This window comes from Thamnophis elegans, chromosome 1 (assembly GCF_009769535.1).
Source record: "Thamnophis elegans isolate rThaEle1 chromosome 1, rThaEle1.pri, whole genome shotgun sequence".
NCBI classification, from domain to species: Eukaryota; Metazoa; Chordata; class Lepidosauria; order Squamata; family Colubridae; genus Thamnophis; species Thamnophis elegans.
In genome coordinates this window covers 82,715,485-82,841,428 of record NC_045541.1, presented here as the reverse complement: position 1 = coordinate 82,841,428, position 125,944 = coordinate 82,715,485, and the positions used below count along the sequence as shown (strand labels likewise).

Genomic DNA, 125,944 nt, shown 5'->3' with positions numbered 1-125,944 from the left:
AGGAAATTTTTACTTTTTACGTTAAAATGCCAGGCAATAAAATTTCACAGAAACTTTTAAGTCGCACAGCGGCTATCTGAAAGTAATTTTATTTAGATGGTGAGAGTTGAACATGTGAAAGTGCAGAGTTTCTCAAAGATTTTGCATGGGTGGGGGAGGGAGAGACTTGGTTGCAGGATCTGGGGTTGGCTAGTCTAGAGAAAAGAAGAATTAGGGGTGACATGATAGCAGTATTCCAATATTTGAGGGGGTGCCACAAAGAACGGAGGGGGGGTTTCCAAATCATTTTCCAAAGTACCAAAGAACAGGACAAGAAACAATAGTTGGACACTAATCAAAGAGAGAAGCAAGCTGGAATTAAGGAGAAACTTCCTAACAGTGAGGACAATTAACAGTAGAACAGGTTGCCTTCAGAAATCAGGGTGCTTCATCACTGGAGGTTTTTAAAAAGAGACTGGAACCCACTTATCTGAAATGGGTCAGGGGGCTGGACTAGAAGACCTCCAAGGTCCTTTCCAATTCTGCTTCCTCAGCTCTACCCACGAATACAACAATCTTCAGTTGTAAACTGATATTGGATCCATATTTTTTTTTTACCTTACTGTCACATAAGCATCTTGGGTCTTCAGGATTTTTGAAAGTCTGATATTCTATGGTCTGTAAAAATGTTTTAGAATGATATAATCTGCAGGGGCCATTTGAGACTATTGATTCCAACCCTTGCTCAGTGCAGGAAGCAATTCAAAGCATCTGATGATCTAACATCACTTAACATCTCTAATATACCTTCCTCCTCAACGGAGTTATTTTTAGGTAATGTCTGACAGTATGATGGTAATGTCACACTGCACAATCAACCAAGTAAGGCAAAAAATAATATTGGCATTCCCACAACATTCTAGAAACAAATAGTATTCCAAAGGCTTCAAATATTTTCAGCCTTCCCAGAAAGCATGTTCTTAGTCCATAAAAGCCAGTGAAGTATAATCATTAAAGAACTGGGCTAGAACTAGAGAGAGAGACCCAGGTTTGAGTCTCCACTTGGTCTTAGAATTGACGAGGCAGGCTATACAAAATACTGTGCTAAAATAGCATAGCATTGGTTAGTTTGTGAATCAATATGTAGAAATCCAGCCATTGCCTGCACTGCCATTCAATTTAAAGTTTTAAGCAGCTAAAATAGATATCCTCAATTGTTTAAAATTTCTTGGCTATCCAGAATACTGAAGTAGGTCAATTTGAGACCAATTCAGTTATTAGATTAAATAAAAGAAAGTGTTAGCTCTGTTTTCTATAGATAAGACTGAAATTGGGGGACAAAAGAAGAAATCTTAGAAATGGCAAACCATTTCTTATTGTTAAGAAAACTACAGGCATTTGTCCATGATATTACTAGAAATCTGACTTGAAGGAAGAGTTGGATCCTTCTAACTCTTAGACCCCTGATGGTGCAGTGGTTGAAATGCAGTATTGCAGGCTAATTCTGCTGACTGCCAGCAGTTTGATCCTGACCGGTTCAAGGTTGACTCAGCCTTCCATCCTTCCAAGGCTGGTAAAATGAGGACTCAGATTGTTGGGGGCAATATGCTGATTCTGTAAACTGCTTAGAGAGGGGTTGTAAACCACTCTGAATCGGTATATAAGTCTAAATGCTATTGCTACTGCTTATGAAAATTCTTTTGAGATGCTAAACTGCCTTGTAGTTAGACATACCATGTAGTTTGACATCATGGCTCATTATGTCACCCAGATCCAGCTGTAGCATTATCATTATCCCTCTTTTTAGGCTTTTGAGTTAAAAAAAAGCACCAATTTAGCCACACCAGGCCTGTTGGGCAAAAAATGGCCATCTGAAGTCTGTGGGAGTTTTAATGAAACAATAATACCCACACAGCAAGTGGTATCAGTCAACCAGCTTTCTCTAGAGTCAGAAAAAATGGCTGAAATGGAGGGAAATCAAAACCAGCCATAATTAGTAACTGGACTATGAAGACTGGAACCAGATTTAATTTAGAGTTGCTTTTATGTGAATGTGCTCCATCACACTTGATGTCTCAGGCGTGACCTGACAAAAGCACGAACGTCATAAGCGCGCCGACAACACTGCGGCACTAAAACCGCGATGTCAAAAGCGCGCCGACAACAGTACGCTGACAACAGCGCGCCGACAGAAGCGCGATTTAATATAAGGTAAGATTTACGGTTAGGTTTAGGGTTAGGTTTAGGGTTAGGTTTAGGGTTAGGTTTAGGGTTAAGTTTAGGGTTAGGTTTAGGGTTAGGTTTAGAGTTAGGTTTAGGGTTACGTTACAGCGCGCTTCTGTCGGCGCACTTTTGTCGGCGCGCTTTAGGGCTAATTCATCGCTCATTCGTTGTGCGGTTTTGTCACTGCGCTTTAGACACCGCGATTTAGTCAGGCGCGCTTTTGTTGTGCGCGCATTTGTGGTGGAACCATCTCAGGTCCTGTTTCAGAGAAGCTATGTATAGATTTAATATGTATTTTTTTACAACTAACGGAAAGAAGAAAGAAATAATTTAATAAAATAATTTAATTTTTGAAGAAATTAAAATTGTTTCTTTTTTAGGTAATACTTCTATTCCAGAAAACAAAACAAGACAGTGCTTTCCTTATAGTCAGTCTGTTACTCCTTGCTCTCTCTTACCTTCTTGTTCATTAGCTGTAGAATTTATGTAAATGTTTTTCTTCCCTTCCCTGGGACTGAAAGTTTTGACTATTAAGAGAGAATTAGATAATCTAAGATTTGAAAGCAGGTCTTATCCTGCATATCTTCCAAGGGTTGGTTACAGTGTGTGAAAACTGTCTAAAGTGTTTAATAGTTTGATTCAGTGGTTATGATACCAGGGTAGAAAGTGGGGGATGGTGCGTTCTAGTCCTGCCTTAACTATGAAGGTCACTTGAGTGACTTTGGGATCAGTCATTCTTTCTCAGCTGACTCACCTGACAGGGTTGTTGTTGCGGGAAAAATAGAAGGAAGGTGTGTTGGATATATTCGCCACCCTGATTTATTGGTAAAAATAATAAAGATGGGAAATAAGTAAAATAATGAAAACTGCTGTCTCGTCTAATTATGATTTTCCCATTGGCACAGACAACAGAATAAAGTTATTGCTGAAGATGTCAGTCCCGTTTCATCATTTGTAATGAAATGAACCATTTGTTACAACTGGAAATATAATATACGGGGACTAATTACAAAGAGGGAATGAGATCTTTTTAATTTCTCACTGTTAACAGACTTCCTGGTAACTTTAAAAAAAATCTTTTTTATCTGAGATAATTTCTCACCTGACATTGGCAGCTTTTAAAGCTTCTTTTATTTGAGAGTTGAAGGATGAAGTATGAGAGATGAGGTGAGAGAAAGGATGGCAGATGGCAGAGTGAGGAGAGCGAAAAGAAAAAAGTCGATAAAAGGGCAAAAAAAAAAAAAGAAAAAAAGAAAAAGTGCACATAGAATTATAGCAAGAAAGAAAAAAGTGATTCAAAGTATTTCTTAAAATGGGTAAGAAGGTTCTGAAATCTCTCAGGATTATACTTTAAAAAAACAAGCTATGGGTGAAAGCTAATATTAACATAGTTTTGAATGTTTAGCACATTCAGAACTTTTCAACCAAAACAATTAACTTTTAAACACATTTTAATGAATAATTAATAGTTGCAACTTCCTTGAAGGAGAAGTTTTGAGTGTGATTGAAAAATTAGGACCTGTTGTAATGATTGCAAGGGAAACTAAATATGTTTGCTCAGAATAAATGGAATAGATAATAAATGACAAAAGTTGAAAATAAATAAATATATTTCCCATGATATATTTCAGCAATGGAAAACTTCCACTGCAAAGATTTATAAGAATGTTCATACTATGCATCTGTTCTGAATCTTGTCATTTATTATTTTTATGAATAACTCAAGATAGGAAGATACTTAATATTCCTTCCTCCCCACAGCATCAACTCTGAAACGTGATTTAGGCTGAGAAAGAGTGACTGGCCCAAAATCACCAGGCTAACTTTCAACCCTAAGTTGGGACTAGAACTCACATGGTGCCAAGGCATCCACTAAGTTTTTTTAAAAAAAAAATCTGTGGGCCTAAATATAGAAGTATGCATGATGACTATTAGAAGTTAATAGTCCCTATTTGCCTACTTAGGTTTTTTTTTGCCTGCTACAAATGAGAACTAGAGAATTGGAGAAGTGGAGGGAGGCTGAATTGGATGTAAGTTCTTTTATTAGGTTTATTAGGAATCATGGCTCAGCAGATGACATCTAATTTATATAGCTTGGCCTACCTGTTTTTGTATTTAAAAAGTACAAAAAATACGAAGACTTCTGCCTGGCATTGCTACCCTGTGTTTCCATAGTGCCAGGGTCTAGTGAAGCTGAGCTAATTAATTTTAATCAACTAATTAATGATTAATGGTTGGCTGAGCTCTTGCAGAAGGAGTGCAAACAGAACTTTGTGATATTTTTGTAGAGCTGAAGGTTTTTCCCATTCATAAGTCCTTCCATTTTAACCTATCTCCTGGGATTTACCTATCTCTCTCTCCTGCCAGAAAACTCTGGGCTCCCTTGCCATGATTCCCACAATTATTCCTGTTTCTTCAAGGGTGGCTTTTCTCCATTGCAAAAACAAATGCAATGACGAGGATGACAGAATAATATTTTTTTTCTGGGGCTTATTCTGCCCTCTCTTTGAACAACTGGATGAAGCACTGGAAGATAGTGTATAGCAGTGAAGAAAGCAACAGGGAATGGACAACTCGCTGTGGATGATTCACCATGGACAATTCGGTGTTGGACAACTGACAATGGACAACTCACCGTGGACAACTTGCGGTAGCCAACTTGCTGTGGGACAACTCGCCAAGGTCAACTTACAACAGGACAAGAGTCACAGTAACATCAAAGAAATTATGGAATAAAATCATTAAAGAAAGGATGTGAAAGCAGGGACAAAATGAAAGGTAAATGACAAAAGTTAAAACAATTTTTACATTTTAAATACTTGATGAATTGTCCTGCAGCAAGCTGTCCATGGTAAGTTGGCTGCAGCAAGTTGTCTGGTGGTGAGTTGACCCATTCGGAGATGGGAAGCACCTTTTAGACTGACTCAAAGCACAAAACAAATGAGGGGTCCTGGCTGTGTTGATGAAACTAATCTGATCAGCTAATTGATCAAAATATTGTGATCATAGACACTTGCAGGCTATTTTCTCAACAAGGTTATCTTCAAATACTCCCAGTGAAGGAAGATGAAGCCACCAATGGATTGCTATTGTGGGAGGGGGAAAAATCAATTCATTGGGATTTTGTTAAGCACAAATTTGGTGACCTAGAGCCAATCACTCTCTCTCAGCCCTAGGAAAAAAACAATGGCGTACCACTTCCAGAGATGAATGAAAAACAATGCTTCTATTGAATCCAGTTACTGTACTTAACTAAGAGAAGGTTATTTTTTTAAATTTCTCTTCTAACTGTACAAACATTTCTGAAGCAGAAATCTCTTTAGTTGATGAGTTCCCATTTGAAGACTAGACATACTGTCTGCAAATAGGACTGGGATGGGGCTTCCAGAGAAGGCAAAATTATGCTAATTAGTGTGTGGACCCCAAGCGCCCAGTCTGGCGGTTGCTGCTGCCGTCATCTTCACCTTCAAGCGGAGAAGAGAAGTCCTGGAAGAAGGTAAAGCGAGTCAGGCAGCGGGCCCGCCCCTCGCCTTCCCCCGCCCAGCAGCCGGACGCGCTCCCGACCGCGGAGACCTTCTCTAGCCGTGGGAAAGGGGACCAAGCGCGCTCCACCTCCTCCTCCTCCCAAGCTCCAGCAGCCTTTTCTGAAACTTCCCGCCGCGACACCCAGATGGAGCCGCGCTCCGGGCGTCTCAGGGCGCTTCTTCGCGCGTTGCTTCTTCACGGTGAGTTGCAGAAATCGTGGGCTTTCGGGCAGGCGTGATTTCTGCCACGAGCGATTTGGGGCGTGGGGTGATGAGCTAGAAGGGCCGATTTCCTGGGTAGCAGGTGATCCCTGGGAAAGCACCATCCACTTGGTTCACATCGATTTTTCTTTCGCAGGATTGATCTGGCGGAGCGTGGAAGCGCAACTGTCCAGGCGTGAAGTTTCTGGGCTCTCAAGGTAAGAAATGGGTGTGTGTGTTTCTCAGCCGCTACTGTACTCTTTTTCGCATCTGGCGGGCCAGTCGCCGAAATTCTCCCGTGGCCTCTGGACCAGAAGACATCCTTCTTTGCTACCTTTAAGAGTTGCATTGCAAGAGGGCAGTTCCGTGGAGGGAAGAGTCTCTGGCATCCTTGTAGTTCTTGTGATGAGTAAAGTGATACTTGATGAGATTCTCCTTGACCTTTGAATGCTCAGGACAGGCCTGGTCCATCATGTATGCTGCTGTGGTTGTTTCAGGAATGTGGTTCTGATTTGGAAAGTTTATCAAGTCTTGTCCCAACCTTTAAGACTTTCTACAGGTGTTAGACTATGACTTTAATAATTTTCAGCCTATACTAGGAATTATGAAAGTTGAAGTCCCAAACATCCTGAGAATACCAGTCATGGAACATCATTTTGTGTTTTGCTGAAATTTTCAGAGATGTATTTAAGATAAAAGAGGGGCAACAGTCAAAATTTATACAAAGGAAGCTATGGACACACTTCAGAAAATCGATAAAGCATTTTCTCCAAGCTTTGAAGTCCAAGGGTGTATATGATTTAATACAAACCACAGTACACTTTTTCCTGCACTGTTTTGGGGAAAGATTCCATTGAATTCTTCATGTCTAAGCAATGAAGTAGCCTAGTTAATCTGATTTGTGTTGTGTGAATCAATCAAGGAGGCTTATATAGAAAACTACATTTACATAAATTGTGACTTAAAATTGTATAGTCACAGATTGAATGTTTCTAAAGAAATGTGTTCGTGTGTGTGTGTGTGTGTACGTATATGCATATATGTATATATGTATATATGTATATATATATATACACATAAACATACACATACACACACATACACACACACACACACACACACACACACACACACACACACACAGGCTAAGAAAGGGAATTTTAAATAACTATTTCATAATATTTTAGCATCTTGTAGATTTTCATAGATGAGCCATTGAGCTTGAAAAATGTTTTGGTGTGCTAAATAGTGAAAAATATGGAATGCTTTGGAAAATATATGAAAATGTAAGAAAATGAATATAAATATAGTTAAATAAAAAGCATTTTAATGCAGAAGTAATTTGGGTAGAAGGATTTCTTTTAATTTCCAAGAAATGATTGGAAATACGGAGTACTCAAACTGCCAGAAAAGTTTTCAGAAAGGTATAAAAACAGCATTTCTACCAATAAAATTTAAAATGTTTTAAAACATTCAACATCAACTTCAGAAGAGAAGGATAATCTTACTTCCTTTAAAAGTAAGTTACAGTTCCTTAGGTATTATAAAGAAAAAACAGAATTACTAAAAAGACACTAAAACAAGCAAAGGAATTTGTTATTGCTGACTGACTCAAACCTCTCAAAGGTAGGGCTTTATTTTCTACAGCATTAAGAATTAAGGGACACCCCTTAAATTCCATTTTTTTTGTCTAGTGATTCAGTCAGGAGGCCTCAAATTGAGTGGAGGTGCAGCTTTCCTAAGTTCTGCATGAGTAAGAAAGGTGCAGATTACCTCTGCACAACAAATCCAGCCTTGTTCTTTTCTTCCTTAGGAATGACAGCAGCACGGTTCCTCAGAAACGAGATCCTAGTGTCCTCAGCGATCAGGTAAGGCACCAACTCTGCAGCTGTTTTTAGAATTTTGAAAGTTGGTGTGATAGAATGAACAATTCCCAGACTAGTTTATCCTGTATGTAACTTTACGATCCAATGATTATTTTCTTTCAGTCTTTTGACACTGAGTTTTTGAACTCCTGATCTGAATATGTTTACTATTTGCATTTTTGGCAGGATTGAGGAAAACAAACTTGAGTTATAGGTAGCTTTGCAATTCAAAAAGGGTTTACTTTCATAAATAAATGTATCTGCTAGGAAAGCCTAAATCTCTGTTCTTTTATTGGAGTGGTATGGCCGGATCATTTATGCACTCAGCATTAAGCAAAATGCTTCCTCTTTGTATTGAAGAAATGTATTAAAATATATGAATATGTCATACAACTGATTTAACAGATTCATTTTAGGAGCAATTATTATCACATATATTTAATAATACATCATACTTAAAATGTATTTTTCTTCAAAATTCTAGCTGTTCTGAAATTAATAAAAAATGAAAAGGATAAGTAGGTTTCAATTTTTGGTATATTTTATACATTTACAATTATAACCATGAATTAGATTCTATAAATTTCATTCTATAAGATTTATAACAAAATGCATATTGTGAATGACACGATAATCATTTTTTTCAATCACATTCCCATAATTCAAAGCATATGGCCTTAGGTGTTTTTCTTGCTTCACCAGACTTTGATTATTAAATTTTAAAATGTAATAAAATATCATCAGTTTTATTATAAGCAAGCAAACACGAATAAGAAAATAACCATCAGGGTGAGTTATTGGAAATGATTCAGTATTATAATTTAATGGTTTGTCTAAAAATAATCACTAAAATATATTTCCTGTTTTTAATTGAGAGAAGGCTTGTTTAGCATTTAGGTTTCATTCAGAAGTTTATGGGTGGTATTTGACAGCAGACAATATGTATCTTGCTTTCTTTCCATTAATTCCCAGTTAGTGAACCCTTATAAAACCAAATTCCTAATAGTTTGGCTACATTTAACAAAAGCACATTTATTATTGAATGTACAGTATTTCTACATTGCTTCCCTTGCTATTGAATTTTGCAGCTTTTACAATAAGAATAAAAACAATTAAAATACATTGCTTTAATTTAGTGTACTTCTCCAGAACCTGTAAACTAATAAGTTTAAATATATTCATTGAAAGTGAGAAGAAAACAAGTAAACAAAATAAAACTAAACTATTCATCCATAACATTTGCACAAAAATGCAGTCTATTCAGCTTTTTATTTTGTACAGCCTATTTAACTCCTCTAAATTCAGATTCTGTCTTTTCTTTCTCTCCAATTTTTGTTACTGAAAAATTCAGTAGACAGAAAAATATTATATAAAATACACACAGGAAATTAAATCAACTGGCAGTAAACCTGTTTTTTTTTTTTTAAAAAGAGTCTAAGAACTGGAAGTAGCTTCTTTTGTTGCCTTATCTTAATTAAATCACTCAGAATACATGTAAAATGTTTGACAGATATAAAAGAAATGTTATGAATATTATTAAAGCCATGTTACTGCGATTAAATGTCTACAAACATTAATAGTAATGAATAATCCTTTCAATATTTCAGAAAGGTAGAAAATCTAAGACAAATATGCAACCAATAATGGCTGAATTGACTATAGGATTAGAGTCAGTAATTCAATATCACAACCTTCTCACTCCATTATTCCCAGTTTTTTTCATGGTGCTCATTGGTACTGTTTTGTAGAACATCACAAATAAAACAATGCAAGAATACTCATACATAGCTTGCTCAGTGAGAATCTTGCAGGGACATATATTCATAGACTTCTTTTAGGAGAACATTTCCTGACTGGATCAGTGGACATCCTTCACAATTAAGATGAACCACATTAGGGAAGCTTCCAAAGGACACTGCAGAAATCATAGTGAATGTAACACATTCATGTTTGAGTTATGGCACTGCACCTCTATTTGTATACCTGGTTAAAATTAGTCATGGCAAGCCCAGGTAAAAGACACTTCCTTGGATTCAGATTGATATTAGAGCAGTTCCTCACTGATCCTGAGTAAGTCAGAAGACTGTTACAAACATAATGGTTCTAAACTGGGCATATCCATCCTTTTTGTCCATTCTTTCTTTGGCAGAGATGATGACTGACCCACTTTCTCCTGTGTTAAGAGACCAGATCTGTTAGGGAGCATCTCAGCAGCTTCATCATTTCATATCTTTGTATTAATGTCAACCCTCACAGGAAAACCGGATAGGAAACAGGACTAGATACAGTAAATTAATTCTACTTTATTGTTAGGCTACAGTAACATCATCTTGCAAGTCTGAAAGTACAGACTTCCTGCTGCCACTTTTAACTACTTGATCCATATTAAGGCAGATCCCTTCAAAACATCTTTCTCTGACCCTTAAGCCAGTGGTGAAATTCAATTTTTTTTACTACTGGTTCTGTGGGTGTGGCTTGGTGGGTGTGGCTTGGTGGGCATGACAGGGGAAGGATACTGCAAAATCTCCATTCCCACCCCACTCTGGGATCAGCTAGAGGTGTTATTTGCTAGTTCTCCCAACTACTACAAATTTCCGCAACCAGAACCTGTCAGAATCTGCTGAATTTCACCTCTGCCTTAAATCACTGGGGATTGACTTCTCTTGCCTTATTGTCTATGAAGCAGCTTCTCTTTCCCTCATTCCCCAAAGCCATCCACATATTCCATTTCAGTTGGTCTTCTCGTGATTCTTTCATTCTCATTGCATTAAGTATAGTTTACATGCTGGTAGCAGCATCCATTCCATGTGGGTAAGGACCTGCATTCTCACAGCCAGTTTCTTCTGGACCTGAGCCTGAGAATAGTCCCTCTTTCTTCTACAAGCTTCATGTGAGATTATGGAGTGGGACAATGTTGCAGCAGAGATTGATAACCAGAAGTTGAATTCTGTCCACTTTCAATCTCTCTAGAAAAAAAAATCATGAGTTTGTCCATAGCTGCAGACAGCTGCTCCTCAAGAATCAAGATTTACGCAGTCAACTCATGGCTAAAAGTACCATCAAGCTCTATATCGACATAAAGCAGAGGCTTATTTCTTAATAACTTTTGGAACTTCACTTTAATTACTTTTTTATCTATTATGAATTTTCATATTGGCCAGTTTTGTAACATTCACTGGGTGAGCTTCTTTCTATCATTGGAGAAAGAAGTTTTTAAGTACAAGATTAGAGACTTTAAAAATAAAATGGGATTGGAATAAAGAGCAGCAGGGTGCTTAGAGTTTTTATTTCAGAAAGCATGGATTAAGAATCTAGAGGAATTTAAAATAATTTTTAAAATTAATTATAAGAAATCTTTATATGTGAAAATGTTGTTTGGGGAAAAACATGATAAGATGATATTCCCATGTATGGGCAGTAGAAGGAATCAGAAAGAGCTAAATATTAATTAATTAAAGGAGAAGAAAACTTAAATTTGACTTCTGAATATAAAATGAAGCAAAATTAATTTTGGATGAATTCAAGGATATTTGGAAGTACTGGATTAAGAAGTTAATTTTAAGATTGTCTGCTATTGCTAATATACAAATAACAAACCAGCAGAGTGATTTGGATAATTTTCTGACTTTAGATTTATAAAAAAGGCTTGTTAAAGTTTGAAGGATTTTTGGGAAGAGGCAAAGAGAAAATGCAAATAAATATCACTTTAAAGAAATTAAAGATAAAGAATGCTAAAATCCAAGGGAAAGAATATAAAGTTGTTTGTTTGATCAAGAATAAAATACATGCAGCATGATGCTGTTTCTCGTAACCCTTAATGGAGTTTCCTAATCAGGACCAAAGATTTGGAAAATTTGTATTTTTAGAGAAAATTATGACTGTTGAAGTAAAGGGAAGGAATATAAAGTTGGTTTATTTGGTTGTTAAAATATATATATATATAATTTCTGATAACTTCATAAACATTTGATGACTAGGACAGAATGACAAGGCTTTAAAAGTTGTTTATAGATAAGATATGAGAGGAAAGGAAGAGATGTTTTCTTTGTATTCTTAGATAAGGTGATAAATAAGAAATTATTTGTATTTGAGGGAAGTACAAAGCTTTTCAAGAGGGAAATCATCAGACCAGAACTTCTGTTGCTAACCACTGTGACCAATAAGTGGGTTGTGCCCAATTTGATGAATATTTTTGTCACAGTTATTAAACAAATCATCATGGTTCTTAAGTAAATCACAGAGTCAATAAGCAAATCCAGTTTTCCCCAATGGCTTTGCATGTTGGGAAGGTCTAAATGGCAATTAGTGACCCCAGAATACTGCCACCATCATAAATGCATTCTGGTTTCCAAGTATCTGGATTTTGATCACATGAACACAGGGATACTACAACAGTTATAAGTGCAAGTACCAGTCATCAGTCACTTTTTTCAGTACTTCTCTAACTGTGAATGGTCATTAAAAATAGTTATAAGTAGAGGAATATTTGTATTAGTCTTTTATCTTTATAACTGCAAATTTTAATAAAATAATGATATATATAAATGAAAGTACCATACTTCCTTCAGAGTAAGGCCAAGTTAGACTAGGGCTGTGATGGCAAACCTATGGCACGCATGCCACAGGTGACACGCAGAGCCCTCTCTGCAGGCATGCGAGCTGTCTCCCCAGCTAACGCCACCATGCATGAACGCATGCCTCCCGCCAACTTGCTGGTTTTCAGGTCTCTGCCGCACATGCGTAGGGGGCACATGTGGGAGATGCACATGCATGTGGGGGGGATGGAGCACACATGTGGGGGTTGCACATGAATGCACAGGGCGGGATGACATGGGCGGCATGCGTCCAAGCGCAGAGGTTGGGATGCATGCAGGGGGTTGTGCACACAGGACCGGGGGGAGTGCGAGAATGGGGTGTGCATACATGGGGGCAGGGCACATGCGGGGGGGTCATGCACTCATTGCATTATGGGTGCATGCGTGCACTGTAGCACACTGTGTAGCGTTTTCAGTACTTGACAACGAAAAATTTAGCCATCACTGGACTAGGGGATGCAAGAAGGATTCCTATTACTAAAAAAAATAAACCTACAAAACCCCCAATTTTTGATTTTTTTAAAAAAAATTGAAATTAAGTGAGTGGTATCAAACAGATTCTAATGCAGAAGGGGCCAAAAGTGAAGAAATAATACAGTGACATAGATGTCACCATGATTGTGCAACTATAGTAAATATGTTCTGTAAAGGTTCAATAAAGCTTATTTTTGAGGACTTAAGCTTCTGCATTTTACTATACTGCAATAGTTTAATTTGCAACAAAATAATATTGTATCACAGCTTTCTTAATCAATGGTACATTTTTATAATCCATTTACACATATGAATAATGGACAATTATATATTATTTCAAATTAATATACATTTTTATTGCAGGTATCTGGACTTCCATCTCATAGTTCTTCCTCTACCACAGTATCTTTATACAGGGAAAGAAGATTCCGTAACATATTCTGTGATTCATCAAGTAAGCTCCTCAAACTATTTGTAAATTTTTAAAATCACTATGATGAATCTTATTGCAGTAAATTAAATCTAATTTCCTCACCAAAAATTATTTGAACATTTTTCAAAGTTGAACTTGATAGGCACAACATTCAGCACCAAAAGGGCTGATGGGCCTATGCCACCCTTGTAAGATAACACAATTTTTGAAGCCTTATTGGTTACTGGTAGGCTTCCTGATTTAATTTGAAATGTTGATTATTAGCTATATAATAAAACATTTCATCAATTTGTATGTCGATGATCTGTTGAGGTTTTCCAGCTCTTTCTGACATTTATAGAATGTATACCAGGTAGCACATTTTTTCATTGGTGGCCCCAAGATTATGTGGGCATTTGTGGATGGCCTCTTGAGGGTTCCCGACATTCCCTGAGGTTAATGAAGAATATACCAAGTGACAGACTTTTTCAGTGGTGGCTCCCAACTTATGAATCAGAATTATAAATGCCCTGTAGAAGCAAGTTAAATTGAAATTCAGCAAGGTTTTGTTCTGGCAATTGTCTTACATATCTCAGTTTATTATTTTGACTGTATTTAGATATTTAAAAATATTGTTCATTGTCCTGATTATGGGATTTGAGGAGGATTATAAATATTGTTTAAAAAGGACATATATATATAAAGAATTGCAGAACTCCAAATGATTATTGTAATATCTCCAAATGATTATTGTGATTAAGTAGAGTACAGTGCCAGTTTACTTATAATGAAGGGGGAAAATATCCTGGATTTAAAATAGAATATTCCATAAAGTTATTTAATTGGCCATATAGTGTTTCATTTCCAAAGATGAAATAAATAATGATGTATTTTAATTTATGTATTAGTCTTTGACCATGAGGATATAGTACTTTTTTTTGCAAATGCTGTTCGTTTCTTTACAAAAATGGAAGTTCTCAGCTTGCAAGGAATAATACCCTGCATCCTGATTCCTTTCATATTTCTTAGTTAAAAGAATTCTCCCCTTCAAATTTGGGAAGTGCGGGATCTTGGCAAGCACTAAGAATGTATATAAATGGCTTGTATGAAGCTAAGTAAAGCTACCTCAAATAGAAAAAAGGGTGAAAAAAGAGCTGTTTTATTTCCTGAAGAAGCCTATCCATTTTTATTTTGTTCAGAATTACAAAAAGCTATGTTGTATGATGTTATGCCCACAATAGCAGAACAGGAAATTTTGTTCCTGTTGCTTTATAAAAAATAATAATTGTATACCAGAGGCAAGGGGAAAGGAAGGATTTTTTCTTATAAAAGCTCAAAGATGAAAAAGGGAAGGAAAAGAAGTAGGGTGAGAGGTATATAAATACCTTCAAGGTAATGGAATGCATGGATAACCTTGAGGAAAGGGAAGAAGAGATGCTGCCTAGGAAACCGTCAGACAAAAGAGGCAGGAGCCTGCAATTGTTTAATAATCAAAGAAAGAAACTTAGGAAGGACCTAATGGGTCTAGCAGTTAAAAGTGGTGGGTGGGAACTTTGTACTTTCAGATTTGAAGGATTCTGTTAATGTAGCCTTACAGCGAAGTAGACTTAGTTCATCTAGTCATGTTTCCAGTCTTTACCTGGAATGACTGAACTTCAGTCTAGTTGGACACTTCTAGCTGGAGGAATTATTTAATCAAGAATACTATTTCTATTAAAATTCTGCAGAACTGACATCATAAATTAGGCTCCTGTAGAAAAAGGTGTTGAGTCAAAACAGGAAATGAAAACATTAATAAAACATTACAAGAAAAAATTGTATGGAAAATAGCCTGTAATTGGCTAATGAACTGCTGTACTCAAAGTATAGTACATGACTTTGACAATAGATGAATATTATTTTTATTTGGTTATGGAATTTAGCAGGTGTTTAATTAATGGAAGCTGACTGCTCCCAAGAACACAGAATAGGAATCTCAGTTTTATTAAGTTTAACTCGATCAAGTGTTCAAAGAACTGTGACTCATCTAAATCAACAAATGGAGGTCACTTGAAAGAATTCTGGGGATACCTTCAATGTAATTTGATCCAAGATAGTTTCTACTTTTATGGAATATTACTGCAATGTCTATTATCCAAAGTACACTGATTTACAGTCATTAAGTCTTCTTAATGTCTGCGGAGATTCTCAATCATCCAGGTCATGGTTGTCCCAAAGGTGTTTCCCAAGAAGCAATTGGACTTCCTGGTTTTATTCTGAAGACATTTCGCTTCTCATCCAAGAAATCAAGTTGCCTCTTGAAAAAACACCTTTGGGACAAGCCCTCTTAATGTATATTCAGAAATAATTGTCATATAGAATAAAATATCATAAAGTATAATTATTAGCTGAGAAGATTTCTAACATTAGTTAAAAAGGTATGGTACATTCTAATGATCATTTTTCATGTAACTACCCAGGTTGGAATGTGTGTAACTTGTAACAAAATTATTCCATGTTGTTATTTTTATTTTTAACTTAAATAGATTTAGGTTTATTTGCGTGCTTCAATGGAGGTGAATGTGTACATTGGAAAATGTGCAACTGTAGTCGATATAATGCAACTGGATCAAGATGTCAGATAGGTAAGGAGACGATATCATTTTATGTTACCTCTTTTACCTAGAATGGTCTAAGATGCAGAAATATCCTTTAACATGATTGACAGACTTATTCTCAGAATCAACACACTTCCCCCAAAGGCACAAATCTGTAGTTTGTAGCTTTCAGGTCATATTCTGAAGAAGAAATGGAATCTCAACAACCATAAGTACTATATATCGCAACGCATATTGTGAAAATAAATATTTCCCCACTTCTAGCTATATGTTTATAGTCATCACTTTCTTGGATCCAATTTAAGCAAAGAGTAGTATTGCTTCTGAATGATTCTTTCCCTCTTCTTTTGCTATAGTACATAACATGGGAACAGAACGAGACAACATTTGTCGAACATGGGGACAATATCATTATGAAACCTTTGATGGACTTTACTATTTTTTCTCTGGGAAATCAACATATGTTCTTGTCAGGCAGAATGAATTAGATGAACAGAGTTTTTCCATACAAGTAAGTAAAAATAAGAATGAAGGAAGGAGTATTGTGTAGTAAAGTTGTTTTCCTCGACTCTGGGCTTTATGAATTAACTAGTTAATCTAGTAGTTGGTTACTTGCATAATATGACACTTCTAACACCATCTGTTTTAGAGAATGTCAGAAAGAATAGGGGTGTATGATAGATGCTTCTGTTTTTTTCTATTGCTGATTGATTGAGATTTTGTGAACCCATATGAAATGCTTTTCTGTGCATGAACATGAAAAAAGTTGATACCTATTGCTCTTATAACTCCATCATGATTTGTGGTCATGAAAATCTTTCTAAATTTGGCAGAGATTTAGGAGCAGGTTCAATTGGAGATTAATTAAACATGTTTCATGCAAATGTTGAAGGCTGCAGAGATCCCAACTTAATAGAGTTCCAAAAAAGGTGGATTTTGATTGAACCTAAATGTTCCAAGCTTCACTTATATGTACTGTTTTGTATTTGGGGGAATAGAGTTATTACCAAATGTGGTATCAAGCTAACAATCAATTTAGCAGTTATTAAGATACAGACATTGAGCTAATGTTTATAATTTCAATGTTATTTAGGATCCTGTATCTGAACTTGTATGCAAATTGTAATCTAATTTTTCTTAATATTATTTTCCCACTTGTTTTTTGCAGATCCATAATGATCCAGAATGCAGTTCTTTTCCATATTCCTGTAAACGATCAGTTAGTTTATATTTTTCTGGAGAAGAAGAAATCAGATTAAGTAATGAAGTTACTTACAAAGGCATTGGGTAAGTTAAACAAATGTACCTGTATGTTCTCATGTTCCTTGGTATTTTTACCTAAACTATTATTTCAACATTGCAGATTTAAGTATTCTCTGCAGTTTCTAAATATAGATATATAGTGAATACTTTCTAATTCATTCTGGAATTGAGATCAGTATCTATTTTTTAAAAGTAAAAAACTTCCTATAACCTTCTGCTGACTATTAAATGTTTCTGGAATCACAGGGATACTTTCGCCAGATCTGTTAAAAACTACATAGCTGACTAACGTAAGAAGCAGGGTTTCAGAAAGGCCTCTTTAATGCCAATGGGGGATAAAAACAATCTAGAAAACTGTAAACTTACATTTCCAAACAGAATGTAGCAATTGCAGTGCAATCTCTTTTAAATATTTCCATTCCATGGGTCCCAGGCATATCTCTGGGCCATGCTGCCCTTTCTCACACCAACTGAACTCCTTTGCTTGCTTTCCACACCTTTTCACAAGAAATATAGCAGAGGTGGGTGCTATCAGCCGAACTGATAGCACTGGTAACAACCAGAAGTGTTGCACACACAAACTCAAGCACGAGCAAACCGGTAGTAAACTGGTTAGGAACCCACCACTGAAACATAGCTATTCAAAACCAGGGAGTTACAGAGATCCCTCCTTCCGGCCCTATGAGTCCCACTCCGAGGCCAGATGGCGTGAGTAGTCAGGACCCTGGTCTCAGGCTGTTGTCGCTAAATGCCAGGTCTGTTGTTCACAAGGCTCCCCTCGTCCGGGATTTAATTTTAGACGAGAGGGCAGACCTGGCATGTACTACTGAAACCTGGCTGGGCCCAGAAGGATTTCAGGTGCTGCATCAGCCGAGAGCCCAGGGAAGGGGTGGGGGTGTGGCTATCGTTATCTGGGAGTCGTTAGCACCTCGTAGGATCCCTGCTCCGGAGCTTGTCGGGTGTGAGTCTCTGCTGGTAAAGTTGGACCTCAAGGGTCAAGTGGGTTTGCTGTTAACGTACCTGCCTCCCAACAGCGTTGCAGCAGCCCTCCCCTCGCTCCTCGAGTCGGTAGCCGAGCTAGCAATTGAGTTCCCCAGACTTATGGTCTTGGGGGACTTCAATTTGCCTTCGCTCGGTGAACACTCTGATGGGGCGCAGGAGTTCATGGCTTCCATGACGGCCATGGGCTTGACCCAGGTAATCTGGGGCCCAACCCACTCAGCGGGTCACATGCTCGATCTCGTATTTCTCTCGGAGCAGTGGACTTGTGATCTTGGTCTGAGGGGTAATGAGATCATACCCCTGTCATGGTCAGACCACTGCCTACTGAGGCTCGACTTTCGGAGACCAAACCCCCACTGTAGGGAGGAGGAACCGACCAAGTGGTTCCACCCCAGGCGACTTATGGAGCCTTCGAGGTTCCAGACGGAGCTTGGGGTTATTCCTGATACTCTCGCCCACAGTCCAGTGGAGACTCTGGTTGCTGCCTGGCACTCGGCAGCATCAGAGACCCTTGACCGGATTGCGCCACTACGGCCCCTCCGAGGCGGCGGATCCCGGAGGCCTCCTTGGTTCACCGAGGAGCTCCGGGAGATGAAGCACTGGAGGAGATGCCTAGAGCACCTGTGGAGGTCCGATAAATCCGAATCGAACCGAGCACTCCTAACAACCAGCACCAAGGAATACATCAGGGCACTTAGGGCAGCAAAAAGATCTCACATTGCCACCTTGGTTGCGTCCGCTGAGTCCCGCCTAGCCGCCCTGTTTAGGATAACCCGCTCCCTCCTAAATAGGAGGGATACGGGGGAACCCTTGCAGGGTAGAGCTGAGGATTATGCCCAATTCTTAGCGGACAAAATTGCTCGGTTTCGATCGGATTTGGACTCCATCCCTGCAGTTCCAGCCGAGACACAAGAGGATGAATTGGTAGACCACCTCTGGGTTGAGTTTCAGGATGTTGCCCCTGGGGATGTGGACAAGGCCATGAGAGCTGTGAGTGCCTCCACCTGTGTACTGGACCCGTGTCCCTCATGGCTGGTTGCTAACAGCAGTGAGGTGACACGAGGCTGGATCCAGGCGGTTGTTACCGCCTCTCTTCGGGAGGGGCACTTCCCCGCCGCACTTAAAGCGGCGGTGGTGAGACCCCTCCTGAAGAAGTCATCCCTGGATCCAGCTGTCCTTAACAATTACCGTCCAGTCTCCAACCTCCCCTTTGTGGGGAAGGTTGTCGAGAAGGTGGTGGCCTTCCAGCTCCAACGGTCCTTGGAGGAAGCAAGTTATCTCGACCCCTTCCAGTCGGGCTTCAGACCCGGTTACAGCACAGAAACCGCTTTGGTCGCATTGACCGATGATCTCTGGAGAGCCAGAGACAGAGGCTATGCCTCCATCCTGGTTCTCCTTGACCTCTCGGCGGCTTTCGATACCATCGACCATGGTATCCTTCTGCGACGACTGCGGGAGGTGGGGGTGGGAGGCACTGTTTTGCAGTGGTTCTCCTCCTACCTCTCGGACAGGTCGCAGTCGGTGTTAGTGGGGGGGCATAGATCGACCCCTAGGCCCCTAATGTATAGGGTGCCACAGGGTTCGGTCCTATCCCCCCTACTATTTAACATCTACATGAAACCGCTGGGTGAGATCATTCGGAGGCACGGGATAAGATACCATCAATATGCGGACGATACTCAGTTGTATCTGTCCGCCCCGTGCCAACTCAATGAAGCGGTGGACGTGATGAACCGGGGTCTTGAGGCCGTTATGGACTGGATGAGGGCTAACAAGCTTGTACTCAACCCGGAGAAGACCGAGTGGCTGTTGTGTTTCCCTCCCAATAATTCGATCAGTGTTCCATCGCTCAGGCCGGGGGGTCAAATTTTATACCCCTCAGAGAGGGTTCGCAACTTGGGAGTCCTCCTGGACCCACAGCTGACTTTCGACCACCACCTGACGGCTGTGACCAGGGGGGCATTTGCCCAGGTTCGCCTGGTGCGCCAGTTGCGACCCTACCTGAACCGGGAGGCCCTCACAACAGTCACTCGGGCCCTTGTGACCTCTAGGCTGGAATACTGCAATGTGCTCTACATGGGGCTGCCCTTGAAGAGCATCCGGCGACTTCAGCTAGTCCAGAACGCGGCCGCGCAAGTGATTGTGGGTGCACCTCGGTTCGCCCACATAACACCTATCCTCCGCGAGCTGCGCTGGCTACCTGTTGATCTCCGGGTGCGCTTCAAGGTGCTACTTGTCACTCATAAAGCCCTCCATGGTAGTGGATCTGCGTACTTGAGAGACCGCCTCCTGCCAATTACCTCCCTGCGACCAATTAGATCGCATAGATTAGGCCTCCTCTGAGTTCCATCTGCCAGTCAGTGTCGACTGGCAACCACACGGAGGAGAGCCTTTTCAGTAGTAGCTCCGACCCTTTGGAACGATCTCCCCGTGGAGATTCGTACCCTCACCACTGTCCAGACCTTCCGCACAGCCCTTAAGACCTGGCTAGCCCGTCAGGCCTGGGGATAAAGATAATATGTCCCCACCCGAATGAAGAATGAATGTTGTTTACTATTTTACTTTTATGTATTGTTTTGCGTTTATTGTCTTGTACCCTCCCTTCCTTATTTTATGTAAGCCGCCCTGAGTCCCCTCAGGGAAAAGGGCGGCCTATAAATTCTAATAAAATGAAATGAAATGAGTTAAGATTGTTCTCCAAACCATGTTAAGAATATTGTTACTAACCCAAAGTAAGATCTTTGTAGTTGAAGGCAGTAATTTTGTTTGAGTTTCATTGGCAGTTATAAAATTACAAAGCTGAAAATGGAAATTACTTTAGTAACATTTGAAAATAAAAGTATGTTGTTTTCTTTATGGTGATGTTTGTTTTGTTTCCTAGAATACAATTACCGTATACCATAGGAAAATTGCATATCCAAAAAGTAGCTGGATATGTCATTGTTAGACATCAGTATGCATTCTCTTTAGCTTGGGATGGAGTATCTGCTGTTTATATTAAGATGGCTCCAGATTATTTGGGTAAAACTCATGGACTGTGTGGTAATAACAATGCCATTCTACAGGATGAACTTTCCACAAGTTACGGTGAGTATTTACTTGAATTCTAATGTTTGCTCTGGTATATATTTATGCTATGTGTATAAATATGTCCAAGGAAATGAAATATAAATAAAATGCAGATTAGAATTAATAAGTGGCTTAAGGAAATCCAAACATTTAAGGATAATTTTACTTTGGGCAGCTCAGTATGAGATATTCTAATATGAAACTGAACATAGAAAAAAAAGATATATCTATAACCATGATGGCGAACCTATGGCACACATGCCGGAAATGGCACACAGAGCTATCTCTCCAGGCATGCCAGCCATCACCCATTGATCTTCTGGGTTCCGGAGTACACATGCATGCCAGACAGCTGGTCTTCACACGCGTAGGAGCACGTGCGTGTTGGGAAGCTGAGCTTCTGGTTTCTGGCACATGCATATGGACCGGCCAGCTGGTCTTCACATGTGCGCCAAAAACCAGAAGACCAGGTGACCAATGTTCATGTGCACGTCAGAAACCAGAAGCTCAGGTTCATGGAGTGCGCATGCCTGCCAGGGAGCTGCTATTCTGGTTTTTGGCGCTCCCTGGCGTGCGCATGCTCCGATTTCAGCACTCAGTGCCAAAAAGATTTGCCAACACTATTAAGATTGTTCTAGTTTTATATGCATGGAATATTTAAGACACAGGAACATTAGAACTAAACTATTTTTTAATGTAGTTTAGGAGTTAAGTAAAGGCAGTATTGTAATAGCAAGATAATTTTTGAACTTAATAGCCTGATCTCCTATTTTGGGTCATAAATACAGATTTCATTATATGGAAGTAGGGCTCTTGTAATCAGTCAAATAAGAGAGAAAAATCATGAAACCTTCTATTATACTCAAAACAATTTTCTTCCAAAGAATATGCAGAAAACTTATTGTGCTCCCATTCTCTACAGTCTGAACACGCAGATTGCTTATGTTATGGGATCATAATTAGTACTGTGTGTCCTACATTATGCATTTTCTATGTGTTTGTGTGTATATGCTTTGTTGATTAGAGACTCATCCCATGATTGTTAGATCCCACACAGTACTGCAGAAAATCTCTAGAGTGGACTAATGCAAAAAGAAATTTTAAAATTCATACAAAAACATCAGTGAAGATTTCCAGTTTATGTTATAGAATTATTCTATCAATAGCAGTGAAAGCATTTGAACTGGCTTCACTATACCTGATTAGTATATGTACAATGACTCCATTAGAAAGCAGGGTGTTAATGGATGAAGATTAACTCTGTTTCAGAACTAATTAGAACTAATTTAACATTACTTGAGCAGTTAAATGGAAATTGTGAAAGAAAACAATGATGCTAAAGCAAACTTGCGGCTTTTATGCAATGCATTTGTATATTTCTGCCCCTAGGAAAAAATACAGAAGACATTGAAGAATTTGTGGAAAGCTGGAGAGAAATCCTCCCCAGGAGAACATCCGTTCCTGGGGCACATCATTTAGCTATGAACCACCCTGTTTGACTCGAACTGATGCATTTTTGCAGGTAGGTATTCAACACACCACTCAAACTAAGATTTAGTTCTAAATGTGAAACTTTTGGGTGTATTCAGTCATATTCACTGCTCTTTTATTATATAAGTGTGCCATATTGACATGTATGTATGTATGTATGTATGTATGTATGTATCTTTGTATTCATAGTTGACGTAGTGTTGAGAAACCCTGTGGTCTAGAAGACTTTATAAATGCTGAAAGTGTCATAGGAGCAATCAGTGAAGTATGGTGAAGTGATTATTGGATTGTGACAAAGAAGACCCAGGTTTTAGACAATGTTCAGTAGATTGATGGCATTGGGGTGGGATTGAAAATTTTTAGCAAGCGATTCTCTGCCCAGTTGCTGGGCGACGTGGCCATGGGGGTGTTGCCTAGTTGGCTTCCTGCACCATGGTGGTGGTGGGGAGTTTTCACCCTCCCCAGGCTCCGGAGGCTTTCCTCGACCTCTAGGAAGGTGAAAATGGCCTCCCCGGGCTTTGAAGGGCCTCTGGAGGCCGGAAATAGGCCTGTTTCCAGACTTCCAGTACTTCTGGGAGGCCCATTTTCACCCTGCCAGAGCCTCCGTGAAGACCCTGCACTTACCTGGCATCCAAAATGGGCCGCATGGAGACTCCTGGGAGGGGCAGGGTATGATGGGCGGGATCAGCCAGTCCTTTCAACTACCAGTTCGACAAACCTGATTAAAATTAACATCTGGTTTGCCTGAACCAGTCTGAACCGGCTGAATCCCACCCCTGGATGGAATGATGGAAAAAATGTCTACTAGTTTTGGCATGCAGTGCCTTTGATGCTGTCTTGAGGGGAGGAGTTGAAACAGTTTATGTCCAGGATGTGATGGGTCTATAGATATTTTCTCAGCCCTCTTTCTGGCTCAAGCAATATAGAAGGCAGGCTATTGCAATTGTTCATTCTGTGGTCTTAACTGTCCTTTGGAATCAGTACCTATCCTGTTTGGTTGCTGTACAAACCAGAACATTACAGAAGAACATATGACAGACTCAGTAATTCCTCCTTAAAACTGCAGCTCCCATGGAAGTCTGAACTTCCTGAATTGCTTTTCTGTTTTTTTTATTTTGGTACGGTTTAAAACAACATTTCTCATCTTTTTCTCTCTCTCTTTTCAGAGGACTTACACATTATGCAGTGTATTGCTCTGGTTCCCCTTTAAAGAATGTCATGAATTGTGAGCCCATTCCCTTTCATGGCCAGTTGCACAAATGATTTATGCATGTAAGTATCCATTTTTGAAGTCCAGAGTTAGGAGTGAGTAGCTAAGATCCCAAAAAGCTCATGAATGTACATGGGTCTAATTATTATATTATTATCTCCAGTTCTTACACTATTCATATTTCCACATCATCATGATCTCTAGAAGCAAGTTCTCAACATGTTCAAGATGACATAGTATGTATATATAGCAGGATTCATTTGGCCAAGTATTTAATTCCCACCTGGTTCTTTTTCAATTGTTATAGAGTGGTATTCATTGTTCATTCTCATATAATTGAGTGAAAATGGAACAAATTGATATGATTTATTTATTTTGAATTCTTGTTATCTGATTGCATTCTGATTTAATATAAATCATGGTTTAGTTCTATAATAATGAGCTCTAAGAGCTCTGTCTCTAAGTTTTACTTCAGACCAGATCTGAAATTTCTTTTTCAAGTTACCTGCTGTTTAGTGTGCCATTTTGAACTGTGAATTTAGATTAATCTATTTTAATTTTATTTGTTTAAAGCCAATGAGGGGGCTGTGGCTCAGCAGTTAAAGATGTTGAGCTTGTCAGCTTGGGTTCGAGATGCGAGCACCTTGTGATGGGGTGAGCTCCTGCCAACCTAGCAGTTCAAAAGCATGTAAATACAAGTAGATAAATAGGTACCACTTTGGTGGGAAGATAACAGTGTTCCATGAACCTTGGTGTTTAGTCATGCTGGCCACATGACCACAGGATAACGCTGGCTCCTTTGGCTAAGAAACGGAGATGAGCACTGTCCTAAAGTTGGACACGACTGGATAGGGGAAACCTTTACTTTTACTTTTAAAGCCACTTTATCTAAATTTAGGTGTTGTGAATTATTCTGAATATCTTTCCCAAAACACTACAACACTGCTTTATAATATATTGTTTTCATTTTGTGCAATGCTCAAAATAATAATAAAAGAATGCATACTATTATCAATAATATCTCTGGATTGTTAATAAATTATTAATATTACCATACTGCTCTTGTATGAAAATAGATATGGTGATGTTATGTTAATTTAATGTTTTTAAGGTCAGGCATTGATAATACCACTTGGTGTCGTGCATTAACCGAATACGCAAGGACTTGTGCTCAAGCAGGAAACCACTCCATGAATGGCGGGCTCATTTTGAGCAATGTGGTAGGCATTGAAGGTTTTCAGAATATTTCCCAGTCTCTGTAGTTTCCTATGTTTTTCTCTCTCCCGCTTCCCCGGCAATTTGTTTCATATTCTTAATCAGTTCAGCTTTCCTAAGTTTATAATATTTAAATCCTGACTTTAAATTGCTAAATTTACTAACAGAGAATGGTAATGATTACGTAAGTTAGTAACATACAAAACCAGTGAGAACCACATTTCTGCATGTATTGTATCACAGAGAAATAAATAAAATTTGTATACCCGATCAGAAACTTTATACAATATTTCATAATAAATATCAAGTTAGGAATAAGAAATTTAACATTGATCCTGTCTGATAATAGCAATAGCACTTAGACTTATATACTGCTTTACAGTAGTTTACAAACTCTCTAAGCAGTTTAAAGAGTCAGCATATTGCTTCCCCCCACCCCAACAATCCGGGTCCTCATTTTACTGACCTTGAAAAAGATAAAAGATCTTGAGCCACTCGAATTGAATGATTTTCATTCCCCCAAAAAGTAGGAAATCAAGATTCTGCTGAAGTGTGTATAATCATATATATCTTTTCTATTCCTTCCATCATATCAGCTGCCCAAAAGCAGTGCACCAGGCCATCTGGGAAGTGAGCTTCTTGTGAGCTTCCATTCAGCAATCCTTCTTTTTGTACATCCAGACTTTAAGATTACAAATATTAAACTATGGGATATAGGAGACACATAGAAGGAAGATACAACTACTGTGTGCTGTGCAATCGACAATGAGGGCAGTGAGGCAAGAAAAGTCTTAGGGACTTATTTTTGCACAACTCTGTAGTATCTTGCAGACATTGTTTCAAATGTTAAGCAACGATTTATATTTGGTTCAGCTGTAGTTTTGGAAAGCATTTTAGATATGAAATAAAATCTTTATCTATGATTGGAGGGATGGAAAAGGAAATAACATATCATTTAAAAAACCAAAAAAGCATTCAATATTTTTAAAAAAGAGACTTTAAAGCTCTAATGGATTTATAGAGGCATAAACCCTGAACAGAACTCTTTTCTAAATGAAACTGAAACAATTGCATAAATCAGGTAACATCTCCCATGTCTTCTATTTTTGCAGTTGTTAAATGCGAGGAGCATCTTGTCTACAATGAATGCATTGACTGTTGCCCATTTTCCTGTCGCCAAAAAACTCACTGTGTGACAGTGAACTTCCCTGTGTTGATGATGCTATTGCCCAGATGGTAATATGGCTATTTCGTAGGGTGGCATTCTTGCCAATCTACAGCAGAATGGCTAAATAGCTATATTTTGAGAGCTCGCCAACCAAGTTAATGTTGTTAGTGAAATTGTAAATTGTTATAGGGATACATGAATCAACCTAAGGAATTCTAGGAATAATCTAATGCTGGTGTGTTTCAAATGCATTTTCCTTCTGAATCTGAATATTGTTAGAGTCTTATTTGTTTGTAACATATTTTTATGCTTGTTCTTTATGATAGGAATAAGTAGCAACTTGCAGCATAAAACATTTCAGGTTTGAATAGTTTTCTGAAAATTCCTCTTCTAAATGTGAATAAGGTTGTTTTAATCATTTTATATGATCTGAAGAGAAACCAGAGTATAATAATTTTCGAAGTGCTTCAGACTTAAAACCAAGTTTTACTTAAAAAAATGACTTTTAAATCTCAAAACTCCTCATCAAGCAAAACAGTTTTGCATCCTAAAAATCTTTTTTTTTTTACATTTGAAACAGGACATTTTACACTTAAATGAGGGCTTTCAAATTTGAAATTGTTCATATTTAAAACATTTTGCAGAAATAATAATATATCTAAATAATAATATTGTGCATCATGAAGGGATTTTTTAAAAATACTATACAGTCAAAAATATGTTGTTGCCAATCACATGACTTGATAATTTTCTGCCTACTATTGAATATACATTCTAGGCCTTATTTATGAAGACAGATTATGTGTGAGGCCAATTGACTGCCCTTGTGATTACCATGGAACTATCCACAGAACTGGTGCAGTTGTTCAAGTAGGAATGCAATAACTGGTAAATAATTTCCTGAAAGTTTTATCCATGTTTTACTACATTCATACAACAAAATATATTACTATTAGACAAATAGTTGTTAAAGTCATATGGTTTGTAAATTACATTTCCAAGGTAAGGGAGTTTCCTCCCCATAAACATTTAGCAGAATTCCAGAGCATTGGACAGTATATCTTATCCTGACTCTCAAAAAATTATTCTCTTTGGGAAAAGCTTGAAAGTAACATTTATAACATGTTATATAACAAAGAAAGGGTGACTCAGTGGCTAAGACACTAAGCTTGTCAATCAGAAAGGTCAACAGTTCAGCAGGTCAATCCCAAATGCTGCGTAATGGAGTGATCTCCTGTTACTTGTCCCAGCTTCTGCCAACCTAGCAGTTTCGAAAGCACGTAAAAATGCAACTAGAAAAATAGGGACACCTTTGGTGGAAAGGTAACCATGTTCCTTGCACCTTCGGCATTTAGTTATGCTGGCCCCATGACCACAGAGACGTCTTCAGACAGCGCTGGCTCTTTGGCTTTGAAAGGGAGATGTGCACTGCCCCCTAGAGTCGGGAACAACTAGCACATATATGTGAGAGGAAACTTACCTTTACCTTACCTTGTATAACAAAACCAGGGATGCTTTTCACTATAGCACCTTAGGGTAACTTTCCTGTATTGTGCTTCCATTTCCTCAATTGGTTCCCTACAAAAAAAAAAAAAAGTACCATATTTTTCAGAGTATAAGATGCAACTTTTTCCTTCAAAAAGGGTGAAAGTCTGGGTGCATCTTATACACTGAATATAGCATTTTTGGCCTCCTGAAACCCTGCCTCCTTTGCAAAAATGGCCATGCATAGCCTTTAGGAGGCTTCAAGTGCTCCTGGGGGCTGGGGAGGGCAGAAATGAGCAAACAATGGGCCGTTTTGCTCATTTTTGCTCCCCAGCCCCGAGAAGCATTTTGGAACCTCCTAAAGGTTATGCGTGCCCTTTATTTTTTTGACAAAAATGGGCCTGTATTTGTGAAAAAATGGGCCATTTTTGGGAAGTCTGCAGAGTACAAAAACCTTTTTTTTAAAATTTGCCTTGTATTTAAGAAGCCAAAATGGAATGCCTCCACTTTTGGAATGATAGCACTTGGAGTCCTCTGTATAGCACATATGAAGTTCACTAGTGGTACATTCTCCTTTCAAGAAAGTTTTGAATTTGATAGAGTCAAGATCCTTAGTAGGTTTATACAGATACATACTACAGAATGTATCTTAAAGCATAGGGTTCATTTGGATATTTTCTTTCATCCAAGAGAAGGTTGTTGAATTTATTATTATGAACAGAAGAGAAGCAGCCACATCTCTGAGTATAGAAAAAAAATGCAAGAGTGCTTCATAACCAGGAACAAGATTGGTAATCCCACCAATTGTTTCAGCTAAAATTGGGTAGTTCTGTGGGTTTGCTTTTTAATTTTTAATAATATACACTACACAAAATTACCAGTACAAAGCAACATACAAGCAAGTTTTACAGACTGTAAGATCTGCTGTGGAAATGTTCAGGATTGCTGGGCAGATTATGTTATAATAATTGTGTTCTATATGGATGAATTTAAAATTGTATTTTTCTTATATTATATATTTATCTAAATATCATGATTGTTATTTATATTGTTATGGAGTTGGATGCCTAGATTGCACACTTGAAAGAAACTTTATCTCTCATTTTTTTAAAAAAAACCATCTCTATGATGTAATATGCTTTATTTTGACACTTTGTGACAAAAGAATTTCATTCTGCTCTTGTCCCAAGCATGTGTGACTTCCACCTTTAATAGGATTGTAAACAAGGAATACATAGATACCACAATATATTTGGTGAATATGAAAGAATCTATTTATTTCCATTAGTATTTCCCTAGTGTAAATTGTTTTCTGAGATTTAGAGCATAAACTCTACCAAAAATCCTGGTTCAGCTTTGGTTTCTGACTTTTATGGCTCACTTCAGTATATAGTTCTGTATATGAGGATTTCAGTATATAGTTTAGTGTTATACATTGGCTACTTTCTCAAGTCTCAATCTTTTTTTCTTTCAGTACATGTTCTGGAGGAAAATGGATTTGCACTAATCTACCTGTCCAGGTACATCAGTTTTTTGATCATTCATATAAACCTTTCTAGCTTGGAATATTAGTGGTAACATTTTTGCAGATTTTCTCAGCTGTCACCCTATTATTGTAAATTAGTATTTGTTTCTGACTGCCTGTTTTTTTATAAGCTGTAGCTATCTACTTATGAACATCATGCCTAAGTCTGCAGTTTAGCTCCACTCAATTTCCATTCATTTCATATACCATGTGCCATTCATTCATTGCTCATTAAGAATATGCAGAGCCCAATGATATAGAAATATCCATGATCAGATCTTCCAAATTAAAAACAAACCAACCAATTCTTTTTAAACCTATTCAATCTTTTCTTTGTGCATTATTTCTTAATGCTTCATTTTCCAAATATAGATCATATTCTGTCCCTTCAACTTCTATGAGCTTTCACTTGGTGCCATAATTGTGCTGTGGATTTTAAAAAATCCCTTCAATTCTGGAAAACTGGCAAGGAATGGGCTTAGATCATTCCCCTAAAAGAAGATCCAACCACTCTATTAAAAATCTAGACATAGATATCTTTCACACAGACTAAATAGTGAATTGTGAATGTCTTCCACACAGATATTCAGCAAAAATAACATGTATTCATGTATGTATTCTTTCATTAGATCATCTGAGATTGTTTGGACAAGCCCCTGCAGTTTTCTTGAGAAGGTTTTTCAAAGATGGTTTGCCATTGCCTCCTTCCTAGGGCTGAGAGAGAGTAACCGGCCTAAAACCACCAAGCTGCCTTTGTGCCTAAGGGAGAATTAGAACTCATAGCCTCCTTCTCATTTCTAGCCTCATGCGTTCATCTCTAATCAAACTGGTTCCTTAAGATTTATTTTATTTAATAAATAGGGATAGACAAATTCTTTTTTACATGTTTGTTTCTTGGGCCAGGTGAGGGAGGATGAGATCTGCTCAAATGTGTGCTGAAACAGGTTCTTAAAGGAAACAATCATTTTTAAAAAGATGAAAGGACTGTAGCATAAGCAAGACTGTTTATTTATCTTTGCAATCCTTGTATGGTTGTTGATATCATTCAGCATTTAATATCAAATACAACATCACAAAACATTCTTGTAGCATATGGGGAAAAAAAATCCTTTTTTATTCTTTGTTGCCAGCTCAGTGCTCAGTTTCAGGAGATATTCACTTCATGACATTTGATGGGCGCAAGTTTACTTTTCAAGCACCCTGCCAGTATATCTTGGCAAAAAGTCGTTCTCTGACAAATTTGCTGTGACTCTACAAAATGCTCCTTGTGGACAGGTGAGTGATAAAAGCAAGCATGCTGATAGCTTAAAAATTAAGTCACCTTTCTGAGAAAATACTCTCTGTTTTCTGATTGAACACTCATCTTGAATTCCATTCTAAAGGCATGACGTGCCATATGGATTTAATGCAGAGCAAATTAAAGAAAGAAGGGGTGGATTTTTATGACTTCGATTCACCTATAGCATAGCATAGCAGTTAGACTTATATACCGCTTCATAGGGCTTTCAGCCCTCTAAGCGGTTTTACAGAGTCAGCATATGCTGATTCACGGACTGGGGGTTGGGGTTTAAAGTATAGCCCTGAAAAATTCCTTATTGTCAGTCGAACTAGAAAATTTGCACTGCGTTTATTGTTACAGAACCAGCAGCACAATGTTGTGGTAGAATCCCATTTCTCCTTCCCACTTTAAACCTTTGAAATGTAAAGCCTGTTCCTCAAAATAAACAGTGGAATTATCTTCACTTCAAAAAATGAAACAAAACGCAGCTTTCTTCTCTTAGGTTTCAATAGTATTGGTTTTCATTTAGCTTCTCTTATTTACCTGAGGTGGATGGTTTAATCATATTGTGCTGCTCCTTTATGTTCATCTGATTTCTTAGTTTCCACTTTTTATTGAACAGTTTAAAATTGTTTCATAGTCTGTCATGTGATTTCCAGATAAAACTATTTGGGTCTACAGTGGTTTCCTTTCATCATTTGACTGTGTATTTCAGATTGAGGATATGTAATAAAGCAGACTATCTTCCAGTGAAGCATGTCAATCATCACTTTCTAACTAGTTGACCAAAAAGATATAAAAATGGAATGATAAGATCTGAAGGTAGTAATTACCTGAGGTAGCTTAAATTATTCTTGGAAAAGGAGTCATTACAATAGCAACTCAACATGCTGAATTGTGAAAGCTAAAACAAGCTGTAATTTCAAATATTTGGCTTCAAGTTATTTACGAAAAATGATACCTTAAAAAAACTTATTAACAGCATAATTTCAACTAGAGATTGTTGTTTGAAAAAGAGGACTCAAAATGATTCCAATCCTTTCATAGAGTTTTGGGGCTAAAATGTTTTCTTGAAATTAAATTAGTTTGCAAAAGTACATTGCCAGGAAATCTAAAAAGCAAGTTTGGATGTATGAATTTCATAACTTTTCTAAACCTGAGGGGAAAAAAGGAAGTGAAGCATTTTGTGTTTTGTTGGTTAACATGGCTAGAATTATTTTATAGTTAAGGTATTTGCATCTAGAAAGTACTTCATAGTTCTCAGTAATGCTGCAGTATGTCCATTACATTCATGACTTGTTTTGATCTCAAACATTACTTTGATATGATGGCAACCTTTATAACTAAGTATAACACTGATATCAGATTCCCATGTTATTAAGGAGAGAATTTGCTGGTGGCCTATGACTCCTCTGACTGGCCTTTCTTACACCAGGCATGCAGGCCTTATTCTAGGTTTGCACTTCCCCATTCAGGAGTAATATGGAATCTAAGGGTCCTCCTAGACCCTAGGTCCTGTTCAAAGAAGAGGTGGCAGCTGTGGTCAAGTGGACCATAGTAATGCAGTACCATCTGACATACTAGTTGCACTTCTTCGTGGATCAGGCAGTTCTCTAAACATTAACTCACATTCTTGTCACCTCATGGTTCAGCTATTGGAATGTTTTGCATGGCAATGCCTTGAAGACTGCTCAGCAGCTTCAACTGGTGTAGAATGTAGCAGCACGAGCAGTGGTGGGTTTCCTTGGCCTGCCCAGAACGACTTTTGCTTCAAGAACTGCATTGATTGACAGGGTTTTTTCCCCCTTAATGTGGTTCTAATGCTGTTTATTATCTATAAAGCCAGTTGTCTAAGGAGATGCCTGTTTCCCATTAATGTAAAACTTGACTTACAACCTCAGTTGAGCCCCAAACATTTGTTGCTAAGTGAGACATTGTTAAGTGAATTTTGTCCCATTTTATGACCTTCCTTGCCACAGTTGCTAAGTGAATCACTGCAGTTTTTGACTTAATAACACGTTTGTTTAGTGAATCTGGCTTTGCTTGTCTTCACCTATTATAAAGTCGCAAAAGGTGATCACATGACCCTGGGACACTGCAAGTAGCATAAATATGAGTCAGTCTGAATTTTAATCATGTAACTATGGGGATGCTGCAATGGTCATAAGTGTGAAAAATTGTTACAAGTCACTTTATACAAGCTGTTATAACTTTGAACAGTCACTAAATGAACTGTTGTAAGTTGAGGACTACCTCTACTTTTGCCAACCATTATAAGTGGACAGAGTAGATGTGCTCTGGGTCCCTTTGATTAAATAATGCCATCTTGAGTCCCCTCTGGGGAAAAGGGCGGCATAGAAATATAATAATCAATATAATAAATCAATCAATCTTTTGGGACACAGGAAGCACTCTCTTCCTTCTAGAATAAGATCCTAAGGGCTGGACAATTCCTAGTCAGAAGACATTGCAGAAGTCCAAAAGACTTGGCTGTTTCCCAAATCTTGGGGTAGGATGGATGGATGGTACCACTTGTTAGGTGTGTTTGACAAATGCTTCATGGTTTTTGGGGCAAATGTCTGGATTATCCATCATGTCATTTATTTTACTGTACTTATTTAACTTACTGTAAATGCCATATAGTATATTGTGTTCATGTTTTGTTTTTTATATTGTGAGCCGCTTTGAGTCACTGTCGAGCAGTATCAAAATTGAATTAAATAAATAAAGTAAAGCCGCAAATATCTGTGAGGTCATAATTCATCTCATATTCATTTACAATTTTTTTTCAATGAGAATTATTACACTTAAACCTTGATCTATTATGAATTCCACTTTATTTTAAGGCATTGTTTGTTTCCATCATCTTTCTAGAATCATGATGGAACTTGTATCCAATCGATCAGTCTTATTTTCAGTCAAGATTTTAGGAGGCAAGTAACTCTGACCCATTCAGGAGATGTTTTGGTACATGATCAATATAAAGTTAATCTACCATATATTGATGGTAAGTTAGAACAAATTGTTATAAAAATAATATTACAAATATGGATGTTATGATTTTAGTTATATGTTGTTTGCCATGGAAGTCACAGGTTTCATGGTCCTCTGTTTGGTGCAGTTTAGACAACTTCTTTTTTTAATCTATTCAAATTTTCTATTTGGCCAGTATCAGGGATGAAAAGTGAAAAAAATTGACCAATATATTGAAGCAGAATAAGTCAGTGATAGACCATCATTCAGATAGAAAAAGAGATATTGCTGAGAAAAACTGAGAAATTTAGGTTCCAAAATTCCTCACCCAAAGTGGATTTAGCTAATCCATCCATGGCCTTATTTGCAAGTGTTATGATAATTCATTTTATGTCATCTATGTTATATTCCCTTGTTTGTATTCCAGCTAAGAACAGTAAATGGGATATTTTATTTTTTATTGGTGGAGGAAGTGGCTCCAGCTCAAATCTGAAGGAGTTTGTGTAAAAAGAATATTTTTGGAAATGTTCTATATAGCTTCAACCTAAATACTGTAAAGTCAGTCCTACAGTAATTGATTCCATCCCTTCATCAAAAAGTCTGCAAAATATTTGAAGAGGCATCCAAGGTTTAGGTTTAAGGCCATCATTACCAGGAACAATCAGTGCCATCAACTTGGAAATGAACTTAGAGTCTGTGTAAATTTGAATTGGAGTGAACTTTCTGAAATGTGGAGTCTATGGAGATCCATCTCTAACAAGCTTTAAGCAAATGGTAAAATAAAATGAGCTTTTCAACAGTATTTGAGGTTACTATTGACATATCTTCTATTTATGTTTAGATTCCTTTGAAATTAGAAAACTTTCCTCTGTATTTTACAAATTAAATCATACATTGGATTACAAATACTTTATGACTGGAAAGGTTTAAGACTCTATCTTGAAGCTGATGCTCAATGGAAAGATGACACGATTGGCCTCTGTGGAACTTTCAATGGAAATACTCAGGATGATTTTTTGTATGTACATTCTAGAAATACATTTTCATAAATACTAAGAAAAGGTTTTTAATCACTGCAGTTTTGCAATAAGTAGAAAAATATTGAACAAGTTCATTATTAGAAGAAAAGAAATAGTCACATTTGTAATGCACTTAGTTGAAGTGGTCTTGGGCGACAAGAAAGTTAAAATGGTGCTGGATATATTATCTGACAACCTATTGCAGATCCAAGCAGTATCATCTTTTGTAATTGGCAGATGGAAATTTTGTACGTGCACAGATTTTGCAAGTTCTATTCAAGATTTGTTAGCACAGTACCCAATGTGCCAATAACCACTGTGATCAACACAGTGATTATTGGCATCCTGGGTGCCTTGCCAAAAATTATGGTTTATGCCATAACCTTTCAATTTTTATTTTCAGGTCTTGATATTTTTTATCTTTTCCAATTCTTTGTCTTCTACTATCCCCACATGTCCTTCTTTTAGCCACAGTTACATTTGCCATAAAACAAGACTTGGTTGGTTTGTATTATGTGGCAGGTGCTTGTCTGTTTAGAATTCTCTAAGCTCCCAGAGCCCTTTAGCATCTTCATTATTTGAACAAAGAGCCAGATGTTTAGACTGGCTTTAACATTTTTATCCATGTGTTATTGTTATTGTTATTCATTGTCATCATGGCACTTGGCACCATGTCCAAGAATTTTATAAGATACATCAACAAATTGCAGCTTCCTGCAATAACACCAATGGAATTGCAAAAAATTGCGCTACTTGGAACATCTTATATTTTAAGAAGGTACTTGGTTATCTAGGACGCTGGCAGCAAACTGTATCAACCATTAGCACCAGTCAATGGTATTTGTAATGCATTTTTGAATGTTCAGTTGGCTGAGTTTCATGTTTAATGAATAAAGTAAACAACAACAACAACAACAATAATAATAATAAATCACAAAGTACCAAGACTTGCAAATTGAAGTTGAGCGATTTTGGAAAAAGAAATCGAGTGTGGTCCTGATTGTAATTGGAGCCCTTGGAGCAATACCTAAAGGGCTACCTCTCTGTTTGGAAATTCTAAATTTACCTGACTTGAACATTCTGACTCTACAAAAAAGCACCCTACTTGGATAGCTTATATCCTCCTACGTTACCTTAACAGTTCATAGGTCCTTGGTTAGGACTCGAGCTGTTGAGCTACCAATCAGCCCCAAAGGCTGTGAATCTCACCCAAGATTAACATAATAATAATAATAATAATAATAATAATAATAATAATAATAATATAGAATTATTATTATTAATTATTAGTAGAATTATTAGTAGAACTCCCAGAAGAAGCTCTCGGGGAGGAAATAACATCACCACCACTAGAACCAGTTATCACTGAACCAACTGATGAACTAACTCAAAAACAAAAAGAATTGAAGGATAAGATCATGGAGCATTTTCTGCTTAATGAGGAAAGGCAACGTTTACCATCACTAAAAACTGTGCCTAAGAAAATTTTGGCCCCTATCATGAAAATGGTTAATGCAGTGTTTTCAACAATTGAACCGGGATCCATCTTGGAAACAAACCAGTTAATGTACAGCGCAGCTGTAATAGTCACTAATGAACTAGGCATTAAAATTAAAGTACCTAGTCACACAACAGAAAAAGCATCAAAGCCAAAGTGGAAAATCCGTCTAGAACAAAAAATCAAAAAATTAAGGGCAGATGCTAGTAACTTAAAGAACATGCATGAGCAACGGCTTAAAAACAACAAAATCATAGATCGGCTAATCAGAAGATATAGATTGGATACAAGAAACATCAATGAAGCTGTAGAGATTGTAAAACAGCAGATAACAGCAACAGCTAGAAAAATTGAAAGATATGAGGCACGAATCATCCAATATAAAGAAAATCAGCAATTTCGATCAGACCAACTGCGTTTTTATCAAAGTCTTAATGTGAATGGTGACACCAAAAGTGAAAAACCAGAAAAGCAGGCCACAGTTGAATTCTGGAAAGAATTGTGGGAAAATGCAAAGGACTACAACAAGGAAGCAAAGTGGATACATGACTTTGAGAAAAGCATTGGCAACAAACAAATGCAAGTATTAGAAATAACAACTGAGATGATCAAAAATCGAGTTAAAAAGGTAAAGAATTGGACATCACCTGGAAAGGACCAATTACATGGTTTCTGGCTCAAATATCTGACCAGTTACATGCAATATTGGCCAGGCAACTGAATGAAATTTTACAAAAGGGCCAAATTGATGAATGGTTGACAACTGGAAAAACATACTTGATTCAGAAAGATCCAACTAAAGGAACAACACCTGAAAACTATAGACCAATAACATGCTTACCAACAACCTTCAAATTACTCACAGGCATTATTGCAGATAACATGATGGATTATTTGGAAACAAACAACATCTTGCCAGTAGAGCAAAAAGGCAACAAAAGAAGGAGCAGGGGCACAAAAGATCAGCTTCTAATTGATAAAATGATATTAGAAAATTGTAAGAACAGAAAAACGAACTTGAATATGGTCTGGATTGATTACAAAAAGGCATTTGACTCACTGCCACATAGTTGGATCATAAAATGCTTAGAAACAACTGGCATTAGCAAAATATTACATCCTTTACTGAAAAGGCAATGAAACAATGGAGAACTGAGTTGGCAGTAGGGAATGAGAGCTACGGAATGGTTAATATCAAGCGAGGAATTTTCCAGGGTGATTCACTTTCACCTCTCTTCATCATCGCAATGATCCCACTATCAGTAATCTTTAAAAAAATGAAATTAGGCTACCAAACAGCCAAAAAAGCTGAAAAAATTTCGCATTTACTATATATGGATGATTTGAAACTCTATGGAAAATCAGAAATAGAAATCCAATCATTGACAAATACAGTCCGAGTATTCAGCACCGATATTTCAATGCAGTTTGGCATGGAAAAATGCACCACTGTATCCATAAAAAGGGGCAAAATCACTGCATCTGAGGGAATTGAAATGCCCAATGGCCAACTAATTAAATGCAAAGAAAATGAAGCCTACAAATACTTAGGCATTCTGCAGTTGGATAACATCAAGCATGGAGAAGTAAAAACTATTGTCAGGCGAGAATACACCAACAGAGTTAGGAAAATTTTGAAATCTAAATTAAATGGTGGAAATACAATCAAGGCCATAAATACCTGGGCAATACCAGTTATAAGATACACAGCTGGCATAGTTAACTGGACACAAGCTGATTTGGACCTTTTGGACCGAAAAACCAGGAAACTAATGACAATGCACTACAGTTTACACCCACGTGGTGATACTGATAGACTATATCTGCCCCGAAAATCAGGTGGCAGAGGATTATTACAAGTGAAGCAAACAGTTGAAGAAGAAAAACATGCACTGGCTGATTATTTAAAAGACACTCAAGAACATCTATTAATCGAAGTAAAGAACAAAAATCTACTGAAGGCCCAACAGACAAAACAAGAATACAGAAAAGATGTGATAAAATCAAGAATGGAGAGTTGGCAGAACAAAGCACTGCATGGTCAATTTCTGGAAAAATAAAAGATAAAGTGGACAGTGAACAAACTTGGTTATGGTTAAAAACAGGTACATTAAAGAAAGAAACAGAGTCACTAATCCTGGCTGCGCAAGAACAAGCTATCCGCACAAATGCCATTAAGGCCAAAATCGAAAAATCCTCTGATGATGCCAAATGCAGACTTTGCAAAGAAGCTGATGAAACTGTTGATCACATACTCAGCTGCTGTAAAAAAATCGCGCAGACTGATTATAAATTGCGGCACAATTCAGTAGCACAAATGATCCATTGGAATTTGTGCAAAAATATAATATTAAAACAGCAACAAACTGGTGGGAACATCAGCCTGAAAAAGTCACCGAAAATCAGATGGTCAAGATCTTGTGGGATTTCCGTATACAAACCGACAAAATACTGGTGCATAATACACCAGACATCACATGGTTGAGAAAATAAGGTCACAATCATAGACATCGCAATACCAGGTGATAGCAGGGTCGCCGAGAAGGAACATGAAAAAATCGCAAGATACCAGGACTTAAAAATCGAAATTCAACGACTATGGCACAAACCAGCAGTGGTAATTCCAGTGGTAATTGGCACACTGGGTGCTATTCCAAAAGCACTGGAATTACATTTAAAACAGTTAAAAATTGACAAAATCACCATCAGTCAAATGCAAAAAGCCGCACTGCTTGGATCTGCACGCATATTACGAAAATACGTTACGACGTCCTAGGCCCCTGGGTGGGGCCCGACTAGTAACCAATGCCAAATCCGGCGAAATAACTGGCCGCTGTGATACAATTATATAATAATAATAATAAAATAATAATAATAAAATAATCTTGTGTCTCACAAAGCTAAGTTGCTTAGAAAAAGATGATTCTCTAGCATGTTTCTCTAATGATCTAAATATTCTCCATTTCTAGTATTAATTTCTTTTAATCCCACTGTCATAATGCTATGGGCACTGAATAGAAGATATACAGTACTGCTAAACTAAAGCAAAGTATAGCATATTTATATGCTATCAATAGGTACTGGAGCATAGTTAATAATTGTTTTGCAGGTAAGGTGAAACAGTTCCCCAACGGATGGTAGACATTACTTAATTATACTTGCTATTGTCAGCAATAATTTGGCAAATCTGGGGTTTATCAATGCAGCCTTTTGCAATGAAGAAGAGTCCTACATGTGGCTTTTTCTCTTAATTCTAAATATTTGGACAAATGTTCATATATAGAGAGGTAATAAGCAGTATTCTAAATATTGACTCACCTTCATCAAATACAGGATTGTTTTTTGTTTGGTAACCTCCTAATCAAGAGTTTTAAATGTTCCGGTAACAGAACTTGTTAGTCACCCCACCTCCTAAAAATCTCTCAACTCCTGATTAAGAGACAAAACTCTGGTGACAGCAAATTGGCTGCATTTGAATGAATTTTTTCTCTAACAGAACCTCATCAAGTTTTCATAGAATACTAGAATTCATGTGGAACATAGTTTGAAAAACTTGTTCTAAATAGTTTTGAGTGGTATTTCTCAACCTTACAAACTTTAAGATCCATAGACTTCAACTTTGAGTAATTCCCATCCTGCATGGAGAATTCTGTCCATGCATTTTAAAGCTGCCAAGGTTGAGAAACCCTTGTTTAGAGCAATGGCTACATTAGTTTTTTCAGTTCCTTCAATTTAAATTTAGAAAGGTCACGCTTAGTTATAATTGATTGCCTAACTTTTTATAAAATGAAATATTTTTGCACACAAACTCAATGCAGATATATGTTTAACTTGTCACAATGTTTTCTTTTTCTGCGGAGTAGTATTTTTGTAGGGGTGTACTTTTAAAATATAAAACATTATATAATGTTTTATAATAAGGAGGTTTATAGATTCCTGATACCAGGACCACACAATAGTCAACTCTATTAATATCACTGTATGCATCCAATTGAAGTATGTGTTTTAATTGATGTTACTGCTTATTTTCAAAACCAATCATTTGCTAAAAACCAATAAAAAAGATCTCCAGTTGGAGTGCCAGAAACTACACCTCAGCTTTTTGGAAATTCCTGGAAAACATCATCATCCTGTAGTCCTGGATATGACAGTTCATCAATAGATCCTTGTGATGTTCATTTACAAGCAGGTGAGCATGAATGAAAAAGAAATTGAGACAATGATAAAATGTTTAATGTTTAGGGTTATTTTGAAATTCTGAAGCTGTGATGTTTGTATGCAGGCACTTAAACCTTAAACTCCATTACACACGTTAAGAAAATATCTAAGATAAGGTAAAGGTAAAGTTTCTCCTCGTACTATGTGCTAGTTGTTCCTAATTCAAGGGGTGGTGCTCATCTCGGTTTCAAAGCTGAAGAGCCAGCACTGTCCAAAGACGTCTTCGTGGTCATGTGGCCGGCATGATTAAAGGCCGAAGGCACACCGAACACTGTTACCTTCCCACCAAAGGTGGTCCCTATTTTTCTACATATATTTTACATGCTTTCGAACTGATAGGTTGGCAGAAGCTGGGACAATAACGGGAGCTCACTCTGTTACGTGGCGCTAGGGATTCGAACCGCTGAACTGCCAACCTTTCTGATCAAAAAGCTCAGCCTCTTAGCCACTGAGCCACCGTGTCCCTAAGATATATCAGGCCCAAACATACCAAATAAGATATATAAGATAACCCATGCTCAAATATATATGTTAACACAATATCCTTATAAGAACAAGATGACAATGTTTAAATGCTCTACTTATGATACTCTATGCAGCACTATGGATATTTCTTTAAAAGTTACAATTATAATTATGATTAATTTCTGTTGCATTCGGTGTTTGTTGTAATTCAGGCTTTGAATAGTTTATTTCCTTCTATGGCTAAGCTAGATAAATGAATTCTAAATTGCTCAAAATCATTAAAAGGTACTGTTTTTTGAAAATAAAAATATTAGAAAACTCCTTGCACTGATTAGGTAGGTACCTGAGTAAAATGTGTCCTTGTTGTAGCTTCTGAAAAACAATAGAGATTTAGAGGTTACATTTTTGTAATACTATTTGCATTGCAATAGTATTAGTATTTTATGTGAAATAACAGTAAATTCAGCCATTCAGTGATTAATTGTTGAAGCGGGTCATCCTAATGTAAGGGGAACTTGCAGCTCTTTAGATATTGCTCAAATAGAATTCTCAGCATTCCTTATAAATAATCATCTGATGGAACTACTCTAGCTTATATCTCTGCAATAGTTGGGTCAGCCACTTTGGACTAAAGGTGAGAAACAGAGGGGGGGTGAGGCGTTGGACTGCCTCCTGTTTTAACTCGGCATTCCAAGGACATCAGGGATATTACTCCACCTATTCCCTACTTTTACAATCGTCATCTACTCCACCGTCCACCGGACTGGACTTTTTGTACATCCACTTTTTTGTACATCCACCTACGAACTTCGCACGGTTGCGCAATTTTTTAACTGGTATGGCGAGTGTATGGGATTTGCATGTGATTGAGTGAATGATTCCCACCTTTTTATTGCCTATTATTGTTGTATTTTCTGTGTTTTTTAATTACTACGTGGGGACTACTTGGGGTGAACGAATGAGTATGTCTGATTCGGAGGACCTGTCGAGGAACGCGGGGGTCATTGGGGTGGTCGGGGGAATTACGGACACGGGAGTGGGCCGGAGCATTACGGTCTTAACAGGGAGGGGCAGATATGGCGGGGACTTTAGGGCTGGCCATTACCGGGGAAGGAGGGCTCGCTACGTCACAGAGATCCCTCCTTCCGGCCCTACGAGTCCCACTCCAAGGCCAGGTGGTGTGAGTAATCAGGACCCTGGCCTCAGGCTGCTGGCGCTAAATGCCAGGTCTGTAGTTCATAAAGCTCCTCTCGTTCGGGACTTAATTTTAGACGAGAGGGCAGACCTGGCATGTATTATTGAGACCTGGCTGGGCCCGGAGGGAGGAGTCCCCCTCGTAGAGATGTGCCCAGAAGGTTTTCAGGTGCTCCATCAGCCGAGAGCTCAGAGAAGGGGGGGGGTGTGGTCATTTTTATCTGAGAGTCTCTAGCACCTCGTAGGATTCCTGCTCCGGAGCTTGTCGGGTGTGAGTCCCTGCTGGTGAAGTTGGACCTCAAGGGTCAAGTGGGTTTGCTGCTAACGTACCTGCCTCCTAACTGCGTTGCAGCAGCCCTCCCCTTGCTCCTCGAGTCGATAGCCGAGCTGGCAGTTGAGTTCCCCAGACTTATGGTTCTGGGGGATTTCAATCTGCCTTCGCTCGGTGATCACTTGGACGGAGCGCAGGAGTTCATGGCTTCCATGACAACCATGGGCTTGACCCAAGTAATCCGAGGACCGACCCACTCAGCGGGTCACACACTTGACCTCGTATTCCTCTCGGAGCAGTGGAATTGTGACCTTGGTCTGAGGGGTAGTGAGATCTTGCCCCTGTCATGGTCAGACCACTACCTATTGAGGCTTGACTTTCGGAGACCAAACCCCCACTGTAGGGAGGAGGAGCCGACCAGGTGGTTCCGCCCCAGGCGACTTATGGACCCTTTGGGGTTCCAGACGGAGCTTGGGATTCCTGATACTCTCGCCCGCAGTCTGGCGGAGACTCTGGTTGCTGCCTGGAACCTGGCAGCGACGAAGTCTCTTAACCGGATTGCGCCTCTACGGCTGCTCCGAGGCAGTGGATCCCGGAGGGCTCCTTGGTTTACTGAGGAACTCCGGGAGAGGAAGCGCCAAAGGAGACGCCTAGAGCACTTATGGAGGTCCAGTAAATCCGAACCGAACCGAGCACATTTAACAACCTGCACCAGAGAGTACATTCGAGCAATTAGGATGGCTAAGAGAACATATATTGCCTCTCTGGTTGCGTCTGCTGAGTCGCGCCCAGCCGCCCTGTTTAGGATAACCCGTTCCCTCCTAAATAGGAGGGATACGGGCGATCCGCTGCAGGGCAGGGCTGAGGATTACGTCCAATTCCTCGCAGACAAAGTTGCTTGGTTCCGGGCGGACCTGGACTCCAATTCTGCAGAACCAGCCGAGGCACTAAGGGATGATCTGGTAAGCCATCGCTGGGTTGAGTTTCAAGCTGTTACCCCTGAGGATGTGGACAAGGCGATGAGAGCTGTAGGAGCCTCCACATGTGTGCTGGACCCGTGCCCTCCTGGCTGGTTGTAAACAGCAGAGAGAGGTGACACGAGGCTGGATGCAGGCGGTTGTTGCCGCCTCTCTGCAGGAGGGGGGTCTTTCCCCCGCTCTAAAGGCGGCGGTGGTGAGACCCTCCTGAAGAAACCATCTTTGGATCCAGCTGTTTTAAATAACTACCATCCGGTCTCCAACCTCTCCTTTGTGGGGAAGGTTGTTGAGAAGCCTTTCAGCTCCAGCGGTCCTTGGAGGAAGCCAGTTATCTCGATCCTTTCCAGTCAGGCTTCAGACCTGGCTGCAGCACAGAAACCGCTTTGGTCGCGTTGACCGATGATCTCTGGAGAGCCAGGGATGGAGGCCACGCCTCCATCCTGGTGCTCCTTGACCTCTCTGCGGCTTTCGATACCATCGACCATGGTATCCTTCTGCGACAACTGCGGGAGGTGGGGGTGGGAGGCGCTGTTTTACAGTGGTTCTCCTCTTACCTCTCGGACAGGTTGCAGTCGGTGTTAGTTGGGGAGCAGAGATCGACCCCTAGGCCCTAACATATGGGGTGCCGCAGGGTTCAGTCCTGTCCCCCCTTCTTTTCAACATCTACATGAAACCGCTGGGTGAGATCATTCGACGGCACGGGATAAAATACCACCAGTATGCGGACGATACTCAGTTGTATCTGTCCGCCCCGTGCCAACTCAACGAAGCGATGGATGTGATGAGCCAGGGTCTTGAGGCTGTTAAAGACTGGATGGGGGTCAACAAACTTGTGCTCAATCCAGAAAAGACCGAGTGGCTGCTGTGTTTCCCTCCCGCGAATTGGCCAAGTGTTCCATCTCTCAGGCTGGGGGGTCAAACTGTACGCCCCTCAGACCGGGTTCGCAACTTGGGAGTCCTCCTGGACCCACAGCTGACCTTTGAACACCATTTGTCAGCTGTGACCAGGGGGGCATTTGGCCAGGTTCGCCTGGTGCACCAGTTGCGTCCCTACCTGAACCGGGAGGCCCTCACAACAGTCACTCGTGCCCTTGTGACCTCTAGGCTGGAATACTGCAATGTGCTCTACATGGGGCTGTCCTTGAAGAGCATTCGGCGACTTCAGCTAGTCCAGAATGCGGCGCCGCGCGAGCGATCGTGGGTGCACCTCGCTTCACCCACGTCACACCTATCCTCCGCGAGCTGCACTGGCTGCCTGTTGATCTCGGGTGCGCTTCAAGGTGCTACTTATCACCTATAAAGCCCTTCATGGTAGTGGACCTGGGTACTTGAGAGACCGACTGCCAATTACCTCCACTAGACTGATACGATTGCATCGATTAGGCCTCCTCCGAGTACCATCTTCCAGCCAGTGCAGACTGGCAACCCGGAGGAGAGCCTTCTCGGTGGCTGCTCCGACCCTCTGGAACGAACTCCCCGTGGAGATTCGGACCGTCACCACCCTCCAGTCCTTCCGCGCTGCTTTAAAGATCTGGCTATCCCGGCTGGCCTGGGGTTAAGATTCTAACCCCACCCGAATTGTGTGACTGTTGTGTTTTCTTTTAATATGTTGTACTGTCTTCATGTCGGAAAATTGTTTGTCCTCCCCCCCCTTTTTGAACTGTGAGCCGCCCTGAGTCCCCCAGGGAAAAGGGCGGCATACAAATAAAGGGAAATGAAAATGAAATGAAATATGTCTAGTGCTGTATTATCCCCACAGTGCTCTAACTATAAATAAAGAATGAGTAGAAGGAGAAGGAGTAGAAAGAACAGAAGGAGAAAATATTTATGGTGATTGCAATTCAAGTGTTTGAAAAAATTCAGCACAATTTACATTCACAAGTTCCATCAGTGATGGTGTTGGTTATCAGAGAAGCTGAAACAGACTTTTTGTTCCCCAGGATAAAAGAGGCTTTGCAATGCTTTTAAATTAAAGGATCCTACACTAAAACCTGGTTATTTCTATTTATTACTTTGACAGCTGCTTATGCAACAGAAGCTTGCAGCATCATTACCAAAGAACTCTTTGCCCCATGCTATACCTATCTGAGTCCTCTCCCCTATTTTGAACAGTGTAGAAGAGACACCTGCAAATGTGGGCAGATCTGTATGTGTTCCGCTCTCTCCCATTATGCCCACCTGTGCCACAGATTTGGAGTGGAGATCAATTTCCGGAGTAGTGTCCTAGAATGTGGTAAGTTATTTTTCAATATTTAACAACTGTTCTTGGCACCGTGACTGAATGTCATGACAAAGTTAAAACCTGTGAAGTGGTGAAATATCTGAACCAGAGGTGGGTTGTTCTCAGTTTGTCCCGGTTTGGGCGAACCGGTAGTAGCGGCGGCGGGAGGCTCCGCCCATCCACGCAGACTTCTGCGCATGTGCAGAAGCATTGTGCGCAAGCATACGCATGAGCATGAGCGAACCGGTACCGCTGGGATTTGGAACTCACCTCTGACCTCAATTTCTTTGCTTGTTTACATACAACTTTGGGCATCAGTAAAAAATTATGCTAGAACTCTTCCATGAATTCTTGCAGTTAAATATTTCTTTCCCCTGTCTTTTTTACATTGATTATATGACAGCATGGCAAACATGGAGTGCAAGGAAGAAGAAGGCTTCCTTCATCTGTAAAGTGATTGGATGTGTTGTACAGCACTTGTGTAAATGCAAGATGTTTTATCAAGTGCTCCTAAAATGTGAAAAAGCCTCTGCATTGGAAGTGACTTTTTTTGATGGCAGGACTGGGAAAGCTAAGTTCTCAGGGCTGCAAGTGGCTGTCAAACCCACCTTTGGCCAAATGTTTCATCATGAAACATTCCTGAATCCAGCTGTTCTGAGATCTGAACCTGCCCTTCTTTTGTCAAACAATTATTGGACATAATTGCTGAATATATGCATGATTTCTTGCCATTTTGACATGAGAGCTATGCAGAAATCAACCTATAAATTCTAAACAAGTGTTCAGGACTCATCCCCAAAACTAGGAGGAAAAAAAAATAATAATAATTCAAATCTACACTGAATGTTGATATAATAAGCCATGAAGAACTTGGTTCATAATTTATTGCTAATGAAACAGTTTCTTATGCGAAAGTCCTGGGCTTTACCTAAATTTGCTGGATCTAACTTCCGAATAAGCCTACATAATATTTAGTAACAGCATCTTATGTTCAGTGCATGCATTTGGCTTGTAACATGAGAAGTTTTCTTCTCCTCATTTGAGCAGCCCTTTCATGTGAAGATACAAAGGAATACAGTACTTGTGTATCAACCTGTGGTAGAAGCTGCCGAGCATTCTCCGTGCCAGAGGCATGCGATGGTGACTGTGTCGAAGGCTGCACCTGCCCCTCTGGAATGTATCTAAACATCAAAACTGACAGATGTGTGCCACAGTAGGTTGAATTATGTTGATATTATTTCTTTATAACTGCATGCTTTCAGAACTAAGCGATTAGTGGGAAAAATCTTCAAGCTTTCACATAAATGGACCTGAAAAACAGATTTCTATTGGACAGAAAGCAATGGTGGGCACAAGAGACAGTAATGATTCCACACCCTGCACTGTGCCAAGTTGGAGATGGCTCCTTCACTCTTCTTGCTTTCCACTTCAAGCAGCATCAGTAGAGTTTGGCCTTAATTATATTTATCTCAGGAGTCAACTCTTTTCTAGAATTCTAATGAAATGTTTCCCAATATAATTTATTTTATGATGGCATAACATGGTTTTTATTAGCTAGTAAATCATTTTTGCTGATAGGAAAAATAGCATACATATGATTGATTTTTCCAAGCAGGATGCTGCAGTTAAGCTTTACTTGATTTGATTAAGTCTAAGGTGATTGTATCCTTTTTATCTGGCGTACGTAAAGCTAATTTTATTAATTTCTTATAGGAAGAACAGTGTTTGCACTCTTTTTTAAAAATAGCATTTAAAAAATAAAATACATATGGTACCTATGTGCTATCATTTGTATATCTGTAACCCATCTTACTGGAATGTACTTAGGATTTACTTGCTAGGAAAGCACTCCAATACACGATGCTTCCTTGGAATGCTTTGTTTTCTTTATAACAGTTAATATTTCCAGCCATATAAATTGTATATCAATATTCAGTTCTTATTTTCATTTCTATAGAAATGAATGCCCTTGCTATTTTCATGGTATTGATTCCCCTGGAGAAATATAATCACGTTTTGGAAAGTGGTAAGTTACTCTCATATTTCCAATCAAAGTTTACATATGTCTTAATTTCCACTGACTGGGTTGGTTTTATTCATTTAATTTATCATATTTCTTAACTGCCATCTCCTCAGGATATGTTTGGATGCTGAATTTTCTTCAGAAACCTTTTTTTTGTGATTTATTTTTCTTTTTATTAAAGAAAGAAGGGATTTACATGAGGCATCATGTTGCCAAAGGCAAAGATTCTGTCCCTCCGCCCCAATTTCTCATCATGAGGTGGAAGCAATGATTAGTAGCAGGAGTCTGAGATAGGATGATAGAGAGGATATCTTTGCAAACCAAGCCACTTCCTTCTTTACCGCTTCAAATACTTTTTGTAACTTCCTTTTATTATTGACTCTGCTGCCATGATTCAAATATCAGAAATCTTTTTTTCAGAAATCTTGTTCATTCAGGATATCCACTTTATGTTTAAACATTACCTTCTATTCTAACCACAAACATTGGACAATAAAGATTTTGCTTCCTGAACACTTTTGGATATATCTTATAGATATTGCCTGCTAATCACATACATTTATAGAAATCTATTTTTACATGATGCCACCAGGGAACCTTTCATTGGCTGTGCTACACATTTGAAAGAAACATACGAAAACATGGAATGTTGCTGAAGCACATCCAGTACACTAAGTACAACTTGAATATCCGTGGAGCTTTAAAAGTAATGGTTCTTGGAATGCAACTTGGATATACCAAGTACTGTTGTTACATATGTGAATGGGACAACCATGCAAGAGAGTCGCATGGTTACATTATATTAAAAGAATTTGGTTCCACAACCGAAAAATGTAGCACATGAATTACTTGTTGATCTTGCAAAATTATTTTTGTATTGGCTTTACATAAAAATTTGGAGTGATGAAAAAAATTTGTGAAAGCTATGGAGTAAGGAAAGTAAAGGTTTTCATTATTTTAGACAGAGGTTTCCAAAAATAATTGATGCCGAGATTAGGAAGGCATTTTTGTGGTCCACAGACTGATATATCATCAGTGACAAGTGATTCAAAGATCTGTTAGTGAGGCCAGACAAATCATTTTGAAAGCATTCAAAGGTGTCATCGAGAATTTTTTTGGCAACTACAGAGTACCAAACTACATTTACGCTGATTGACAAAGTTTCCTTATCACTAACAGACCATGAAGTGCAACATGTCATGAAGATTCATTTTCTGCATCACACTTGGGACTTCTTTCACAAAAAACTAGATACAGTCAGTATGAATATAGTAAATTTTTTCACCAGGATATTTATTTATTTATTTTCATTATTTATTTCATTTTTTTATTTTTATTTTTATTTTTATTTTTTATTTTTTTATTTTTTATTTTATTTTATTTATTATTTATTTATTATTTATTTATTTATTTATTTATTATTTATTTATTTATTTTATTTATTATTTATTTTATTTATTTTCTTTTATTTATTTTATTTATTATTTTATTTATTTTATTATTTTATTTATTTATTTATTTTATTTATTTATTATTTTATTTATTTTATTTATTATTTTATTTTATTTATTTTTATTATTTTTATTTTTATTTTTATTTATTTTATTTATTTTTATTTATTTTATTTATTTTTATTTATTTTTATTTATTTTTATTTATTTTAATTAATTAATTAATTAATTAATTAATTAATTAATTAATTAATTAATTAAGTTTCCATGACTGCCCAACTCAACCAAATGACTCTGGGTGTCACTACAATAAGATTTATCAGACACTGATTACAAATGAAAATCAGGAGAAAAACACTTTTGATCTTGTTGAACTCAAACATTGTGTTGAAAACATATGATTAAATACACTTTAGTCATTAAAAGCGAATTTCATATTTCTCAAGATTCCTACATGATACAGTAATTATGAAAACTATATTTGTGTTCAGTTTTAAGTGCCTATCATAATCACCAACTTTAAAAAAATGTCTAGTGTAATCTATAGTTTCTAGCACAAGAACAGTTCTAACAGTTATTTGTAAAAACAACTTGATTTTTGTTTGTTCCAAGAGACATTAGGGTTAGTTTCCAACTTTTTAAAAAATGTTTTTGCTTTTATTTATTTATCGCCATTTTTCCATAGCCACTGCAGAAATGGGATGATGAACTGTGAAGACAACACTGGTATGTAAAGTAAACAAAAACAAATTTAACCCAGATCACTTTTCTCCAAACCTTAGGCTTGTAGCATACTTGTGTGTGATCTATATGCAAGAAGACTGGACCAGGAATAATTTATGAAAGTACTATTGTAACCAAACCAGTTTATGATTTTCGTGAGAAATATGTTAGTGATAGTAACAGGTAATAGCCATATACATCGCTATAAAGTTATGCAATCCCTTTAAAATATGTTACTGCTAGGGTTCTGTATTGAAGAAATTTATAGAATATAGAAAATGACTGACATTATCTATGTTGTATTTTTCTAGATCACGTTTGCCCTGAAGAGCAAATCTATGTTAATTGTAGCAATTCACCAATTATGGAACTTGGCAGGGAGAGAACCTGTGAAATCAACTGCTAAATATTACTATGTCTGCACAACTTCCTTGTTTTTCTGGATGCATGTGTCCCACTGGGTAAGAAAAGAAACTTGCAGATAATCTTTAGTCTATTTTTTTCATGCAGCATAGCTTCTACTTCCATCAGCACTTAGTGCATACAACTTCATGTATAAGTTCTCATTTCCTTTTAAATAATTGAAAACCTTTAATGAAAATGTTCAGCTCCAGAACTAAGGAACAGTTTTGCTCTCTTACTCACCTTTCTTATGTTGAGACACGCAGCACACAGAATGGGACTCCAGCCAACTTGCTATGGCCAACTAGCCATGGCCAACTCACTACAGCAACTCACTGCATGAGAACTTGCCATGGCCAATTTTAATTATTTATTAAAAATAAAAAAAATATTTTAATTTTTATCATTTACATTTCATTCTGTCTCTCTATGTAATGATTCTATTCCACCGTTTCTTTGGTATTACTGTAATTCTCATCCTACAGCAAATTGTCCTGTGGTGAGTTGACCATGGCGAGTTTTCCCATGGTGAGTTGGCTGTAATGAGTTAGCCAAGGCAAGTTGGCAGGAGTGGGTTCTGGCTTCTGCTACTGCTGGTTCACTCAGGATGCACTTCGGGTGTGCATGAGCTTGATGCATGTGATGCGCGTGATGCGCACATGCGCAGAAGCAAAAAACAAGATGTTGGCACCTACGGCACCACTAATAAAACCAGTTCGAGGGTGTGGTATGCTGAGTTACTACCTACTCGACTGAACCAGTCTGAAGAGGTAGGAACCCACCTCTGCAAGTTGGCCACGTCAAATTATTATAGACTTCACAGCATGAGGCAATACAATCAAATCAAAAGTTTAAGCAGCACAAATATCTATCTACAATACTTATATTTATTCCTTCTTATCCTTTGAGTTTCAATGTCTCTTTAAAGCAAGATTTTTCCTTCCCATTAATGTTGGGACATTGTTAAGTTGATAATGCTTTATGCTTTCTACTTCATGCACAGAGTTCTATTTTGTTAGAAGTAGTTAGCTGGGAAAACTATGATTTTAAGTCCTGAATTTTCTACCTTTGTAGTAGTTCTAAAGAAGGGAGAAGAGAACATGTGTTTGTTATCTACAAGCCCTGCACAGAGAGATTGGTTTTCACACATTCACAAATTCAGTAAACATTTTGTATCTGGTGCTGCATCCTGTAAGCCTCATAATTGTGAACTACTACTCCAGCTGTCAGAAGGAAGTATATACTTCGTGCTTTGTATGACTTCCAATTAATTATGGTACTCCATTGAATGTCATATCTATATTTAAAGTTCAGTCTGTGTTTAAAAATAAAAACTCATTAAAATAATAGATACAGTTTTATCCTGCTAAGGTGCCAGACATGTTCCTTTCACTCCCTTGAGCTGCTATTTCTGGCAATGATTAGCACTGAATTTTATGACAACATTAATGTTTGGTCATAATTTGTTTTTCTATCTGTGGTAGCTTCCCAATGAATCCTGCTTCTCTTAGAATCACAACTATGTCATGGTTGGATAAAACAGAAAATACCTGTTAAACAATGTTTTCAGGATTCCTGGTTCTTTAACTTCTGGGAGTTAATGTCCAGAAATCTTAAGGTTGCCAACTTTGAAAACCCCTTGCCTTAAAGGCCACAAGGGGTAGAGACACAAGGACAGCAATTTCATCTGCTATGTGGTAAAGCATTGTGGTAAACTTCAGCACAAAGTTTTAAATAACTCTGAGGACAGAGGATATCTCAGGTTCCTCTATCCATTCTCAATTCTGAATATGGCAATCATCACTTGTACTCATTTGAAAATAAAATATTGAATCCTCTGTGGCAATCTCTATGTATGCCTGTTTTGCTCTAAATGTTTTTCTTGCCCTCAGTTTAAAATATCTTCTGGAACAGATGGTATAACAGATCAAATAACTTGTAAGAAGCTTAAATAAATTCCTGGAACATTTGCTAAAAAAAGAAAAGGCAAAAAATCATCACTTTCTAATTTACCCACAAACACACATACAAAAATAATTTTAATGGAATTCAAGAATGTCTCTTATCAATGGCCAGAGAGAATTAGGGGAATAATTGCATAGAAGGAATTTAATTTTGAAGCCATGTTTTTTGAGAGTCCTCTTAGGTTATTGTTGGAGTGAAATAATGAATAATTTTTGGTGTATTTTTTATTAAATAGGCAGCAGTTTCAAAATAGTATAATTCAAAATCATGCACATATATTAGAAATATAACATTAAAATAGCATGGAGTATTTATTATAAAATGAAATGTCTTGTTTTGTGAATCCATGCAGTATTTCAAGTAGGAAGTCTTAAATTTATAGATTATATTCAATGTAACATTAGCAGAAAAAGTATAATAGGCACGTTACGTTTAGTGGTTATGTCTTCAAATACCAGAACTCAACAAAGGTGGGATTTTTTCTAAATAATTTGTAATGAAATCTTTATTCTTCATCTTAGAGTCTGTACTTCTGAAGCTCAAGAACCAAACACATGAAATAGTAATTGTAATCTATAAAAGTTTCTTTAGAACAGTGAAAATAGCCGTTGTAATAAATATAGGTGTGTGGTTTTTTCCCCTCTAGGATTTCATAACTCTTTAAAATGAACAACAATTAAGTGCATTTATCATTGGGTGGAGGAATGGTGCCAGGCTATGATTATTGTTTAAATCTATGCTAAGGCACTTGATTAAGGTGACAGTAAAATTAAATAGCATATTGGTCAAATTATAGTATCTATAAGTAGGTGCCTTCATTTAATTTTATCTGTAAGTTGTACATCAAACTTTGGCATTTGTGAATAATGGCCATTCATAGTAAAAAGAACTCATTTGTCATCTGAATGGCATCTTCCTTTTTTATGAATTCTTAGATCCTTGCAATCAATCTGTCTGCCTGGCTTTTCAAAAGAGAAAGCTGTTAGCACTTGTTTTATGTAGGATTATATTTCAGAGATAAACTTGCACTTTTGTCTTGCCTGGCTAAAGTGATGCTCTTTGTTTCTGAATACGACCTCTTTTTCTGGTAGTTTAAACCAGTGGGAATTTTGTAGTTTAGAAAGGTGGGAGGGCTGTCTTAATAATTTTTAAATAAGACCCTAATGTTAAAAGGTAAGAGAAACTATGATGTTGTTACTGATTTTTTTCTTTCAGAAGATTTGGAGAAAGTAGAAAATTACTTTAATAAAACAGCTATGTTAAAGGCTTTGTTTTTTCATGTTAAGTTTATAAAAGGTAACTTCTATAAATACAGCCAAAGAAAGTCTATGTATGTATCTGAAAAAATTGATTGAAAAGAATAGTCATGCCTATCCTTTCCCCTTGCCTCTTGGATTTGATATATTGTATATATAATATAGATCTCTCTTCAGATTTTTTTGTGGAGGAGGAATATGAATTAAAATTAAGAGAAAGACTCACTATATCTTATTTTTTCTTGAAAATGTTTAATTAAATACAAAGCAGTGCAAGATGTATTTATTGCTCTGGTATTGCTGATCAAGTATCACCTTCAAAATACTCACTGAATATAATTTTGGGTTTCTTTCTCCAGAATTAAGAGGATATTTAAAAATTGCTCTCTAAGAAATATTAGAAGAAAAAAATCTTATATCTGAAAACATATTTATTTTACTGAGATCCTAGGTGAGAGCTATTTTTCTGCTTTGTTGAAAACATTTTCTTCTTAATTGTTTTTGTTTGGTGATAAAACTTACATTAAGCCAGTGTTTCTCGATAGAATTATTACATTAAGTCAGTGTTGGAAGCTTTAAGATCTATGGACTTCAACTCCCAGAATTCCTCACCCAGCAGTTGTTAAGGCTGAGGAAACATTGCATTAAGCACAATGACTGTAATCTTGCATTTGGAATCCAGGAACATTATAACTGGGGACATACCAATACACAACCCAGAACAATCCACTGTAAACCCATTGCCAACAACTGGAGACTATAACAAGTGTTCATTTCTTCTACATGGCCTAGTAGTGTACTGCTTTCAAACACTAATAAGATCAGATCTAATCCCAAAAACGATACAGCAAAATACAGTTGAGTCTAATTCTTTATTTGCTTTCACCTAATAGAAACTTGTCAAACTAAAACTACAACCTTCTAAACTACTAGATATGTCCTAAGAGAGTCTAGGGTAAGGCTACCCTGAACCAGGGTTGGGTTCCAGCTGCTGCTACTGCTGGTTTGCTCAGGGGTGCGCTGCGCTCGTGCATGCACAGTACTAAAAAATGCTTCTGTGCATGCACAGAAGCAAAAAACAAGATGGTGGTGCCTATGGCGCTGCTGAATTACTACCTACTCGGCCAAACTGGTCCAAACCGGTAGGAACCCGCCTCTACCCTGAACCTCTTTACGGCCACCTCCAGCTCAAGACTATGCAGTTTCTTAATCTGGGCCAGTTTATGGGAACAGTATTTCTTGTCAAAACTGTCCCATGCTCTGCTTCTCCAGGTGCACATTCCATCACAGATATGCAAAAGTTTGAAGTAGTAGGCACCAAAAGAAGATCTTCCTGACTAGTTCAATTACTTCATTGCTTTTGCTCTTGTGTGGGAAATTGGCATGTATCCAACTGTCCAAAGGTGAGGGCTTTAGCTGAGAGGGTTGCCAGTTTTATATTAACACACCCTCTGTGAGTCCCACATGCCTCCCTATTTACATAACTGCAGCTGCAAAAGAGATCAACATGACAGAAGAAGCCATTCTGAAGGGGGAAGGGAAATATCTAGGGTGAAATTAGATAATTTCATAGATAATTAATTAGATAATGTGGAGAGTGATTTTCATTATATTTGCAACACAGTAGTGTTTATTCCATTCTTTACAGTGTGTATTACTGAGAAATGGTATAATATATTGATATAATGGTGTAATCTTTTTCATAATCTTTATTCAATTTGATTTTTTTATAGATCTCTTATTTTATAATTGGGTACTTGATGCTGCCTGAGAAAGACAAAATCTTACTGGGCTTGAAAGCTAAGCAGAATGTGGTTTAACATTCATTATTGGGAAGGGGGATTACTATAGAATATCAGTGATTTAGGGTAATTCGAAAGAGATAGAGGCAAATCCTTTCTGGATTGTTGCCAAGGGAAGTACATGGTTGGTCCATGAAGTCATGAGGAGTCAAGTTTAACTCAAATGAAACTGTCCTAATGCTAAGAATATCAGCTGCCCTATTTTAGTTATATTTCCTATTCTTGTAGAGCATATTGAATTTTATTAAGGATATTATATATCAGTAAAATAAAATATATTTTCTGGCAATTAATAGTCACATTTTTTTTATGTGGTGATCCGGATCTCCTTGGGAACCTTTGCCTAAAGTGCACAGAAATTTTCCTAAAATCCTAAAAGTGGGGGGAAATATGCACTTTGCCTGCAACTTTATGATGATGATGCTATTAAATGTTACAATTCACAATTCTTAGTTTGCTGAAAAGTTCTTTAGTTGAAACTGACAGATATGATTTGCTGCATTTGAGCACACATACTTGCATTAAAAAAAGAGAATACTACAAACCAAGTCTTATTATACTGTAGTAAGGTTTTTCTCTTTCAATGAAACTCTTTCTTTTCAGTGATATGGGGTGTAAGATCAATAATGTATCTCAGTATGATCAATTGATCTATCTATCTATCTATCTATCTATCTATCTATCTATCTATCTATCTATCTATCATTCATCCATCCATCCATCCATCCATCCAGAGGTGGGTTGCTCCCAGTTTTACTACCGGTTAGCTGCGCGTCTGTGCACAGTTCAATGTAAATTGTTCTTCGCGCATGCACAGAACAATTTATAGTGAACTGCGCACATGCACACACTACTCAACAACATGCCAGCAATGGCAGCAGTGACCAGGGAACCAGTTCAGGGGTGTGGGCAGCCTGGGTCACTGCCAGTTCTGTGGCCAAACTGGGAGCTATCTATCATCTATCTATCTATCTATCTATCTATCTATCTATCTATCTATCTATCTATCTATCTATCTATCATCTATATCTCCATCTCTCCCTCCCTCCATCCATTCATCCATCTACTTTCCTATTTACCTACTCTATCTATGTGCCTGCCTGCCTGCCTGCCCGCCCATCCATCCATCCATCCATCCATCCATCCATCCATCCATCCATCCATCTATCTATCTATCTATCTATCTATCTATCTATCTATCTATCTCTGATTGTATTAAAATATATCTGACAATGAATGTCTATCTGCTGTTTCAACAGTCTTTTTAAGTATGGTGATATGTGCTTCAAGCCAAATGAATGCCCATGTACCTGGAAAGGCAAAGAATATTTTCCTGGGGACAAAGTAATTTCTTCTTGCCATACCTGGTGAGTAGAAATCATTTCCTGTATTCCGTAATATTCATTTTATACATGCCTTCCAGTATGATATTTTTGAATTTGTTTTTTCTTCTTAATGGACTTGAATTCCATTTGCACTAACACAGATATTTAAATAAACTTTCAGTGGCTCCAAAATGGATTAGGAAAGAATGAATACAAAGAGACTACTATTAAAATATTTTATTAGGATTATGATTCAGAGTCATCCTTTTTTACAAATTTAACTTTAAATCCCACTGGGCGGCAGGGCACCAAAATTATTTGGAAAGAAATAAGGGGTCAGACACATGGTCTCCTCACCAAGGCATCTCTTTTTAAAGTCTTTCCTACCAAGACTATTTTGTTCCTTTTTATTTATACAATCTTTTTCATATATTAATATGTAAATTGTAATTTATCCTCAAGTCTCCCCAAAATGTGAGGCTGATAATTTTTTCCAGTTACATCCACATTACCTTTTCAAATCTGAATTCAAAAGGGGATTTTTTTTTTGGCTCAGGAATATAAAAACTTACTGATTATGATAATTTCACTCTTAATTTCATTGGTACTTTCACAGATTTTTTAAAAAGAACCTAGATCTTTCAACATTCCTTTTCATAAACAGTTTCATCTAGGTTTATCAGCCAAGAGCTGAAAACTGCTTTTCCTATGAACCTTATTTAAATATGTAAAATAGCATCCCATCACCAGGATTGGTAGGAATGTATTATATAAAGGAAGTAACACATTGAGTTCAAGCCTTAGCTCTTTACTTTCCTATCAAACTTCTATTCATGTTTGATTCTTTTGATTCTGCTGGGCAAGCAAAAATAATCCAGGCCTTTCCTTTCAGCCAGCACTCATCCATGCCTTGTCTGGATGCTCTGCCCACTCCAGCCTTGTGCTGACTGACAGCATCCGCCTATTGTCAGGTCCTCAATACCTGTTTAGAAGACATTTATAGCCTTTTGGCTGACTGGTGAAGCAATTTATAAGCCATCTCCACTTGGCAGGAAGGTAAATGACCCCGTAGACACCTCCCTTGCTCCCAAACCTCTATACAGATTTAGCTATCATTGATGATTGGCATACAAACACAGAGAAAAAGAAAAGCCTTCAAGAACCTTATTTCATTGGGCTGGTGGCAGTTCTGAAAATACAGTAGTCTTTTCAGCTTAAAAAAAGAAAATACATTTGTTGAGAAATCTAAGCATAATTCTTAACATGTAATGAAAAAGAATAGGTAAATTGCTGGTATACTCTCTTATCTTCTTGTTAAGAAATGGATCCTTATCACAGTATAAATTCCCTCCACAAATGGTTAGGAAATTAACTTTAGGTCTTCCATCTGAATTAAATGTCAGCCAGTTTTATGGGATTTTCAAAAAGTTTGATAAAAAGTTATCTTCTATGATTATTGTTATTGATTGTTTTTACATTTTAGAGTCACCTCTCGATGAGATGGGCAGTTTATAAATAAAATAACACAACACAACACAACATAACATACCTATTATTCAGGCCTAGGATTGAATGGTCAATTGTAACACAGATTACACTGAGTGTTACATGTGATGGTAGACACATTTTGTCTTATATAAATAATATTGAGAACAGAAGCACACGTATAGGAAGATGCTATGTTGACTGCTTTGAAATATGCCAGGTCTGCTTTTAAAAGCATCCCACTTTGCTGTTTTGTACAAACTATATGATCATTAGACACAGTGTATGGAATTCAATGGCAGATTTGTGTTAGTGGAAGTGGCTTCCCTCATCCACTGAGGAGGGACAGCAATGACACCTTTCCTATTGCCCCCTATTCCATGGCAGAGTCTATTCTGAAGAACCCCCAATCATTTGAGGCAAAGGTTTGGGATACAATAGAGGCTGCAGGGTTGAGACAAAGGAATAGTCAACGTACGTGGGACTTCTGCTCATTTGCTGCAGGATTCAGCTCGATGTTTGAACAATAAAAAAAATTGAAAGAAAATAACCAACTAAAGACAAAAAGACATGAACTTTGTAACATTCATACAGTTTGTTATTTTATGCTTTTCTATATTTGGTTTATGGATAAAATCAGTTCCTTTTTGACATGAGACATGGAAGCAATAATAAGAATGCATGAAAAGCTCATGTTTCCTAATCTAATAATATCAAATGGGAAAAGATAGGTCTCTTAGCAAGCTGCATGTTCAGAAGAAAAATGCATGCCACAAATCAACACATTGAAAATTAATTGAAGAAAAGGCTAAAATAAAAGATTGCTGATTTAACTATGTGAATTAATCAGTTTGGCCTTGTTCTCTGACCTCTGCTTCCTTGCCATTAAAATACCTTAAAATAAGAATCTGAATTAAAATTATTGCTGATAGCATATGCTACATAAAAGAAGTTGAGTTAGATTGGCTAGTAACATGCTAGTTGCCTAATAAAATCAGTTTGTACATTATAATAATTTTTACTTAAAGTTTTTAGTTCCTGATATAAGATACATGTTTAATCAAACTAATGAAATGTTTTAGTCTTTTGAATGTGGGATGTCACGATATACAGTAACTGATTTCTCCCTTGACAGCAGTACGTTAAAGTGTGCAGCCTGTTATGAGCATAAGAATACAGATAATTTATTTGTAAGGAATTCTGAAAATGAATTCCTTTATAGATAGATCTATACATAGATCTTTTCTATTCAAATAAATATCAGCTTATCTGCATGTACAACAACTTTGTACAAGTTCTGAATCAATGGACATGTGAATAATTTGTAGGAACTTACTTTTAACAGAGTCATGCTATTTTGTTAAAGATTATATATAGAGATTATGGTTTATATTTGCTGTAATTGATATAAATTTGCCCTGTTTTAGCATCTGCAGTCATGGCTCATTTAAATGCAATTTCCATCCATGCCCATCAATGTGTACTACATATGGAGATCGCCACTATAGAACCTTTGATGGCCTGTCTTTTGATTATGTTGGAAACTGTAAGGTTTACATGGTTAAGGTAAGACTTTATTTTAAAGCATGTTCAGTTTTTAAACTAAGTATTGTGCTCTGCAGTTAAAAAGAAACATAAACACAATAGGAAAATAATTTAGTTTAATTACTCATAGAGAAAATAAGTTTGTTTTATTCAAATGTTAATTATTATACTTGGAACTATTCATATATGGATATACTGCATTGAATGCAATTGTATTTGGTAATAATATGTATTAGTCAATATATATATGTGTGTGTGTGTGTGTGTGTGTGTGTGTGTGCGCGCGCGCGCGAGCGCAGAATTTCAACCAAATTTGGTACACAGATGGCTTCCTCTCGGGAAACAAATAGTGTGCGGGTAATACACCTCTAACATCCCTCAGTGTATGTGTCTGTGTGTGTTCCAGCATAACCCTGGAACGCCTGGGCCGCTGAAACGAAAAGGAACGAATTATATCTATAGTGTCAAATCATAGTACTTTTGACTGTGATAGTGTGCATTAGTGTGATAGTGTTAGGATACAGCCTGTGGTTGCCATGGTAACAGCTTCACAGTACTCCACAAGGGGGCTCCAACTTAATATAGAATTAGGATAAATAAATATCTGGGTAGCATTGGGTTATTGGTTGCTAAATAAAAAAAATCTAGATGAAATAAGTAATTCTCAGGCTAAACAAAACCATGATGTAAAACACCAAGCAGAAGCTTCCTAATCTCCAGGAGGAAGAGAATGACCAAATAGCAGGTGACATGAATCAAATGGGAGGAAAAACAAAGAATGTATACATTTGAGCAGAGATATATAGCCACCGATTCAGCAAAACAGTATATCTTGGAACTAGTCTTTGGACATCCTGGTTGCTTCTCCAATAATTGCTGCAATCCTTCATCTCATTGAATTCCTCCTTCTTGTTTGTGACAGAATGATGGAAGAAGGAATAGGCAAAGCATATGCTGCATATGGCTGGAAAAATCCAGACAGCTACCCTTAACAAGATGGCAGCAAAGACATATCCCGATTTCATTGCTACCATCTAGTGGTCTTCTTCAGTTTCATAGTCTAGATAAAATAACCCTAAAAAGAATTATTTTCAAATGTCTGAATTAAATATATATATATCTTGTGACAAGCCGAAGGACAGAGAATGGAAGTAGTGATCTTCCTCCCATATTTGGGTATACCGGGGGTTGTAAAAAAATCTAATAGATACCTTTCACCCTGGCTTCGCTGATAACGGATAAGAGCCTGTGGCCTAATGGCTAAGAAGTCTGCCTAGTATGTAATATAGCCCAGGTTCAAATCCCAGTAAGGGTATGGCTAGCTGATGAGAGCTAAATAGCTTGAAATAGATCTATACTAGTCTCCCTTTATTTATTTATCAGCACAAATACAACAAAATGCAACAGTAAAAATATTGGGTTTCTGCCTGGATGGTCTCTTGTGACGAGCCGAAGGACAGAGAATGGAAGTAGTGATCTTCCTCCCATATTTGGGTATACCGGGGGTTGTAAAAAAAAATCTTTTATATATATATATATAGCTTGAAATAGATCTATACCACACACACACACACACACACACACACACACATATATATGAATGAATATTTGGTAGGACTGGAAAGGTGAGTGGAGAGCCTTGCCATGTTGACAACCAGTGTTGCTGTGGTTGGTAAGAAACAACTATGTGACTCTTGTCTTTCATTTCACTCTCCTGTCCTCAATTATTGCAGCTTTGGAAGGAAGTCTTGGCACTCCAGCTCTTATACTAATGGTGAGCTCCATCTGCAAGATTTTGTCTTGGAGGCCCAGAAAGCTCTATGTATTGCCTTACTGCTTTCTTGTTAGACTTATCAGTATGAAGTTGTTGAATTAAAAATCATATCTGAATATAATTCCTGAATTATCAATCTTATTAATGGCTGATCGATGACGTGGTGGCATCATTTTCTTTGCTGCGTCTTGCAAAGTAACTTTTCCTGCATTTATGCCACAGAGAGTAGAGAAAGAAGAGGAACAGGTTGGCTGAACGCTTTGCAAATTGGAATCAGCTGCATTTTTTTTTTTCTGCAGAGTTCCTCAATTACTAGTTTCTCAGTCATCATAGAAAATGTGAACTGCTTTAACATTGGAATCATTTGCAGAAAGTATGTTTCCATTAACGTAGGGAAAACGTTCATAATATTTGATGATGACACCGGAGATCCGGTAAGCTGTAGCAGAACAGAAGTTAAGATATACTGTATAGATAATGCATCAAACCCAAAATACTGTCATTCGTTTTCATATTGCATGATAAATATTAGCAATCCTTGAACTTTCAGAAAACTTTTAAAATTAGTCATGCTTATTTATCTATGTTTTAGTCTTCCTTTTCTTCTCTAAGCATTATGGATATATACAGGTAGTCCTGGACTTACAACATCTCATTTAGTGACAGTTCAAAGTTACAATGGCACTGAGAAAAGTGGTTTATCATCATTTTTCACATTTATGACCATTACAGCATCCCTATAGTCGTGTGATCAAAATTCAGGCACTTGGCAACTGACTCATATTTATGACTGTTGCTGTGTTCCAAGATCATGTGATCCCCTTTTGCAATCTTCTGACCAGCAAAATGAATGGGGAAGCAAGATTCACTTAACAACTGGGTTATAATTTATCAATTGCAGTGATTCACTTAACAACTGTGGCAAGAAAGGTGGCAAAATGGGGCGGAATTTACTTAACAAATGTCTCACTTAACAACAGAAATTTTGGGCTCAATTGTGGTCATAAGTCGAGGACTACCTGTAACTCTTTATGAACAATGTTTATATTCCATCACACAGTACCTATCTGTTTCTTTTATTTTACATTGCCATGTTATACCAGCATCTGGCATCATCTAGTGGATGAGATCTTAAAGTGGCTAGAAAATAATAAATCGCTTAGAGAAGAAGGCACAGTGTAATTCTCACTTGAATTGTACGTCCAAAAACATTTTTAACAAGTCCAGTGTGTCTTGGATTGCTTATTCAATCTTATTCACATCAAATGTTTTTAAAAGTAGAACCGCAAATAATATGCTAAATCTAATCTAATGTGATTGTTTTCCTAAATGCATATTTAAATTATATCATAAAGCTTTCATTAAATGCCTATAATCGGCTATGCATGTCTGACATTTAATAGAGTCATCTGAGTTACATAGATAAACTGCAGCAAGTGTATATATGGAAGGCTGGATTTTTCACCATTGTTCATTTTCCTAATGAACACATCACAGTAACGTGGGATCAAAGAACAACTGTTCATGTCGAGACAGGGCCTCAGTGGCAGGTAAGACAAAACTTCTCTTATGCTTTTAATTCCTTATTGACTTCGTTGGGGGAGATTTAAGTTTCTATTGATATCATCCACTGGTATAAATAGAATTCTAAAGAGTGGGAAGTTGGTTTGTGTTTGTTGGTCGTTGTGGCATAGAGTTGTAATGGTCTGCTGTCGTTGCTATTTTGCTGGTGTTAACCAACATGTGGAACAGGAAAAGCACCCCAAGAGTAGCAGTGGTGTCATGAGGGCTGATGAACTGATCTGGCAGCTACCCAGGACTATTTCAGTGAGATGTTGAGATAGCAGTATCGTTGGTCCAGCCTGGTACAGAGGTGTGAGATTAAAGCTGGGAGGGGCACCGTCTCTTAATTGCTGGAGGACATAACCTCAAAATTGGAGTGAGAGAAAAAAGGAGAGAAGAGAGAAATTGTATGCATGGCCTGATTAGAGTGATTTGAGAGAAGGGTTGGAGAGACAATTTTAAGTGTGGGGCAGTTGTTGGGTCTTGGTTGAGAAGGGAGAAGAAAGGTCTAGGGTGGCTTTCATGGAAGAAGGGAAGGGAAGACCTAGAAGGATGAGAACTCCACCCAAGAATAGGAAGAGGGGGGACTTTGCTGACTGTATTAAGCCAGTACCGTTAGTTCCTCCAAGAGGGAAAGGAGGGGATTAGCTTTGGAGATATCCTGATCTCTGAGGAAGAACTGGGCAGAAGTCCCTGAGAATCAGAGGTGGCATTTTATCGGTTCAGACCAGTTCGCCTGAACTGGTAGCAGAAATTGTGGCTGGCCGCCCTATTCTATGGCATCCCATTTAGGCCCTTTTCCCACCATAAGTTGAAGGCTGAGTGCATGCGCAGAGGTGGTGAGTGTGAGCGAAATTAGCATGCCTTTGCACTCACATTTACGAACCGGTAGGGAAGGTAAGTGAATACCACCCCTGCTAAGAATGTTCTTCGCCCAATGGAGAAGCAGCAAGTGTTTGGCTGAACAGAAGGTTATACCATGCTGAACACACTGCAGTAAATTCCAGCCTGTTCTTTTCATTCTTTCTTTTGTCACGGTCAAAAACAGGGGAGGGAGCCAGAGAGCTAGAGATTGGATAGTCTTTGGGAGAGAGGTTTAGTAGGAAACCTGATACCAGTATTGTTTGTATTACATTGCATATACTGTAAATGTTGCAAATATTTGCTATACATAATATCACTGATAATAATAAGCATTAAAACTTTCACTGTCTTGTTTTTTTCTGTGTCTCTTGCTACCATTGCAAAACAAAACACCCGCAGTTAAAAAAAGAACCTGTTTGTCATGCTCTGATAGTCTTTCATTGGCTTAAACAACAGTAATAAGGGGGAAAGGGGCAGGGGGGAAAGCTTAGATTTACACTGAATAGTATTTTAGTGATCAGCTTTGACAAAGAAAAGAAATAAGATTGAAGGGGAAAGTAATGTCACTGATGTCACTGGAAGCGGATGGCATAACTTTACAGCACCTTTTTCAGGTTGAGGACTAATTTATCTAAAGTAAATATGTGCATTAAATCTAATGGATTCTCTTCCATTGGAGAATCTATTTTACAATTTGGGGTTATTTTTAGCCGACATACCAATCAGCAATTTGCCATAAAAGTTTGGTAGCAAAAGATAAAAAGGGGCTGGCTGGGAAGGCTGCATGCAGATTGTGTATCTACTGGTAGCCCAAAAGAATTTGGGTTGTGTGTCAGCTGTACCCATTCTTCAACTGGGGAAATTCTACTTCCTGTCATTCATGCCCTTATGACCTCCTATCTGCATTACTGCAACATGGTGTACATGTGGGGCTGCCTTTGAAAAGCATTTGGAAGTAAAGGGTGTTGGATAGTTGACACATGTAAGCCATTGCTTTATGATTCGCATTGGTTGCCAGTGTGTTTCTGGTATAGTTCAAGATACTGATTGAACTTCATAATTTAGGACCAGGTTACCTGAGGGACTGTCTTCTAATTGTTTCTATCCATTCAATCCAGTTCAACAGGATGTTCATACTCTGAGACCTGTCAGCCAAGAAATGTAGCGTAGTTGGGACCAGGAGGTGCATCTTTTCTGCAGTAATAGAACATCCTCCATCCAGAGATTAGGGTGGCCCTGATCCCATTGACCTTTCATACTGGTCAATATGTGTGCCTGGGCCTGGAGTTCTGATTGTGTTAAGGGCCCTGCTTCCTGCTTATATTAATATCTATGGATAAATTTTTCACTGCTGAATATATTTATTTTTTCTATTGTACTTTAATTGGTTTCAATTGATGTTATGATTATTTGCCCCTTCCCCGCCTCCGAGTCATGTGTGGGTCATATACATTGAATAAATAAATAACACTCCTGCCTATTTTCCCCATAACAACCACTCTTGATGTGAGTTGAACTTAGAGGCAGTTACTGGCCCAAAGTGTCCCAGCCAGCTGTCAAGCCTAAGGGAAGACTAGATTCTATGTTATTAATGTGAAAAATAATAATATCAAATTTGGGGTTATAAATGTCTTTAATTAAGAGTTATTCATTTTGCATCTTGTCTAGGGTGAGCTGACTGGATTATGTGGAAATTTTGACTCCAAAACAATAAATGAAATGAGAACTCCAGAAAATTTTGAGTTAACAAATGCACAAGAATTTGGAAGCAGTTGGGCAGTTGTTGAGGTAAAATATTGGAGGATGGCCCCTCATATTATTTTTTATTGCCTAAAATTAAGCATGAACCATATTTACCTATTTATAATAGTGTATAAATGTCAGATTTCTATGAATTCAAATACTTGGAGGGAACTCAAAGAGAAAAGAAGATGAATTATTCAGTGTTGGTGACCACAATGTAGAAAAGATGTGGAGACTCTAGAAAGAGTGCAGAGAAGAGCAACAAAGATGATTAGGGGACTGGAGACTAAAACATATGAAGAACGGTTGCAGGAACTGGGTATGTCTAGTTTAATGAAAAGAAGAACTAGGGGAGACATGATAGCAGACTTCCAATATGTCAGGGGTTGCCACAAAGAAGAGGGAGTCAAACTATTTTCCAAGGCACCTGAGGATAGAACAAGAAGCAATGGGTGGAAACTAATCAAGGAGAGAAGTAACTTAAAACAGAGGAGAAATTTCCTGACAGTTAGAACAATTAATCAGTGGAACAGCTTGCCTCCAGAAGTTGTGAATGCCCCAACACTGGAAGTCTTTAAGAAGATGTTGGATAGCCATTTGCCTGAAAGGGTATAGGGTTTCCTGCCTAGGCAGGGGGACTAGAAGACCTCCAAAGTCCATTCTAACTCTGCTATTGTATTGTATAGTATTGTATTGAATGCTCTGATTTTGTTGCTTAGGAATTTTTGAACAAAGAAGACTTTACCTTTAAACCCTATTTTCCAAATGATGCAAATTCCGAATTTTTCAAAGATTTTGTAGATTGCAGTCTTTGCAAAAACCACATAGCCAAGGAAGTCTGTTGGCGGCAGAAGTTATTCTTATATTGATGAAGGTGGCTGAAAACAAGAGGCAGAGTGAAAGCATGCCTTGCACATTTAGTCAAAGATGTAGAAGGTTGGAATAAGCATGCTGCTGGTATAAACATTGCAATTAGATAAAATAAATTTGGGATTAATGACTATTCCTCTGAAAGTAAACTAGTGTTTTCTACTGCTTTGAGATTTTTTTCTCCCATTTAAATCTTAATGTAATCATGGGTTTTTGACTTCTTGGGGTGTTTTCAGAAGGCTAGTCATGCTTAAGATAGATTCTAGCTAGGTTTGTTTTTCTCATATCATTCCTTTAATATGTTTGGCATACTATTTTTTTCTCAGTTCCAGTGTTTTGTATAATATTGCTTGCCCACAGAAAGGGAATTATACGCTGCTCATGCATCTAAGTTAGCTTTTCAAATCACCAACATTCTTTTGCTAACATGTATTATAGATTTTTGGCACTACCTGTAGACGAATTTTTGTGTATGAGATCACAGCCACATATTTTTCATGCTTTTCATGATAATCCTAAGAATTAGAATTATACCCCCCCCCCAAAATCACATTTCCACAGAAATTAAAAATGTGACACATTTTTCATGATTCCACTCATCAGCTTTTCCCCAACATGTTTCTTTAACAAAAACAAAGGATATGGCAATAGACCAATATGCATCGTGTTTTGGTGGTTGTTAGGGATTTCATATTTCCATGCTACCAGTAATCAAACTATCTGTTTGACTCAACTCAAACTGTTTGTTTGTGATTCAGTATCTAATTCAATATGCAGTTATATAGGAGTCTATGTCTTCCTCCTAGGAGGTGTATCTTACATGTAGTCTATCTCAAAGAATACCAGCTTATGGCCATTCTTCTTTTATTCTTTTGTTTTTGAATTCAGTGTGTTGACAGCTCTGATATTCGGCATCCCTGCATTTTAAACCCACTCAGAGAAGCATTTGCAAAGAAAGAATGTGGAATACTGCTAAGTGAAATATTTGAGTCATGCCATCCAGTGGTGAGTAACAATGCAGAAAAAAGTTAAGGGTGTAGCATTTAAAGCGAGATGTACCCAGGTGGTCTACTAGTTGGTCCTGGATCACTGCTGTTTGAAACCCAAACCATTAATATTCGGTGTCCCACAGGGTTACAGCTTGCTCCTCATGCTGTCCAACCACATGAAATCACTGTGGGGAGGGCATCTGGCAATCATAAGGGGAACATGAGCTGCAGCTCTGTTTCTCCTAGTTGTCCAATATCCAAAGAAGCAAATTATATACTTCTTTCAATTAATAGGCTGAATGATGGAGAGCAAGATGAGAATGCAGACATTGATAATTGATCACTTCTGTTGATAATAAGAAATTGCACTCAATGATTAGAATCAAGCCTATTTCTGTTGGGGTTGCATTTCCTGTGAAAACAGCAAATGGCATTCTGGAAATGAATGTTTCTTGATATTTCATTATCACTGGCCTCACAAATAGCTCCTGTATGGCAGCTATGTCACTGATTTGTGGCTTTGGCTGTATCATGTTTTGATTAGGGTAATGCACTCTACATGTGCCTACCTTAGACAAAAATCCAAGAGTTTCCAATTGATGCCATATACAAGGATCATGTTTAAATCCTATACTGAAAGAAATACACCACTTGCCAGTTTTACTGGATAGCAATTTAAGATGCTAGCATTAACTTTTAAAGAGAGCTAGTTTTGTGTAGTAGTTAAAAGATCAGACTACAAACTGGGAAACTCTGAGTTCTCATCCTACCTTAGGAGCAAAGCCAGTAGGGTGACCTTGGGTCTATCATACCTTCTGGGTCTGGAAAACAGGCAACTGCAAACTACTTCTGAAAAACCTTGCCAAGAAAAACCTTGTCTCTAAGAATTGGACACAATTGAATGGAAGATTTTAAAAAAGATATTTAAAGAGCTAAATAGTTTAGGACTTGATCTTCCAAGAGACTGACTTTTTCCATGTCTATCCAGCTGTTAATTCCTGAAGGAGATGTCTTTTTGAACTGTCAAAGACTTACCTTTCTTGTGGAAGTGCAATGATATTCAAGTTTTATTCATTTCATTTATTTGATATATTTCTATCTCTCTTGCTTCCAATCAAGCCAGTTTGTGAAAAGAAAAAAAAATGTGACTGACCTACAAGTTATAACTTCCAGCAAATGTAGGGATCAATACAGGCCTGATTATAGAGTTCCAGATTTGAAAAGCAAATCTGATACAAAGTGAGCACCTATGAGAAATACTTCAAATGAAGCATGTTTTTTCCTTTGGGTTGTCATCAGCTGCAAAAGCAGCCATGAAAGACCAGGAAAAGACACAATTACTGTATTTTTCAGTATAAGACACACTTCCCCCCATCCTAAAGGAGGGTGAAAATTTGGGTGTGTCTTATACACGGAATGTAGCCAAAAACGGAGGCATGGAGGAGGCGATGGTCTGTATCAATCCTTGCAGCCTGGAATAGCTGATTGAGGCTATTCCAGGAGGCTGAACCACCTGCCAATCAGCTGCTCATGCTGAATCAGGCTGCAATAATATGCTGAAGCTGACCTAGCTGTTCGCTATTTGCTGCAAGGACGTGTTAGAGTTTGCAGCAGCAATCACATTCAGAAAGCACACACAAGTAACTGATTCAGCCGGATTAAATAACTTCTCTTTGTATATAATATAACACATTAAGTAAATATACAATACAAAAAGCAGGTTTTCCAATGTAGTAATTCAGCAGGGAAGTTTCATTTTCAGTTTTAGTTTCAGATATCAGCACAGCATGCAGCCTTAGTACAGAACAAGCCATGCCTTGGCTTCTTGCTGTCTCCTTCCTTGTTGCTCACACAGCAAATATTGTTTGTTTCCATACATCCCTCAACTCTCTCACATACTGACAGGATGCTAACCAGATAAATACCATGGATGCTGGTAGGCAGAGGAGGAATATTTTTCTTCTTATTTTCCTCTCCAAAAACTAAGGCATGTCTTATACTCTAGTGCATCTTATAGTCCAAAAATGTGGTTTTTTAAAGTGTTCTCCCAAGGTGCAGGAGCCTGCCTACAAATACAACATGCCACATTTTTCTTTTGAATCCAAGTTTTTGTATAAACTTCCAGTATAGAATGTCAGTTAATGTTATATGTGCGTATGTTCTTGTCAATATAGATATTATTTTTTCTCAGTAATAATTTATCTCACTTCACTATTTAAATAATACAAATATCAGAAAATGTACGAATGCATAGGATGTAAACTAGAAATTTTAATATTCATTTACGTATATTTCACCAAACAAAAACATTCTACCTCCATTAAGAAATAGCTTCTTGGGACAAAAGATATAGGAGATGGTTACTACTACAACCTTCTCCTTTATCTACCCCTCTCTCCCATTTTGAGAGTTTCTGGGTATCCAAAAGCAGTTTTTCTTTTGTGAACGTGGCTGCAAAGAAGAGAAACTGGCTAAGGGCAACTTCTTCCCTTAGTTGGAGCATCTGTGGATTGGAATTCAGAGAATGTTCCCACCAGCAGGAGAAAATTTAAGATTGGACTATAATGCCAAATACAGATAAGTAATAAATATTACGTGATATGTTTCATAGACATGCCCCTAAAATTTAGTTCAGATGCTTGCTCTTTGTATAAATCAGTATTTAAGTAGGGATGATTTATTATAGTAATGTTTACATTTTTCAGGTTGATGTCACTTGGTTTTATTCAAACTGTTTGATTGACACATGTGGTTGTAACCAGGGAGGGGATTGTGAATGTTTCTGTACAAGTGTTTCAGCCTATGCTCATCAATGTTGTCAACAAGGAGTTACAGTAGACTGGAGATCTCCTAGACTATGTCGTAAGTATGATAATTAAAATGCATTTACAAACCTTGCAAAGCCATACAATCAGTTTGATTTTGCTTCTTCATCCATGAATATTCAGCTAGCTTTTGATTGTGTAATTTTTTCCTTTCTTGCATTCAAGAATTGGCTAAAACTCCTGCAGTTTTATGAAATCAAGCACATTAAATATAATACAAAAGGATCAGTCATAGTACTCCGTCCATTCATCCATCCATCCAAAGCTACTGATAAGTGCTGTTCTATGTCTCAGTGACTTTTATCATTTAGTTAATTACACTATCATTTAGTTAATTATACTATCTGATAATGGGTAGCCAAGTTTCTTATATATAAACTTCATTATCATTCCTGCTGCACCTTTATAGGCTTATATATAAATATAAATTCAAAATTGCAACCACAGACAGCAGAAAAATTTGCCCATTTCTGATTTATATCCGGAATTCTGTTCTCGGTATCAAATAAAAATGAGATGAGGAAAGTAAGAAAATATGTGTAAATTTTTTTTAAAATGTCTATTTGCTTGAACTGTAGACATAGCAATAACTTAAATAATATCTCACAAATAAACTTTAGAGCACAGCTCTTTTTTCTCATTCTTACAACTTGTCCTCAGGTTAAAATTATATCCTGCGCTTAAGTATTTTGAAAATGTATGTGGTTGCTATTTTAAATTCGGATCATTATTCTGATACAAATGTGGTTTGTGTTCATAGACAACTATGATATTGTTTATTATAGGAAGGACAACTAAAATTATTACTATACCACTAGAGGTCATAAAAGGATAAGTTTAAATCATTTCTGCCAGCTTTAATTTGTCTTCTCAGTGGAGATGAAAGCAAAATGGCTTGTGTATGCATACATACATTCTAATTTTTTGCTTTTGTTTTTTATAGCATATGATTGTGAATATATCAACAAAGGTAAGCAATTATGCGAGAGCTAAGTATTTTTCCTTATGCCCCCTTCCATGTTAGTAATACTTTGTTATTTAAATATATGTATGTAAATGTGTCATTATAGTGTTCAAATAAGTAAATAATCTAACAATTTGTCAGGCAGGCTAATTCACAGAATTATTCTTTGCATCTCAGACTCAATTACATTCTTACACTCTTGATCAGTTAGCTTTTATTTTGAGAAGTATATCAGGTAGAAAATCAAGGAGAATATGAAAAGAAAAAACTGAAGAAAGTAAGCATATCTCAGTGGCAGTTTTTCTTCTCCTTAGTAGTTTTCTGCTCTGAATGTTTTATCTTAACTTTTAATGTTTAAAAGTCATAAATCCTTTTATTTTCCATTGGAAAATAAGGATATTTTGATTTAGCTCAATGCTTTTGTACTGATATACAGTATAATGTTTCATGCATATTCTGACTTGATTATTTGGGTAGTACGCTATGTTGATTTTTTTAAAGTATCACTGTATATTGCAACTGCTTAATTCATCATGGATCTTTTCTTTTGCCATGTAGATTTTTAGTCAATAGCACATAGCATAGGGGTGTCAAACTGGCGACCTGCGGGCCAGATGCGTCAAGCGCAGGCCACACCCACCCCAGCTCCGCAAATGGAGAAATCATCATGATACATCATGTGTCATCAACTTGACGCCATGATTTTGACATCTGTGACATACTGCTTTTGTACTATCAAGTTACTTCCTAAGCAGTTACAAACATTTCACAATATCACAGAAGCTCAGTCAATAGTTAGAAGGTTCTAATTTGAAAAATATGAATCCAATTATTTGCTAGACTGAACCCTCTGAGCTTTGGTAATAGGTGAGGATGCTCCATGTTTTTTTATACTTTTTCCATATTGCTGTTACATTTTTAAAAAATAATCTGCATGCCCAGCCTGTGTGCCACAAGATGTACAATGAGGACTATGATAATATTTTACAAGTGCAGTTTTATAATTAAAACCAAATAACCTCTTTATCACATAAGTCCTTTTAGTTAGTGGTTTCTGTTTTAAAAAACCTTAATTAACTATAGCTCTCATGAAATGCCTTGGGGTGTATGCCCTCTCAGAGCATTCCTTTGGGATCTTAGTATGAGGAAACAAGCAAATTCGCAGGTGAGGAGCATGTAGAGATTTACTGCATATTAGTACTCCCAACATTTGGAAGTTGTATTTAGCATATGTGGAGGGTTCTTTTTTGTTGTTTTGTTTTTGCTGATTTTGGTTAAACAGGCTCTTTCTTTTCTTTTATTCCTTCTTTACTGAATTTTACTTTTTTGCCCTTTTTAATAAATGTCTGATGTAAGATTAGATTCAGGCAGATCATTTATGAAATCAAGTTTGCAAGAGTTCTGTAGTTCTAAATTAAGACCCATAATGCTTATTCTTGGGAATGCCTGCTAATGATGGTGGTTTCTTTGCTGCTTTCGGACTGACTGATAAACCCATGATACAGACATGGAGACAGAAAATGTAACTTTTTTTCTTTCTTGGCAGTTCTGGGAAAAGGTCCTTACAAATTGGTTAGCTACTTGGATGGAAAAACTATAATCGCAGCAAAACTGCAGGATGGTTCTGTTTTCCCAGCAAGAGAAGATGACTTAGCTTCGGAGGATGCTTTAACCTTCATGCTAACATCACCGCTGTATAAGCCCAAAGCACATGGTAAATCTAGTAACTCTGTAAAATAGAACTGTGGTACTGAACCTCTGCAACTTTAAGTTCTGTGGATTTTAATTCACAGAATTCTCCAGCTATTCTGCTCCAGCTAGTGTGGTTGGGGAATTCTGTGTGTTTATGTCCATATATCTTAAAGCTGTGGTGGTTAAAAAATACTATTTTAGATAATATATATCAGAAGCAATTTAAATCAATCAATCAATCAATCAATCAATCAATCAATCAACCTACCTACCTACCTACCTACCTACCTACCTACCTATATTCCAGATGCTAGTTTACAAATAAGTGGTGAACATTGTTACTGGCCATAAAGTATTAATAAGCATTCAGAGACATCTGACTGGTTAATATTGCTGGTAGAAATACTCTAGATTTTGTTCAGAGCCAGCCAAACAATTTTTATATTCTCACAGCCAAATTAACAAAAGTGATTTCTCCCATTTTGGAATTTTAGCATTAGCCATAGCACACACTGAGACTTATATGCTGCTTCACAATGATTCACAGCCCTCTCTAAGCAGTTTACAGGGTCAGCATATTGCCCCCAACAATCTGGGTCTTCATTTTATTGACCTCGGAAAGATGGAAGGCTGAGTCAACCTTGAACCAGTGAAAATTGAACCAGCAGTCAGCAGAAGTAGCCTGCAATACTGCATTCTAACCACTGCGCCACTACGACTCTTAAGAAAGTTTCATAAATGAAACACTTAAATTTTCCTAATCAACTTCAGTGTTGTTTTTTAATATGATCAAAGGTCTCCACTTAGAGAATAGGTTTTTTACAAGGCAATTGCTGATTTATAAATAACATGACACTTAGTTTTCAGATAGACAACTTTGTAAACACATTAGCCTTAATAGTCTTAATGCAGATAGGTAGAGAAAGCTAAGAGGAAATCTGAAATTGACATCAGCTGGTTAGCTATGAAACTAATGAGATACGATCAGGTCAGCTGAGGATATACTATAATGGTTGGCAGCAAATTGAGATTACGGTTAAGTGAAAACTTCAACTGTATAAAAATACTTTTAAAAAGATAATTGCCATTGTGTTCTTCACTAAAATATGGACTTTGTCAGTTTCTTTGGGATTAGTCATATGGATAATATATCAAAATAACTATTAATAATGCTTATTCATATAAAACCTTTTCCCAACGGAAAAAAATTGTTTACGTTCCATCACAGACAGTATACAGAATATGGTTACATGACCTGAAATCACCTCCTGATCAACTGATAGGATATGTTTAGTCCTGCCAAAATATCATGTTGCAACGGGAAATGTATCCCAAATACCTCTATAAAAAGAGTCAGTGCAATGGTACAGTACATCATTTTCAGTTTTGATCCCATCCTTCCATAGAGACAGAAGCAGCATTCTTTAGAATTGCTGCAAAAACTGCCCTATAGATAATCAGACTGGATGGCAATTCAATTTCCCAATGTAAAAGTTATACTAGTATTCTGGCATGCAATCTTAAAGAAATAAATAGTGGGATTGAGATCAAGCAAGGTGACGCCTAGCTGAAATTATTCTGGTGGTCAGAATATCTGGCATGTTGTTTAAAGAATAATCTGGGCTGTTCAAACCCCACTGTAATCAGTACATTAATTGAAAATCCCACACTACCTTAGGGTGCAACTAAATAATTTCCTCCAGGAAGAGTGGAGTTTATTTTAGAGTTGAATATTAATTTAAGCTAACAAATGCTGTTTGCATTTGTTTGCATTTGAGTTTTAATTGATATCATTCTAGTCTTAGCTGAAAGTCCGTGTTTCGATGCATCGTGGACTCAGAAATAAGCCCCTTAGAAATCATGATTGAAAAGCCTCAAATGACCACTCTGTCCTTAAAGACATAAACTTGAAAATATATCATAAGATAGCTATGATATTCCTTTGGCCACAAATATTTTTAGTTCACCTGGTATATAATTACCACCTTTTGTATAGAACAATATTAAGCAGAGAGCTACATTCCTCGCTGTGTCTTTTAATGACAGAATTTTGACCTTTTAAGTGGGAAACATTTCTGAGATATTTAAAGATCTTAACCTGTTCAATAAAATTCCTATTTATTTGCCATTTATGTTATTATCTAGGGGAACTCTTTGAAAATGGTTTTTTTTTTGGTAATTGATAGGTAATAGCCAAGTCGGTGTGATTAATGATTACAGTTGATTAATGCTCTCCTGAATCCTATATGTGAAATTGAGGTGATGGCTGTATCATATGCACATAAAAATAAAGCAACAGGTCTATCAATCAAGCTTAGCAGGGATGCTTCAGTTTTGTCACTTTTGCCACCACATCTAAAATTAAATAGCAAAGGGGCTAAATTACACCACAGCAGAATGCTGACCTTGGTTGTTCACCCAAATTTGGGTGTAGGTATCACCATGCAACATTTTAATAAGTGTCAGCAGCCACCTATTAATGGAATTATAATTGACATACAACCTAGAAGCTAATCACTATAATCTAGCCTTGGCCATTTCATCATATTTCTTCATTGTTTTTTTTTTTTTTTTTTGCTTTTCAGATCCACACCTGGTTTCACTGGAAGCAGCTGACAGACCAAATTATTTTCTTTATTTAGCTTCTAATAATACCCTTGTTCTTTCCAAGTGGGAGAGAAATGAACGTTTTCAGAACAGGTCAACATTTGCCATTCACAAAAACACATGGTTCTCAGGATATAGTTCTTTTGAATCATTTGCCATACCAGGAGTGTTCATCCACATTTCAGCTTCCTCTGTGACTGTCGTTAAATATCATCACTCTGAGGCATTCAGACTCTCTACACTTTTTAAACTTGTAGGTAAGTAGTTGAATATGAACACACTGATTGTATTTTCATATGGTTTTGCTATACTTTATGTGAAGCCTCTCCCCTGTATTAAGAAAGTGAAAGTTATAAAAACTTTCCAGTATCATTTATATACTGAAGTGCTTATTCATGAGATGAACCATTGCAGGATTGGTAACTGATGGCTATCCAGAGGTTACTGAAGTTTTAAAAACTGTAGTCAACTTGATCAGTAGTAATAAATGCTGGCAGTTGTATTCAGCTTCAATGGAGGGCCAAAAGTCTTTTGTCCTAGAATCACAGATTCACTTAGTGCTACACAATCTACATTGTATATGCAAGAAATATCTTTGTGGGTAAAAAAAATCAGAATTTTTTTTCATCAACACTTACTGATTTCAACCTGGAATCTGGGGGTGGGTGAGTTATACACTATACCCAGTTGAGATATAAATAAATAGCATGACAGTTAACAGAACAATACAGTAAGTTTCTCTTAATGTGAATTTTTGTACAGGGCAAAAATAAGCAGAATTATAAGGGGAGGAATGAAGATGAATATACTGTACATGTCCCAGGATAATATTGCTGGATCCAATCTGGGTCAGTTACTGGGACCAGAGGTTTAGTCTTCTGAGCTTTCGGACACATGCTGGAGCCATCCTTAGGGAACTTCTCTGTAGCAGAGTATGTGCTTTGGGCTATTCTGTGTGTGGTATTTACATGATGCCTCTTGTGTAGGGCTTTTTAGTTATTGATTGTGGTGTTGCTGGCTAGTAAGTCATTGGCTGTTGTTTTCTTGTGCTGCCAAGCCCTCTGCTCTTAAGTACTTGATAATCTGATGTATATCAGCACTCCTGTTGACTGATGAGGGGCCTATTTCCCAGGCTTCCATCACTTCCCTGGCTATTTTTGTGCTTGGTCATCTAATTGTGCATGAATTCATATTCATAATGCATTGCAGTGTGAGGCCATCAATGAGTTCGTTTGACTGCTTGCTTGTGTTCTTGCTATCTGGTGGTTAGCATCCATCCCATCGATCCTACGCAGTCACAAGGGCAATCCATGTAGGGGATCTGGTATATTATATTGGAAGTATCTCCTACCTCCAGGTGATCTTTGTAATGCATAATTAGTCCTCGTATGGTAGCCTATGGGTGGAATGCAATGCCCACTTGCAGATCTCGGACGCTGTGTTCTACTGCTTCCAAAATGATGCAAGGTAGGGTGTGTCATGTAGTTGGTCTCCTACCTTGTTTCTTCCTTTCTCTCCTCATTGTGTTTTGCAGACAACTTGTAACAAATGGTTGTGGGAACCCATTCAACCTATAGGAAGAGGTTTTTGTGCCTGTTTTGGTTTTGGGCACAGGAAACATTTAGGTCACTAAATGGTGGAATGTACTTTGGAGTCAGGAGGGAAGGGCTCTTTCTCAGAAGGCAAAACAGTAGAGCTTAGAATATTTGGTAAGCAGAAAAAGAATGAAGGGGAATATTTCTCTCTAGTAAGTCATAGAGTACATCTAATAGTTACACAGATAGTTATTTTAGTATGGCAGGATTCTGTTATAGGCAAACAGTAAAGAACTACTCAGAGTAACTCCATATGTTGCTCATGATTCTTTGGGCCTGATGTTGCACTTCATGCAAGATGATATGGCTCTTAACATGGAAGCCCTCTACTGATCAAATGTTAACTTTCTAAAAAAATATTTTTCGGATAAATGTGTCAGCTACATATTTAATGTAAATGCAGACGAAGAGAAGAAATTTTCTATGTTTCAAAAAATAGTATGATTCCTGCCCCCAGCATCCTCCTTCAGTTATTTTTTTTTTTTTTGAATATATTAAAAAATCTCCAGAGAGATCTGGAGAAGCTGTAGGAGAGACAAGTGAGAGGAAACAAAAGGGAAGAGAAATCTTGCTGATAATTAAAATTTACAATGTTTCTCAACCTGGATAACTTGGAGATAAATGGATTTTAACTCCCAGAATTTTCTATCTTTTAAAGTTGCCAATGTTGAGAAACACTGAGAATTGAAGTAGTACTAAATTTGCTGACAGAAAAGCAATCTCAGCCATTGCGGTTTATCAGTTCCCAAACCACTTTAGAAACTTGGCTGAATTAATTCAAGGTAATTTGCAAACTTTCAACACCTCCAAGAATTGAAGAATTCCATTCTCATTCTGAGTGCTTCCCCATCTGCAAAAAGGAAATTAGAAACAGATTGGTAATCATTCAGATAAGAGGAGGCAATGAACACTTTAAAAAATGTTTAAGACAAGTTATCTACCCTTTAGCTAAACATACTTTGAAAGAACACATATACATATTAAAAGCTACTGTTTCAAGAATTTCAGAGTGATTTCTACCAGAATTCACAAAGTGATTTCTATAAAAATTTACGTAACAAAAGCTATATACCAACAATATTTCTAAAGCTATCGAAGTTATATCTTCTCAAATTCCCAGAAAACATGCTCTTAATACTTTCTTCAAAAGCTTCAAATATGTGCTTTTTAATCAAACATAAAAACATCTACTTCTGCTTCATTGACCAAAGCCTTTGATTGTGTGGATCACAACAAATTGTAGCAAGTTCTTAAAGAGATGGGAGTACCAGACCATCTTATTTGTCTCTTGAGAAACCTATATGCGGTTCAAAAAGCAACAGTGAGAACTGGACACGGAACCACTGTTTGGTTCAAAATTGGGAAAAGAGTCTTGCAAGGCTGTATAATGTTGTGCTGCCTATTTAACTTATATGCAGAGCACATCATGAGAAAGGTGGGGCTAGATGAATCAAAAGTTGGAATTAAGATTGTTGGGAGAAATATCAACAACGTCAGATATACAGATGATATCACTTTAATGGCAGAAAGTGAAGAGGAACTAAAGAGCGGGTCAAGAAGGAGAGTGCAAAAGTTGCCTTGAAACTCAACATTAAGAAAACTAAGATCATGGTATCCAGCCATCTCAATTCCTGGCAAATAGATGGGGAAGAAATGGAGGTAGTGACATATTTTATTTTCCTGGGCTCCAAGATCACTGTAGATGGGGACTGCAGCTAAGAAATAAAAGACACTTGTTCCTGGGGAGGAAAGCTATGGCAAAACTAGACAGCACACTAAAAAACAGAGACATCACCCTGCCAATGAAAGTGTGTATAGTCAAGGCTATGGGCCTCCCTGTTGCAATGTATGGCTGTGAAAGTTGGACCATAAGAAAGGCTAAGTGCCAAAGAATTGAGGCCTTTGAACTATGGTGCTGGACAAGACTCCTGCGAGTCCCTTGGACTGCAAGATGATTAAACCTGTCAGTCCTAGTGGAGATCAACACTGACTGCTTTTTAGAAGGCCAGATTCTAAAGATGAGACTCAAATACTTTGGCCACCAAATGAGAAGAAAGGACTCACTGGAGAAGAGCCTAATGCTGGGAAAGAAGAAGGGGACAACAGAGAATGAGGTGGCTGGATGGAGTCACTGAAGCAGTAGGCGTGAGCTTAAATGGACTCCAGAGGATGGTAGAAGATAGGAAGGACGTTGTCCATGGGGTCGCAATGGGTCAGACACAACTTTGCAACTAACAACAACAATCAAACATAAAAATGAAGCAAAAAATTAGGTTTTATTTAGGTGAGTTATATAGTCACAGATGAGGGACTTTCCTAATAGAATGAATGAACTATATGCTTTCCTTGTTATTAAAGACTACTGGATTAAAGGGGTTAGTGGTAGCACTACTAAGACCCTTACTTTTGAGACATTTTCTCTCAGGCCTAGAAAGGACCCCCTGGCAAACCATTTCTGAAAAACCTTGCCAAGAAAACTTCAGGGACTTTTCCTCGAGGTCTGAGAATTGGACATAATTGAGTAGAAGAAGGAAAATTATAAAGATAAGAATTTGTATTAATTTGGGACATTATATGGATCAAGCACAAGTTCCATGCTTCTTTTATCTTTAAGAGGGAAAGGAGAAATTGCAATCTCTAATGATCGCCTTCTCTAGTGTTTGTATGTAGAAAATGTGTCTCTTTTTTAAAGGGAAAAACCTTTGCTTTCCAGTCTTGCCAAAGAATCCTATCCATGCCAGTAGAAAACTAAAGCAGTTTACCTCAGCAAGGAAGGTCGTATCAAATAATCACGGGGTATTTCATTAATCTCCACATCTATGGATTTGGATTTCAGAGTTTTATAAGCAAAGAAACCTTGGGCTTGAATCTTTCTCCAGTGTTCCTTTGGAAACACTGGGCTAACTGATGCAGGCTAATTACATGATCTAAAAATATAGCTGCATTTGTTAATGGAAATGTTACACCAGTTCTAGAGTGCAGAGGGAAAGGCAGATTAAATTTCCTGCTGGCTATCATAAATTGCATATTAGATCAGAAACTTTGCAAGTGAGAACTGCTATTCCGGAACATAAATATTGGGAATAGGATAATGGATTGTTCAAAATTCCTTCTAAAAAAAAAAAAGTTCTTCATAAATTTGTTCATGTTTTCTGAAACTTACCAAACAATTATCAAAGAACCTTTGATAGAGATTAATATTTTCTGAAACTCATGGGAAGATTCAGTTGTCATAAAAAATAAAATAAAACAATAAGAATAATCATAACGAATGTGTATATTTTCATTCATATATGTGTACCATGATGTATCTTCTACATGTAGTTCACATAAAGGCATGATATATTTATCAGAATATTTTAAGTATAACTGATAGCAGTAATAAGATAAAGAATTGGTATAATCATTTAAATTACTATCTCCTGTTTGTAACAAACCATATATAAATGAATTTGTTAGTATAGATTATATTTTTCCCCATCTATTTATTTCGCATATAATAAAAAATAAATAAAAAAAATCACTGAGGTAAGCTTCTGTATCAGGTTTCCTCTAATGCTCTTAATGATAATTTATCATCTTCATCTGTTGTATTAAGAATATTCTATTGAAATTGTTCAGACTATTTATTGCAACTTGATAACATAATCTATTTAGAAAGATTAAAGAATGTGAAAATATAAAGGTGCTCCTATAATTGTGTCAAATGAGGCAGCATTATTGATTTTTTTTCAAGAAGAAAAACTGCAAAGAATTATATACAAAGGTTGAAACAAAGTAGAAAATGTTTAATAGTTAATAATTAAAATTAATTATTATACTCTTTTAATAGTTAAAAATGTTAAATAGGTGGGAGAACTTTTATTTTGAAATGCTTTTACCAGTATTTCTCAATTGTCTTGGATGATTTTTTATTGCAAAGTGAAAAATAAGTGTTAACTTTAAACTACATTATTTTTTTTACCAAAACCAGGAATTAGAACATTTCTGTCTCTAAGGTCTTAGTTCTTATGGATTGTTTGGTACATTTGGTAAAATATTTCATTTCATTATTAAGCAGATTTACCAAACATATATAAAACATATTATTTTACTACTTTTGAATTTTCATGTTAATTAAATTTTAATTTTAATCTTCTTTTATGTTGATAGCCTATAACAGAATTGTGACCATATACTTCAAACTTATGTGGAGGTAATAAAGAGTAATAATAGTAATAGTAAAAATTGTGTGCATTTTTCTGCATTCATCCCAGAATAAATATAGGAGGCAGGAAATGGATATAGATAAAATGATACTTATTCAAACACATCAGATGGCAGCACCCAGCAGAATTTGGCTGAAAAAGCTAAGTAGGATGAGTCAGACTTTGTTAGCATCTGGATAAGAGGTTTTTTTATGTATAATGTACACTGAAAATGGCATTTAATTTTGTTGTACGAGGTGCAATTATAATAAAGTAAACTAACTAACTGGGGAAGACCCTTATTTTGCATTTTTTTTGTAAAAGTTTTTTATTTTTAAACAAAGACAAAACAAACACAAAACCTTCATCAATTACATCGATTATATATAGTGTGTCGTTTGATTACAGGCTTTTGTGCATTCTTTCCATATAATCACCACTTTCAGTTGTATATAAAACCACAAATTATCCATTCAAATATGCATAGTTACATTATTATCATCGTACATCATTTGTTTAGTTACAATTGTTATTCCTTCATTTAAAAAAATATTCTAGGTATTGGGTTCATATCATTACATCATTCTTAGCCTATTTAAAAATAATATGTCTTTATAATATCACTTATATCATTCTATTATTCTTACAGTATAAAAAATTCTCCAACATTTTTCATTTCCATGGTTTTTTTTCTAACCACTGATAGAACAAATCCCATACCTTATAAAATTGTTCATCTTCTTGTTCTCTAATTTCAAAAGTCAATTTACTCATTTCAGCATATTCCATTATTTTTCGAATAACTTCCTCCTGCGTTGGTATTTTCTCATTTTTCCAATTTTTTGCAAATACAATTCTAGCTGCCGTTAAGACATTTACAATCAAATATTTCAAGTCTTTGTTGTATATTTCCGGTATAATTCCCAATAAAAAAGTTTCTGGTTTAAAGTCTATGTGTTTTTGTATCATTTTCTCCAACCATAAGTGAATTTTAGTCCAATATCTTTTAGCTTCTGTGCAAGTCCACCATATATGGTAATATGAGCCCTGTGTCTGATGACATTTCCAACACTTTTCAGATTTGTTCTTGAACATTCTTGCTATTCTCGTTGGGGGTAAATGCCACATGTAAAACATCTTATAGAAGTTTTCTTTATATGCTATTGACATTGTCATTTTATAATTTTGATACCACAATTTTTGCCATTTCTCTAATTCATGTCCAAAATTCCCCCCCTCAAGCTATCATAGGTTCTTTAACTTGTTTTTCCTCTAATTTAACCTCTAGCAAATGTCCATATAGTTTTTTAATTACTTTTTCATCAGTACCAGTCAAAATTTTATCTAGCTCAGTCATTTTATCATAGAAACCTTCTGTTTTACGATCTTTATCATATCTAGATTGTATTTGCACATATGAAAACCAATTCATCTTTATCCCTTCCTGTTCCAAGCCTTGCATAGATTTAAGTTCACCCTCTGCATTCAGTATTTCGTCATATCTAACTGTTTGTTTCTTTTTGTATATTATTGGATGTGAAAAATCTTCAATAGATAGCCAGACATGAATTTTTAAAAAGTATTGTCTTTTGATCTTTTCCCAATTTAATAACAAAGCACATGTCTTCTGAAGTGCCCCTGCATTTTAGTACCCTTATACCATAAAAAAGCATGCCACCCCAACAATAAGTTCTGTCCTTCTACTGTCAGTAGTCTAGAATTCCTTAATGTTATCCACTCCTTAATCCACATTAAGCTTGTTGCCTGATGATATAATTCCCAGTTAGGCAGATAAAATCCTCCTCTTATTCTAGTGTCTTGTAGCAATTTTAATTTTATTCTTGCTCCCCTCCCCTGCCAAATGTATTTCAGCACCATTTTATTTAAGTCGTCAAAATAGTCTTTCCCTAATCTAATTGGAATTGTCTGGAACAGATATAAGATTCTGGGCAAAATATTCATATTGAGTGTAGATATCCTCCCAATCATTGATAATTGCCTTATTTTGCATTTATTGAACTTCTGACTTAGAGTCTATAGTCCAATTTTGTTGCTTTATTAATTTTGTCGTGATGTAGATATAGCACATCCAAAGAAATTAATTCTTCATGTTTGTGTTATCAAAGTGTGGGAATTTCTTCTGCAAGAGGTAGTGATCTCATCGTCAAAGAGGCATTAGATTGATTAATGGATTATCATACTGTCAATAGTGGCTAGTTATTATCATTACATACTGTCTGCAATATACGTAGTTATGACCAAATAATGTTTCCCAAGGGGCATGAGCAGAAAAATGCTATTGCATTCCTGTATGTAAATACCTTCTCATAGAAAGCTGGTTAGCTATATATAGTGTGTATGCAGTATGGTTAGGTCGGATTCATTCTTAACCCTTTTCATCTTCTTGATTTACGCATGTTGAGAAATAGGATTCTTTCACAGGTACTTGAAATTCAGTTGGGATTGCTATAAACTATAAATAGATATTGTTGCTGCGTTTGTAATATGAAAACATTCCTTCCAACTGAGACAAACATAAAGGAACTCCATATTGGATCACCAGAGATGTAACTCCTGAGTAGAATGCAGTATGAGGACATACATGGAAGTTTAGGGTTAGTTGAATCTGTAATGTAAAAAACTGTGTGAATTGCCACTTACATTTCCTTCCACACTGCGGTTCTACAAATAGGTTCCTGCCATATATTTCCAACATTTGTTTTTTCTCAAATCTGAATGATTCTGAATTGCCTAATACCTATGAACTGAGGTGAATGATATGAAATGGACAGAGTGAGAGAAGAGATAATAATGTTGAGAATAACAAATACTATATAGCATTATACATATAAATGTAGGCAAATATAGATAAATCATTAAACTACCTAAGGGCAAATACTACAGAGATAAGTAAAGAGTTCGACTTCAAACTTTTCATTTAATTAATTTACAAAAATACTGAATTCATTGTTTTTTTAAAGGCAGTAAAATAGCAAAAACTTTTATTTTTATTTTAAAATTAGGAACTATGACAAAACTGAATCACAAGTCTTGCTTTTTAAAAAAAGAGTAAAACCTCTCTGCTGTATTCCCCCCCCCAAGCAATAGTGATTTAATTTTGAATAAAATAGAGTTTTTAGTAGCTTGAAAATTAAAACAAAAAACAAAACAACAACAACCCAATCAATCTGACTTTTGTGGAGAAGGGAAATAAAAGAAGAAAGTGAAAGAAAATTGGAGGCTATTTGTTTCTGTTTATCTTCACTGAAATGCTGGAGAACAGCATTATAGTTAGTGCTATACTTTCGAAATATATTTTATCTCATTTGGTTTGGTCACTACAATTATATTTTCAGATATAAATGTAGTTCTTTTTAATCCTGTTGTTTGATTAAGTTCTTAAAGAGCACTGCATTCATTTTATGAATTGAAGAAAGAGTGGACTGTGGATTGCAGTTTTCATGCGGCTATTTAGTGGCTACCTCCATTGCCAGTAAAATTTAGCTATGTAGGTTGCTAAAATGCAGGTTGCTAAAAGAGGGTTCTGTATTTATGAGCTAAAATATATGAATGCATGCACATGCATAAACATGACATTCATACAAATGATTTTTTATTTGTAGATAGCAAATTTAAGTTTTTATCCCGCTCAACCTGTGAATGGCGCTATGATGCTTGTTCAAGTCCTTGTTTCAAGACATGCAGAGATCCTTTGGCAAAACATTGTCAGACAGTTCCAAAGTAAGTACATTTATCATTTAAATAATAGCACTGTCTGTAAAAAAGAAACTATACATTGGCTATTAGTTTGGGAGCAAAATAGAGGCTCTGTGAAAAATGTAGCAGTTCCTACATACTTGAGGACTTTGTTATTGTTAAGGCTGTGTAGCTCTTAAAACATGGAAAACAACTGATCTGTAATGCACTAGATTAGGAACAACATAGCACCTGTCCACTATTGCTACTGCTTAAACCAGAAGATGTTGTGGCTGAGTCTACGGTAGAGAATAAAAAAGAAAGATATTATTAGCCTGCATTTGAAAAACAAAATTGAGATTAGGATAAGCACAATGTACTGGTAATTTGAAGAACATCATAGCTTGCATAAAGCAATGGCGTAAAGTTGCTCTAATATAAGCCAAAAGATTAATGTCACTGTATTAATACTTTACCCTACCTTAGGGATATTTCATAGATAATATACTCCTCTGACTTTAGTATGATCTTAGGCCAGAATACAGGTTGACTTACAACCACAATTGAGCTCAAAATTTTTGTTGCTAAGTGAAATATTTGTTAAGCGAATTTTGCCCCATTTGATCATTTTTCATGCCACAGTTGTTAAGTGAATCACTGCAGTTAGCAACATGGTTGTTAAGTGAATCTGCTTCCCCATTAACTTTGTTTGTAAGAAGGTCGCAAAAGGGGATCACATGATCCTGGAACACTGCAACTGACTCATAAATGTGAGTCAGTTGCCAAGCTGGTCTTATGGTTTCCACTGTGCGCTTGCGAATCGGCCAGCTGATCGTCACGTGCACATGCATGCTAATAACCAGAAGACAAGTGGCCAGGCTGCACATGCCAACTTGGCAGCTTCTCTTCCGGGCCACGCCTGCAAGCTCCCTTTTTGGCACTCAGTGCTGAAAAGATTTGCCATCACTGGCCTAGAATGAGTTCACCAAGTATTCATATTATATTGAGAAAAATAAAATGTAACTTCTGTCTGTGACTTGTACTTTTCCATGCAAAGCAAATATGCAACCGAGTTCTAATGGGATGCTACTATTGCTATAAACAAACAAGGAAAATAATTTTATGTAAGCATGCAAGGGCTTCCTGCCAATTCTAAAAGGAAATATTCATCATTCAGCAAATATATATATCCAAATGTCACATCATTCACGAATTAGCTCAGCATAGTAGAAAAGTAATTTAGCTTGATTATAATACTAGTTAAAAGAGGAAAAAAGAAGCAGTTGTCTAAGCTTCTGTTTTCTTCAGTTATTTTGAAATTAAGGCTGTAATTCACAATTAAAGTTAACTTCTATGATGAATAAACCTCATTAAGAATTCACGTACCCATATACTGGTATTTGGTTGATCATTCTCTGATAGAACAAATCCCATACCTTATAAAATTGTTATATTGAGTACTTGTTTCAATGATACATTTTGCTGTATGAAAAGTTAATTATTATTAATCTTATTTTAGAGTGGAAGGATGTGTTCCTATGTGTCCTTTGAATTTGGTGCTGGATGAACTCACTCAAAGATGTGTTTATTTTGAAGACTGTACGTATAATGTAATATTGATTCAAAATTATATAAAATCTATTATTTCAGGTTTCAATTTAGGAAAGTAACCCAACTTAGTTATAAAGTTACATCTTCCCAATATTTTGTGCAAAGGTTCAACATCTTGGCTGAATGAATGAAGGTCCCTCATTTTACTGTTTGGCTGTTGCAGTTTCCCCTACTATACCAACTGAAGTGAATAGTTCTATGAATTCCATTGCAGCATCTGGAAAAAAATATATGCATGATGTTTTCTTAAAAGAATATGCTCTCTGTTATTTTAAGAAAATAATACCTTCAAGTCACCATCATGTCCAAGGACCCTGTTCTGTGAGAAGGCTGATTCCCTGAAGCTTCTTCCTACATATATAATTTTAAAATAGATATATACTGTATGGAATAGCTACATTTGGATTTACAATCGCTAAGAAAAACGTTTTTGGCAATTAGACACTGCAAAAAGATTTGACATTATAAATGTGTTCAGTAAAGGATTAATTAAAATATATTTATGAAGTCAAAATATGTTAAAATATTTTAAAATTTTCTCTCAGAATGCATGTTAGAAATTAATAACAGTTTATTAAAGCTGTGCTATTCCACACTTTTAATTCTGCCGGATTTAATTCTGTGTAGCATTGAATTAAACATGTCTCATGTAATAGTCATCTGTTTTTTGTCTTATTTTAGGCATTGAATCAACAGCTGAAGTTCAAATCCTACCATCCACTTTAAAGACGCACACAGCTTTTGGGGCTCTTCAATCTTCTGCTGCAGTTCTGAGTAAAGAAATAGCTTTTTCTGTGACCCCAGCATCAAAACTTAGAGAAACAACACCTTCATCCAAACAGCAATTCAATTCAACCATTGAAAAAGCTAAACTTTCAACATTTTCTTTGCCCAATATTACTTTAGCTACATCAGCGCTTTTAGTTCAATTAGCTTTTAATACAAGTGCATTGCCAGGATTTCCACAATTTGTAACTGATTTTAGCCCCACATCTGTAGTTCCTTCATCAGCAACTGATGTAGTTACTTTGGATACTTTGCAGACAAGCAGTAGGACAAGCTTTTCGATCCCCTCAGCATCTACAATCACTGAAGCAGAAAGTAAATTAGCAGCTACTTCAACTTCAGTTGTGACTCCATCAAGTATTACAGAGGATAAATCATTAGACATATCTAGATTAGTTTCACAAATAAAAGTGATAGGTGCTCAGAGTTTCCCTACAGAGGACATAGAACGAAAACTTCAAAACATTACAGAAAGTCAAACATCATCTATAGAAACATCAAAAACAGACCATACTAGTCAGTTTTTTACCAAAGCAACATTGCCATCTTTGGAAATACCTTCCCATTTGCCAACATCAAGACAAACAACTCAAACCAAAACTAAGCCAAGAGTAACTGAACCAACTCTAATAATTACCAATGGTACTAAAACTTCATTTGCTCCTTTATTTACTATTTTAAAAACCACAAAACCAGTTCTGGAACCACGTTCTTCAGAAACATCAAAGACAACTGTTCCTTTAATCAAAGAACAACTTAAAAGTACTATTATTCCAATAACTCCAGTGCCAACAGAGCTTCCCCACACATTCTTGACACATCCAAGTGTTTTAGTTTCTACTATTAAAAAGGAAATACCACAAACAACAACAAATGTTACATATCTAACAAGTTCATATTTTTCTTTGTACACACCTATAATATCAAAACCTCAAGTTTTTACTTCTAAACTTCCTGGAAAAACGGATATATTTTCTCCTACTACAATAGTGTCCAAAAAATATTTACAAACAGAGCAGTCGCTGTTTCTACAGCCAAACATGACAAAGCCTGCAACGGCTTCATCTTATAAAGTAACACCTTTGTCTACAATAGTAACCTCTAAAACCTCAACTTCATCTGAATCATCAATTCCAGTCTCCCAGGAAATATCTACAGAACACAAAATACCTTTGCTCCTGAAAACTACAAAGAAAAGTATTCCAGATTTTGTTGGTGTTACAAAATTGAAAACAGAATCTGCATTTATAGAAGAAGTCGTAGCCACTGTTGTCCCAGCTCCATTGGTTACTAAAAAGATAGAATCAGTTGGAACAACCAGATATCCATTTATTCAGCATGCTGTTACTGATACAGACAAAGCAACAGAATATATTAGTAAAAAAGAGTTAGAAAAAACTACCAGTTTATATACAGGAAAACCGTCCACTTCTTACCTTCCAATGTCCCTTTCTACAGTTATAACGTCAAAGATAGACACTGGTCCTTCATCACCTGAAATTCAGGTTCCTGTGACTGCTGCTATTCATCCAACTACTTCAAAGACCACCTTCAGGACGGTATCACCAAGCACAATAGCTTTAAGGTCAACTCCAGAATTAACAGTAAAAGAATCTAGGGTTACTTTATTTCCATTTACTGAACTTAGCAGCAGGTCACCAACTGAAGTGGCGTCAATCAAAGAAATATCAACCTTGCTTTCTTCAGCTACTCTTTCTGTGACAACATTTCCTCCCATAATCTCTCTAGTGAACAAAACATCTTCTTTGTTTACTTCAACACAAAAGATAACTGTAGTACCAACTACTGCAAAACCGTCAGTTGAGACAACAAAATCATCTGTAACTTCCAAGATTGCCACTTCCTTTGTCCGTACATCTCCATCAGAAAGCATTTCTACCCATGTAAAAGACAAATCTGTTCCTCCATATCTTATAACACAAACAAGAGGGAAGCATGATTCTTTACTAGCTTCTAAAGTTTATTTAACTACAAAAGGAACTTCTATGGCATATCAGTTTCCAGTTGAACAGACAAGTATTTATCCCCAAAGTACTTTAAGTACAACAGAGTCAGTCAAAGTAGCAGTGCCGTCTGTCTTCCAAAGTACTTCACATCCATTTGTTACTCCTTCAGTTGCTTCACTCACTTCTTTATTTTCACCCCAAATCCCACTTGTAACTGATAAAGAAGCAACCCAACAAATAATAGAGTCCTTTCCTACCGAGAAATCCAAGACCCTTTTGCCCACCACAAAGCAAGCATTAACTTCTTCTCAGTCATCTACAGAATCCAGCACTTTGTTTCATGTGTCAAAATCAACTTCACCATCACTATTTATATTGGAAGCACCAGAAACTTCAATTGTGAGTCAAACAGATTCACAAGAAAGAGTCTTAGCAACACCCGTATCAACAGCTTTCACATCCGTAAAGACCAGTGCTACAGAGAAGACAATAACTTTATCTAAACCAATGCTACTTTCCATTATTTCTTCTAGTTCAGCACCTATAGGACTAAGTGGACTCACAACCAAGAGTGTCACAAAATCATTAGAAAAAACAGCAGGGACAAAAGAATCTATCACATCTTTATTTCCAGTACCTTCTGATATTTCAGAAACAAAGAGTATACCTTCCAAAATACTAGAAGCTGATGGAGAAATATTGGCTACAAAGCTTACTCCATCACCTTCAATGAGCAAACATTCACCAACGTTCTCTGCTCCACTTAGTTCCACTAATGAAACTGCAACATCCAAATCCCCATTTGTGAAGGAGGCAACAATAGCATCAACAAGCTCTTTGCCAATATTACCAATTCATCCAAATGCTACAACAGCTACAGCAGCTTCTACCTATTTATCAACCAAACCAGTATATGATTCTGGCACAGTATACGCTGCAAATTTTACCACTGCTGAAACTATATCAGGTACTTCAGCATCAGTTTTCATACCACCTGGAGAGGTAGCAACTCAGCCAACGTGTATAGTGAGTAACATAATTAATTGATCTTTATCCCACCATATGAAAGGAGAGAATTTTGTGTGTGTGTGTTTGTTTTTTTAACTTAGAGACCATGGATGTATGATATATATTACGATATAGCTTCTTACATCTATTATTAGCTATAAATGTAGCCATCCAGTGTGGCTTAAAGTCAGAGAGCATCCAAGCTTAATAAATAAATACACAAATAAAAATAATTAATGTGGCTTTCACATATCCTGATCCTGCACTTCCCTGAAAACCACCTATGTCACACTCATTGAAACATAACTAGTGATGAAAACAAGTCTTTTTATATTTTAGCAACAAGTTTCTTATAATGCATTGTGCTAAATGTCCATGCCTCTATTGTTTATGTACCTACTAGCAATGTAACATGATCTCGAAGCATTTTCTTGAACCAGTCTCTTGATAATTCTGCTCATGGGTTAAATATTATTGATGAAGAAGATTAAGAACATATTCAGGGCTTTTGAATTACTCAATATAATTGTTTGGGGGAAAGTATTTGTATGTGTGCTATTTTTTAACATTTTAATAACTAGCTTCACTTTGTAACCTTATTATTTTTATGATTTGCATACTATTAATGTTAAACTAAACATCGAACATTTTCCAAGGCTGCTATTTCAGAATTCAGCCTTAATTAAAACAAAAACATATTCTTGAATACTCAAGAGATCCTGGGCTTCTGAGTTCTACTATGTTGATTTTTTTGAAAATATGTTCTTGTTGCTTTTCTTTTGTTCAGAGTTGTAACCAATCTTTTCTAAATATGCCTTAGCCTGTCACAGAAAATGACTGCATAAAACATATTTGCTTAGATGGACAATTAATCCAAGTTAACCAATCACAGTACTGCCCATACAGTGCAACACAACCCAGCTGTGGATTTCTTGGACTTGCTGTTCAGATTAATGGCGACAAATGCTGCCCCAAATGGGAATGTGCATGTGAGTTATTAATCATATAGTGTTTATTTTAAACTGCATTAAGTTGATGAAACCTTGAACTTCAGAGTAGGTATGGAAGGATAGATGGTAGAAATTATTCCTGCCTTACATACAAAGCAGTAGCAGTTCAGCCAGAAGAATATTGGGGAACTTCACAATATGCAATGGAATAGAAGGCAATGAAGAGGGATTAATGTGATATTGGAGAGAATACCTATTATATAGAGATTTTACACAACAAATATTATGGATTGAGAGTTTCCAGTTCCAAGTCTGAGAATATTTCCATTTAAAGAAAGAAGCTATATTTTTCACTGAATCCTTCTTCCATCTGTAGTATCTTTTGCCCTAAGATTTTGATAAGGATTGTAGAAATTTCTGAAGTAGCATGAAATGTGAAAGTGGGAAATGGAAATAAATGCCAGATAATTACTTCAGAAAAAGCAACCCTGAATTCAACTTACTTTGATCTCAAGTAAAACATGGTATGGAGACAAAATAGTTTTAAGATAGGAAATAGCAGAATTTCTTGTTTTTGAAGACTTGGTATCAGTTGCATACATATTAAGATTCTTTTGCAGCAAAAACCTATTTATCAGGAAATTACTTGTCAAATTTTCAAGAATGATTTACTATATTACATATTTTTATCTAATTTAACAAAACATTGAATTTCCATTTGTCAGCAACCACCTGCCTGTTTTGTAAATTTTAAAAATAATAATAGTTCACATTATGTTTGATAGGTCGATGCACTTTTTTCTCTGATCTGAGCTTCATCACCTTTGATGGATATCATGTGGCTTTATTTAAAGAAGCATCTTATATAATCAGCCAAACACAAGATGAAACTATAAGCATTCATGTTGTTGACAACAGAAATACCAATATGGTACTAAATCTTTTTTATTATTTAGTATTTGTAGAATGTGCATAAATAAATAGTTTTAGACCTCTGATCCAATATAAACTTTGAGATTCTAGATAATTAATTTTGCTTTTCTTGGGAGTGGATGTCCCATATATTTTCAGATAGTGACCTCTTTAAACATTTTCTGTTAAATATTAAGCAGTTGACTATAGAATGGAATTGAAATTGGGACTTACTGTTTAATTTTATGAGACATGGAAACCACTTTGTAATTCTTTGTGAATAAATTCTTATTTTTGTTGTTTTATTTAGGGGATCTTAACCAATTCTAAGCTATGTCTGGCAATGCTGAATTTAACATATCTGTCTAACCAGATTATCATTGACCGTTTAAGTAGAAAGGTAAACTTTACTTCTTCTCTTACTCAGTAATCATTATTAACCTGTGGGGAAAATGATTTATTGAAATTCTAAGTCATACTTTTATTTTTTATGATTTGTGTTGAGTGGCATAACTTGAAGCTTGGGACCACTGTAACCTTGAGAAGAAATGACCAGAGTTCCTAGAGGTACTTGTGATTTAAAATCTAACCGTAGGGGGAAACTGTTAAACACATTAACCAATTGAATTGAATTGATATCATTTGAAATAAAAGTTAAATTAAATTCAAACATTCTTTCAGCACTCTATTTTTATTTATTTATTTTGCCTAGTAGATTTCGGCATGTCATTTGTGGTGGCCAGGTTTCCTAAAATTTGTATGGTCTTTTTAATGTCAGTGTTCAAGTCATGTTTATGATTTTAAAAACCAATTTTTAGAATTTCAATATCCAATTTCCAAATGAAGGCTGTAGCTTAAATAATTAATTGATGTTAACTATTGTTCATAAATGTTATTGATATTTTTAATTAACATTTTGCTAATTATTACTATTTTTATTTATTCTTATCCTGTCTTTATTATTTTTACAAATAACCCAAGGCAAATAACATGCCCAATGTATCTTCTTCTTCCTAATTTCCCCACAACAACCCTGTGAGGTGGGTTGGGCTGAGAGAGAAGGACTGGCCCAAAGTCACCCAGCAGGCTTCATTGCTAAGGCAGGAGTTGAACTCATGGTCTCCTGCTTTCTAGCCTGATGCCTTAACCACTAGACCAAACTAACTTTATTACTTATTTCCTGAACATACAGCTGAAGTAGGGAATAAGAACCTTTTAAGCAGTAATGGCATTTTAAATCTGATGCACTTTATATGCTTATTTAAAAGAAATACTAATATATTTAGTGGAACTATATTCCCCAGAAAGTAATGCATAGAGATTCTCAGTATATGTACTTTGCAGTTAGTGTTGGAATACTTTCTGTACTCTTTTTTATATGTCTTGTAATTGCAATGCTGTCTTCTTTTTATGTCTTGTACTTTTTACCAGTTTTATAAGGCTGGATGAACAATATATGTATTTGATAAAGGTTTATTACTACATAATTAGAACTGTAGGTTAATATGAAAAAACAATTACCAGCCTTGAAGCTAGTAGAAACACTTAAGCTTGTTAAAAATTTAGGACTGTTGACAGAGGAAGGTCTTTTGTTTGTTTTCCATTTTAGCCATCCAGAATTTTTGGAAAGTCCAGTTATTCTTAGTTTCTACTATGAAACTACATCATCAATAGATGTAGATGTACACTTGCTTACCAATGTACTGGCAAAAAATATATCAGCCTCAGTATGATAGAATTTTGGGGAAAGAGGGTAAAATTCAAAATTACAATAACATCCAGATATCTAACTTTGTTGGTGTTCCCCAGTTGGAATATATTTTGAATTCTCTTGCATTATACCCTCTATTTCCTTCCTGTATTTCAATCAAATCATATCTTCATGATGCTTCTTATAAAATTTAATTTCTCACTGGCTTAAATAGAAAAAGCTACCCATTGTCCTGATGGCATTAAATTATACCCATGTAACTTGAGTCATAATTCTCTAGTCTAAATGCTGCCTAGATTTTGATTGCTTCCTCCCAAGATTTGCTCTCTAATTGGGGTTTAAGAATTTAATATGAAAGTTGTACAGATTTCCATTAGAGGATCCATTATAATTTATTTGATTGTCATAAAAGATTTGCTTTGAAGAATAGGATAAACACTTGTTAAAAGTATTATTACGACAAAATGCAAACTCTAATCTTAAACATTGCCTAAATATCTCTTATATGTTTTCTAGATAGTGGTCAATTCAAAATATGCTTGGCCTACTGTTAAAAAATATGGTTTTAAAATTGAGGACACTGGCTTTATGTATCTTATTAAAACCCCAACAAATACTAAAATTCAGTGGTTTCATAATACTGGGATGATGATAATTGAACATAATGCAACCAGTGATCAAAAAACAATGGGATTGTGTGGTAAGCTAACTTTAGTAAGATTTATTTTGTTATATTTTACTTTATACCTTTATATATTCATCCACTCAGCACACACACTTTTGTTAAAAGGAATGTCACATTTGTTTGTTTATAAAGTTTATTGCAACTTGAAGAGTAATTCTGTGAGAAAATAGAAAATGATAATTGTTCACCAACAGCATTTATAGCTGAAATGAGGCTAATTTTCAAAGCACATAATAAAAGTGCTAAATTTGCCAGTCAAACTATCTGAAGTACAACTTTTAATTCTTCTGAGATCATATTACAGACAGCTATGGTGTGTGTGTGAAAATTTGCTTCTGCATTTAGAGTTTATGAAACAGAAGTATGGAGGTTGCAGTAATGTGAAAAATAGATAGAACATGAATAAGCAAAACATGTACTTTACATTAAGCTTTCCATAAAGTCAGATAATATATTTGAAAGATGGGTGGCCTGCCCTCTACTAATATGCTGAAGAAAATGGTGCATAGAGATAAGATTGTTCAATATGAACTGAATTTAAATCAGATAACATAATCTTTCCCCTCACTAAACCTAAGTCAGAAAAAGTACTAATGGAAATCTGAGCTATTTCTGCTATTGAGAAGATGGTAAAGACGAATATATAACTATTGAAATTAAATGTAGAAACAAATATTTTGTTTGGAAATTTAAATAATCTGTATCATTAAACAAAATGCCCACAACTTGATAGCTATACCTATAAATTGTTAAATAGTGAGGCTCTTTTAGCTGACGGAAGACCATGTGATTAAATATACATTCTTTTCTTACAATATATGACAATGGTGCTAATCTGTATGTTTGGCTTTACAATATCGTTAGAATGATATTGTATCATTACTTTGCATTACTATGTAAAGATGGAGTTAGAATGCCACTACAGAAATTGCATTAACCTCCATATAGACCCCTTCAATGTATCCAAAAGCTTTCTATGAGCAGAAGATATTCAATTATACATATATAGTACCTTATTTTTTAATGCAGTGTATTTAAAATGTAGCCACATAAAGCTTTATTTTTGCCAATGGTGCAATGTAAGGCCAGTCATTATACTTTACATTATATAGTCTTAGGCAAAATCCCTCCTGTGAATTCATGGACATGTCCTTATTGTTTTATTGGCAGCAACACAGATGTGGTTGCCATTCTGTTCAAGATCTATCGTAGAGTTCCAATACTTCTTGATGATCTCTTACTAAATACTAATCAGATCCAACTTACTTTTAATTTTTGAGAGTAACCAAGGTCTGCTAGGTGTTGTAGTTATCTGAGCATGGAAATTGGCTACTGCTATAGACTGAAGGTTTTTACACATGAATTGTATGAGTTTGGTTAAATCAATCCAGAAGCTTTTTCAAGGTGTGTTAATTACAATGAGGCCAGTTCTATTATTCTGTACCACATGATATGTAGAATAATATATATGTACACCAATCTTGGAATTTATCTTTGCTTTTTGTCACTTTCTTTCTGATACTGTCGTGGTTCGGCATAATTACTTTACAATAAAGTAGAATTAGCTCATCTGGTCATGTTTCCTATTTGATCTACCTTGTAAAGCTGACAAAAGTTCTGTTTAAACTTTGGTAGAACTTTGATAGAAGAACTATCAAATTAAAATACCACTTATTCTAGTTCAAATGGTTGTAAGTTCTTTCTAGATATTAACTGCAACTGTAAATTAAGTCATTTTCCTCAGGTCTTTAGTATTGGAGAAAAAGATTTCTAAGTTTTTCTTTTGTTTTATACTCTTTTGTGGCTTAGAATCCTTTCAGATTGAAGTGGTTTATAAGCATTGTAAAATATATAAATACATAGTGTTCTCTTTTGCAGGTTTCTGTGATGGAATTTCAACAAATGACCTCATGTTACCTAATAATACCATTGTAAGAACTGCAGCTGCTTCAGTTATCTTCACAGATAGCTGGTTGGTGCCAGATACATTGAAGTATATTGGAGAACCAAGAACCCATGAGGCTAACTGTTCAGCCATGAATTGTTCATTTTGCTTAAATATGTTGTTGAGCCAAACATTCAGCAGCTGCCATCCTTATGTATGTTATCTTTGATTTCTACTTCAGTTATTTTGCTTGTTGATAAATCTGCTTTTATATTAATAATGAGCAGTCAATTTATGTATTGCATTATGTTCATAAGAAGTTGCCCACCCTTGCAGTAGTACTAATGGGATATTTATTCAAGGGAAAATATTTTGGTGGTCTTGATACAACTTGAATGCAATGCAATATTTCTATGAAGTGGGATCCATAATTCACAATAATCCAGGAATGAATAGCTATTTATAATCTGAAATAATAGATAGATAATATATAAAGATGGATATAGATATACTGTAGATATAGATATATGTTATTTTTTTCTAATGATGTTGGTTTTCAACTGTCAGTTACTAATCCAAATATATGTGTTTATGTGTATTAAGGTTTCTCCAGCTTCTTTTTGTGATTTGTGGATCCAAGACTCTGAATATATTCAGGATCCATGTTTAGCACTATCTGCTTATGTCGCCATGTGTAATAAATTTAATATCTGCATAGAATGGAGGAATTCTAGTTACTGTTGTAAGTATTAGTTATGAGACTATATATGTTGACCCCAATAAGACTATATTACTGGAAGTTGATAAGACAATGTAGTCTATGAATAATTTATTGGAGCCCAGGTTCAAGTCCAAAATCAGTCATTTTTTGAAACTTTAATCTTTGGGCACAGATTGTATTGCAAGTGCAAGTAAATTTTGGAATCACTGGTTTTTTTTTTTCAGAACAATAAAACTATATGAAGAGAAGTACCATAAATAACATCAGAGCAAATGTTAAGATACATTAGCCATGAATTGTGGGAAAAGAGCTTTGAGTGGGGAAATGAATTAATGGAATGAACCATGAGCATATTCTCCAGCTGTAAAACTTTTTATAATGAGAAGGGGATGATACCACTGCTTATTAGTGTTAATGCATGTGTTTTATAACCTGGTGACTTCCATATTAATAGCAATACTGTGATACCACACTTCTTGTCTTGCTAGCCTTTCCTTGTCCAGAAGGTTTCACTTATAAGGCTTGTATACATCCATGCCTCACCCCAAGCACTTGTCAGAATACAGAATCAACCATAGAAGATTCAGACTCTTGCTTGGTGCTCACTGAGGGCTGCACCTGTGCAGAAGGAACCATCCTTCATCGAATTCATTCAGCTCTCTGCATCCCGGAAGAGAAATGTGGTAGGTGCTAATTTTTCTTCTTCTGCAGCCTATGAGAAATATGTAATCCACCAGACAACTCTGATGAAATTTAGGTAACTGAATAGCCAATAGATATCAGTTCATCCATAGAGGCAGTGGTGCTATTCAGCCAGTTCCATCCGATTTGGGTGAACTGGTAGCGGTGGCGATGTGAGGCTCTGCCCACCCACCCAGACATCATCACATCCTGTTTTTGACGCTCTGTGCATGTGTTCTCACATTTGCGAACTGGTAGCGAAGGTAAGTGAATACCACCCCTGCATAGAGGTAACTATCTGGTGCAAGTAGTCAGGAACAGGAGTTGAGTTTAAAGCACTTCAAGTTTATTACATGCTAGTATACACAAGTATCTGATCTACTAACAGTTGAGGGAAATAGGCACTGAATAAGAATCAATAGATTTCAAGGGAGGTTGGACTTAGGTCTCTTGTGGAAGTGGAATGACTCCAAACTGATGATATATTTGACCCCACCCTCAGGATCAGCCTGTCATCTCCAAGAGCAGCCTATTCATGAGTGGAATTGTGCTTATATAGAGAAAAGCTTCATTTATTTATTTATTTGTCTTTGGATCAATATCTTAATCTACAGAGGTTCCTGTTTTTTAATGTCTATTTGGATATTAGAAATATTCTGCATATTCAGAAATACTTCCAAATTTATCTCTTGTGGATTATAGTAGATTTTAGAGACAAACCAAGATTCACAACAATAGATGGCATAACAATGACTGTAGTAAATAAATAAGCAAGGCATTATTACTTAAGCATCCTAATGATTCAGTTTCTTATGAATTAGACTTATAACTGTTTGTATAGAAGTTGAAGCATATTATCTTTCTCTGTTTGTAGTGCTGCAACTGAAACCTATATCTATTTATTTGCTAGCATTGTTCACTCTAGAACAGTAATGGCGAACCTTTTTCTTACGGTGTGCCAAAATTGTGTGTATGCCCTCTCAATCTTCCGCCCCCCCTGCAAATGCGTGTGTGACCCCCCAGGCTCTGGAGGCTTTCCTAAAGCCTGGGGAAGGCGAAAACGGCCTCCCAAGCCCCCCCGGAAGCCGGAAATGGATCATTTCCGATCGTCCAATTGGCCATTGGGGCCATTTTTCGCCCTCCCCGGCCTCCGGAGGCTTTCCTGAAGCCTGGGGAGGGCAAAAAATCAGCTGGCCAGAGCGTGCATGCGCACCAGAGCTGACTGCCGGCATGCCACCAAATATGGCTCCGCTTGCCACCTGTGGCACGCGTGCCATAGGTTCGCCATCACGGCTCTAGAAGATTGTTGGTTGCCATTGTTTTTATTTATTACATTTGCATTCTGCCTGATTCCCAAATAACTTTGGGTTTTGCATTAACATAAGCATTAGGCACTTAATACTGCTGAACAAGTGTCAAAAATATTTTTAGAAAAATATTAATGCATGTAGTTTTTCTAAACAATTCAGCCTGCACAGATCATTCTGGAGTGCCTCATGCAGTAGGTGAAATTTGGAAAACTTCCAGTAGTGATTGCTGCATGCAAAAATGTGTGGACAGTGATACCATTACTGCTGTGGAATACAATTGCTCTGTTAATTATGATGTCAGATGCCAGCGCTTTGGGGAAGTGGCTTTAATTGTCCCTGATGATCAGTCCTGTTGTCATCAGAAAGTCTGCAGTAAGTATTCTCGCATATTCCAGTATTTGAATGGCTTTCTTGTAGAAAAAAAAATAACAAGAACAAATGTTTTGTCTTTAAAGGGCTTTAAAAAAAAATCACACTAGTGGCAAGTGACTTGATTTGCATTATATATGTATGCATCAGGGGTGGGTTTCAGGCGGTTCGCGGCGGTCCCCGCCAACCGGTTGGTCGGCGAACCCGGAAGTAAGTAACTTCCGGGAACGCCGAAGGGTCCACCCGCCCGCCCGCATTTCTTACCCGGTTTTGACGAGTTCTGCGCTTCCACACATGCGCAGGATGCATACAGCGCCTGCACGATCCTCCAGGAGCAGCTGGAGCATCGCACAGACGCTAGTACGCATGCGTGCACTGCACGCGTGCACGAGGACGCTGCCGGCCCCATTCCAACCAAACCGGTTGGAACGGGGCGAGAAACCCACCCTATGTATGTATGTATGTATGTATGTATGTATGTATTTATGTATGTGTGTATGTATGTATTTATCTGTCTGTCTATCTATCTATCTATCTATCTATCTATTTATCATCTATCTATCTATCTATCTATCTATCTATCTATCTATCTATCTATATGGCTGTGTGTGTGTATATGTTTCAGCATAACTCTGGAACGCCTTGAGTAATTTCAACTACCTTTATATCTGGGCAACGATGGGTTATCAGCTAGTTGAATATAATTTGAAGATTGTTTTTCATTCGTTTATAAGGCTGAGACCATCGAAAGCAAGGAAGAAAGTTGATAAAGTATGCATGAATAGGAATATTGACTGAAAACCAATCAGAAAATCTGGAATTGTTTACAGCCTGACAAAATAGCTATTTAATTGACATTAAAGTTGCTAAGATTACCAGAAAAAATATACTGTGTGAGGAAATAATAATGTCAGGGTTCCAAGTAATAGATCCATAGCAAGCAACCCTGTCAACCCTGAAGCTGACTCATATTTCCGAAGGTTACCTAAAGAACTTTCTGTTGAGTTTGACTGAGTTGCAATTATAATGTTCTCTCAATTTGGTCAAATAAATTTTACCAGTGAAACTAGGGTAGGCAGAATGAAGTTTGAACAATAATCTGGAGAAGCACATTGACTGTTGTTATACTGTACTTTCTAATTTCAGTTATTATGAGCTAACACCTTGGACACAGTGTTGCAGAAAAGTAGTACATAAAAATGATGGGATTCAATTATTTATAATATAGTTACAGAATAGTTCTGGAGAACATAGGAAGAGAAAGGAGTATTACAAATATTCAGTGCCTTGAGTTATGCATAAAAATATTAACAGCAGGATATAAAAACACATAATAATATGATATGGGGATATCAAAGTTGTGATCACTTGACTAATTGTGGTAAGTTGTGGTAAGTTGACAGACTAAGGTACAAAGTTCAAGGTTCAAGTCCACCCTCAGCCATGGAAGATCACTTGGTGACATAGGATCTCTCTCTTAGCCCAACTCACTCATAATGTTGCTCTGGAGAAAAATTGGAGGAGGGAATTCCTGAAGGAAGAGAGTCATAAATCTAACAAATAAATATTAATGTCAGTTCTGGAAATTCTGGACTACTTGAACCAGTAAATTACTACAGTTCCACTTTCCTAATCATTCTGAAGTCAGTGAAAATGAAAAATTTCTTCAGTGGTCCACTGAATTATGATCTCTTTGTTCAGTATATTGAATAAAACACATTCATTTTCCCGGTAACCACAATTAAATTGAAAAAAAATTGCTCTCTATATAAGCTGCTTTAATCTCCCCATGAAAGATAAGATAGGAATTTAACCAAACATAGAACAAAAACGTTAGAAAGATGATATCCCACCTTTGCATTATTTTCCTATCCCGCATTAAAACAATCTTTTTTATGCAGCTTGTTTTCTAAGAGACCTATATTTATATATGAAAGAACAATCCAATGCCTATTGGATTCTGCTTCTGTTTGCTTGGCTGAAGGATCTTTTACAGTGCATGGCAATGCTAGCATTTTTAAAATGTATAATTGTCAATATTTCTGTGGGTGCCAAAATGTGGTACATTTTTGAAGCTATACTTAGCAGTATTTTTTTTTGTTCTTTTTGGGTCTCTTTGGCTATCAATAAAGCTTGCAATCAAAGCCTTTGTGACACCCTAGTTCCTGAATGCAAAGTCTTAGAGAAATTGGTAACCTATTATCAAGATAATTCCTGCTGTCCAAATTATACATGTGGTAAGTATTGAATTTAAAAACAATATTTTCAAAGCAATCTTGAGAGAAGGGGGAAAGAGGGGGAGAGAGAGATGACAGATGTGAAAGGAAGTAATCCCCAGAGAATAGATTAAGGAGAAATGAACACCTGGAAGAGAGATTACTGATATAAGAAAGATGGGACTGGAAACAGCCATATAGTTGTGTGAGCTAATTTGCAAGAATAACAGAGCTTGAGGGGACCTTGGAGGTCTTCTAGTCCAGGTCCTCCTGTTCAGGCAGGAAATCCTGTACCATTTCAGACAAGAGAATTTTGAATGGGAAGAATCATGAGACAATCTCATTTGGGACTACTGGTGAGAAGTGAATTGACTCAGGCAGCCGAGAATAAGACTTTTTAGGTAGACAAGTCTCAGTGGAAAGAATGAATGCTTTAGAGCCCAGGTATGATCAGACCTTAAATGTCTTAGGACTGAAGGTGAATGGACTCACCAACTAAAATCCAAAAATCATTGGGAGTCAACAGGAATTAAGAGGAAATTCTCTTAAAACTTTGATTAAAAGTTGCAAACTATGGTACTTAAGAATTTGTCAGGATTAGCCATTTGGAAAAGCAAGCTGAGAGAAATTTCTCTTTGCAGAATTTCTCCTTAAGGAGGCGTTCTAGGCCAGAATTTGCATTGGAATTCATTTCTTTTTAAGGTATGCTAGTCTGCTCAATAAATCCTGTCATTTGGAAATTGGCCTCTGGTAGTTTTTAATTTCCCTTTGTCTAGTTTAAATCTTGTAAGCCATTATATGATATCTGAACTCAGATATGGACCATCAGATCTGTCATCCGGTTTTCCCATCGCTTTCAGTGGGGACACTAAAGTTTGAGATACTGTACTGTTCGTATTGTTGTCAGAATTCAATTCCATCTATACAAGATGAAAGGAAGTGTTACTTGTTCTTATTTATAATGAATTAAAACCAGAAGATTGGAAGCTTTTGTTTTCATTTTGTTTTAAAGAGAAGACATGATGGTATTCTTTATATGATGGTATTCTTTAGCTACCTGGCTCACAAAGACCAGAAGGTACCCCCACTCTCAATAGCCAATCCAATCCAGTCCAAGAGGACCTTGCATATGAGTTTCTTTCTCCAAGAAGTGCTGTGTGACAATAATAAGAAGACGAACCATGATGAAAGGGTGGCAGTTCTGGTCGGGGAGGTCTAACAACAATTGTAATTGCTAAGAAAAATAAAATGGCAACCCAGACTATACAAGTAGTCCTCAATTTATGACCAGAATTGAGCTCAAAATGTATTTTGCTAAGTGAGAAATTTGTTAAATGAGTTTTGCCCCATGTTACCACTTTTCTCACCCCATTTGTTAAGTGAATCACTGCAGTTCTTAAATTGGAAACACGGTTGTTAAATGACTCTGGTTTCCCCATTGACTTTTCTTGCCAGAAGGTTGCAAAAAGGAATAATCCAGGACACCTCAGCTGTCATAAATGTGAGTCAGTGGTCAAGCATCCAAATGTAAACCACATGACTATGGAGATGTTGCAACAGTTGTAAGTGTGAAAAGTGATCATAAGTCACTTTTTTTCAGTGCCGTTGTAATTTCGAACAGTCCCTAAATGAACTGTTGTAAATCGAGGACTGCCTGTACTAGATATTTTTCTGGAAATTAATAACAGTACAGTGATACAAATGAACACTTCTTCAAGTTTTATTTTACTTCATTTGGCTTGTTTATGCTCTGTTTGTTTAGAATGTGATCCAGAAAAATGTAAGTCTATGGAACAAATTCCCCAGTGCCGATCAGATCAGACTTTGGTTGCTGCCCATGTGGAAGGCACCTGCTGCTTCTCTTATATTTGCTGTATGTCAGATTTAATTCTTATTACACTTATGATGCCTCAAAGATATAATAATGTCTTAGATCAATAATACCTGTGTTTCATGCATCACATCATACATTCCTACGTATATCCATATGGCTTCTTAGAAGGCAACTCAGGGCCATTTTAAATTTGGGGGAGGTGATTTGAGACCTAGACAGTAAAGGTAAGGTTTCTTTAAAAGGAGGAGGAGGAGAAGAGAAAGAAAAAACATTATCTTCATCTTTAAGAATTGCAAAAAATGGGAGTTATGCTTGAATCATGTATACATATTGTATTACTTCAGTGATCAATCCCGAAGTGATGTTTACCTGCTGAAATTTCTCACTTGTGAACAATTGCCTAAAAATGGTATTGTGAAAAGGTAGAGTATATAATGCCAACATATACTCTAATGGTGCACTGAAAGCTTAACTGAATAAGGGCTTGTACCTACCTCCCTCCTCCTCGTAGTAAAAATTTGTATCCATCAGTTTATGTAATAGATAAGATAAGATAACCTTTATTGTCATTTTTTTTTACTGTGAGCACACTGGACACATTAAAAAGGAAATTCTGTTTTCATTTGTGGTAGACAAAAAGGAAAGAAAGCGCAGTTCACAAAACTGCAATTATAGAAAACAGAATAATAAAAAATGCCTGACCTTATTTTTAATATAAATTATATTTTTCTATTTTAGCTTGTGGCATTTGTTCTGATCGAATTCCCATGTGTCAAGAAGGAGAAAGGCTCACTGTGGATGGCAATACCACTGACAGATGTTGCCCTGATTATCAGTGTGGTGAGTTTGTTCTCAGAGGTTATCTTAATTATTCTGCAGTGATTGTTCTGAGCTATAAAATTATCATGAATTAAACTTTTTATTAATCTCCATTGTCAATGTAGTTATGCAAGAAAGATAAAAGTTTAATGTGTTAATGCATATTGTTTATCAGTTTTTATCTGTATATATTAAGATGTACATCAGTGATACTGAGAGGTTAAACCCATAATTTAAACATTTTACTTTTTTTGTGATTTAATAAGTATCAACTTGACTATTTTTCATTCAAATGCAATTCTTCCATTTCAAGAATCTAAGGATAAAACCACATTTGTCTTCTATTTTTAACTTGCAGTCTGTGAAACTTTTCGATGTCCTGAATTTAAATGTATGTTGGGAATGTCCTTGATAGAAGTTTGGAGTCCAGAAAAATGTTGTCCATATCGTAAATGTGGTAATTATGTTTTTTTTCTCATTTATCTTCAAGCAATTAACAGCAAGTTCTTTTTTGAAAATACAAAAGTCAATGGTGTTGAATTAAAATTATAACTATGGTTCAGATCAATCAAGAAATGTGGTAGGTTGACCCTGAATAGTTTTTAGAGTTGTTTTATTGTCTAGGAAGTTTTCCAACATATCTCAGTTACAACTTATAATTACATTCTTTGTAAAATAGTAATAAACATATATATAGAGAGAGCACCTTGTAGTGCTTTACAGCACTCTCTGTGCAACTTACAACATCAGCATATTGCTCCCAACAATCTGGGTCCTCATTTTACCAACCTCAGAAGAATGGAAAGCTGAGTCAACCTTGTGTCTATCAGGATCGAAATCCTGGCTCTGTGTGGGTGCTCTGGGTGCTGCATCAGGGCTCATAAATGTTCATTATTGGGCTTTGATCTACAACCAATGTTGTTAATGTGCAAAATCATTCTTTGCTCCTTTGCAGTAGAATTGTAGTCAGGGCCAGCATAGACAAGGTGGACAACAAAATTCTATTGAACAATTAGAGAATTGTTTACATACATTGAATAAACATTACATGTATGAAATGTATTTATTAAATTTATATTCCGTATTTTTCGGAGTATAATACACACCTTTTTCCCTCAAAAAAGAGGCTGAAAATCTGGGTGTGTCGTATACACTGAATACAGCATTTTTGCCTCATGAAACTCCACCCCCTTCACCAAAATGGCAGTTCAGAGCCACTAGGAAGCTTTTAGAGACTTCCTGAAGGTTGGAAAGGGCAGAAATGAGCAAAAAACTGCCCGTTTTTGCTCAATTTTACCACCACCCCCAGCCCCCAGGAGCACTCTATAAGCTTCCTAAAGGCTATCCATGCCCTTTTTTTAAATGAAAAATGGGCCATTTTTTTGTTCATTTTTTCCTCCACCCCAACATCCCCCCACTCCGGAGCACTCTGCAAGCACCCTAAAGAATATTCATGCCTTTTTTGGGGGAAAAAATGGGCCTGTTTTCACGAAAAACAGGCTATTTTTGGGAAGTTTGCAGAGTGCAAAACCTTTTTGTAAAATTTGCCTCTTCAAAACCTTGGTGCGTCTTATACTCTGGTGCATCTTATACTCCAAAAATACAGTAGTTTCCCATCTTGGACACAAAACCAAATTTCCAAGGATTTATGAAAGACTAGCAAGGAGTAGGACAATCTAATCTCAAGGTGCCTATACCAAGGGTTGGGTGCCACATGTAAGGCCGTGACCTTTTAGAGACAAGATGAAATGCCACAGACCAGGCAGTGGTTGACTGAGAAAAAGTTGAGCCTGCAGAAAGAATGGGGATATGGCAAATGTCTCAGAAGGAACTCTCTGAAATTTCTTGGACTGTAAAGGTGAGGAAGAAGAAGTGCACTTTCAGGCTTCCAAGATTGATGTTTGCCTTGTGAGGAAGGGAGACAAGAAGTGGTTGCTCTATCCTTATTGTTTAACAAAATCATTGTTACAGTACTTACAAACATCAGTTCATTGAGTGAAGTAGTCTCTCTTCTTTGAAAGTTTATACTATAATGAATCTTCAATAGCAATAGCAATAGCAATAGCAGTAGACTTATATACCGCTTCATAGGCCTTTCAGGCCTCTCTAAGCGGTTTACAGAGAGTCAGCATATTGCCCCCTACAATCTGGGTCCTCATTTTACCCACCTTGGAAGGATGGAAGGCTGAGTCAACCCTGAGCCGGTGAGATTTGAACCGCTGACCTGCTGATCTAGCAGTAGCCTGCAGTGCTGCATTTAACCACTGCGCCACCTTGGCTCTTCAAAATGTTTACAGTGTCACATTTTTTGTGCAGTGTTGGTTGTGTTGTTTGAACAATATAATTTTTTAAAAAAAATATTTGATGGATGTTTTGCTGCATTCTCATCTTATGGATAACTTTGTGAGAATTGATTTTCCCTTCTTCAATTTATTGTTTCAGAGTGTGCATGTAATACAATTCCAAAGCCTCAGTGTAAACTGGTAAGAAATCTTACTAAAATATGCCTAAACTATTTGCAACCTATTGTTATTTTTTTAGAATTCAGACTGTGCTGTTATTTTTTAGAATTTAGAGTATATTTAGATATTTTGAATTCATTCATATAGATATGTTTCATCAATTGTTGTAATTATAGTACTGGTTTAATAAAACAAGTACATGTTGCAAATAAATGTTCATTGTAACATCCATTCCTGTAGATGAGGGCTGTATATGTTAATTAAAATGCTCTTGGCAGCATTCAACAAATGAGAGGTTGCTTATTAATCTGACTTGCATTTTTCCTCTGAGAAAAATTAACATCATGTACATTTGGGGCTCTTTGACACTGGGAATATCACCGTGACTCAGTATGTTCAATAGGAGTAAGTCCCATTGATCTCATCAATATTTACTTCTGTTAAACAAGGGCAGAATTAATTAGTAAATGTTAGTAATCCAGGTAATATGTCCTAGACCTAGAATCTCAAAGTTAGTGATTTATATAAGACACCTTGGGACACAGATTTCCTTCTGTATATGTGTGTATATGTGTACACACACACACACACACACACACACACACACACACACACACAAACGAATAATATAGCAAAGAACTGGGCTTTTTACTTTGTTTTTTTAAAACTTAGAATTCATAACCCTATTAGAAAGATAGAGTGAATAGAAACACTGATATTGAAGAACAATATTTATGGGATAATATTGATATTTTTCTGATATGGACAGGGAGAGAAATTGGTCTTAGATGACAAATTCCAGAACAACACAGAAGATGATTGTCACTGCGCTAAATATAAATGTTGTAAGTAAACCCATTTTTCTTTTGAAAGCTCTAATTTATATTAGTCTGAATAATGTTTCTATTTATAAACCAGGCAAAAAATCATGTTAGAATAAAATAATTTTTAAAAGCATATGCTACTTCCCTGCAACTTGAAAAGACTTGAAAATAGCCTCAAGGGGAATTGAATGGATGTGTTTGTGGCTAGCTCCCTTGTTTTACGACTGCTGTAGGATTCTGTTAATAAAAGTCAGAAGGTCATGATTAAATATTTGTATGTTCATTTTCTTTCATTAGTGATGTTTATGAATATTTAAGCATTTTGTTTGTTTTTGTGTGAACAATTTTACATAATGTTGTTCATATTTGTTGAAATTTTTCCAGCAAAAGACAAAGTATGTCTGAACAACGAAAGAGGCGTTCTGCTTCCAGGACAATCCATTGTTGAACACTCATCTGGTGGCATTTGTCACATTTCATACTGCACAAGTGTACTTGACCCTGCTACCAAGTTTTATCGGATGAATACTTCCATCATTGATTGTGCAGCAAGGTGCAAATCTGTAAGAAGTTCAAAAATAAACTAGAAGCTTTCACTGGGAAGTTAAAAAGAGAGAGGGCATTAATGGCAAGATGAATCTATCCCATCCTTCACCTGAATGTGCTAGAACAGTCCTTGAATTTGTTCCCTGAAGAATAATCTAAAGTTTTTGAGTCCCTCACCTGAGATACGAAATCCCATGCTCTAACTATTCAAATATGTGAAGAAAGTTTAAGTGTCAGTTACTTGATTATGTGCCATGTTAACACTTAGTGACCACATAGATAGACCTTCTCCTGTATGAACTATCCCTGGTCTAGTCTTCCAAAAGTATACCCAGCCATTTTGCTGCTGGTTGTATTCTTAATAGAAAGGATGGCCTTGATGGACAGAGGGAAGGTCTGTTACCAAGGTAACAATCAGATAAATGTGGCTTGAACCCATACTACAAAAGAGGTTTATAAACATGCCTCAGCCAGTACCATCCCAAGTTCAAATGAAGATAAAAGAAGCTCAGATTTGCAAGTTTTTGCTATTACAGTTGTTCTAACAATAGTTTTAGGCCCCATAATGTCTATTTCTTGGTTTGGTCTATCTTATAGTGCTGATGTCTCTTTTTCTTCTTTCCTTCTACCTTTCCCAGTATTACAGACTTTTACAGAGAACTAGGTCTTCATGTAATGCAGGGATGTCAAACTTGCGGCCCGCAAGCCAGATGCGTCACGCACTGGCCACACCCACTCCTGGTTTAGTGAAGGGGGTATACGTCACATGATGAGAATGTGACACTGCGAATTTGACACCTCTGATGTAATGTGTCAACTTGAGCCTGGTCATTGTGCCTCAAGTGAGAAGTCTGAACTGATGTATTCTATTCACATTTCCTACTCTGTTGCAGTGGGAAAAATGAAGTGAAGCAATAGTTGCCCTTTCAATTCAAACTGCTCATACAGGAAGACCCAGAACAAATTTTGGTTTTAAGCAGCAGTTAACCAGATAATCTAAGTCCAAGTCAAAGTAGCCACTGAAGTACACTGTAGTTTAATGCAATGATTTAAATAATAATAATAATAATAATAATAATAATAATAATAATAATAATAATAAGCAATTCTGCTGAAGTTCCCAGGGAAGCAAAGTATCTCTGTGCCCATACATTTTGCAGATATCTGGGAAGCCTTTTAAGGAGGACTTGTGGCTTTAATGCTTTGAGGATGGCTGGTTTGCTCATACCAAGACATTTTGCAAAGCTCCCCTTAACAAAGTTTTGTTAATTTATTATATACTTTTCATGAGCATCTAGTGAATACAGTACAGACCAGTGGTGGGTTGCAGGCGGTACGTCCCGGTACGGGCATACCAGTGCCTGCCCGGAACACCGGGTACCATTCTGGTATGGTGCTCTGGAGGCCCATCCGCCTGCCCGAGCTCCTTACCTGTATTTGACTTCTTTGGAGCTTACGCACATGGAGTGCACGGCACCTGCGCGATGCTCCGCCGAGCAGCTGGAGGCTCTCAGAGGCGTCGCAAAAGGTAAGAATGCATGCACACGCTCTGCGTGCATTCTTGTGGTGGATGCCGGGCCCCGTTGAACCGTATCGGTTGCAACAGGATATGAAACCCACCACTGGTACAGACTGCTAAGTCCTCAACTTGCGACTGGTCCTAAAGTCCTCAACTTACGACTGGCTGCAAGTCCTTGACTTACGATTGACAGCCAGCAACAGCTCAGCTGCGCCTGATTGGCTAAGGTGCAGCTGGCTGAGCGCGGGCTGCCCGAAACATTCCTATTGGTTGCCCTGCTTGACAGCCCTTGTATAAATAGTTGTCAAGCAGGGCGAAGTGCTGAATTCGCTGTATATAGTTATTGTTGCTGTTCTTCAAATAAATCGCTGTTCACTTACCTCAGCCGCCTCACGCCTCATCTGTTCCTTCGAACTTAACACAGAGCAATTATAGTATTGTTGTGGGGGGTTTATTCTTGTAATTTTGCTATGTGTTTTCAACTATATGCAATATTTTATCCTTATCCTTTTTTAGCATCAAGTATATGAACGACCAAAGGATCTAACAACTTGCTGTGGAAAATGCAAGAATGTGTCTTGTGTTCACACATTCACCAATGGAACAATTTCATACTTTAAGGTACAGGCTTTTTTAAAAAAAGAAAGGAGAGGGTGTGAGAAATCCTAGGTGCTCTCTGGGTTTGATTGTTTTCTTTCAGACATTTCATTACCCAAACTTTGGCAGTGCAAGTGGGAAGCTGGATTTGCTCCCACTTTATATTGTAGTGTTTGCCCTATCAGTGTTGGTGGAGTGTAGTTTTGGTAGTTCTTTGATTGGGTTGTTGACTGTAAGTTTGTTTGGCAGTTCCTTAACTGGGATATTGTTTGCTTCTTAATTGTTAATATTAATCTTGGTGTCAGTCTCTGTGTGTTGATGGATGATGAGGTGTTTTGGTCTTTTTGTGTCTTTTGGCTTGTTGATTGTCTCTTTTGAATGGATTGTAGTTGTTGTTTATGTCTATTTGCCTGTTGATGGCCAATTTGTCAGAGTAGTAGGTTTCCAGGAATTCTGTAGCATTTTTGGACCTGGTTTGGTCTAAGATGGTCAGAGTTTCCCAGTAGAAACTGTCCATGTGTTGTGAAATTAAGGAGTTTTCATTATGTTTTCTGACTGCTAGTTGGTGTTCATGAATGTACTGTGGTAGTTTTCTGCCTATTGTCCTACGTAGTGGCTATTGCAGTCTTTACACTGTATGTCAAAGGTCACTTCTGTTTTTTTCTTCCGGGGCTGCTAGAGCTTTTGGTTTATTTGGGATATTTTGGGTGGCTCTGTAGTGTCCATTGATTAACTAAGTCCTAATTTTGAGTTTCATTTGCAATTCCAAATACTACTCTTATTTCATTTCACTAATCACAGTGATCTGAAATCAGATGGTATTCTGGAAATACCAAGTTGTGCATACTTAACGTTATGATATATTTAGTAGCATGATATATTTAATGTGATGAATCCTGAATATGTTTAATAGATGACCAGAGCCATTCTGCAATCCATTACAAAAGTCCCAACTGTGCATCACTCCCAAGTACTTCAAATCATAGTGAGCATTATTTTGATTAACTAATAGCTCACAGAACACAAGGAAATGCTATATTGGTGGTGAGCTAACACAATTCGTGATCATTCTTCATAGTTTCATTTCTTCATAGTGAAAGTTGTGTATATAGTGTGATGAACAGTGAGTCTAATTTGCTATCCAAGAATAATGATTATTATATGGCACGGTTCTTTATTGGTAAATAGGCTTTGGCACTGATTTACTCTTTACATAGATCTACTTTGCTGTGCACATTATATGGACCTCATTCAACTGTGCAAAGATTTAATAAGGATTAATATAATTACTGAATACAGCTCCCAAAAAAAAATTGTCAAAGAGACCCAAAGCATGCATTGCATTGTAGATTAAGAAAAAGGGTGATAGCACAGCAGAGCTTTTGGCATTTGGTCCTGTTTTTCTAACATTCTACATAATATGTGGTACTTTTGCATTTCTGATAATGTTTCTTTTAAATATTTTGTAGCCTGGTTCAAGTTGGAACTTAAACTGTCTCAAATATGATTGCATAAATACACCAGTTGGATCAGTTCTAATTACATCACCCATCAGCTGTCCACCTTTTAATGAAACAGAATGTGTGAAGGTTAGTGCTTCAACATATTTCTTTTCATATGATTTTATGGGGACCATAAAATTATCCCAAGCAGATGCATTGCAAAATATTTATAGGTTAGTTTTTTTTTTCATGAGCTCAGCTCTAATTATGTTTTTCATATACAATTAGAAATATAATGAAGAATTTTACAGTGTATATACAGTGCATCTGACTTTTATTTTTGTACATATTTAGATTGGAGGATACATTGTCCCATTCCTTGAAGGATGTTGCAAAACATGTAAGTTGCTACTGAAGCATCAGTATTTAGGGGTTTGAAAGGGAAGAAATTTCAAACATTGATTATCATCAATAGCAATGTAAACAATAACAGGTGTCTATTAAATGGTTGTAAAACAAGTAATACTCTTATTTTATTTTATTTATAAGAGTAATACTGTTATACTTCATTTATAGACTTTCAAAGGCATTTTATTCAGTGGAATTTCTCAGTTTGTATATTGTCAATACAATTTTCAAAAATATTATTGGTTACATAGAATAGAATAACAGAGTTGGAAGGGAGGTCTTCTAATCCAACCCCCTGCTAAGGCAGGAAACCCTGCACCACTTCAGACAAATGGTTATCCAACATCTTCTTAAAAACATCTTCATGAACAGATCCCAATTTTTGAAGGAAACATTTCTGGATACCTGAAGCTAGGATGAACCAAAGTGTATCTGTAATAAAAGTAGTATCTTCACTAGTGATGAGTGGATAGTTTGTTATTAATGTTATTTTTAATTATCATTTTAATGCATGTTTTTATTCAGCATAATCATCCATTGGCAATGCAGTTGAGAGATTACTGTTGGTAGCATAAGTAAAGATAAAATGCTGAATACTGATTTGGGGCATCTATTCATCATGTATAATATGTTCCATTTGTAATGTCCTTAGGTTCTGGAGTATCATTTTTGCTCCCATTCCCTGTTAGCCCAATTACACCTACACCTAGCCTTAAGTGTAATACAGGTACATTTTCTTGGAAATCAGTAGGAATGAACCAAACAGAGCCATTGTTGATTTCCAACAATGTACTCCCTCCTATAAGCATAATGCCCCTCCGGTCACAAAACATGATTTAAAAGAGCTGCATTGTAGTACTAACTGCTCATTCTTCAGATTTGCTCACATTTTTTCATTTTGCACTGTATGGGCAGTGCATTGTTGTTAGCTAACAATGTACTGTTGGCAGTAAGCATTTGCATAGCATTTAATTTGCTGCACGATTTATTTTATTTGCTTAACTGAGTAATTTCAACACTGCTGTAGAACATAGAAAATATTTCTTTTGCTTATTAAAGCTTGCTATTCAAATAACACTTGCAGAGAGCATGGCATGTTTTCCAATGTTATGTCCTAAATAAATATTGGAATATTCTCATTTATTATATTATATTAGGAGTTGTGGTGGCACAGTGGTCAGAATGCAGTACTGCAGACTAGTTCTGCTGACTGCTGGCTGCCAGCAGTTCAGCAGTTCGAGTCTCACTGGTTCAAGGTTGACTCAGCCTTCCATCCTTCCGAGGTCGGTAAAATGAGGACTCAGATTGTTGCGGGCAAGAGGGCTATAAAGCACTATGAAACGGTACATAAGTCTAAGAGCTATTGCGATTATGATATAGATGTATTAAATACAACAATCTGGCATTAGAACAAAAACAAAGAACAAGCAAATCTATAGTTACATACATACTAAACATTATATGAAAATACAGGATTCAGCCATCCAGGGAAGCCAAAATATGGAGCCATTAGTAAACTAATTATAATTATGGCTTTAATAATATTTAATAATTCTCAGGGTTGACATGAGGAGTCCTTGGTGCTCTCTGAGCTTGCTTATTTTCTTGTAGATGTTTCATTTACCCAAACTACCGTATTTTTCAGAGTATAAGATGCACCGGAGTATAAGACGCACCAAGCTTTTGAAGAGGCATTTTTTTAAAAAAAGTAGGTAGGTAGATAGAGGGAGAGAGAGAGAAATACAATAGGTAGGTAGGTAGAGAGAGAGTAAGTAGGTAGGTAGATAGAGGGAAAGAGAGAGAGAAATAAAGTAGGTAGGTAGGGAGAGAGAGAGTAGGTAGGTAGATAGATAGAGGGAGAGAGAGAAATACAGTAGGTAGGTAGGGACAGAGAGGGTAGGTAGGTAGATAGAGAGAGAGAGAGAGAGAAATACAGTAGGTAGGGAGAGGGAGAGAGTAGGTAGGTAGGTAGGTAGGTAGAGAGAGAGAGAAATAAAGTAGATAAGTAGGGAGAGAGAGAGAGTAGGGAGGGAGGGAGGGAGAGAGAGAGTAGGTAGGTAGGTAGATGGAGGGGAGAGAGAGAGAAATAAAGTAGGTAGGTAGGGAGAGAGAGCAGGTAGGTAGAGGGAGAGAGAAATATAGTAGGTAGGTAGGGAGAGAAAGAGTAGGTAGGTAGATAGAGGGAGAGAGAGAGAAATACAGTAGGTAGGTTGGGAGAGGAAGAGAGGAAGTAGGTAGGTAGGTAGAGGGAGAGAAATACAATAGGTAGGTAGGTAGGTAGGGAGAGAAAGAGAGTAGGTAGGTAGGTAGATAGAGGGAGAGAGAGAAAGAGAGAGAGAAATACAGTAGGTAGGTAGGGAGAGAGAGAGAAAGTAGGTCGGTAGGTAGATAGAGGGATAGAGAGAGAGTGGGAAATACAATAGGTAGATAGGGAGAGTAGGTAGGAAGGTAGGTAGATGTTTCCAGGTGTATTTATCCATGTACTGGAGAAGAAATAGCTGACAACCTACAGCACCTAAGATTTGTTTCTACTGGCACAGCACTTGATCAACGTAATTCTCATCAATCACTCTAACTAAAGAGCTTTCTGAAAGGAAAAAAAAAGTTTTTCCACTCTGCAAACCTCCCAAAATGGCCCGTTTTTCACGAAAACGGGCCCTTTTTTTTCAAATGAAAGGCATGAATAGCCTTGGGGGGGCTTGCAGAGTGCTCCTGGGGGGCGGGGGGGGGGGGCAAAAATGAGAAAAAAGCAACCCTTTTTTTTGCAAAAACGGGCCCATTTTGTGTGAACAAAATTGCATGCGTAACCTTATGTAGGCTTGTAGAGTACTGGTGGGGGTTGGGGGGGGGAACGGCCCATTTGTTGCTCATTTCTGCCCTCCCCAGCCCCCAGGAGCTCTCTGAAAGCCTCCATAAGGCTATGCACAGCCATTTTGGTGAAGGGGCAGGGCTTCAGGAGGAAAAAAATGCTGTATTCAATTTATAAGACGCACCCAGATTTTCAGCCCCTTTTTAAAGGAAAAAAGTGCCTCTTATACTCTGAAAAATACGGTAAGTAACATCATCTGTGCTACTGGACTGATGGACTAGCACTGATGATGTTACCTAGTTTGGCTAATGAAATGTCTGCAAAAAACAAGCAAGCTCAGAGAGCACCAAGGACCCCTCAATTATGGCTTTGTTGTCTTTTAGGCAGATGAAACTACAGTCCTATGCTACATATCACACTGAATTTAATTAATCAAATTATGTTAGTTACACATGTTGGATATAGGAAGCACCTTTCCTGCTATGCCAATCTTACAACTTAGTCTAATTGTATAGTTGAATTGTCCCATCTTATTTGTTGCATCTTATTTGTCTAATTTTATGTGACCTATTAGGCAATAATGGCTCTTCCTTCCATCACATTGTTGAATTGTGGGATTGAATTGAGACTTGACTTACCAGGTCATATGTCATACTCACAATCAGATCATTTAAACACAATTCTCAAATTACATTAAACATCATTATATTATGTTATTGCATTAAATTCTTCACATTTATTATATTATATTAAGAATCGTGGTGGCACAGTGGTTAGAATGCAGTACTGCAGGCTAGTTCTGCTGACTGCTGGCTGCCATATGCCATAAATATGCTGCAAATTTCAGCAGAATAACATATATGCATAGATGCATATATGCATAGCTATGAATGTTAAACATTATAAATATTGAATAGACACATTATGTTGATTTACATATTTACCATGCCCACTTTGTTATACATTATTACTTCACCTAGATTAAACTACTGTCAGAATTTCAGATTCTGGAGTAAAATATAAATACTACACAATTTGAGGATTTGGGGTTCAATCCATTAACTTATTTTTATCAATTTGAATTCTTAATTAAAACCTGAGCTGACATCCCAGGATTTTAAAATAAATGCATATGATTATGTTCCTGCACTTTAGAAAATGGATTTGGCAACTGTATAAGTTTCACTCCTTTTAGTGGTAATTGTACTAGAACAAAGCATAATCTTTATAGTATCTAAACACTGCATCTCTAGTGTTTTGGGCAAACCTTTTTTTGTTTTGTTTTTAACCTTATTTTTAAAAAATACCTAATTTAAAAATTATAAATACAATAGCATCAGTAGTTAATTACTTTTCACAATTGTTTCATCATTTTTCTTAGCATATTTTATCCCCTTTTGGTATACAGATGTGCATAGGGACATTAATATTTTCCAAACAATTCATTATTGTAGGTAAAGAAGATGGAAAATTCTGTAAAAAAGTGACTGTTAGGATGACAATACGCAAGAACGATTGTCGAAGTAACACACCGGTAAGCATTGAACCAATACTGTTTGCATCATCTCTCTTAGTGTTTGGAAGTCATGCACATATTAAGCCATTTTATTTACTGGGGTTTTTTGTATGTATTTATTCCTAGGTAAACATTGTTTCCTGTGATGGAAAATGTCCTTCTGCAAGCATCTATAATTATAACATTAATACATATGCAAGATTCTGCAAATGTTGCAGAGAACTGGGACTACATAGGAGAACTGTACAGTTATATTGCAGTGGGAACTCAACCTGGGTCAGCTATACAATTCAGGAACCCACAGACTGTTCTTGCCAATGGTCATGAAGCAATGCTAACGGAGGTCTGTTTCTTAAACAGCTTTGGAGGCAATTAATTTTATTCCCAGAATAAATTCAGAATGTTAACAGTTTATCAATAATGCAGCTATCTATAATTATAACAATTACTTTTAAAGATGAGTATATGTCATTACATTTTTATTGTTTAGAAATGAGCCCAGAGCATTCAAATTGTCAATAGAAAGAGGTTCTTTTTTAAAAAATATACTTTTCTTTTGTAGAGATTATTTAATCAGAATATTCATGAATTGGAAGTCCAGTGAAAGCTTTTATCCATGCAGCCAGCTTTAATTTAATATTCTATTGCACGGTTCAACGACAAAAGGGCGAACGACAAAACCGCGCCCGACTAAACCGTGTCGCTGACGTCATCAACAGGGCGACAACAGCGTGGAGACAGAAGGATGCTGTAAACCCTAAACCTAAACTTAACCCCTAACCCTAAACCTAACCCTAACCCTAATCCTAAACCTAACCCTAAACCTAACCCTTAACCTAACCCTAACCCTAACCCTTAACCTAACCCTAAACCTAACCCTAACCCTAAACCTAACCCTTAACCTAACCCTAAACCTAACCCTAACCCTTAACCTAACCCTAAACCTAACCCTAAACCTAACCCTAAACCTAACCCTTACCTTAAGTTAAACCGGCTTTCTTTCAACGCGCTATTTAAAGCGCCCTTCTTTCTCCGCACTGGCTGTTGTCGCCGCGTTGATGACGTCAGCGACGCGGTTTAGTCAGGTGCGGTTTTTTCGTTCGCCCTTTTGTCGGGTCACGCTATTGCACACCTCTTGGTTTTAAAATAGACTACCCCTTTTCTGCAGAAGGATGTATTTTCTAAGTAAGAAATTCCCCAATAACAAAAGATTCAAAAGCTCTGTATTATTTATATGTCGAGAGCCAGTTTGGTGTAATGATTAAGGCAGCAAGCTAGAAATTGTGAGATCTTGAGTTCTTCCACCATTTTAGGCACAAAGGCAGTTGGGTGACTTTTGCACCTGTCACTTTCTCTCAGCCCTAGGAAGAACACAATGACAATCCACTTATGAAAATTCATGGGCTCTTCCAGGAAGTTGCCAGAAATGAAGACTGACTTGAAGACACCAAAACCAAACCAAAACAAAACAAAACAAAAATGATATTTAATACTTCTGCTTCAGATATAAGGCCTGGCTACCTCTATGTGTTGAGAAACCCACCAAAATGTCCCTTCATTGATTCAAACATTCTAGTGATAGAAATGGATTCTGACCATTCATTGTTTCTTACAATTAAATTCAAAGATTTTGGAAAGGTTACACCATTTGCTTTTTTAATGCATGCGGCATGATACTCATTAATTTAATATGAAGGTCTGTATTTTTAGCTTACTATTTATCCTTTAAAATGTTACATATCATGATTCTGCTGTACATATATTTCATTTATATCATATTGAATAACATTCAACAGCCTGTTATGAAATATAATAATTCAGTGTCAATTTTAAAAATTATATTAAAAAAAAACAAAATTAGAAGTGTGTTACTTCTGTTTTTAAGTCTAATGCAGCTGAATAAATTGTTCCTAAAAAAAAAAAATCAAGACACACCGGCATAGTTTATTCTAGGATCTCTGACTCAGAGATTATGTATTAATGTTTTATAAAGATGAAATTCATTCAACAAAATATCATGTTTATTAGACATCACAGAGAATGTTTAAAAATGGATGGCTACAAACCTCATTAGTGCTGGAAGGGTGATATGATTGAGGGGGTAGGAGATCCTCCCCCGTTTTCCATTAACATGTTTTTGAGAAGTCCTATGTAATTTAAAGATGTGAAGGTGATTTTGAATTGTTGTATATACCCCCAAAATTAAAAAAAAAAAATTATTATATGATGAATTATTATGCAAAGTAGCAAAAAAAGATTACTTTTTATGCTGGAAAGATCTTGCCACCATTAGACTGGTAATGTGAGTTTTCTCTCTAGCTTTCTACTGACCTAAATTATTGTTTTTCTGTGGTCAGATTTTCATGTTGCGTTTAAAAAGTGATCTAATTTTTATGAGACAAACAAGGATTTCTTCAGCTATTTCTTATTGGTTAGGCTACATCAATCAATGTGCAGCATTACCTCTAACAGAGAGTACTCCCAGAAGTCAAAATCCAACCCAACATTCTACTAGCAGAAGCAATTTCCACTGATGGAATGGGAAATATGTTCTGCAATGCTTAATGGGCCCATTTCCCATGTCTTCACAGGGCCCCTACACTTCTTGAACAGATTTCAAATGCACACAGGTAACTAAAAAGAGGAAAGAATTAGAAAGCTGAATACATTTTATTTTCAGAAAGATGGAATAATAGACTTTTCTTGGCCATCTTGAGACTTGGAAAGGTAGTACATTAGTATTAAAATAAATAAGTGAATTTTTTTTAAAAAATGTACATAGCAGTGTCTATTGAAAATAACACAGAAAATGATTTTTAACCCATAAATATGCTGATCTGATTTTTTAAAAAATAAACTGTAAAAAAACTTCAATAAAAAAATCTTAGTTACTAGTATTATTCATGCATAGTTAATATGTTTTCTGTTGTGTGAGTGTGTTTTGAGATCAGACTAATGAGCGATTGTATAAAAATAGATTCAGTATTTCCCTGAAATATAAATAAAGCATTTTGCAAACTTGATCTCCCAAAATGCAATTTGTTCCACATTTCATGTTTTAATTACAATAGAGGCTTAAACTACACTTGTGCTTGATCTTTTTCCCCCTAATCCCACAGCTGTGTTATCTAAGTCCTATTCCCTCTTGGCTGCATTGTTGACTTCTTGCTTCCTAAGTTTTTAAAGCGGACCAAAGATAGATAAGTTCTGTTTTAACTTAAACATTTTGATCATGCTCTAAGAGGCCCAAGCTGTATTTTTCATTAATGCAGGGTGATGTCCTTGAAGTTTTGTTTTCCATATTCAATTGGATTACCACTACCAGATACAGAAGATGCTGTAGTCTTGTGGGGTTTTATAGCTCAGATCCGGTAGCCCTAAATTGGATGCAGACTTTGCCATATATTCAAGGAAGACAACATTTCAAGGAGAACAACCTAAAATATTAAACTTTTTATAATGGTGGTATTTCATAACCCTCCTTTCTCATTCACACGTTCATCTCCACTGACCTATATTCTCCCCACCACCCATAGTTCCTTGCTCTCTCCTGATTCAGTTAATGGATGAATACTTATGTTTTCTCCTATTAATTAGATATGTCTTACTTTTACTGGATGTATTCATTCACTCCACAAAATTTGGCCAATTTTATTCAGACCTATTATCCTTCCCTTTTCATTTCATAGAACTAGAAATTTTTCTTTCTTTTCTTTTCATTCATTATATCATGCTCTCTACCATTTAATTCTTTTACACTCCAGGTTGCCATCTTCCATATCCCATGATAATCAGGAGAGGGCCTATAGCTATTGACCTACAGCATTTTTATTTTGATCAAATGAGTCCTTCACATACTCCTTTTTAATACAATAGATAATATCGTTAGTAGATTACCAGCCTCAGTCGGATCCATGGTGCATGCTTGATCTCTTTTTTAGAACTTTTCAGCCAGTTTGCTCAGGAGAACGTAAAGCCCTTCTTATACTATTCTATGCAAGCTAGGACCTTTAATGTTGAGATTACCTGTTGCTTGTATCCCACTAATTATAAAGTATATGCAATGTATGGATATATATGCTGAATCAACATGAGAAAATCAATGCTTGTCCTTTTATTAAAAATAGAGAAATATAGGAACCTCTTCTTTCTGATAATGTTGTTTTCTAAGTAATTCACTTTATTAAACATTCATTGTCCAACATTCCTTTCCCCAACAGAAAGAAAATAAGGTATGGTGACATATCCCAGATTTGGCTGGGTTATACTGTAACACATCTAAATCTTCTGTCAACAGTGGCATGGTGTTGTATTCATTTTTTTAAGAGTCTCCCTCTATGATCCATCTGTTATATAAATAAAAATAATGCAGCCCTATATTTTTATGGAACACTAATCCACCTTGGCTATGGTGTAATTATCAAATGATTTCATGCTATGCTGGTGGCAGGCTACATCCAGGGCCTGTAACACATGCTGCTGAGCTCTTTTTAAATCCTCTTTGCACAGCTCCATTCATAAATTTGCCATGGCTTTTAAGGCAACATAGTTTGAAGCTTTGCAGAATGATATCAAATAAGTTCATTTATATTGCTGTAATGCAGCCACTCCCCCACTTTCACCAATCCAGTGGGTACATTATGTGTGTCTTCTTCAGTTCTGATCTCTGAACTCATTAAATACAAGAGAACCAATGTTTTACAAGAGTAGGCATGGCAGATTATGGAAACCTTGAAAATAAGTGACATGGATTCTGATCCCGTGATAACAATTGATAAACCTTTGACAAACTTTTACTAGACAGATTCAATCCCTGTAAAAACAGCTTCCACAGAACAGAAACAGCATGAAATACTTTAATGTTTATGGTAAAATAGGAGCTTCTGCCTGCTTGGTCTTTTGGACTCTTGTAACCCATTTTCCAACCTGTATTATCAGTCTTGGCAGATCATTCCTTCCAACGGCGCTCTCTTTTTCTCTCTTTCACAAGGTGTTTAGGTGGCATGGATTGGTTTAATTCTTAATATTTAAATCCAGATTTCATAATATTGTTCTCATCTCATAATGTCAACAGTTAGAAATAAACTGTGTTTGATCTGAATCTGTCTATTGACATTCTCAGTTACCCAGGTCACAGTTGTCCCAAAACTGCTGCTTCAATAGGCAGTTCTCCAGAACTGAAGAAGCTTCTTGGATGAGAAGCAAAACATCTTCAAGGAAAAATGAAGAAAGTCCAGTTGCCTCTTGAAAAAAACACCTTGGGGACATCTGAATCTATCCTTATTATAGAATGAACAATCCTAATAACAATTATTATTAGTAGTAATATTTTTTTCCGTTCATTTTTAGTCCCAAATCCAATCCCATCATAGATTTCCTTATTTTCTGAGCATTTTCTAGTGGGGGCACAAGACCACAGGAGGGAAAGCAGCAAAATGCTTTCTATTACCTTATTTAGATCTAACCCACTTCATATTTTATGTGGTTCCAAATCAGCATATGGCCCTATGTAAATATTAGTTTATTAACACATAGATAAATCTGATTTTTTAAAAAACCAGATTGACTTTGTTTCTTCTCATGACTATTTCCTAATCCAGGGATGGGCAACATTTTAGGGACTAAACAGGTAACAACTCAATTCCCAAATCTTTGGAAAGTACATCAGAGATAGTCCAGTGATACTTTAGTGTCAGCAGAAAACAGGTGACATCTTTTTTTTCCAGACCAATTTGGAGGTTCTGGGATGGAGTTAATATTGGAGCTCTGGTGGTGCAGTGGTTAGAATGCAGGATTGCAGGCAACCTGACTGGTTCAAGGTTGACTCAGCCTTCCATTCTTCCAAAATTGGTAAAATGGGGATCCAGATTGGGGACAAACTGTTCAGAGAAGGCTATAAAGCACTATGAAGCAGCACTATAGAAGTCTCCGTGCCACTGCTATTGCTATTGGAGATTAGAAGGGAAGGCCTCTGAGAAGCAAACTATTCCCATTTCCACAGTTAAAATCACTCTCAAAACCTGAAAGGGATAGGAAAAATGTTGCACTGCCAAAATGTAGTCATTTTGCCCCCCTGTTTCAGTGACATGACACTCATTACAAAGAAGAGGAGGAATGAAACAAAATGAAATTCAGTGGTGAAAAAAGTAAGGTCCTACATTTAGGCAAGAAAAACAAAATGCACAGATACAGTATATGTGGTACCTCGCTCAGTAGTAGTAACTGTGAGAGGGATCTTGGAGTCTTAGTGGACAACCATTTAAATATGAGCCAGCAATGTGCAGCAGCTGCCAACAGAGGCATAAACTGAGGGATAGAATCAAGATCACGTGAAGTGTTAATACCACTTTGTAATGCCTTGATAAGGCCACACTTGGAATACTGCATCCAGTTTTGGTTGCCACGATGTAAAAAAGATGTTGAGACCAGGCATAAACTCTTAGCTTTGCTACTGGTTTGGAACTGGGAGCGCGCTTATGCGCAGAGCATCCGTGATGACATCTGGGTGGGTGGGTGGAGCCTCTGGCCACCGCCGCTACTGTGTCACCCGAACTGGGGTGAACCATCAGAATACCACCTCTGGTTGAGACTAGAAAGAGTGCCGAGAGGAGCAACAAAGATGATTAGGGGACTGGAGGCTAAAACATACGAAGAACGGTTGCAGGAACTGGGTATGTCTAGTTTAATGAAAAAAAGGACTAGGTGAGACGTGATAGCAGTGTTCCAATATCTCACAAAGAAGAGGGAGTCAAACTATTCTCCAAGGCACCTGAGGGTAGAACGAGAAGCAATGGGTGGAAACTAATCAAGGAGAGAAGCAACTTACAACCGAGGAGACATTTCTTGACAGTTAGAACAATTAATCAGTGGAACAGCTTGCCTCCAGAAGTTGTGAATGCCCCAACACTGGAGGTTTTTAAGAAAATGTTGGATAACCATTTGTCTGTAGTGCTGTAGGGTTTCCTGCCTAAGCAGGGGGTTGGACTAGAAGACCTCCAAGGTCCCTTCCAACTCTGTTATTCTATTCTAAGAGTGTTCTCTTGAGTTCTGCTCAATTCAATTCTACATACCATGTTCGTGAAGTTTTCTTGACAACAATATGAAAATAATCTACGGTACTACTTTATTCTCTAGGATTTTTGTTCTTAACTTGCTGATTTAGCTTTCGGGCCCCAGGATTGCCTAGTAGTGTGCCATCCAAGTACTAACGAAGCCTGAACTTTTATGAGATCAGTCTCAAGGTCAGCCAGGTGCTGCCCACAGAGCAGGACTATTTACTAGGTCAGTGGTCTCCAACCTTGGCAACTTTAAGACTTGTGGACTTCAACTCCCAGAGTTTCTCAGCCAGCAAAGCTGGCTAAGGAACTCTGTGAGTTGAAGTCCACAGGTCTTAAAGTTGCCAAGGTTGGAGACCACTGTACTATGTAATGCTTTTCCAGTCACTATTTTAGCCACTATGTCACTGAGGACACATCTCTTGTTACACTTTTGCAAATTCCTTCTCCTCATCAGCTTAGTTGACTTATGTGCTTACTTAATAAAGGCTGAGCCTTGCTTATTGCTCATCTATTCTATTTTAACTTAATACGTCATTTGAAGTTCGGCTTCTTTAGTAGGGGTGTGCAAGATAATAGTTGGTGCAAAATGCAGTTTAGGAAAATCCTCCTTCAATTTGTATTTGTATTTGTATTTTGTATTTTATTAATATTTGTAGGCCGCCCTTTTCCCTGAGGGGACTCAGGGCGGCTCACATAAAATCAAGGGAGGGGGAAGACAAACATTAACAGAGAAACATATAATAAAATATTCAACAACATACATTCTTCATTCGGGAGGGGCGGCTAACCTTGTCCCCAGGCCTGACGGGCTAGCCAGTTCTTAAGGGCTATGCGGAAGGCCTGGACGGTGGAGAGGGTACGAATCTCCACGGGGAGTTCGTTCCAAAGGGTCGGGGCTACTACTGAGAAGGCCCTCCTCCTTGTAGTTGCCAGCCGACACTGGCTGGCCGATGGAATACGGAGGAGGCCTAATCTATGGGATCTTATTGGTCGCAGGGAGGTAATTGGCAGAAGGCGGTCTCTCAAGTATCCAGATCCACTGCCATGAAGGGCTTTATGGGTGACTAATAGCACCTTGAAGCGCATCCGGAGATCGACAGGTAGCCAGCGCAGCTCGCGGAGGATAGGTGTTATGTGGGTGAACCGAGGTGCACCCACAATCACTCGCGCGGCCGCGTTCTGTACTAGCTGAAGTCGCCGGATGCTCTTCAAGGGCAGCCCCATGTAGAGCACATTGCAGTATTCCAGCCTAGAGGTCACAAGGGCCCGGGTGACTGTTGTGAGAGCCTCCCGATTCAGGTAGGGCCGCAACTGGCGCACCAGGCGAACCTGGGCGAATGTCCCCCTGGTCACAGCCGTCAAGTGGTGGTCAAACAACAGCTGTGGGTCCAGGAGGACTCCCAAGTTGCGAACCCTCTCTGAGGGGTATAGAGTTTGACCCCCCAGCCTGATTGATGGAATATTGATCGAATCTTTGGGAGGGAAGCACAACAGCCACTCGGTCTTTTCTGGGTTGAGTACAAGCTTGTTAACCCTCATCCAGTCCATAACGGCTTCGAGGCCTCGGTTCATCACGTCAGCCGCTTCATTGAGTTGGCACTTCAAAAGTTCTGCTTTTAATATGAGGACTTAGGGTAAATCCTACCAAGATTATTATTTTACCAAGAGGTACTTGGGAACAGACTGGACATGATGTCAGATGCATGAGCAATGCCAAAGCTATTTTAGAAAGTCTGTTTGCTTTAATATACGGATTCATGTACTGTTTCCCCCTCCCTCCCCATTAAATGCCAAACCAGTCAATAAAATATCAAGTGGAAATTTAAACATGGAGCACTTTAGCCTCTGTTTACTTATTTATAAAAGAAAATAATCTGCACGGTGGTCAGTAGAATATTATTGTCCAAACTAAATATCAAGTTCTTTTCCTTCCTTGTATTTTGTTTTATTTTGTTGTAACACTATCAGATGTCCCAGTAGAATGATCTGAAAATGCCAGTGGAGCTAAGGGGAGTAGATTCATTTTGCCATCAATAGCAGATCTGCTTCCAGTCGGTTCCAAGCCAATGGAATAAGATAGTTTTAGGATAACCTTCTTCTTTCCTAGTGTGAATGCCAGATGGTTGTGGTCTCTAAGAAATGCTCTTGAGCCATTAATAAATGGAGAATGCAGCTTGCTTCAATAGCTGCAGTATAACCGCATATTAGTGACAGATTTTATTTTCCTGGGTTCCAAGATCACCACAGATGGAAACTGCAGCCAAGAAATTAAAAAACACTTGCTCCTGGGGAGGAAAACGATGGCAAATCTAGACAGCATCCTAAAAAGCAGAGAGATCACCCTGCCAACAAAAGTGCATATATTCAAGGCTATGGTTTTCCCAGTTGCAATGTATGGCTGTGAAGGTTGGACCATAAGAAAGGCTGAGTGCCAAAGAATTGAGGCCTTTGAACTATGGTGCTGGAGAAGACTCCTGCGAGTCCCTTGGACTGCAAGACAATCAAACTGGTCAGTCCTAGAGGAGATCAACCCTGACTG

At 37.0% G+C, this 125,944-nt stretch overlaps 1 protein-coding gene across 1 annotated transcript; it reads left to right on the top strand.

Annotated features, from left to right (window-relative positions):
• Positions 1–4,767: 4,767 nt before the first annotated feature.
• On the top strand, positions 4,768–116,674 carry OTOG (otogelin). Its single transcript, XM_032212857.1, is given in 65 exon segments — positions 4,768–4,912; positions 6,085–6,145; positions 7,741–7,795; positions 13,225–13,315; positions 15,799–15,897; positions 16,227–16,381; positions 17,039–17,157; positions 21,017–21,222; positions 22,594–22,667; positions 22,670–22,726; positions 23,862–23,913; positions 23,916–23,967; positions 25,017–25,084; positions 25,087–25,125; positions 26,233–26,292; positions 26,295–26,336; positions 26,339–26,356; positions 27,067–27,155; positions 27,157–27,176; positions 29,248–29,293; positions 30,434–30,524; positions 30,527–30,573; positions 33,452–33,584; positions 34,392–34,424; positions 34,427–34,568; positions 40,132–40,256; positions 45,213–45,425; positions 46,461–46,626; positions 47,371–47,439; positions 49,573–49,613; positions 49,922–50,002; positions 50,005–50,071; positions 56,295–56,402; positions 59,273–59,411; positions 61,464–61,598; positions 62,568–62,714; positions 65,260–65,379; positions 67,093–67,209; positions 69,899–70,055; positions 70,962–70,988; positions 72,529–72,696; positions 75,260–75,538; positions 84,687–84,804; positions 86,279–86,358; positions 87,052–90,149; positions 90,952–91,120; positions 91,867–92,012; positions 92,304–92,393; positions 94,221–94,404; positions 96,268–96,488; positions 96,878–97,016; positions 97,484–97,678; positions 99,146–99,358; positions 101,488–101,592; positions 103,334–103,444; positions 104,144–104,245; positions 104,583–104,681; positions 106,667–106,707; positions 107,456–107,531; positions 107,895–108,073; positions 110,092–110,196; positions 111,642–111,761; positions 111,969–112,014; positions 116,286–116,365; positions 116,474–116,674. Coding segments are annotated over 65 exon segments (10,071 nt in total).
• Positions 116,675–125,944: the final 9,270 nt, after the last annotated feature.